The 144,179-nt window shown below is 39.6% G+C and overlaps 3 protein-coding genes across 3 annotated transcripts; all 3 read right to left on the bottom strand.

The window, feature by feature from the left end:
• Nucleotides 1–25,593: 25,593 nt before the first annotated feature.
• LOC311627250 (interstitial collagenase-like) lies at nt 25,594–33,453 on the bottom strand. The gene is made up of 10 exons (XM_084893577.1): nt 33,283–33,453; nt 32,608–32,861; nt 32,366–32,514; nt 31,576–31,701; nt 30,683–30,844; nt 30,436–30,553; nt 27,733–27,866; nt 26,651–26,813; nt 25,995–26,098; nt 25,594–25,804 (listed from the first exon to the last, which is right to left on the bottom strand). The coding sequence occupies exons 1-10, from the start codon at nt 33,382–33,384 to the stop codon at nt 25,701–25,703; spliced, it is 1,416 nt and encodes a 471-aa protein (XP_084749703.1). The 5' UTR covers nt 33,385–33,453; the 3' UTR covers nt 25,594–25,700.
• A 22,863-nt stretch (nt 33,454–56,316) lies between these two features.
• LOC311628201 (stromelysin-1-like) lies at nt 56,317–64,914 on the bottom strand. Its single transcript, XM_084895173.1, has 10 exons — nt 64,717–64,914; nt 63,297–63,541; nt 63,053–63,201; nt 62,799–62,927; nt 60,780–60,944; nt 60,285–60,423; nt 59,549–59,682; nt 58,973–59,132; nt 57,744–57,847; nt 56,317–56,709 (listed from the first exon to the last, which is right to left on the bottom strand). Exons 1-10 carry the CDS (start codon nt 64,825–64,827, stop codon nt 56,609–56,611), a joined length of 1,437 nt encoding a protein of 478 aa, XP_084751299.1. The 5' UTR covers nt 64,828–64,914; the 3' UTR covers nt 56,317–56,608.
• Nucleotides 64,915–86,618: 21,704 nt separating this feature from the next.
• Nucleotides 86,619–98,224, bottom strand: LOC311628203 (macrophage metalloelastase-like). The gene is made up of 10 exons (XM_084895175.1): nt 98,123–98,224; nt 96,574–96,812; nt 95,611–95,759; nt 95,191–95,316; nt 90,767–90,928; nt 90,118–90,241; nt 88,695–88,828; nt 88,166–88,325; nt 87,345–87,448; nt 86,619–86,740 (listed from the first exon to the last, which is right to left on the bottom strand). Exons 1-10 carry the CDS (start codon nt 98,216–98,218, stop codon nt 86,640–86,642), a joined length of 1,395 nt encoding a protein of 464 aa, XP_084751301.1. The 5' UTR covers nt 98,219–98,224; the 3' UTR covers nt 86,619–86,639.
• Between the last annotated feature and the right edge of the window lie 45,955 nt (nt 98,225–144,179).

The following is a 144,179-nucleotide window of genomic DNA, read 5'->3' as shown; positions in this document are numbered from 1 at the left end:
AGGAGGCAGCTGGTCTATGTTTCTCTCTCATCGACGTTTCTAATTCTCTATCCCTCTCCCTTCCTCTCTGTGGAAAATCAATAAAATAAAATAAAAAAGATTTCTATATGAGGCAGATAGAGATTTGAAATCTAAGCCTACTCCTTACTAGGTGTGTAGACTCAGTTCAGTCACTTCACTAGAAAATTGGAATTATAACAATATCACCCTAAAATGGTTTTTATAAGAACTAAACAAAATAATGTATGTTATATACATGTACTTCAATGTTTGTTATATAGTGTTTACTGAGTGCTGATTCTTCTTAAAGTTAAAAAAGCCTTAAAAGCACCTACTTAAACCCTCTTACATTGGAAATGAGAAAACTGAGACCTTCAAATTCTCAGTTTTATTTCTAAGAAAGAAAAACAATTGTGACTATGATTCATGGGACAGAGGAAGAGCATTTTAAGAGGAATCAAACTTACCAAAGGAAATGAGTATGAAGAAATTATTGCTGTGCAATGAAATAAAGCTAAGAAAAAAACAAATATTGTCCTCATAATAAACCGACCAGCTGAATCATCTGCTTCACATTTTGGGGGCATTGCATCACTGTGCGTTCAGCAAGCAATTTGGTGGGTGCAAGTCTCTTGCCCACTCCCAGTGGCATGCACATCCTGGTGCAGAGGTTGCAATACCCTTGGTTGCCTGTCCACCCTTAGCAGCCATCCCTGGGAAACTGCCGGCTCAAAGTTTCTGTCCTCTGCCAGGCATGGTGAGAAGGGGAGCCAGCAGCTCCTGGGCCTAGTGTGCACTTGCACCCCAAAATTTTCAGAGAGATGCCCCAGGGAGAGTCTGAACTTGCCTCACAAATATCCCTGGGCTTAATGGAGTGTGACATTAAATAGTAAATTAAAAAACCTTGGGGTACTCAGCTAAGTGAAGTAAATCAGACAGAAAAAAGCAAAGACCACATGATGTCTCTTATATGTGGAATCTAAAAACAACCAAAAACCAAAAACCAAGCTCACAGATACAGAGAACAGATTGGTAATTGTCAGAGGTGATAAATGAAGGGTGTGAAAAATAGGTGAACCAACTTTTTTTTTTGTTTTTGTTTGTTAAAACAAAACAAAATAAAGGATATTATTGGAGCAATTGGTAAAATTTGAATCAGATCTTTAGAATAGGTCATAGCATTTTATCAATGTTGATTTCCTAACTTGGTCATTGTTTTGTGCACAGGTAAGAGAAGTTAGGAGTAGAAAAGGGTGTACACAGAGAACAAACAAAACATCATGATGGGAGCTGAAGAAAGGAGCTGAACTTTGCTCTGGACAAGGACCCCGCATTTACACTTTGCCCTGGCACTGCACGTATTGTGGCTAGTTCTGTTTAGGAGAACAACAAAAGATCACTGTTGGTAAAAAAAGAAATGGTTGAGGCAAGACTTTTGATTTCCACCAAATCCCCCCCTTTTTAAAAAAATATATTTTATTGATATTTTACAGAGAGGAAGAAGGGAGAGAGATAGAGAGCTAGAAACGTCGATGAGAGAGAAACATAGACCGGCTGCCTCTTGCACACCCCCCACCGGGGATGTGCCCATAACCAAGGTACATGCCCTTGACCGAAATTGAACCTGGGACCTTTCAGTCTGCAGACCGATGCTCTACCACTGAGCCAAACCAGTTTCGGCCAAATCCCCTTTTAATGATCTAGTGTAGCCAACATTTCTTCAGGCAGATAGCTCATGGAGGTTTATCAGAAACAATCACAGGTGAATTGAGGTGATCGCTCAAATCATTCCAACAGTTTGATAGAGTAAACGCCATACAGAAAGTGCAAAGGCCAATGGGACCTGTATGCTGCTGTAGATTTGGCAAAACCCATTCTTTTTCTCCCAATTTCAGAATCTAGCCTGACAGAGTTTTTTGTTATCGTGGAATGAAAACCAAGGATATTTGAATGTTATAACATAGTGAGGTGGGACAAGGATTTGATAATCATAAGAATCAGTTTGAGAACTATATTAATGATACCATGATACATATGATATCATCCATATCTCACACCAGCTGGTCTCCATCAACATGCCTTTTTTTTTCGTTCAAAGTCCTTATTACCCACAGCAGGATGTCATGGTCTTCTTTCTAACGTCTAGCAATTTCTAGGCCTCTCACCACAGTGTGTCTGTTCTCTTGGGCGAAGTTTTAAGTTCTCCCATGGGATTAGCACTTTTCTGAGTCCTAAGTCTTCAGAGGAGGAAGCTCTCTTGGCAGGAAGAGTAGATTTCCACTGAAAATTGATTCCCCCCTTCATGTTATTTCATTGCCCTTTGAATAACCTTGACACATCCACCGCTTCAGCAATAGTTCTGAGGTTATCTGAGAGCCCAGGCTCATGTGGGTTCCCACAGAACTATACTTATCTCATTTGACCATCTCAGTGGTGAACTGACTTCCCAAGGGGTAGGACTAGCAAGTGACAAAACCATCACTTGAATGCATTTGGTAACCTCCCTCCAGAAACCACCTTTGACTTCCTTTCCCTAAAATACTCCCCACCTATCCCCAAAGCTGCATTTGTCTCTTTACTCTGTCGACGAAATTGCTGACCCACTATTGAAATGATCTGCTTTTCTGATTGTTACCCCCTCTGTTCTCCTTATAACTGGATTAAATCACATTTGGTATAGTCCATGCTTAGTAAAGAACTTAAGCACAGTAATAAGAACAATAAGAATATTTATTGCTCCACCAGACCTGGTAGTTGTGCAAATTACGTTTCCTGTGATAAAGTTTGAAGAAAGTGGGGGAGTCTTTCATTTTTCGAAGTGCTGAATGAAAAGTAGTTTAGTAGAAAACCTTGTTTGTCCTCTTCAATTTAAAATACATAGAGCTGGTTGTTCCACCTTAAAGAAAGAGTGATGATAGGGGATATATAAAATGCAGTCATCTTAACCAGCTGCTAAATTTCTTAACACTATGAAGGTTGAGGCATAAGAAAAGACTATTTGTAGTCTAACTAGCTGGAACTTAAACTTTTTTGAACTTTCCAGTCCTGTGTCAATGTCTGGATGTACATATGGATCTCCAGGTAACCCTCTAATTATCCCCTGAAGGACTCACATATTCAGGCCACCTGACATGCATTATCCAGACCGGGACTGACCAGACCTCCTGGTAACCACCTTCCAGACATTCATCCACCTGGCACCATCATTCTGATATCTAACATCTGACTGATAACACCTGCATGCCATGTGATCAGGTGTTTCTGCATCAGTGTCACCTTGAGATAAAGTGTGATTCTCAGAACAACTGCTAAAATGCCATGTTTCTATGAGAGATAAATTGTGCCCTAAAGTCATGGATCTTGCATAACCAAATTTTTGGTTTAGCTCAGTGGTCGGCAAACTGTGGCTCCCTAACCACATGAGACTCTTTGGTCTCTTGAGTTTTTAGCAAAGGCCAGCTTAGGAGTACCCTAATTAAGTTAATAATAATGTACCTACCTATATAGTTTAAGCTTTAAAAATTGGCTCTCAAAAGAAATTTCAATCGTTATACTGTTGATATTTGGCTCTGTTGACTAATAAGTTTGCCGACCACTGGTTTAGCTAACGACAATGCAACACCCCTCGTTAATATTTGGGAAAAGCTTCATTGATGTAATCATTTACAAATCAGCTTTTGGATATTAACTCATCTATCACTGCCATGTCCGTGTTCCAGGGCAGACTCTTCCCAAAGAACTGTGTTCCCTAAAGACCTCACAGGGATCAAGTTTGTACGAGTCCTAAGTATCTCTGTGGCAGGTAAAAGAATGGACTCAAGTTTTTTGCATCTCCTTACCGGATCCAGCTGGCATCACAGGTCCTGGAGGTAGGGCTAGGAGGTTTTAAGAGAAATAAAGACAAGAGAAAGCGGGACTTCAGGAGGACTGCTAGTCCATGATGAGACTGCAGTAACTTTATTAGTTGCAAGCGTACATTTATGAGGCTTTTCTGGGCATTTCTCCAAGTGCCCCTTTCCCAGGACAAGGCCGCCCATCAGCCCCTCAAGACATTCTTGGAAAAGATACATAGAGCAAGCGTCTGGTTAGATATCATTGAGAACAGCCTAGCTGAGAACATCCAGATAAGTCGTGCATCACGCGCACTCTCTAACAATGGGGCTATGGTCTGCCCTGTCCTTGGTTGACCCTGAAGGCTTAGGGGAGAGCAGGTAGGCGTCCCTACCTTATGCTCCATCCTTGCCCTCGGGCCCCATGGAACATGGCTTCCCACATCTCCTCCACCTTTACCCCGAACCCCTTTGGCCTCTGAGAGGTTAGGTCTTTATCCTATCCTCTTGAATCTGGGTGGATTCTGTGACTGCTTTGATTATTTAAATACGGCAAAAATGACAGTTTCTTGGAAGCCTTTACTTTATGTCTTACATTTGCGTTTGGAGCCCTGAGCTACCATGTACAAAATCTATCTCTGCTGAGGCCACATGCTGTGAAAAAGGCCATACCAGACAGAAAGGCTACGTGGAGGGCATCAGGCTATTTCCACCATTCCAGCCAGGCGCCAGACGTATAAGTGAAGGAGCCTGGAATGACTCCAGCGCCAGCAACCATCTGACTACAACCACATGAGAGCCTGAGCAAGAACTGCACAGCTGTAAATAGTCAACCACAGAGCCAGGGGGGATTGTCATGTTAAGCCACTAAGTTCTGGAGTGTTTTTATTGTTGTTGTTATGTAGCAATAAATAACCAGAAATCTCCATCGATTAAATCTTTGGGAGACTAGGTCATCTCCCACTCCGGCACACTTATTGGAATAATATTTACTGAGATTTTAGAGAAATGTAGTATGCAGGCGGCAGAGGGTAGGCCAGTGTGTTTCTCAGCTGACTGAATACATTGTTTTTTCATTCACATCCTGTCTGCTTCAAAACTAATTTAACACTGTGACTGAATGATTATTGAATGAAGAAATTAACAAATATGGTAAATGAGTCATTAAATACATAAGGTAAGCTTAGACATGAACTTAATGATAAATTGACAAGTTGAAGGTTTCTTGATTTTCTTTCCAAAATGTATATCCAAATGCCTATTGTTCTTTGTGCTTGACTGGAATTGAACCCGGGACCTTTCAGTCCGCAGGCCGATGGTCTTTCCACTGAGCCAAACCGGTTTTGGCTGAATGCCTACTGTTCTTGACTCTTATCAAGCATCATGGTAGTCCCCAAATATGGCAGGTCATCTAACATGCTACTGTTCATGTGGTTCCCCGAACTTGGAATACCCTTCCTTTCCAAATTTGTGACCTTACAACCCCCACTCATTCTTTAAGGTCAAATGGTCCTTCCTTCCTAGGCTTAGGGACCCATTTATTCATTCATGCAACAATCATTTATTGAGTACCTACTTCATGCCAATTATTGTGCCGTTGAGTAATTTAAAGTGGTAAGTAATTCAAGGAAGTTGTAGCCTGATATGAGATAAATTTGATGTATTTGGGGAACACTTCAGCATGCTATGCAATACATCTCAGACAAGTAGCTCCTTAGCTGAGTACAAAGAGGTAGCTGGGAAGCAAAAAAGAGAAGTTGTTGGGGAGTCCTTTTGTGGTTTGTTTGGTTTTCTCTCTCTCTCTTTTTTTAAATCAAGATGAACTAAATAGGGTTTATTGTAAGGAAACTTGCAATAAATAATAAAATTACTTTGAAAAGGGGATAAAATAGTTTTCTTCATCTCCTTGTCCAACATTTTCCTATTTTTTCTGTTTCAGTTGCTGGGGTCCTGTTGTCGCTATCATACTAGTCCTGGTGTTAATAATTAGGGGTTGTGAGGCTTTAATTGTTACAATTTACTCAGGTGCATAATAAAATTTTTGGCCATCCATTAATCTGAATGCTGCTCTACCTAGAGAGTACTTCTGGCGGTAGAGTGCCCTGATCCTCACCCCTCTCTGTAATGCATACCTCTACTTGTCTACTACAAGACAGTGCTACTCAAAGTGTCATCTTTGCTGGCCCATAGACAGTTTGTTATTATTTTATAATGAGATAAATATGAAAATGAAGAACAAGTGCTTAGAAAATTTTCTAGCAATTTGGCAGAGTGATTGATGTCTATTGAATCTAATAATTTAAATATTGGGCACTCTTAAAAATATTTGTCATTTTATTTTCCTAGTAATTCTTTTTTATTGTGTTTAACAAAAGCATTGTTCCATAATTCATTGAAAGTTTAAGAAACTGGTTCCATTACAGATGGATTGAAAAGCACTAGTGTAGACCACAAGGTCTAAAATCCTTTCATACTCCCTTCTCTCTACCTGGACCAACTCCCTCCCCCTTGCTCCCTAAATTTTTGCTCTTTGATTTTCCACTCAGATGTTTCCTCCTCTTGGTGCCTTCCCATGACTTGCCAGTACTGGATATTGGGATGGATACCTTTCCACAGGATCCCTCAGCTCTGCGTGCTTCTCCCATTATGCCCACTGCAATTGGTATCATGTCACATAGACTGTCTTCCTCTGGAGAATATAAGCTCTGGAAAGGTGGAGCCATGTCTATAAAGCTCTATATTACAGACATCAGTCCTCACTATGGTGCCGACTATACAGTAGACCTCACGGAATATCTGTTAAATGAGTGAATTAATCAAGAATGGAGGAGTTGAGGAGGTACCTCCAACCTTCAGGAACCTACTTTTGCAGACACCTCTGTCTCCACTTGGAGAGCATTCAGGGCTTGTGCCTTGGGTGGACAAGCTTGAACTCTCTCTGATCCTGTCTTTGAGGCATACAGACCCTCCCACCAGGTTTTTTGTTTACCCCGGGACTTAAGATGAAACTGCTCTTCAGTCTACTCTTTCTTCCCTGACCTCTAGGTTGCTTTCTAGATGGTTAGGCCTAGTGTAACTTCCTAATGTAGTCCGGCCTTCTCTCATCTTAATCTTTTCCTTCTCAACTTACTCTGCCCTTCTATCAATCCACAGACTTTTCCTACTTAGGTCTGAGCATGTCTGGATCATCTCCCTGCATTTCATATGCAGTTCACACATATGCAGTTCACACAAACTTGTGCTTAATGCCACCGTTACCTTTTGCTTCCTCTAGTCTCTCCTTCTTTCTCTCTCTTTCTGTCACTCTGTCTCTCTCTCTCTCTTTTCTCTATCTCCCTTGATGTGTATACTAGTATGTGTGTTTTGCTCTCGTTCTATTATTTCTTTGTCTCTTACAAGCATATTTAACACAAAACCCCTAATACTTATCAGTAGTAAGAAAGGGACATTTATAACTCAAACACATCAGGCATATTATCACTCAGAATTTCATTCATGGCTGCAAATATTACCCAATAGTGTTACTTGATGCCTGGATAAAGAGGTGAATAAAAAAAGAAAAGAGAAAGATAGCCCAAATTAAGCAAGGCCATCAATGTTCTACTTTAAAAATTTGCTTCAGAGCTCACCTAGACAGAGTGATATTTCTCTATGTCCAGGGTAAGATTGCTAGATTATAAACTCCAAAAAAAGGCATTTCTGCCTTCAGATTTTTTTTTTTTTTTAGCAGAATTAGATTTTGGCCTGAGTTATCTGGTTAAATGTTATATGTCTGTGACTCCACATAATTCACTGTAGAAAACATGTATTACAGATTTAAAATACCATAAATTTAGTGGATTCAAACACACATTTATTACCTCAGCTTCTGCGGGACGAGCGTCTGGACGTGGCTTAGTGAGGTCTCGGCATAGGATCTCAAGGCATTAACTGGAGGCTCCACAGAAATCTGCTTCCAAACTCCCTCGGGCTGTATTTACTTTCTTTCCTGGCTAATTACCACCTCCCGAGGCTATTTCCTGATGAGTCCCAGCCTGTGCACAGCCTCAGCTTCCCTCCATCTCCCCAAAGCTAGAGTCACTGGATCCCTTCCAGCAGGTGAAGTCATACTTTTCCCAATTGCCTGAACCAAAACTGACCAAAGGTAGGAATCACTAACAGCCACTGTACCTCTTTTTGAGAATCTTCCCCAATTCACAATTGATGTGCAAATTCAAGTTTGTCAATAGTCCTTGGTTTCACAGATCGAACTTAGAGCAAGAATATATTTTCCACAAGCCATTGTTTTTCCATCCATAAAAATGGGAGTGGATGTAACCTCATTCACAGGGTTATTCTGGGAGCAAATCTTCTCTTATTCCCTACAGCGTCTTTACTGGACAAAGCTTGTTGACATGAAAAAATCTGTGGCAATGCTCTCAATCACTCACTTACCAAGCTCTGAGATGCCTTATCTTTGCTTGAGTCATAATTGGTGTTGACACATTCTGTTGATGGATCTTATTATGTGGTTAGGATACAATGGAAGTTCACGTGCTAAAAACTGTGATTATAATTGGCATTAGCAAAGTACAGGTCTCATGGGAGTGATGTTGGTGTATAAGCTTATCCTATATAAAACCACACACCTTGAAAAATTAAAGATTTGAGGTGAGAAGGGACCTACTTTTTTTTTTTTTTTTTACTTTTTAAAATTTTTATTTTATTGTTTAAAGTATTACATATAGTAGTACATATATCTCCTTTTTCCCCCACATAGACCTTCCCTCAGCCTCCCCTACCCCCTGTCGATAATTAGTGGCTTTGAGTATGTTTTTATATGTCTCTTAGCCTTCCTTCTGTCTGCTTTTGAAAAGATTCTATTTAGGTCCGTTGCCCACAAGTCGTATAAGTTTCCTGTGTAGATGATGGAGATTAAACCTTTATCAGTGATAACATTTGCAGATATGTTCTCCCATACAGTGGGGTTTCTTGTTTTGTTGATTGTTTCTTTTGCTGTACAAAAACTTTTTACTTTGATGTAGTCCCATTTCTTTATTTTCTCTTTAGTTTCCATTGCCTTAAACTGCTATCAGTGAAGAAATTGCTTTGGCATATGTCTGAGAGTTCTCTGCCTATGGTTTCCTCTAGTATTTTTATGGTTTTCTGTCTTAAGTTTAAGTCCTGTATCCATTTTGAGTTTTTTTTGTGTATGGTATAAGTTGGTGGTCTAGTTGCATTTTTTTTTTTTTTTTGCATGTATCTATCCAATTTTCCCAACACCATTTATTGAAGAGACTGTCTTGACTCCATTGTATGTTCATGCCTCCTTTGTCAACTATTAATTGAGCACAGTGGTTAGGGTTGATATCTGGGTTCTCTATTCTATTCCATTGGTCTATATGTCTGTTCTTGTGCCAGTACCAGGTTGTTTTGAGAACAGTGGCTTTGTAATACAGCTTGAAATCTGGTATTGAGATTCCCACCTATTTTGTTCTTCTCTCTCAGAATTGCTGTGGCTATTCAGGATCTTTTTTTTATTCCAGGTGAATTTTTGTTATTTCTCTAGGTCTGAGAAATAATGCCATTGGTATTTTAATGGGAAGTGCATTGAACCTATAGATTGCTTTGGGTAGTATGGACATTTTATAATGTTGATTCTACCAATCCATGAACATGGTATGTTCTTCCATCTGTTTACATCTTCCTCTTTCTCTTTTTTCAGTGTCCTGTTGTTTTTCATGTATAGATGTTTTTACCTCCTTAGTTAAGTTTATTCCTAGGTATCTTAATTTTTTTTTGGTGTGATGGTAAATGGGATTGCTTTTTTACTCTCTCTTTCTGTAAGTTCACTATTGGTGTGTAGAAATGCCATAGATTTCTTGGTGTTAATTTTCTATCTTGCTACATTGCCAAATTCATTTATTAAGTCTAATAGTTTTTTGATGGAGTCTTTTGGATTTTTTATGTACAATATCATGTCATCTGCAGATAAGGACAGCTTTACTTCTTCTTTTCCAATTTGGATCCCTTTTATTTCTTCTTCCTGTCTAATTGCAATGGCTAAAACTTCCAATACTATGTTGAACAGGAGTGGTGAGAGTGGACATCCCTGTCTTGTTCCTGTTCTTAGGGGAAATGGTTTAGTTTTTGCCCATTGAGTATGATGTTGGCTGTGGGTTTTTCATATATGGCTTTTATTATGTTGAGGTATGATCCTTCTATTCCCACCTTGCTGAGAGTTTTTATAAAAAAAAGTGTTATTTTGTCAAATGCTTTTTCTGCATCAATTGACAATGTGGTTTTTATCTCCATGCCCAACTACTTTTGTTTTTAAATAATTCATCACTTGTTAAAATTCTGGAGTATGTATGTGGTCAGCAAGTATAGAGTTGTTCTTATAGCAAGGTGAAACCTTTCTAGACATACAGTGCCATGCCCTAAATGTATTATTTCTAGTCTTTAGAACAACTCAACAGGGTAGAGATTAGGATCAGAAAAATTAAAGTAATAAACTAAAGATCAGCCAGCTAACCTGATAAGGGATTACTCAGAATCCTAATTATTACAACTTACGTTTATCTAAAACCTCTTGCCTTCCTTGGCTCTCTCCCAACTTGCCTTCAACTTACCTCCTTACTCTTTGTTCCCCCGACTGCCAACTATCGTATCTGAGTTTTCTTTTATCCATGTCCACCTCCTTTGTCACCTGTGGCTCTTAGCCTGGCTGTACAGATGTTATAAAGATAGAACATATGTCAACAATCCTTTACATTGTGTAACTAAGACTACTTACTTAAAGGTGGAAGGTGGTCTAATTCTTAGGAAAATTGATCAATTTTCAACAACTATCAGCCTCTGATACTAAAATTTTGGCATAATACTAATGACAGTATTTTGCAACTTCTTTCTTTGGAAACTGATTTTATTACAGATTTAGTTATTCTGCTGTCACATACTCAGAAATCCACCTCATTTCCTATGTTTTTAATACCAATTTGACTGCTTCAGAATGAGAATACAGCTTATTTCTGGATTTTTACCCATTTTATTTCCCTCAGAGCAATTTAGCTAAATATTTTAGGTCATTAGTACTTGCCATGAAAAGGGTTATCTGCTGAAGGAAGCAAAATATCAAAGTAGGGGTTAGACATACCTCAGAATTGTGTCTTCGGTGCTTGTTATAAATATTAGAAAGCAATCTAACATAATTAAAGCATTATAACATAGTCATTATTATTAATAACAGTTGGATACATAAAATAATGCTACCATACTTTCCATTCTCATTAGGTTTCTTTGTTGGGTTGGCTCATTGGGATGGTAGGCTTTTTGGTGGGGAGAAGCTTGTAACTCTTCTGGCCTTAGAAAGGTGTGGGCAGGAAAAGGCACTTGCTGTTCATTCAATGCTTTATCCATGGCAGGCTCTATGCTAGGTGATTTAGCCTTGTGCATCCTCATGACACTCCTAGGAGTTATTGAAAAGCCATGTCATTTGCTTAGGATCACAGAGAGTAGACTGGCAAAGCAGAGAGCCACCACCATGGTGAGTCAATGGGTCTCCTCACCAGTATGTTCCTCCCAGGCTCCGTGAAGGGGTGTCCTCTGAGCTGTCCCAGGGAACAGATTCCAGTGATGGGTTCTCCAATCTCATGTAATATAATCACTCTAAGGTTTTCATTTATATAGCCCCTCTGGCTCCTATCATGCCACAGAAGTTTTGGCACCCATGCCTTATATACTACAAGACATTATAACAGAGATTTGAGAATCCACGTCAGCAGAATATCTGACAAACTCCTGGTTTCCTTGCCAGAATATCAACTGGAGTCATGAATGAGCGCAACATGTTCATAAATTCTTCCCTGTCCTGCCTCGTATTTCTCCATTCCAGTTCAAGGCCTTTAAGGTAAACTCCCACACATGATCCCCTGGGCAAGGGCCAGATCCTCTCATTGGTTTGTAAGGGATTCGCTGTTATAGCTAGAATTCAAACTGTGCTGAGACCCGACCTTAGCTATTTTCCTGAAAATAATGATGGGTATGGGTGTTACAGAAAACTGGAGAAGAACCAAACAATACTTAGAGAGATGGAGTTACATTTGTTATTATTATTATTAGATGGAGTTACATTTATTATTATTATACAAAGGAAAATGTCTCTCAAATTCTGGGCCCCAACATGGAGAAATTTTCCCTACTTATATGTTTTTACCTTCTTTGTCTCCCAACTATGGGGTGTTTCCGGCCCCTTTTGCAAGTTCTTAAAGAGCCCCTATGTGCTGGGACCTTGAGACCTCAACCAAAGGCCTGACCTGGTGCCAGCACCGATAACTTCATCCGGGGTGGGTTTAATGGGCTCTCTGAAGTGGGAGTAGTCTTATTTTCCTTATTATTTAAGCAAGCAAGCATTTACAGAAGCCAAAATAGCAGGGTTAAAATTTCAAACAGCAGTTTTTACATAAGTTGGATGCTTCATGGGAACCAATTTTTGAGGAGTTAATATTTTGTGAGGTATTGACTCATATAAAGTATTGATTCTCTATGCAACGGAGGCTGCATTCCTCTGGCAAGAGGGAGATACTGCTTTTGCCCATAAGGAGTTTTCAGGAAAATGTGGGTGTTCAAGATTTTCAGGTTTATGCATCAATTATTCCAGCTAGAAAGGGTCTAACTTTGCAATGAAATCTGGGATTGATTTTCAGCACAATCTATAATAGATATAGGATTTCCTTAAATGTTGCCATTAATGTCTATTGGCTTTCATGGTGTAGTTGGAATAGGTATTTGGTTGTCCAAACCAGTGGTCGGCAAACTCATTAGTCAACAGAGCCAAATATCAACAGTACAACGATTGAAATTTCTTTTGAGAGCCAAATTTTTTAAACTTAAACTTCTTCTAAGGTCACTTCTTCAAAATAGACTCGCTCATGCTGTGCTATTTTGTGGAAGAGCCCCACTCAAGGGGCCAAAGAGTTGTCCTAAGCCTATTCCTTTCTTCTGTCAAATTCCCAGAGCAGTTAACCAACCAGTTACATGTATAATTACCATTCTTCTCAAACTACTGAAGTGTCACAACCACCTGATTACTCAGCACCTCACCACCCACCTTTATCTCTTCACAATCAACCACAGGTGAGATTCTTAGTCGAGGAGTCACTATGCCTTGCAGTCCAAGGGTTACCGTATCACTACGCCGCTTTCAACACAAATGATCTTAACCTGGTATTCCTAGAAAGCAAAGCCTAAGTTTCAGCATAAGTACCTGTTGAGACATATGATTCAGAGGGCTGGATTGAGGGCAAAGCAGGGAAAATGAAAGAGACAGAAACAAAGATGAATTGTCAACTGGACAGAAATATGAGAAATACCTTGCTCACTATGAGACTGAAGACACACTTGAAATATGTTTTGGAGGACATCCTTCTGAATAAAGAAAGGAAGGTGCCTTTATTCATTCCTCTCACGTGGTTAAACATTTGCTCCACAAAGGATTATTTTCACTTCTAGGTTGCACTTTTTGTAGCCTGGAAGATCTTGATGCAACACCAACACAGGAGCAGAAAATGCACACAGCGGGGCCAGGGAAGGGGTGGGGAGGGGCAAGAAGCCCCCTGCATAGGCTAAGGTGACCAGATTTTTTTGTTTTGTTTTTATTTTTTTATTTTTTTTACTAAGGTATTATATGTGTACATATCTTTACATTGCCCCCCCCACACACACACACTCCCATATATACCCCCCACCCCAAGTTTTTCGTCCATTGGTTTTGCTTATATGCATGCATACAAGTCCTTCAGTTAATCTCTTATCTCCCCCATATCTCCCTATCCTTCCTGCTGTAATTTGACAGTCTGTTTGTTGCTTTACTGTCTCTGTATCTATCTTTTTGTACATCCGTTTATAATGTTCTTTATTATCCATAGATGAGAGGGGTCATGTGGTGTTTCTCTTTCATTGCCTGGCTTATTTCACTCAGCCTGATGTTCTCCAATTCCATCCAGGTTGCTGCAAATGATAAGAATTCCTTCTTTTTTATGGCAGCATAGTATTCCATTGTGTAGATATACCATAGTTTTTTGATCCAACCATCTGCTGATGGGCATCTAGGCTGTTTCCAAATCCTAGCTATTGTAAATTGTGCCGCTATGAACTTATGGGTGAATATATCCTTTCTGATTGGTGTTTCTGATTTCTTAGGATATATTCCTAGGAATGGAATTACTGGGTTGAATGGGAGTTCCATTTTCAGTTTTTTGAGGAAACTCCAAACTGTTCTCCACAGTAGTTGCACCAGTCTGCATTCCCACCAGCAGTGCACGAGGGTTCCTTTTTCTCCGCAACCTCACCAACACTTGTCGTTTGTTGATTTGTTGATGTTAGCCATTCTGACAGGTGTGAGATGGTACCACATTGTTGTTTTGATTTGCATCTCTCAGATAATTAGTGACTTTGAGCATGTTTTCATGTGCCTCTTGGCCTTCCTTCTGTCTTCTTTTGAAAATATTCTATTTAGGTCCATTGCCCATTTTTTAATTGGAACATTTATCTTCCTTTTATTTAGTTGTATAAGCTGTCTGTAGATGTCGGAGATTAAACCTTTATCAGTGATAACATTTGCAAATATGTTCTCGCATACAGTGGGCTTTCTTGTTGTTTTGTTGATGGTTTCTTTTGCTGTAAAAAAGCTTTTTATTTTGATGTAGTCCCATTTGTTTATTTTCTCTTTAGCTTCCATTACCCTAGGGGCAGTATCAGTGAAGAAGTTCTTTTGGCATATGTCAGAGATTTTGCTACCTGTGGATGCCTCTAGTATTTTTATGGTTTCCCATCTTATGTTTAAATCCTGTATCCATTTTGAGTTTATTTTTGTGTATGGTGTAAGTTGGTAATCCAGTTTCATTTTTTTGCAAGTGTCTGTCCAATTTTCCCAACACCATTTATTGAAGAGACTGTCTTGACTCCATTGTATGTTCATGCCTCCTTTGTCAAATATTAATTGAGTATAGAGGTTTGGGTCGATATCGGGATTCTCTATTCTATTCCATTGATCTATATGTCTGCTCTTGTGCCAGTACCAGGCTGTTTTGAGAACAGTGGCTTTGTAATACAGCTTGAAATCTGGTATTAAGATTCCCTTCTACTTTATTCTTCTTTCTTAGGATTGCTGTGGCTATTCGGGGTCTTTTTTTGTTCCAGATGAATTTTTGGAGAGTTCTTTCTAGGTCTGTGAAGTATGCCGTTGATATTTTAATGGGGAGTGCATTGTACTTATAAATTGCTTTGGGAAGTATGGACATTTTGATGATTTTGATTCTACCAATCCATGAACATGGTATGTTCTTCCATCTGTTTACATCTTCCTCTATCTCTTTTTTCAGTGTCATGTAGTTTTCTGCATATAGGTCTTTTATCTCCTTAGTTAAATTTATTCCTAGGTATCTTAGTTTTTTTGGTGCGATGATAAATGGGATTGCTTTTTTAGTCTCTGTTTCTGTAAGTTTACTGTTGGTGTATAGAAATGCCATAGATTTCTTGGCATTAATTTTGTATCCTGCTACATTGCCAAATTCATTTTTTGATGGAGTCTTTTGTGTGTTTTTTTTTATGTACAATATCATGTCATCTGCAAATAAGGATAACTTTACTTCTTCTTTTCCAATTTGTATGCCTTTTATTTCTTCTTCTTGTCTAATTGCAATGGCTCGTACTTCCAGTACTGTGTCAAACAGGAGTGGTGAGAGTGGGCATCCTTGTCTTATTCCTGTTCTTAGAGGGAATGGTTTTAATTTTTGCCCATTGAGTATAATGTTTGCTGTGGGTTTATCATATATAGCTTTTATTACGTTGAGGTATGATCCTTCTATTCCCATAAGGTGACCAGATTTTAACATTGGGTAAAGTGGGAGACAGCATTTAACCGGGGGGGGGGGGGGAAGGTTCTTTATTTTTTTTAATTTCAACATAAGTACAATTTACAAATATAATAAATAAATAAAAATTATGTATAGTTGTGTCACTTTCAAGGCTGATGCTAGACTTTTTTATATTTTATTTTATTTATTTATTTTTTAAAATAAATTTTTATTGTTCATATTATTACAAATATTCCTCTCCCCCCCCCCATTGCTCTCCTCCACCAGGTTCCCACCCCACCCTCTGCCCTTTCCCCACCCCCCATTGTCCTCATCCATAGGTGCACAGTTTATGTTCAGTTTCTTCCCACATCCCCCTCTCCCCTTTTCCCCAAGAATCGTCAGTTCACTCCCCTTCCATACCTCTGATTCTATTATATTCAACAGTTAATATTGTTCATCAGATTTTTTTTTTTTTTAATTTCCTTGGTTTTTAGATTCACTTGTTGATAGTTACATATTTGTTGTTCATAATTTTTATCTTTATTTACTTTCTCTTCTGAAAGAACCCCCTTCAGCAATTCATATAATTCTGGTTTGGTGGTGATGAACTCCTTTAGCTTTTTTTTTATTAGTGAAGCTCTTTATCTGGCCTTCGATTCTGAGTGATAGCTTTGCTGGGTAGAGTATTTTTGGCTGTAGGTTCTTACTATTCATCACCTTGAATATTTCTTGCCATTCCCATCTGGCCTGCATGGTTTCTGTTGAGAAATCAGCTGACAATCGTATAGATGCTCCTTTATAGGTAACTACCTGCTTTGCTCTTGCTGCTTTTAATATTCTCTCTTTGTCTTTTGCTCTTGGAATTTTAATTATGATTTGTCTTGGTGTGGTCCTCTTTGGATTCCTTTTGTTTGGAGTTCTGTGCGCTTCCTGGACTTGTAAGTCTAATTCTTTCACCAGGTGGGGGAAGTTTTCTGTCACTATTTCTTTCAGTATGTTTTCGATATCTTGCTCTCTCTCATCTTCTGGGACCCCCATAATTCTGACGTTGTTTCGCTTGAAGTTGTCCCAGAGGTTTCTTACATTATCTTCAATTTTCTGGATTCTCTTGCCTTCTAGCTTTTGCGGAGGAGTGTCTTCTGGCTCTTTATGTTCCAAATCTTTGACTTGATTCTTGCGATCTTCCATTCTGTTTTTAGGACTCTGTATAATATTTTTTATTTCAGACAATGTATTCTTTATTTCTTGTTAATCCCTTATCATTTCTTGTTGATTCCTTATTAATTCTAGTTGATCCCTTTTCATATCCTCATAGGTCTTATCAATCTTTTCTAGGAAATTCTTGAAAAACCTTATAAGCGTAGACTTGAACTCTATATCCAGTCGCTTTTTGTCCTCCATTTCTTTCGTTTGTGATCTATTTCGTCTAAGCATTTTCACAGCTTCCCTGATGGGGCGGGGTTTCAGTGTGGAGCCTACAGCTTTGGCTTCCGTCAGCCCTGCCCTATGCAGCTCCTGTGTCTCAGGGTCCTTTAGTATTCATTGCAAGCGCTTCTGAGAGAAAGGTGCCCTCGATTTTCGCCTGCTACCAAACAGTCTAGGCTCTCCCCCAATGAGCCTGGTATTGGGGTTCAGTTCAGTTGGAAGTGGAGTTGGAGGTAGCGTTCAGAGCAGTCTGGAGCCCCTGTCTCCTTCCCACTAGGGCAATCCTGCAGCACAGCCAACCGTCCCTTCTCTGCGCGCAATGTGCGCGCCTCTGGGACCTCCTTTCGCCGCTCCCCCGGGGTTCCACCTTACAGCCCAACTCCCTCTGTTTGAGCCTGGGTCCCCGGGGTCTGGCCTAGAACTGGGGTTCAGAGCAGTCGGAACTGGGGCCCAGCACAGTCGGAGCTTTTATCTCCTTCCTGCTGGGGAACGCCAGCCAGGCACTCGGCCGCCCTCCTCTCCAGCTCCGTCCTCTCCGCGTGCGCCGCGTGTCTCCGTACCTTAGGCTTTTACAGCTCCTCCACTCTTCCTTCTGATTTTTTCCTTGCTTCTTGTTGTAGAATTTCCAGTCAGTCGACTTTCCTGTAGTTCTGGGTAATGTCCATTTTATATTTTAGTTGTATTTTATTGAAATTGTTGTGTGCGGCTGCGGCTAGGTGTTTACCTGTGCAGCCATCTTGAATTCTCGATGCTAGACTTTTTGCCGCCACTATAAAATATAAATAATACGAGTATTGTCTGCTAAATTCAAGAAAACTTATGTATTTATGAAATAAATAAATAAATTACTTATCTAAATTATCTGAATAGCTGATTTGTAATGACATCACTTGTTTAACTAGCTTACTAGCATGCAGTACGATGTGTATCATCTGAGAGACAGTAACAAAATGTTTTCATCATTGCCAATCCCAAAACAATGCCCTTGTTCATTAAGTCCAAACAATGGTGGTCAAATTTTAGCAACTGATCAACAATGCGAACTTTCATAAGCAGTTCTCCATAATCAGTTCTCAACAATTATTTGTTATTATTAAAAGTTTAACATTATAAAATTAACAAAAATAATATAAAACTCATATCCTGGCTAAATAGCCCCATGGCCGCTGAAAATTGTATATTCCTTTCCCGTTCTCCCGCAGTTCCCTAGCTTGTCATGTATTCTTTCAAAAAATTGGGACTTTTTTAAAACGCTGCAGGACATGGGACAAATTGTTAAAAATCGTGACTGTCCCGCCAACAGCTGGACGTCTGGTCACTTTAGCATAGGCCCAAGAACAGCTGTCAGTTTACAGGCGGGTTTAGAACCTTCACAGAATAGTTGTCACTTCTGTGGTTGGGATGTAAGACAGAGATGAGGCCAAGGGAGAAACTTGAAGGGGTGTCGGGTGATCTCTGTGACTCAATAATTGTGTTAGCCACATGCTAACCTGACAAGCTCAGGGGATGCCTGGGTGGCAATCTTGCAAACTCAGAGACCTAAAATAAACACCAAAGATGGTTTGAAAAATTAAATATTTAACTACAAACATAGTGGGTAGTCATGTTCTAGGCCTATATTTTCCCTGACAAAGATAAATTTCTATCTTCTTTACTGAGCCCATTTGCCATTTTGCCTCTAAGATAACATATCTGTGAGATGTCTGGTTAACTTGCAACTTCCCTTTTTCTGGAGCCCCTGGGGCACAACCCAAAGTGGTGGGCACCAGGACAGATGCCTCAAATTCCTTCTTTATCATGTTAATTGTTCCTGCTCTCACCTAAGTAGGCATTCATCATTTTACTTTTTATCCAATCCCAGGGGTTTCCTACTGCTTTACTTTCTCCCGCCTTCTTAATCCATCACCAATGAATTTCATGTAACCCTCCTATGTCCCTCCTTTGATTGCAATGTATAAATACAAATGTAACCCGCCATTCTTCCGAGCATTATCTCAATCCATTGAGGTTCTGCTATCCTGCATATGTCGTCAGTTTGGCTCAAATAAACTCACAAAAATTCTTTACAGGTTTCAATGTGTTTTTTTTTGTTAACATTAGGAATATAATCAATAGAAATGCCTACAGATGTGCAGCATTATTTGTAAAAGTTACCAAAAGGGACAACCAAAAGCTAAGGTGTCCAGATGTCCTGCTTTTGGCGGGACAGTCACGATTTTTAACAATTTGTTCCATGTCCTGCGGCGTCTTAAAAAAGTCCCGATTTTTGGAAAGAATGCACGACAAGCTAGGGAACAGTGGGAAAACGGGAAGGGAATATACAATTTTCAGCAGCCATGAGGCTATTTAGTCAGGATATGAGTTTTATATTATTTTTGTTAATTTTATAATGTTAAACTTTTAATAATAACAAATAATTGTTGAGAATTGATATGGAGAACTGCTTATCAAAGTTCGCATTGTTGATCAGTTGCTAAAATTTGACCACCATTGTTTGGACTTAATGAACAAGGGCATTGTTTTGGGATTGGCAATGATGAAAACATTTTGTTACTGTCTCTCAGATGATACACATCGTACTGCATGCTAGTAAGCTAGTTAAACAAGTGATGTCATTACAAATCAGCTATTCAGATAATTTAGATAAGTAATTTATTTATTTATTTCATAAATACATAAGTTTTCTTGAATTTAGCAGACAATACTCGTATTATTTATATTTTATAGTGGCGGCAAAAATTCTAGGGTCTATACATAATTTTTATTTATTATATTTATAAATTGTACTTATGTTGAAATTAAAAATATATACATTACAATACTATTTTTGCATTCTATGAAAATTTTTGTTGCTCCATATAGACCAAATTTTTAATCAAGAACCCCACCCCCACCCTCGGTCAGTGGTGTCCCGCTTTACCAATGTTAAAATCTGGTCACCTTACCCAAAGCCCATCAGCATGAGATGAAATGCACAAGCATAATGCTGAGCACAGTAAGGCGTATCAAAGGGAATATATAATTGATTCAATTTAGTTCAAAAATAGACAAATTTAAGACATTACACGTCAAAGAAGTGGTTACCTTTGAGCAATAGAGAATATGGAGTGGATACTCCTGTGCTGTTTTCCAGGTCATTAGCCCCAGGGCAGCCATCCTCCTGGCTACTGTGAGGGCCGTGGCTTCAGCTCCCAGTGTTCCCTTGTCAGACAGGAACTATCTTGTCTGGGAGCTATGCCCCTCCCCTCGAAACCAGATCTCAACTGATGACTAATTGACACAGGGGCACAAAAGGTCCATTCCTTTGCCTCAAGGTGAGACTAATTGTGATTCAGTTTTTACTGGGAGCTCCCTGCTCCTGAGAGATCAGAACAATCTCTGCCTGAGGCCACATAAGTTACCATTTAGCATTTTATTCTGCTCTAGGATGTTTCCCCCAGTCCTCTTTTCCCCTGAGCACTTCTCTTCTGTGGCCACAGTGAAAAATTCCCATTTCAGGCTCTGACTCGAGTGAGCTGAGCTAACACAGAGTTGACCATTGCTGAGAGACTCCAGAGGGACCTGCTGTGATGCTGGTAATGCTCTATTTATTGTTAACTGTGTGATAACTCATTGATATGAACATTTGTGACACGTAAATTTTCTGCATTCATGTTATACATCAATATAAAAATGCATCCTAAAGAGAGAGAGAGTTGGCCAATTACTGTGAGTGACAGAAGCAGAAATTGAATATTAGGGACCAACTAGAATTGTAAGAAATATTATTCTGATTAAAGAAGGCACATTGTAACCTGGCTGGGAGCTCACCTGGAAATGCTGCCCATCTGCCTATTATCTAACACATCCCACGTTCCCATCACCAGATTCAACAATTACTAATATTCTGCCGCTCTGGTTTTCTCTATACCTCAATCCATTTTCCCTTCTAGTATTATTATTCTATGTCTATAGTTTCAAGGTAAAGTTTGGATATATTGGAAAGCATAAATATTAAATGTGCAATTCTGACAAATGAGTTTATCCACGCAACCCACACACCTATCACGATAGCGTGACCAAACGTCCCGCTTTTGGCGGGACAGTCTCGATTTTTAACAATTTGTCTCGCGTCCTGCGGCATTTTTTAAAAGTCCTGATTTTTGTAAAGAATGCACAAGCTAGGGAACGGTGGGAGAATGAGAAGGGAATATACAGTTTTCAGCCGCCATGTGGCTATTTAGCCAGGATGTGAGTTTTATATTATTTTTGTTAATTTTATAATATTAAACTTTAATAATAACATAATTGTTGAGAACTGATTATGGAGAACTGCTTATCAAAGTTTGCATTGTTGATCAGTTGTTAGAATTTACTCAAATGAGAAATATGCCAAAGAATAAAATAATGCTATACATAATTTTAATATATTTATTATATTTATAAAGTGTACTTATGTTGAAATTTTAAAAATATATTACAATACTATTTTTGCATTCTATGAAAATTTTTATTGCTCCATATAGACCAAATTTTTAATCAAGAACCCTCCCCCAGTCAATGGTGTCCCGCTTTACCAATGTTAAAATCTGGTCACCTTACTATTATCAGGGAAAGGTTAACAACCTTATTGCAGAAACCAGAGTTGCCAGCCCTTTGAAGATCCCAGCCTTGGTATATCATTAGCCCTTTGAAGGCCACCAGCCTTTATATACCCACAGGCCATTGCAAATCTCCAGTCCCCATTACCTGTAAACTGTCCATTTGGCATATATTTTTTGCCTACTTCCCCATGTAATCTTTGTCCTTCTACCTAATATAAGCAGCTGGTTTGTGGTGGGGTGCAGAGCAGATTTTTGTGCATGACCTACTGCTTTCTCATATTGCCGGCAGAATTGGAATAAAGACTCATATATGATTCAACCCTGTCTCTGCTTCACTGGCTCAGTAGTGACAGGCAGCACGGACCCATTGATTGTCTGGTTACATGAGCACCTTCTGAGCAACTCGAAATTCACGGTGCTGGAAGCTACCTGTATGCCGTCTAGGTATATTAACACCCTCCCAAATTAGGTATGGTAGACTAGACAGCACTTGTCTGGAAAAACTAAATTATGCAGCTTTAACAAAGTCTAAAATCTTATGTGGATGCAAAGGAGGTCACATACTTGTGGACGAAAGGGGCCACATGCTGACCTGACATGCTCAGGGGAGGCCTGCGTGGCAATCCTGCAAACTCAGACCTAAAGTAACCACAAAGGATGGTCTGAAATTAAACTTTAAACGCAGCTATGGTGGGCAGTTACATCCTAGGTCAGTATCTTCACTGACAAGGTCAACCTTTACCTTAACTGAGCCTATCTTAACTGAGATGTCTTTTTGCACCCATGATAACATACCTTTGAAATGTCTAGGTCAGCGTTTTTCAACCGCTGTTCTGCGGCACACTAGTGTGCCGCGAGATGTTGCCTGGTGTGCCGTAGGTGCAGACAAGACAAGAATTTTATAATTTTTCACTATTTTGTTTACTTAATATTTCATAATAAAGTAATTATAAAATACTTTCTTTGTGTTTATTTGATTCCTATTCAAGAGAATTACTTTATATATAGTCAATATAGGCACAGAGTTAAATTTTTTAACATTTTCTAATGGTGGTGTGCCTCGTGATTTTTTTCATGAAACAAGTGTGCCTTTGCCCAAAAAAGGTTGCAAAACAGTGGTCTAGGTAACTTGTAACTTCCCTTTTTCTGTAGCCCCTGGGGAACAACCAAATGTGGTGGGCCCCAGGACAGATGCCTCAAATTCCTTCTTTATCATGTTAATTATTCCTGCACCCACCTAAGTGTCCACCATTTTACTTTTTATCCAATCCCAGGGGTTTCCCTGCTTTGCTTTATCCCACCTCCTTAATCCATTACCAATGAATTTCATGTAACCCACCTATGTCCCTCCTTTGATTGCAATGTATAAATACAAATGTAACCCGGCATACTCTGGAGCATTATCTCAAATCTATTGAGGTTCTGCTTCCTGGCATATGTCAACAGTTTGGCTCAAATAAACTTACAAAAATTCTTTATAGGTTTCAATGTGTGTGTGTGTGTGTGTGTGTGTGTGTGTGTGTGTGTGTGTTTCCATTAACATACCAAACCTGACAAGCTCAGGAAAGGCCTGCGTAGCACCTTACAAACTCAGAGACTATGCTAACTACACAGGGTAGTCTTTAATTAAAACTTCCTAACTAAAAGCAGTTCCTGGTGTATAGTCATGTCCTAGATCAGTATTTTTTCCTAACAAAGGTCAAGCTTTACCTTAATCAAGTCTGTAGTCTTTTTCACATCTATGATAACATACCTGCTAACACACCTTTGGAACTGAAAGATGAAACAGAGGGCCAGAGAACCAGGACACAGGCTTTATTGAAGAAGACCCCTGCCTGGCTGCCTTCCAAAGGAGAAAGAAAGAGTGTGTAGGGGTGAAGGCACCTTTTGAGGGGAGGAAAGGGAAGGGATGGGGCTTAGGGTACTAGGCACATGCTGATTGGTGATTTCATATAAGGCACATAATTTAGGGACTTAGAAATCAGGGGGGGTGTAAGGTTTGAGGTGCAGAAAACTGACCACCAAGACATGTTAAAGTAAAGTTTATTCCCCAGGAATGAGCAGGATTCATTACGGAGGTAGAGAAATCAGAATTAAAGGAGTGGAGAGGGGAGAGAGGACCCAGTCAGGCTGCCTCCAGATGGACATGGAGGAAAAGCAATATGTCGCTGGTCTGGGGGTCTTTTTAAGGGGAGGAACAGAAGAGGGTTGGACCCAGGGTAGAACAGGAAGGGGTGGGCTCCAGGACACTTTGGCAGGCACTGATTGGTGGCTCAATGTCTTGGGGATGTCTCTGTGACAGATGCCAGTAATGTCATAACTCTGCCCACCAGTTGGGGGGAGGGAGAATCTCACAGGGGGCTTAGGGTATTTGGCAGGTGCTGATTGGTGGTTCAATGTATAGTCTGTATAAGGTGCCTGGTTAGGTGCTCAGGAATGTTTGGACTGTAGGTGGAGTTTATGTCATTCTCTGTCCATCAGTTGGGGGAAAGGAGGATCTATCAGGAATATCAAAGTAATTTCCTTTTTTTTTTTTCTAGACCCCTCAAAGCACAACCATAGAACCAGAGTAGAGATCACAAATATCATTGTTATTGTATTAATCATTGACGGTTGACTATCCTATTCCCACCAATGTAAAAGAAGAATGTGTGTATTTCCTTTACTTTTTATCTAATCCCAGTGGTGTCCCCACTTTGCTTTCTCCTGCCCATCTAAGCTATCATCAATGGATTTCATGTAACCCCCTTATTTCTCCTGCTTTGATTCTAATGTATAAAGTAAGGTGCAATACTGCCATTCTCTGGAGCATTTTTTTCCATTTGTTGAGATACTGCTTCCTGGCCAATTGTCATCAGTTAGGCTCAAACTCGTAAAAATTCTTACAGGTTTGGACATTTCTTACATTGACACTTAGTAGCTTAACACAATAAAAGATTGAAGTTTGGAGTAACTGTTTGGAGTAGTGGCCCAGCAATTCAGGCTTCTTCCATCTTGTGGAAACTCTCCTAAGACATGCTTCTAAAATCGGCACAGCAGAGGAGGGAGACCCCTGGATAAATTTGCATCAGAAATCAGATGTTTCCATCTGGAAGTGATCTTGGTCACTTCCAGGCACCATCCACTGGCCCGTACTAGTCAGATGCCACTGCCCATCCTTCCCCACACCAACTGCAGGAAGTTGGATGGTAGGAAAACGTTACCCTCCTGTGTGCCCAGAAGAAGAGAGAAGACTGTACCCTTAGAAAACTCTACCATGCTGCTACTGCTTTACTAGAATTAATTTTAGAATCCTAATATGGATCATGGAAAACAGAGATTTCCCCCCTTCTATATGATATAAATTCCATAAGAGTGAAAAATATTTGAAGTTGTTGTATTTCCAGGTTTCCCACATGAATATTTTGCATGGTTGTCTACCTCTCGTTTCAAATTTGAAAATTAAGCTCTGTGAGTGGGGCCTTATAATCATTATAATCGGTATTATAACTTAATCATAATTGAAAGTTTATAAAACAGTAGAGACAAGGATGGCCAAACAAAAAACATTTTATTTTCTGTAAGGAAAGCTGTCCCTGGCATTTCAGGGTGATGGTAGGTAGTGGCTGCGCACTTTTTCTCAAACTGCTTCATCTCTGGTGTAGACTCTGATGTCTGCCTCTTCCTTTCGTGGGAGGAGACATTCATCACCGTGGCTGCCCCCAGGTGTAATGCAGAGTCTTATACTTCATAAAAGAGCTTCTTTCTTTGCAAAGTTGCCCCACATGTATCGATAAGCTATGAAACTTGACCTTTCTTAGCACTCATTTGTAGAAGTAAGTTATAAAAGTACACAAAGCATTGCATTCTAAATCATGCAGAATCAGGTATAGATAAATTATACTAAATAGCTATGAATTTAAAATATATATATATATATATATATATATATATATATATATATATATATGGCTCTTCAGGAAAATTCTTTCCTTGTGCTCTTGAAATACATTTTTTCTGTTCAATGTTGAAATAGTCGATCAATTTTATCTACAGTTGAACCAGCTGTTAGGTTTCAGGAGAGTCAAAACTCTCTTCGTTCTAGGATCAAATTTGTACTGCCTCCTTCCACGGAAAAAGTAGAGAAATCCTAGAAAAACAAAAGGATTTTAGTACAATTCCACAAGTAATTTCTAGGTTTAACTTGAATTAACAAAACCCAAGTCATGTGTAAGAACAAATCTTTTTTTTGGCATTTGCTGTTCTAAATAATAATATTGATACTATTCTATGGCAAAAAAATAAAATAAAATAGAGGAAATAGGTATATATTCACTTACCATCTTTTTGGAAAACCGCATCAACTTGGTTGCCAATTCCAGGAAAGTCAGCTGCTATCTGTTTGGGATAACCTGCATCTATGGACTGTTTGTATTCATCATACCTGATTCAGAAACGATTAAACGTGTCAGACCATTTGTTAAACAAGTAGCCTTCTCAAAATCACTATAGGGTATTCACCAACAAGAAAGTAATAAGAACTAATTTCATAGATCATGCGTACAATGGGGATGGGGGTGGGATGAGGTGAGATAGGATGTTAGGTAGACTAGAAGATTCATAAGGTCCCTCTAAACTCGAGCATCTAAACCTAATTTTCCAGGTGATGCCACACAATATCTTACTAAGATATAATGTGACTAAACATAAGTTTCTTTTGGCTGAAGTAACTCTCTCTCTCTCTCTCTCTCTCTCTCTCTCTCTCTCTCTCTCTCTCCCTTTAACTTCTTTTTCAAAGTCACCCCCAGCTGATCCCTGAATTCCTGTGACAGGTATTGTAAGATGATTATTGATCAAGAGACTTGGATGCTTGACTGGCTACAGCCATTCAAAGAAAAGGCAGCTAGCCAAGGCAATATAAGAATCATCTGTGAGTGGTTCCATTTGGAACTTTCTTTCTATGAGAGAAATCTGGTGCCCTAACTTCTTTCTTTACCTCCAGATCTTGTCAGCAACAAAGAAGTATGTTTTCCCAGTATTTTCCTCAAAAACAGCAGCATCGATATTCTTCACACTTCTAGGGAAGCCAAAGGATCTGTGGATGCTTCTGGGGTATCCGGGCAGCATTTCCGTCCCCCGAACAGCCCAGTACTCATTGCCTGCCAATCAAGAAACAGGGATTAAAACACCAGTAGGCAGTGAGCAGATTTCTTCTTAAATTAGTTTCACAGACTAGAGCAGGGTCCTGGTCTAGTCTGTGAAATTAACTAGGGAGATTGTTAAAATACAGATGTTGGTATCCAACCACAGACAAATTAAATCAATATATTTTTAAAAAGTTTTCTTGATGAGTCTAATACGCAGCATCTTTGAGAATGGCTGATTTATGGGGTTGGGGACTTCCAGCAGGAGCCAGGCATTGACATGACATGACATGAGTTCATGGGGCCACCTCAGGGATAGTCAATTCATGGAATTTCAGGACCTCTCCTGCTTTGATGTACATACAAATCGCCTGGAAAGTCCATTAAAATTCAGGGAAGTCTGATGAGATCTGACAACATGAATGGACCTTGAGGACATTCTGCTGAGTGAGATTCTATATTTCTAACAAACTCTCCAGGCCATGTCAGTGGTGTTGGTCTGAGGATCATCCCTTGACAACAAGACTGCACGCAGCATCCCTGTCTGTCATTTATATAAAAATAGCTCTAGGACATTACACATCTCAAGTGCTTCTGTTGCATCCCCTCTACAGCATTGGTCCAAGTCTCTGTATTTCATTTCTCAGCAACCCCAAGAATGCAGAGAGGGTTTAAAACACATAACTAGTATTCATAGGACACAATTTTATAAGTCCAGAGTCATAAACAGGCCAGAACATTTATATTTTCAATCATATGCTTTTGATTTAAAACGACTCAGAAATGCACTGTGCAATTCTTAATTAAGGCGATGGACTCCCTTAATTGATTTGGTGAGACTTATATTTTTAAAATTCCTTAAAGAGAAACGAGGGGAGCTCTCTTCTATCTCAGCCAATGAAAAATTAATTCATACAATCATTGGAAGCATTACCTTTGAAAAATCGGATTTCATCTCTATCAGCAAACTCATAAGCAGCTTGAAGACCATTGGGCAGATTTGGCCAGAAGACATTGATGAAATGGAGCTCAGGTTCCGAGTAGTGAGAACCTGGGCGCATGTAGAACCTGGTTTGAAAAAAAAGAGAAAAGGGTTTTTAATCTAATCTATAGCAAGTGATGGTTGATGTCCAACTCCTTCTTACTGCTGGAAGTAGTGGTGTGCTGGTAAAATGTTTAACATCTTGGCTCTCCAAGGTGAGGGCGGAGTGGAGTCCTGATTGTTGCATTTGCTTATTCCCAGGTTGGAAATATTCCTACCATGGCAGATTTCAAGAGATTTGCAGTATCACACCATTGTATGGTATTTCTGCCACCAAACGGATTCATAAACAACCACGGGATATAAATAAAGAGTAAAATGCAACAAAATAATTACAAAGGGGTGAGTTGTTCTTTTTAATCCTTACCTGAGTATATGTTTATTGATTTTAGAGAGAGGAAGAGAGAGAGAGAGAGAGAGAGAGAGAGAGAGAGAGAGAGAGAGGAAGAGAGGCAGAGAGAGTGAAACATCAAGTGAGAGAGAAGCATTGATGGGTTGCTTCTCCATTTGTGCCTCTATCAGGGATCAAACCTGCAACCTAGGTATGTGCCCTGACTGGGATTTGAACCACAACTTTCTGGTGTATGGGGTGATGCTCCAAGCAACTGAGCCATCTGGCCAGGGCCAAAGAAGTAAGTTTGGATTATTTTTATTACCTTTGGCTAAACATAATTATAAGTTGATATAATTTTACTTCTGTGGTTTTTATTTTATTTATTTTTTTTTAGAGAGGGGGGGAATGAGAGAGAGAGAGAGAGAGAGAGAGAGAGAGAGAGAGAGAGAGAGAGAAACATCTATGTGCGAGCAAACATTGATCATCTACCTCCTACATTCCCCCCATCAGGGATAGAGCCCACCACCTAAGCATGTGCCCTGACCAGGAATCAAACTGGAAAACACTTGGTGCATGGGATGACACCCAACCAACTTAGCCACACAGGCCAGAACTAACTTAACTCTTAATAATGTTTGAGTTTAATAACCAGATGGCAAAATTCTCAAAATTTAAAACTTGGCTTTGATGAGCCCTTAGGATTCTGCTGCAGCACACCGCTGGCTGGAATAGAGCATAACATTCTACACTAGTGTACATTTCCAACACAGGGCCTTCCCTACATGGTCTCCTATCTCACACAAACCCTGCAATAAAGCATTACTCCCCTTTTACAGGTGAGAAGTTAAGGTCAGGGGGGCCAAGGGAGCTATCTAAGGCTGGGCAGCTGGTGAGACAAAGGTTAATTTTAAACCCAGGTCTGGCAGCCCCTCCCTTTGTCTTGCTAAGGCTGGTGGTTTGCAATGTTGAGTCTACAGTCCATAGTGACTGGAGAAAACAGCAAAACATAGACTGCCATTGGCCTTTCCGAAGCATTTTCAGATTCCAGGCCACAGGAAAGACTGTGACTGTGGCAGTCAGAAATAGACTTCTAGATCCAGTCCTGACTAGGTCCTACCTCAGCCTCTGAGAGACCTTGGAGGTTGGTTACTGTCACTGTTTCTAGTCTTCCATGTCTTCATGACTTGGTGATGCTTTCATGATCTCAGGGTCCCTTTAGTGCCTGAAAATCCTAGACTTGGTCTTATTGGAGTAATCCTTCCTATACTTGCTTGGATAAGTTCTACTATACCGAGAGCTTTCCTTAAGCACCATGTATTTCCTGAGCACCCCCATCACTGAGCTGCACCCAGTGGCTTATGTCCAGCCTTACCTTTTACACTCAAAACTAGTCCAGAAGGGGATAAAAAGCATTAGCAGTTAATGCCCTGCATTGTGGGGTAGATATGACCACGATGTATTAGAACAGCACCAACAACACTCCATAAAGAGGAGATTAGAGCCTTTCTGAGCACCCCTACTTTCTATGTGCTGTGGGCTGCATCATTCAGAAAAAGAGAATATAGTGATGATGCCTGGTCTTTTAGGAATCAGCACAGTGTGTAAGGCAGGCCTGTTATTCATGTGTGAGGGCTCCCCAGCCTTCCTGAGGCCACATGCTGACAGGAAGACCAAGGATCCTCCTCTGAAGAGGGAAGCACATTGTGTTTCCTCACATCTACCCAGGAGAGGTGTTTCCTGAACGCATGGAGATTCTATGGCAAGGGCTCCTGCCCCTCTTTGGGCCTCTGGAGGCAACAGAGACCTGTCACCACCACAGGTTTTGGGAGGATTATCTTTTCCAGAATGGAAGGGGACCAGCATGATGGTGCTATGAAAATAACCGATTTCTCATAATAATGCACTAACATCCTGATCATCATAAAGAATGTCATAAGTTACAAGAGCCCTGGAGAAGGAAGGAGTCAGAAGATAAACTTTGTATCCTCAAAGGATCTCTTTTCTTCTCTATGCCTTACTTTACTGATCTGTGAAATAGGATTATATTTACTGACTTTCTGCTTCGGTGTTTGTTTGTTTTTCCTGATAGTCAAATGGCAGAGTACATGTGGGAAAACAAAGTTGCTATAAGTTAATTAGGTTTTTCCAATGCAATCAAGTGCTATCACATAATTATGTGGGTAAACAAGTGTAAGATAAGCAATGTAGTAGTGAATGTTGTTATTATTACAAACATCAAACAAGAAGAATTGATGTCTTACCTGTCTTTGAGGAACATCACTTCTCCTCGAAGCGTAGTGATAGCATCAAAGGTTAGCTTACTATCACACATTTGTGGGGTTTGGCGGCCCGTTGGCTGGCTGGGATACTTAGAGGGTCCTAAAGAAAAAATAGATCTGAAGTTAGTGCTGCCTGGTTTGTGAAAAGAACATAAATAATGAAAGGCAGCTTCTTAAAAGATAGTGTATCTACTGGCCCCTTGTCTGGGATGGTTTTCTTTGTACTCACCATAGATAGCCTGGATACCATTGATGTCATCCTGGGAGAGTTGAATATCATCATAGGAATTGACGTTGTAGTTGGGGTACATCAAAGCCCCAATATCATTAGAATGAGAGAGTCCAAGAGAATGGCCCAGTTCATGAGCAGCAACATAAAACAAGTTGTAATCTAAAAGTGCCAATAAAACCATTTGCAATTACTTGAAATATTTTCAGTTTCTAGATATTTAATGAAGCTATACAACTCTACAAGAACTAATGCTCTTATTTTCTTCATAGCTTTTTAAAATATATATAAAAATTCTTCCTAAGGTGAAAGGAATGCATTAGTTAATAGTAAAGAGTGTGTTTAAAGTTTAAAGTCTATGATTACCCTGATACAATAAAAAGGCAAACTCAGTTGACTTAGGGGCTAGCACAGATTCATCAGTCTCATCAATAATTGGATAACACATATTTCACAGAGAAGCAATAGATTTCTATCAACATAAATTGTTTTTCCTATTTAAAAAACTGATACATCCTTCATGTTAGAAATTTTGTAAAACACATAAGCCTCTCCTCCCTTAATTTCCATATAATCTTACAACCACTATTAAATTTTGGTATGTCTGTTAGTAAAAAAAAAAAAAAAAATTTAGAGATGCCTACAGGTAAACCGTTAGGATTCTCAACATTTTCTTAATAGAGATTTTAGTGTGGTCTATCTGTAGCTAATAAAATGCTGTTATTATCAGAAATATTATTTTCTTACCCTTTTCTAAATGTATCATGACTTTTCTTAATGGTAGTGGAAAATACACACTTCCATTAATGTGTTCTTTCAGTTAAATCAACCAATTATTACATGCATCACAAAGGGGTGGGGAAAATTGATAAAGGCAAGGTTAGTTGACTTACGTCTGAGATCATTGGTCCATGTTTCATCTTCATCAAAGTGAATATCCCCTCCAATATGTGGGCCTGGCTGAAAAGCATGTGCAAGGTCGCCTTCAGGTCCATAAAAGGGACTGTTGTCACCATGATCTGCAAAAAACAGAATTCAATGGTGTCCCTGTTGGTTATTTAAGGTAGCATGGGAGAGAAGCTTTTGCTTTGCTGTGAGGCCAAAAGACTTTTATTCAATGTGATATAGTTTCCCCCCTTAAGCCCATCCTATCTAATAAAGAGGGAATTTGCTATTTAACCCTCATACCATTGCAAAGATGGTGGCGCACACAGCCAATAAGGGGGGACATGCTAATTTACTGTCCTGCTCTCAAAGATGGTGGCACCCACAGCCAATATGGAGAGAATATGCTAATTGACTGACCTGCCCTCAAAGATGGCAGTGCCCATGCTCAGGCAAGCCTCAGATGTTGGCTGTCCAGCCACCCAGGGCCACCGAGGCTCAGGTCAGGAGAGCTGGCTGAGGCTTGCGCTGCTGGCAGCGGCAGCAGCAGGCGTGTGATGGGGGCATTGCCTTCCCTGATAGCTGGGTCACTTCCTGCCCCTGAAAGCTCCCAGACTGTGAGAGGGGGCAGGCCAGGGCGAGGGACCCCCCAGGCAGTGCATGAATTTTCATGCGCCTGGCCTCTAGTAAAAAAATCAATACTCCTGTTAAACAAGGACTTGAACTATGAAGCTTAAGAGATTTAGGGGTCAGGTAAAGTTAAGGTGAGAATACATTCATGCTGCAAGAAGAACTTACCTCCCCTGGTAAAGGATATCATTATGTCTGCTATACCCTCAGAGACCTTGGAGAAAGTTAGGGGTGTGACAGCACTCCAGAGTTGAAAGGCTTTCTCAATGGCATGGTCCACATCTGCTCTTGACAAATCTGGTGTGTAATTTTCAATCCTAAAAATTAAGTAGAATAGAGACATAAAGGACTTCCTTTCTTACAGCTGTGATGGAAGGTAGCGTTCTCCATCTGCTGCTCAGCATCCTTACCTATAGGTCAGCTGTGTTTTCTCCCACCGAGGGTTCCCCTGAGTGAGGACATACGCAGCCACATCCGGCACCCCACATCTGGCCTGCTGCATCATCTTCAGGGTTTCAGCATCTGGTTTCCCAGTCACTTTCAGCCCAAAGAATTTTTGCATTTGCTTCAGTTTTTCAACCACGAGGCTACCCTTTCTCTGCCTTTCAATTTGTCCAATTTGTTCCCCAACACTCTTCAGGTCATAGTAGTTCTCCAAGTATTGCTGAGGAAAGATAGTGTTATTGAAACACCGGACGGGAAATCTTCCCAAGATTGACAGTGAAACAGAGAACTCCTTTGAAAAACTGTGCTTGGATTTCATGATCCTTATTATCTTTAGCGCTGGTGGAAGCTATAATTCAGAGGCAAATCTCACTACCATCAGCTACTATGAAGTCAGAAATACAATCTGTAGAGCCGCATTTGCAGATCATTCCTTTAGTTTTCTTTCACCTCCAGCTAGAAAGGGAGCATCTATGCATACGTACATTTTGGAGGAGAATGAGCTTTCTAACAAAAATGTCTCTTTCTAGAAAATCCACCCTTAAGTAAACTTCATCATGCTCACTACCACTACTCTGATATGCAGTGGGAAAATGCAAATAAATGCTTTTCCATTTCTGGCATTGAAATTCAGCATTTACCTGGACCATCTGCTCAGCGTCCTTTGGCATTTTAAAAGACCTTGCTGGGAAGCCTTGAGACCCCAGGCCGCAGAGCAGCAGCAGCAGAAGAAGGCCGAGCATGCTGACCTCTGTCTTCCTTCTCAGCTAAAGAAATCTGATGGCTCCCCACCTGCCTGCTGCTCCAATACCTCAGCTAGGAAGATCCCTCTTTTTATAGAGAACCCTTGCTCTTCTGGAAAACCGGAAGTGGTCTGAGTCACATTTCATAACATCCTCTTGATTAGCAGGGAATCGCATGAGCAATCTTCAGAACTGGTGACTCCAAGTAGATTACTTGGGTTCGCTTGGTGTTGCAATGTTATGATTAATATCAGACAGGATGCTTGCGAAGGAGTCACACTAAATCAGGTAAACAGTTGTTTTCTTTCATTTGTTTCTATTCTGTTTGAGAAAGACCTTGCTAGGCAGGACACAGATCACAGAGGACTCCACGACCTCTTAAAAGCAGGTCTTCATTCTGCTTGTTATAAAGTGATCCAGGCTGTACACACACCTTGCTTCCAGGGCAGAGGTCAGGATTGCTGACATCACAGGCTCTATGTTTACTCAGCACCTGACGTGACTGGAGTTTGTTTAGCGCCACTCCTGGTTCAGTGGGGTTCCCTGCTGAGCTGCCTTCTACACTATTTGCATAGCATTATGGTTTCCCTTAATCTTTATTCAGGCCCAGGATTTGAGAACCTTGGCGGAGAGGATCCTAGTTCACAAGTGGCCTATGAGAACTCTCTGCCTTGTGTAGATAGACCCTGCCCATTGGCATCATGGGAAAAGTAAGATCCTTCTCTGAAACCTTGTCAGAATGTACCAGGTTGGGCAGGGGCTGGCAGAAGATCAAATGTGAGTCTAGGGTTTTACTTTTAATCATCCATGTTCCCCTGGATATGAACACATCTTTGCTCCTTGAGCCAGGCAGCAATTATTTATTCTTACATGTGTGCATCCATTCATATATTTACTCATTCATTCAAATGATCTTATTTAGCACCTTCTGTGCACCAACTGCTATGAAAGAGGCTAATTAATAAACAGGCATCTGTGAGACAACTTAAGATGGCTTTAACAGAAGTCTGTATAATGTTGCACAGATTAGTTTTACCAAAAAGTGCTGGTATAGGAGAAGCTTTGGAGCTGGTACAGCCCTAAGTTTCCTGACGTTCATAAATCCTCCTACTTCTGTCATAATTTTTTGCCAAATCTTTGCCAATACTAGTGCCACCTCTGGTATTATTTTCTCTTTAAATTTACTTCAAAAGTTTTCCCTCTTTTTAGGCTATCATATCTCTAAAGTCATAGCTAAATGAACTATTCTTGTTGCATGCACATTAACATAAACACATGGCTATGTCACGAAAAATGTCCCTTCATGCATCCATGTTCAACATCCAATTATATTGGTGGTATCCATTCCAGTCTTGGAGAGAAAAGTTGGTCTAAATCTGTAGCTTCCTGTATTCGCATCCTACCTTCCTTCCTTGAAAGGGTTTAAATGAGACATAAAGTTGAGAAACACCTTCATGTCTTTCTCCTCGAGGCATCTCAGATTTGCTTTCTCATGACTTTTCTCACCTTACAGACTTCTGTTTCCCTCCCTACACTAAGAACAACATCATATGCAAAAAATATGTTGCTTCAATATTGTGGGACTGATATAAAAGAACGTATTTCCTCACTTAACCACAACTTCCTCCTCCGTGTGGAGTTCAAAAAGGTATAAGGAAGTGGAAGAAGCTCTCACAAAAATGAAATTCTGCCCTTCTCACCGAAGGAGATAGGGGTCAGGGCAGTGACCTTAGAGCGTTAGTGATGGAAGTGACCTCAGCATGGGTGAGGAAAGCAGTGCAAGAAGCTCTTTACGTTGGAGGCTGAAGGCAGACTGTGTCTCAAAGTCAAGGAGGGCCTGACACACCCTGGCCATTAAGGGATCTGGTCAGTGTGAGGAGGTTGCCCCCAGCTCTTGGCCTGGGGAACAAGAGTTATCTCAAGAGAACGGCATTGTCACCATCCGCACTGGAAAGAAAAGTACATAAGATATCATTCTGGGAGAGTTTCATAAAATGTTAATTCTGGCAAAAGTCGATAGATCCTGCAATTTAGAAGTTTGCCAACTTTTAAAACCGATTATATCCTTAAAAAAAAAAAATCCCTTTTGGAAAACCAGCTCCTAAACCAGAAAAAGAAGAAATGCTCTGATGAAAGTGGGAAATGGGGCCTGGGAGTCCCACCTACATCACTCCTACTTTGTCCCCGGTCTTTTCTCTAGCAAAGTCCCAACTTTCTATGGAACAATGAGGGTTCAGTGACATGAAGCTCAGAAACCATGGTTCTAGTCCAGTACCTTGATTTTCCCAGTGAAGGAACTAAAAAACAAAGGAGTTGCCTCCAGGCCCCGGGGCCACACCTCTGACGGGAGGGAGGACATGGTGGGGAAAATTACAGGTAGAACTTGGACTGATATAAATTTCTCCTGGCCTGAGTCCCGAGCTCTGGAGCTAGAAGTTCTGTTTTCTTACGACTTCCAGGATGCTATGTGGATTGGAAACTGGTTACTTAAAGCAACCTTTTGTTGAATTTCTCCCTAAAATAACAAAGAATTTTAAATTAAGTTTTGGCTAAGCAGCAAGTTTCAGTTTCACCTCATCCTGAATCTCAAAATCTCCAGTTGGGTATTCATAGCAGAACACATGTAACTTCTGGGCTAGTGCTAGTATGTGCTCTACCTATGAGTGAAAAAGAAAACATGAGCCAAAACCTGTTTGGCTCAGTGGATAGAGCATTGGTTTGGGGACTGAAGGGTCCCAGGTTCAATTCCTGTCAAGGGCATGTGCATTGGTTGCGGGCGCATCCCTGGTGGGGAGTGTGAAAGAGGCAGCTGTAGATATTTCTCTCTCATCGATGTTTCTAGCTCTCTATCCCTTCTCCCTTCCTCTCTGTAAAAAAATCAATAAAATATAAGATAAAAAAAAGAAAACATGAACATCTGGAACAAAGAGCTAGGAATGAAATCTTACCCAAATCCCAGCAATGCTTGGACTTGGCCCAGTTTCCAAGAAGCTCAAAACATGTTGAAATTTTTTTGCTTGACACATACAGATTTTCTTGTTTGTTTATTGCTTTTCTCTATGAGCTGCTTTTTTTTCCCTCCACAATCCCCTTTTGGATGTACTTTTTTTGGGGGAATTATTCCTGTACACTTTATCCCCTGGGAGACTGACAGGTTTAAGAAAATCTCATGGTTGTAGCCAAGGCAACTAATTCCTGACTGTTTCCAAACAGGCAGATTATCTCCTTTCCCTGGTTTTCTTGGTTGCTTTCTACTGACTGCTCTGTGAAAAGTCTCAAATTTGTTTGTATTTTTCCATGTTACATTCAATCTTGGAGTTTTAATTTTGTTTCCTATTTATTTTAGGATTGGAAATCCAACATTTTCGATTTTATAATTTGAGCATCAGATATATTTGTTATTTGTTCAATCCTATATGTCTTAAAATTGTCTTTAGTTAGAAACTTCTAATAATGCTGTTTTGTTTGGGGAGTAACACGAGGGAATGATGTGCTCCACCCCATGAATTCTCCCTACCTACAGCCAGGTGGTCGCTTTATGAACAGCCACCGGGTGCCAGACACCTAACAGACATTTTGTACCTATTGGTTTCCTCAGCCCTGGGGGTTACCCTCCAGGAGGGAATGATTGAGGTATCAACCCTGAGTCACTTATTGACCAGTGTCTGTGTAACTCGTCTACCTCTTAGCAGTCTTCATGGGGCTCCTGTCATCAGAGATGAGGCACATACTCTGAGTATAGAAAATTCCCCCCACTGTCAACAATATAACTAATATTGTGAGATACCAGGCTGGGTACATTACTTCTGTCCTGTCTACAATTTCTCCATGCCAACACCCCGTCCCTCAGGTCTGAAAGAGCCTTTAAACTACCTCTCACCTTTATTTCCTTGACTAAAATCCATGAAATTGCAGATTATAGTTATTACCTCAACTTAGTAGGTGTTTACAAATGACTGTTGGATGAACCAATGAATGAGTAAATCAATGAATACCCTGTTTCCCAGAAAATAAGACAGTGTCTTATATTAATTTTTGCTCCCAAAGATGTGCTAGGTCTTATTTTCAGGGGATGTATTATTTTTCCATGAAGAAGAATATGGTACACATTTATTGTTAAATGAAAATAAAGGAAATTTATTACCTGTATATGGTACGGTAGTAAGGTAGTTGTCAACACAAACCAGACAAACTGTGAATCCTACAGTATCAAGAATTTACTCATTTATTCAATGACAATCATGTCATCATCTTCTGGAACATCATCATAACAATCCAATTCCTGAATTTCCTGTGACTCCATTTCTTTCAGAATCAGTGGACCAAATCTCTCATGTTTAGCAATAGCACTGTCTTTAAATGAGTACTTCTTGTCAAGGTAGCCTGCTTGCAGTGCATTTGCAATGCAACTGTCAGTGATTTTCTCCCATGAATTCTTCACCCAAGTCACAACTTCTTGCAGTTTAGGTTTCACAAAGTTTCCATGCTGATTTCTCTCCATTCTATTTTCAATGTAGTCATTAATTTCCATCCGCCCTAGCGACCAGTTTATGGTAAATTAATTTTCATTCTGAGACAGAGCCTAGGGGGGCCTTATTTTCAGGGGGATGCCTTATATTTCACTCAGAAGGAAACCTGTAAGTAGGTCTTATTTTCGGAGGATGTTTTATTTTCACGGTAACTATGAAATTATATAAATAAGAGGGCCATTTCTCATTAGGCCCTGTAGCCTGCAAAAAGTCTTATGCCCTTGGTTAGATTTTTATTTCTTTAACCTACTCTCCTAAGATTAAAATGATTTAAAATTTCATAGAAAAAAATGGATAGTGTTTATTGAGTGTAGATTTTGAATGAAGCACTAAATATTTACTTTTAGCTATTTGCCTACCATACTGTAATTGTTTGCTCTCTGATTATTTTGAGCATTTTATTGATAGGTTTACCAATCATATTTTTCCATCTGGATAATTTCTTAGATACTTTGGAAAATGCTTATAGGGTGCATATCCTTGGGACCAGCCTACAGATGTTTGCAGTTGTAGGTCTTCTCTAAGAAGATTCAAACCTAGGGCCTGGTGGGGCTAAGGGCTGCTTGTACCATTGCTCAGCTCAGACATGTTGGAACCATTCTCTCTCAGCCTTGTGTCTGTGCACTTGGAGCTGAGACGTGTGAGGAAGCTCAGGGCATCCCTATGGGGTTTTGATGATGGGGCAATGCCCAGAACTATTATATGACTTGCTTGTTTTTTGAACCTCTGATGTAGGTACCTGTGCTGCCTCAGAGCTTTTGTCTATAATTTGGGCCTCAAGTCATACCTTATTGCGGCAGAAATTTTCTGTGTTTTAGATAAAAGTGGAATGTCCAGTAAGCTGATAGCCTTTTGTCCAGTTTTAAAAAAATATCTCTCAATTACTTATGCACCTGCTATAATTCATTGCAACGAGAGGGAGGCTGATCAGCTGGTTTTCTAAGTCAACCAGTATGAGTGCGGGGTAAAAGAAACAGCATTTAACATTTACTGCATCTTTGACAACTTTAGCACACATGAATGTTTTGTCCTCACAATAATTATATGACATAGTTAAGGCACACACTATTATTTCTATTTCATAAGTGAAGAAACTGTAGCAACTTTTCATGATTAAGTCTCTTGTTCAGGTGTTTCTATTCTACAGTGGTAGAGATAGAAACTTGAACTTGGGTCTTTGGTTACAAAATCAGGTGAATCAGCTCTTACTATGACACATAAACCATGCGGATATTTTTATATACGTAGTGTTGGGGTACATTTTTTAGTTCTGGTAGAAAATTATTGTTGAAATACCCCACAAGACAGCATAGTTCCTGTTTGCTGAAGCTGACATCTCCCCTGTGATTTCAACCCTTCTATCTTCCATATGTTTCCTTTGGTATAGATCTTTTTCCTCATCCTGTGAACATGTCTACCTGTGAAATAGAATGATGACCACAATGATAACAACTATCACAACCTCCTACACCTCAAGCTTCTCTCTGGCCTTTACCAGCAATCTATTACTGAAACTTATATTGACTTTTGTGCCATGCCAGCACATCCAAGGGTGAACCTGAGGAGGGGCGGTGTGAAGGATTAAAGAAGACAGGCAAGAGAATACAGCTGGGGCTCGGTTCATCTCCTGTGCCTGGATGAGGACACAGAAAGACCCAGCCTATAAACCGAAGCTTAATTGAATAGACAGATCAAAACAAGGGTAATGGCCAAGATGCTTACAATGTTCTTGTGAGTTTCACCTTATTTTGGCAGCACTTGCTGCACCTCCCACACCCAATTAGCTACCTAGGAAGGAACGAGGGAGGGCTATAAGATTAAGCTTAATTATGCTAAGAGGGCTCTGCACTTGAAGCTGGGACTTGTGTGTGGCCCTGCCACAGGTCAGTCTGAGGCTTAACCCTATAGCCACTACCTATAGACTTGAACCCCTTGCACTGAACTCTCTCCTTTTCTTTTTTAGGAGGTAAATTGTAAATTGACAGGTACAATAAAGAAAAAATAAGTCACACAGTTCTGATGAAAATCAACCTAATGGAATAAACAAATTCTTTTAATATTTCTTTGAGTTTTGTGTCTAACATCTGCACACTATTTATGTAATTACTTTTATTGGTACATCTTTCTGGTTTTTTTGTTTTTGTTTTTTTCTTTTTGTAATTAAATTTATTAGGATGATATCTCTCTATATAAAAGCCTAAGTGACTGAACGACCAAACGACTGGTCAATCAGTTGCTATTTAATGCAAGAGCTTCCCCCTGGTGGTCAGTGCACTCTCACAGCCAATCTCCTGTGGCCAGCCAACCCCCTTCAGCCCCTCCCCCTGGCCAGCCCACTCCTGATGGACCCTACCCATACACAAAATCTTGCATCAGGCCTCTACTTGGTTAATAAGACTCTATAGGTTTCAAATGTACAATTTTATGATACATCATCTCTATATTGCATGTACTGCACTCTCAGTGTTTACTACTAACTCCCACCACCAACCATATCAAATGGCTTTTTCTCAGATCACATTCTCATTGATCCATTTTGGCATTTGATACTCAGTCTTAGGGTGGAGGATGCAATCAGGGGTGATGCAGCCAGGAGGAGGGGCTGCGGGCCTATTGTGATGAAGCGGGCTGATTATAGGGGCAGGAATGGGGGGGAAGGGAGGAGGCATTTGGCCAGTCCCACTCTTGATGTGGTTGGGAAAGTCCAATCAGGGGCAGGCCAGCAGAGGGGATGGGCTGTGAGTTTGGCCAGCTGGCCCCATCCCCTGATCAGTCTGGTTCAACATAAATGTAAGTATTTTTATGAGTAAAATTCTCAATGATTTTCATTGTCTCCCAGGGCAAATATACACTAACTGTAGCACTGAAGACCTTCCATGCTCAGGTCTAAAAATTACTCCCTTGTCCCACCCTTCCAAACAAATGTATAAAAGAATTACATTGCTTTCCAGATATGTCTTACATATGTTTCCCTGCTTTGTCATATTTTTTCTTTCTCTTTATGTCCACCTAATACAATTCTAGGCCCGATCCCACCAGACATCCCTCTCACAATCCAGGACTGCTGGCTCCAACTGCTTGCCTGCCTGCCTTCTTGATTGCCCCAACTGATTCTGCCTGCCAGCCTGATCACACCCTAACCACTCCCATGCCAGCCTGATTGATGTTTAACTGCTCCCCTGCCAGCCCGTTTGCCCCCAACTTCCCCCTCTGCTGGCCTGGTCACCCTAATTGCCCTCCCCTGCAGGGTTCACCTCCAACTGCCCTCCCTTGCAGACCTGGTGCCTCCAACTACCCTCCCTTGCTTGCCTGATCACCCACAACTGCCCTCCCTTGCAGACCTGGTCCCTCCAAACTGCCTTCCCCTGCTGGCCATCTTGTGGTGGCCATCTTGTGTCCACATGGGGGCAGGATGTTTGACCACATGGGGCAGCCATATTGTGTGTTGGAGTAATGGTCAATCTGCATATTACTCTTTTATTAGATAGGATGGAGACCTGGTGCATGGGTGGAGGCCAGCTGAAGGGTGTCCTGGATCAGGGTGGGGGTTCCCTTGGGTGGCCTGGGCAAGGGGTCTGTGGTGGTTTGCAGGCCGGCCACCCCCTGACAACCCAAGCAAAAGACCTGGTATCTGGAATTTATATACCTTCTACAATTGAAACTTTGTAGCCTTGAGTCGAGGCTAGGGCAGGCAGAAAGCTTAGCTTCTTCCATTGCCTGGGAAACCCAAGCTTCCCTCCTGCTCTCTATGGCTGCAGCCATCTTGGTTGGGTTAATTTGCATACTGGCTCTGATTGGGTGGTGGGTATGGATGTGGGTGTGGCTTGTTAGTACGGTCAATTTGCATATTATTCTTTTATTAGATAAGGCATCAAACCACGTGATAGGAATTGCAAAAATAACCAGATACCAATTTTGTTCTAACCTAGGAGTTAATTTTCTCATGAAATAGATATAACACGTTTATTATATAAATTACCATTTCTTCAAGTAGTTGCTAATGTTTTGAAACAGCTGGTACCCCTCCATAGTTCTGGGAAAGGAAGTTAGGTTTCCAGGCTAACCATCTTTCAAAAAGAGAATGCCTATGGTGGGGCAGGAGAATGTGTACAGATAGAATAAAATGAGCAGCTCAGAAAGTTCTGTCTTAAGTGCTACACAGTTAGAATATTGGGCTGTTTTACTTCCTGACCTTGGAGCTCACCCTCAAGTCAGGGAGTCCTCTCTCATCCCCCAGAGTCCTGTTCTCATCTCTCCTAAGGTCCTGCTATCACGGTTGTTAGAGCAAATCCACACATAAAGGAATAAAAGGGGATTTGTATAAAAAGGGATCAATATGAAATGGGACCTGTGTGTATTGTACATTTTACACATGCATACATATATACACATACATGTTATTCTATAGAGTATATGTCATAGTGAAAGGGGTAGGAGTAGAATGTTGGGGAACCAGCTAGTATTATAAGAAATATTAATCATGCTCTATTAACTGTGATTGTTTTGTTCTGATTAAAGAAGGCATATTCTAACCTGGCTGACAACAGCACTCAGGACCAGGGAGCTTCACCTGGAAATGCAGCCTGTCCTCAGAAACCAGACTTGCTAGCTCTTTGAAGATCCCCACTCTTTCTTGCATACCTGCAGGCCTTTGCAAATCTCCAGCCTGCTTACCTGTTAACTGCCCATTGGGCCTACCCTTTGGCTATTTCCCCAAGTAACTCCAGCCCTTACATATCACTAAGCCCTTTGACATCCCTAGCACCTTTGCATTTCTGTAAAAAGCCCATTTGCCCTTTTACCTAATTTCCTTTTTACTTCTACCTAGATAAACAGTTAGGCTTATGGTGGCTGGAGAAGAGATTTTTGTGGAAGACCTGATGCTCTCCCATACTGCTGGCAATCCTATATAATAAAAGAGGCTATATGCAAGTTAACTCTCACACCCTCACAAGATGGCTGCCGGAAGTGTGGAACAACCAAACAACTGAACAAGCAGGCTGTGTGGGGTGACCTGGCTGGACGAGGGGGTTTGGGCGTGAGGGGTGACCAGGCCAGCACCGGGAGGCAGTTGGGGGCAACCAGGTTAGTAGGGAGGGGGTGCAGTTGGGAGCAACTAGGCTGGCAGAGTGTGGGGCTGATGGGGGTGATCAGGCTGGCAGGGGGGAGGCAGTAAGGGGTGACAGGCTGGTAGGGGAAAGTTAGGGGCAACCAGGCTGGCAGGGAAGAGGTAGTTGGGGGTGACCTGGCTGGCAGGGAGGGGGGAAGGAGTTAAGGGTGACCAGGTTGGCAGGGGGGCAGTTAGGGGTGATCAGGCTGGCACACAGAAGCAGTGAGGGGTGATCAGGCCAGCAGGGGGAGGGGGTAGCTAGGGACAACTAGGTAGGCAGGCAGGTGAGCGATTAGAAGCCAGTGGTCCAGGATTGTGAGAGGGATGTCTGACTGCTGGTTTAGGCTTGATCCCCAAGATTGGACATAAACCGACAGTCAGACATCCCCCCGAGGCATCTCGGATTGGATAGGGTGCAGGCTGGGCTGAGGGGATCTCCCCCTACACACACTCATGCAAGAATGTCATGCACCAGGCCTCTGGTATTGGAATAAATGCTCATATATGATTCAACTATGTCTCTGCTTAATTGGCTCAGGTCGTGACAGGTAATATGGAATCATTGTTTGTCTGGTTACAATAGAATAATATATTGAGATGAGAAATTGTATTGTTTTTGTATAATTTCCCCTGATCTTGCCAATAGTTTCCTGTTTCCTAGTCTCAGAGCTGTCTGCAGAACTACACTGAAATTCTACTTGATTGAAGGTAATATTTCTTCCCAAATCTGAATGGGACATACTCATGCTTGTCACATAATAAGCTAAATTGTCCTCTTGAACTGGAAAGACACACAAAACCTACTTTATTCCTCTTACATTTCTTTTTTTGGAAAAACTCAAAATCATTTAAGGAGGTTATGCCAGTGTCTTCAACTAAGGGGGTAAAGGAAAGGGGTGTGAGGGAAGCATGAGAAGAGCAGTTTTCTTAAACTGGAAAGGGAAACACTTGGGCAGTTCCCAACAGGTATAAAGCCTCATGCGCTACTTCGAGCTCCTTGAGTGGTTGTGAGGTGGGTCTAGGGAGGCCGGATCCCTGAGAGCTGGATGGTTGTGTATAGCATAGGTGAGGAAAAACTGAACTCAGACATTCTCCCAGGCACCACTAGATGGCAGAGTGGAGATTTAAATCCAGGCTGTCTGCTTCATGACAATGCACATTCCAGTATCAGTGATTTGTGCTCAAAACAGTGGCTTTCTCATTGTAGTGAGCAGACATACCTCGTTCTGGGGAGGAGGTGTATATGAGAATCCTTTTCCAAGCACCTTCCAAAGGGTGTGGTAGAAAAAAACCAGAATTTTGAATCAAATTACATAGGTTTGAATCACAGCTGAGCAATCTTGGATGTTATTGCCCGCGAAAAGGAAATAACAATGCGGAGCCCATCTGTTGAAGACAGACTTGAGTTGACAGGTGCTTCGTAAATTGAAAGACTACATAAAGGGTGGAGCATAAGTAGGTTTACAGTTGTTCATATAGTTAATAATACAATAATTAATAAATAATAATACAAGAATAAACAGTGTTTTGAATACTCTCAAGTATATATCTACTTTTGCTCACCTTGTATTGCAAGCATCATTACTTTCTGATCTTTAAGACCATCCCCATAATCAGGTACTACATAGTAATACAAGATAAACAGAGATTCACAGATATAAAACCCATTTTCTAAGTCTATAATTAGTATATTTTTAGAGCATATCTCTTTTTTTTTAAAAAAAATGTTTTTATTTATCAATATTTCAGAGAGGAATGGAGAGGGAGAGAGAGGTAGAAACATCAAAGATGAGAGAGAATCATTGTTTGGCTGTCTCCTGCACACCCCACACTGGGGATCAAGCTGGCAACTCTAATATGTATCCTGATTGGAATTTGAACCATGATCTCCTGGTTCATAGGTTGTTGCTCAACTATTGAGCCACACTGGCCAGGCTATAGTATTTTTTTTAATAAAAAGATAAAAATTTTCTAAAATATTAACCAAAATATGATTCATGCATTACAAATTCAATGTACTCCTACTGATTGATTTCCTAGGCAGTTTGGTTGCAAATGTAGAAGTACTAGATGTACAAGAAACAGAATATGGAAACAGAAAGAGCATTCTGATGTGACAGAAAATTAATTTTTATGTAAAGAAGGTTTGAACTTAAATCTAGATTTTGCATCATTTTAGACCTGTAACCTTTAGGCATGTTAACCTCTCTGATATTTCATTTTCTAGTGGACAAAATGGAAATAATAATATTCAGATCTGCCATGATGGCATGGAGGATGGTTAAATCCCTGAAAGGGACATACATTATGCTTGTCACATAATAGCCACTCAGGGCGTGTTGTCCTCTTGAACTGGAAAGACACAAAAAACCATCTACTTTATCCCTCTTTCATTGAAGACGAGGAAATCCAGCTCCTACATTTTCATTTATTTTATTTTGTGGAAAGGAAAACTATTGGAACTATGGTTCAAGAACCTTGATGAGAATATATGATACTGATAGTAAGTAATTACCTACAATGTAAATTAAATATGATTCTTGAGGAAATGCGTATTGTGCAATTAGATCAGGTCAAAAAATTGTGCAATTAGATCAGGTCATTTAGAAAAAAAATATATATATATTTATAATATATATATAAATGTGCATCATAAAACAACACAGTAAATTACTTCCTTTATTAACTTTGGAACTTTTCCCAAGAAACAGCCATGTTATAAAGTGTATCAACATCATCACCTTTATTGCCATGTGCTAAATGTGATTCTAGGAATAAATGTTAAGGTGGGAGTTATTTTTATTGCATAAGTCATGGCCAGGAAGTTATGTGTCATACAGACTCACCTTTAGCTTTTTCTGAGAAAAATGAAGCACATTTCCCCCTTAATCCAGCTGAGGAGGTTTCATTGATAAATGTAGGTAATGTTAAGAGGCAGCAGTGTCTCTGTGTCCTGTCACTTACCAGGAGCAAATTTCTTACCCAAAGCAAATTTCTACTGCCTTACGGGGATTAAATAACTGATGTGGACCCTCAAGCTCCTCTCGTCTCTAAACCCTTGGAAAGCCAGGGTGCTTATTCCCTATAATCTTTGCCCCTCTCTGAAGCATTTTAAATCTACATCAGAAATCCTTAAGAAATTTACTTGGGTGCAGGAGGTACTTGTCATTATTGTTAGTGGAGTAAATTAATAGTTTAATTTATTGATGTTAGCATGGATTTGCTAATTAATTAATAATCTTTGGGAAGCATTGTCTCTATTTTTACATTTATTACATAAAATTTAATGTTCTTAATTATATGACTATTAAGTTGAATATTTAATATTTCCCCTTTACAATTATAAATCAGGAAAAAAAAATAAACCTTTCCTTCAATGTTGTCAAACCAACTTTCTGTGAATTCCCAAATATGGTATGTTCTTTGATAACTTTGTTCTATCGCATGTGCTGGTTCCTTCCTCTCCACCATTGGCCTCATAGATTCTCACTGGTTGTTCATATCTAGGATCAAGCATTGTTTCCCTCTCAAACTTATTATTTATTCATTAAAAGCAATAATTAAGTGACAGCACAGTGCTGGGCAGTGGAGATAGTCCATTGTGGGACATTTTTGAGAGGACAGTCACAGCATGCTACCATGTTTCCCCGAAAATCAGACATCCTCAGAAAATAAGACCTAGCACATGGAAAGATACGACATCCCCTGAAAATAAGACCTAGCGCAACTTTGGGAGAAAAAAATTAATATAAGACACTGTCTAATTTTCGGGGAAACAGGGTATGTATTAATGGGTGCACATAATAGGACCATTGAACACAGCCAGAGGGCAGGATGTGGAGGTCACTGACTGTGCCCCGGAGGAGGTGACCTACGAGCTGGGTCGTCAAGAACAAGTGAGAATGGCAAGTTTGTTTTCATTAGGAACCAAAAAGCCAAACTGAATTCAAGGAAGGTTTATTGGAAAGAGTCAGAGGAATCTCATAGAATCCAATAATGAGAAGTGCTTTGAAGGAGTGGGTTAGGCAACCAGAGTTATATCCTTCCAATCCCCTCCACCAGCATTTCTCAGTGGTCCCTCACCCAATTCTTACCTCTCAGAATAGCAGCACCCAGTGGGACAGAGCATGTAACTGTTGCTGTTCGCCAAATCCATGATTAATTTCAGCATAACGGACTGTAAGAGCTTCTGCCAATAGTGGTATTTACTTCATTTATTTATTTATTTATTTATTTATTTATTTATTTAAAAATATTTTTATTGATTTCAGAGAGGAGGGGAGAGGGAGAGGGAGAGAAACATCAATGGTGAGAGAGAATCATTGGTTGGCTGCCTCCTTCATACCACCTACTGAGGATCGAGTCCTCAACCAGGGCTTGTGCCCTGACCGGGAATCAAACCATGATCTCCGGGTTCAAAGGTTGACGCTGAACCACTGAGCCTTGACAGCTAGGCTGTCTTTATTTATTTTTAATAAGGACACCTGAACTGTGATATGTTCCTTTCCTTGGAGACTCTAGATGACAAGGAGTAACCAACTTCAGACAACTTTACTTTTCATTGTAAAACTCTAAAACTTTGCTCTGGGGAAGCCCATAGCTTGAGTTTTAGGGGGCAGTTTCTCAATGATGGTGGTTGAACCAGCTGCTTTTTCCCTCTCCTTGTTGACTGCTGATTTCACCTGGAAATGCATTTTCCTTTGCCCTGCTGGGACACTCCCCTTACACCACCCGCCCCCCCCCGCCCTCAGCTAATTCCACATTTCTCCAAAGGTCTGTGGCTTGCCAACACACTCCCACTTTATGTCTAAGCCAAGAATCATTTTGTTGGCAGGCTAATTGCAGTGGATTTATAATAAGGAACTTGAGGAACCTCTTGGAATCTAATCTTAGGACTGTCCTCCTGAGAAATGGGAAGATTACAGGCTCTCTCTGTGTTTCATTCTCTCAGTCTCTTTCTTTCTCTGTCTGTAAATCAACTTTGCTTCAAGAATGATGCTCCCCCATAGTAAGAGCCTGTGCAGGACTTTGACATGCCCTGGTCCTGATTCTGTTCTCTGGGTCTGTTGTTTCTAATTCTGGGAGAGAGCCCAATCACATCCTCTGGAAATTTGGGAGGATATGTCTAAATATCCCCCCAAATATGCCATCCAATAGGTACAGCAAGCATAAGACTGGAAGAGGCACGTATAGGGAACTTCAAGTGGTTCAGCATGGCTGAGTGTAGCATTTAGGGTGGGATATAATGAGAGATGACATAAAGAAGCCAACAAGGATGAAATTGTGAAAGGCCTTGATGCCACAATAAGGAGTCTAGGCTATAAGATGCCACACGCCCTCCTCTTCAGGCCCTTACACGTGGTGCACTTTCTCACCAAGTATTTGCCTTCAGCTTAGATGTACCTCCTCTGAAATCCTTCCCTGACCTCCCAAACCTGGGTTAGTTGTGTGTCTCCCCAGCTCTGCGCATTTGCTCTGAGCAGTGCTCCTCTCTATTCTGATCATCTCTTCATTTTTCTGTCTCTTTTACTAAAATATAAACAGCCACTTTGTCTGATCCCCCCCCCCCTCCATAACACTGTGCCTGATAACCTTGGGTATTCAGTAAATATCTGTGAATAAATCAATGCATGAGATGATGTTAAATCCAGCCATGGCAGTACCCCTTTTCTTACTTGAAGGTTAAGTGTGGCTTTTGCTTCTCAGGTAGACCAGCTGGCACTCCCTGGCCCCTGATCCATGAAGAATAAAAGCCTTCCTGCAGGTTCTCTGCTCTCCACCCCACAACTTGATGCAAATCCTCTTCATACATCTCTCTCCTCCTTGTTCCCTGCCCTCTTCCTACATGACCAATCTAGATTACTTTCCATATCTGAGTTTATATTCTGTCATCTTAATCCTTTCCTTCCTCCTTGTTCCCCGTCCTCTTCCTACATGACCAATCTAGATTATATTCTATATGTGAGTCTATATTTTGTCATCTTAATCCTTTCCCTTCTTCACTCATTTCTTCTTGATTTCCTTTCTTGACCTGCTGAAACATTCCTCCACTCAACACCTGCTCATCATTGAATCATCTGTAAGGATTTACACATTCCTGTCCCAAAATGGCCATACCACCAGCACATCATATCCTCCTCTCTATGTCAGACACATTTATGTGGATATAGCAATTCACATCTCTGATTCTCACAAGTAGCCAGAAGAGGCAATCTATAATTACAGATTATGATATACCTGTTATTCTGACTTATTCCACTGATGACTCTGGTGCTTCAAATCAGTGTTGTAGAACAGTGGTCAGATACATGTGTAATGTGCATGTGTTCCATCATTCAGTATTGGAGTGCCCCAGGGCTCAACCTTGGGCCACTTCCCTTCTCTATATTCTTTTTTTTTTTTTAATATATTTTATTTATTTTTTTTACAAAGAGGAAGGGAGAAAGATAGAGAGCTAGAAACATCGATGAGAGAGAAACATTGACCAGCTGCCTCCTGCACACCCCCTACCGGGGATGTGCCCGCAACCAAGGTACATGGCCCTTGACCGGAATCGAACCTGGGACCTTTCAATCCGCAGACTGACACTCTACCACTGAGCCAAACCGGTTTCGGCCCTTCTCTATATTCTTACTCCACTGTTAAAATCACCCAATTTTAAGACTTAAAAACCATGTATGCACTGATGGCTCCCATATTTATATCTCCAATCCACATATTCTCCTTAAACCCCAGGCTCATATATCCAACATCTCTACTTGGATGTCCAATAGACATCTTAAATATACAGCAGGTCCCAAACTGTACTTCTGATCTTCCCCCAAAGCAGGCTTCACTCACATCTTCGGTGATACCAACTCTGCAGCTTCATCCTCCGAGTTGCTAAGTCCCAAAGACTTAATGTCATTCTGAACTCTTTTTCTCACACTCCCTAGAGCTTCCATTATTAAATCCTGTTGGTTTTACTTCCAAATATACCCAGAATAACTTCTGTCATTTCCACTGCTACTGCCTTGGCTAGAGCTACATCCTTTCTTGCCTGGAACATTCCAAGAGCATCCTAACAGGTCTCCATGCTTCTGCCCCTGCTCCCCGAGAATCTAGTTGAACGGAGACTCTTTGCTTTAGCCAAAGGCTCTTTGATACACACTTTCTAATGGCTTCCCCGTTTCACTCATAGCAAAAACCATATAATCCCACATGACTTGCTCCCCACCCCAGCCCTTACCTCTTTATCTTCTGGTAATCCCATGTCCCTCCCACTTACTTCATGGCTGCAAGCAGTCCTCTTGCTGTTCTTTGAACATACTGAGCACCTCAGGATTTTTAACTCTAGCTGCTCTCTCTGCCTGGAGTGTGCTTCCCCAGATTCACTTGGAAGCTCTCCTGCCTCTTTCATCTTTGTTCAAATATCACCTTCTCAGGGAGACCCACTTTAACTGCACTATTTATACTGCAACCCATCATCACCACCCCAGCCCTCTTCACTTTTAATCCCCTCACTTCACTCTACATTTTTTCCCCCTTAGCACTTATTTCCTTCTAATATATGATATAGTACAGTTAAGTCTCTAATTCTAGTTTCCTGTCTGCCTTCTTTGTAGATATAAGTTCTAAGAAGGCAAAAATCTTTGTCTGTTTTGTTCACTGTTTTATTCAAGCTCTCAGCAGTGTTTGGTGAACATTGCCAAGAGTGAACAAATGACCCTGTCTGCCTTAACATTTCTCTCCATATCAGTGGCATCATCCCCAAATTATGAGCCCCAAAAGGGTAGGGAGCATTTCTGTCTTTTCTTAGCAGAGTAGAATTTTTTACCTGAATTTCTACAAACTATAATCTTGTGGTTGTGATTCTCCTCATAAGAGTATCACTCACTCACGAGGATGTGATTTGAATCTGAATAATCACAGGATTGGAATGGGCTGAGAGCATTGTGAAAAAGACTCTGTTTTTTTTTTTGCCTCAGAGCCAAATGGTAACATGCTAGAACTTTGTGGGAAAAGAAATTCAAAACAAGTTCATGTACAGAAAAATTTAAGGATTAAATTTTCATTTTTAGATGTAGAACTTGTCAAAGATATTGATTTAATATTCTGCAACAGATGTATAACATTATTTTGTGCTTTTAAAATCTATTTGTGGTCTCACATCACATGTTGTTCTAGGAATGTGGAGGCCCTCGATCAGGCTCTTTTATGAGTCACCCATGCCCTTTCCTGTGGTATCAGGCTTTCCAGTGATTTCTTAATGGATTAATCCAACTGACAAATCATCATATGTTCTTTAAGTATGAAATGGGTATTTTTTTGAATTAATAACAGGCTATATTTCTAAACCCTTAGATGCACATGAAATACTTTATTACATGACTTATTCCTTATTGAAATGGGAAAGTAGTATAAAGCAGCCTTTTAGGAACATCTCAAGCTATGAGCCTTTGACTTGAATGTCACTTCAACCCACCCCTTGATTCAATCTGCATCACAGAGTCAAGCCCTTCTTCTCTTTCCTAAGTCTTACCCAGTTATCTTTGTCACTCTTTTCTTTCCTTGTCACTTTTGCCATTAATCACATTTACAGATCAGTTCATGTCAAGACCAAGAACAGGGAGGCAGCAGAGTGGATCAAACATAAACTTGATATCAGTTCAGATGGATTAGAACCCTGGCTCTATTATCTATTTTCTGCATAACTTTGAGGATATGACTTAAACTCTATGAGCAGCAGAAATCCTTATATTTGTGAAATTGGCTTAATAATATCTACTTTACAAATTAGAATTAAAAAAAGAAACAAATAAGAATTTAATGAGGTAGTATATATATTTGTTTCTTTTCTGCTTTAAAACAGGGCTAGTAAATGTATCAGTCTTTCTATTGGATTTGTTAATGTCTGAGGGTAGCTTTTTTGCATGCCTAGTAATACAGCTTCACTGATAATATAATTAAAATTTTATTAAAGGCAAATCTTAAAGTTTCTTAAGACTTTAAGTTCAATTTTTTAATCTTGTTATTGTGTTTATTAATGTAGCTAATGTATATAAAAGTATTATCACTTTCACTATCTCTGATTAATATTTAGTTGAATCAGATGTTTAAAATATTGAATTATCCTTAAAAATTTAATAGTATATGCAATCATAAGTAGTATTTTAATCAACACTTTAAAGTATAATGGTGATTTATATATAGCTAATTCTTTTAAATAATCTAAAACTATTATGCAGATTTTAAATCCAAAAGGTATTTTTAAGTATTTAAGTATCTGTTATTAATATAATAAAGCAAATAATTGAATGTATTCAATTATATTCTCATACATTTTTCAAACAACTTAAAAACAGAAAAAAACCCATATCCAAAACAGTAGAATGATTACAAAACATACCACAGTGTAAATAAAAGTCTCAATATTGTATTCAATGTTAGCATGTCTATACATATTTATTATATATCCTCTCCTAGAAGTGGCTCATTTGCTCTCAACCAAATGGAAGATAATTTCTATTTCAAGTCTATAGACCCTAAAGTTATAAATATTGATCAGTATCAGTGATTATAGATTAAGACAAAAGACTTTTGTACCAACTCTAGGAGGTTTCTACCCAAATTCCAAGTTATCAAATGAAACAGTTTCTTCAGTTTTACAAACTATTGATTTCACACTATTCCTGCAGGATTTCAGATTTAGTCTGTTCTTCCCACTGTCTCCATTCTCAATGGGATCACAATGAGTCTCCATGTTGCTTAACTTTTTGTTATGGGCTTTTTAAAATGCTTCTGAGGTCAAAACCCATCTGTTTTGATTCAGTATCTTTATTTTTTATTTTTTACTTTTGTCATCTGTGTTAAGTCTACCATTCTGTTGGTTTATTACCAAGTTTCATTCTGATTCCCAGCTTCTGCTTTCCTTTCTCCTCAACTTAGTGTTACTGGATCACTTCTATAAGTGCAAGCATTCTCCAGGTTTCCAAGGCAAAGGGAACTAAGCCAGTTTTCCAACATCATTCTGGAATTCAGTATCACATCACCATTAGGGCTAGGTTTGTCCGGACATAGATTACAAGTCTGGTCTCTGATCTTGGTCTCTTGTTGGGGTCAAGAAACACAGGTGAATGGCTTGTCAGCACACAAACACATTTGTCTTTCTGCAACAACACTGCTTGGGGGAATTCACAGAGGGGAACAGTAGCAGGCGTGAGGTTCCCCACTGTCTGTTATAATTTGGGATAGCACAGAGAAATTTGGAGAAGTTAGTTTCGGATGCAGAGAGAAGAACCCTGTCCCTTGGGTTGTGGGGCTTTTGAATTGCAGGATTGAGAGTCAGCCCCACCTTTTGTGGTTGTGCAGTATGAAGTAGCAGAACATCTAATTCAGAACGGAGTCAAAGCTTAGGCCATCCATGCTGATTTATTGTCTGTTACCCTAGACTAGGGGTGTCGAACTCAATCAGAGAAGGGGCCAAAATCTAAAATCCAGCCTAAATCGCGGGCCGAATGGTTTACTGAACAGTCATAAACTGACAATGTCATAAACTGATAGCGGAGTGCAGTGATGACAGCGCGGTGCGGGCCACATTGCAAGGCCTGGCGGGCTGGATTTGGCCCGCGGGCCTTGTGTTTGACACATGTGGCCTAGACAAAATAAGACAATAACCTTGGAAACCAGGGAGCTATGCCACTCACTACGTGACCATGGCAAAGTTACTGAATCACCTAACCTTGTATTTCTGTACTGTTGAGACAAACCAACAACTCATTAGTCATTATGAGGATTAAACGAACAGAACAGTACATATCAAGTCCCTAGTCAAGTGCCTGGCCAAAGACACACACACACACACACACACACACTCACACACACACACACACACATCCAGTAAATAAAAAGTTGTCTAGTTTCTTTTTTCAACCAGGAACAGACACACATAAGAACTAGAAACAGGTCTAGCAGTATAAAAATGGATGTTTTGCTTCATATCTAACCCAACTTCTTGTTAGAATTATCTGCACTTATATTTTCACTTTCTTACCTCCCAAATTCTGTCTGTGGTGGATGGACAGAGATTGTTGCCTCTGTATCTTTTCCCCTACTCCACTGTGTGACAGCAACATGGCTGGGGTGAATCAGACTCATCCTCCTTGCCACACTGGCTGTTTTAGGATGACCATGTGATCCAACAGAGGGGGGCTCAGAAGTGTGGTTTGAAGACTAAGGGTAGTGCTTTGTGGGGTGTGGTTCTTGGGACTGCAAATGTTATACTGCTGAAAAGATAGTCAGCCTGAAGGTAAAACTGACACAGAGAACAGAGTTAAGACTAAAGAAGCCACATTGAAACTAAAATCCGCTATATTACTCTACTTTTAAGCAATGTGAATTAAAAATAAACTTCTTTATTTTTATTTATTTTTACTTTTAAAAAACTTTCCCACAACTTTATTGATGTATATCTGACAAATAAAAATAGTATAATTTAAGGTCTAAAACATGATGTTTTCATATAACTATACATTGTGAAATGATTGCCATGATCAAACTAATTAACCCATCCATCACCCACCTAGTTACTGTGTGTGTGTGTGTGTATGTGTTGAGAACACCTTCACTATGGCCACCATCTAGTAAAAGTGTAATATGCAAATCAACCATCTGGAGGACCTCCCAGATGACCATGCTATGACACCCACTGGCACCAGGCCAGACAAAGCAGATGTGATGTGATTGGTCCGACACCCAGGCATCGCCCCATGATCACCCTGCAGAGGGATGCCCAGCCCACTGGCAGGGCAATCAATTGAAGGCTCCATGATCACCCCAAAGAGGGAGGCCCAGGCCACCAATCAGTGGGCTGCGGCTGATGGGTGGGGCCTCCCTTTGCAGGGGCACAATTGATGCATGATTGCCCTGAAGAGGGAGGCCCAGGCTTCCCCATGGTGGAGCTACAGTGGATGGACAGGGCCTCCCACTGTGGGGGTGATCCATCGAGGAGCCCCCCACTAGGTGGGCAGGGCCTACCTCTTTGGGATGATGGATCGCAGGGCTCCCAGACTGTGATAGGGCACAGGCCGGGCTGAGGGACTCTCCGATGTCCACCCCCACACCGGTGTGACCAGTATAGTCCAAGTTATCAATCTCTTCCCCTCAAAACCTTCTTAATGCCAGTCCCTCAAAACTTCTACTAAAATCACTTAGTTCAAAGGAAATCCTGCTGCTATTCTAACAAGGAAATCATTTTTTTTTTCTTTATAGGTCTTTTTAAATATACAGCTGCATATACAAGTTTGCTGTTATTTGCATAGATTCTTTCTTGTTGGATTATAATCTCCATGACGGGTGGGGTTGTATTAATTTTCCCAGGCTCCTATGCCCACAAGCTGGCAAAATGCCTGGCACATAGTGTATGATTGGTTAGTTATTCTCAAATGAATAAATGAGTTAAAGAATGGATGAACTTTTACTTGGTGGCAGATGATATTCTAGACAGCAAATGATGTCTTAAGATAAGCATTTGCCCATAGATTTCTAACAGGACAGATATAAAATGAGTATGAGAGAATAGTTTATGTGCAAATCGGGAGGATATGAGCAAATTTGTTTGCTACGGCAGGAAAAGGACGCATATATAGGTAAAAGGAAAAGATGAAGAACAGGCTTAATTTTTCCACCTGAAAAATGAAGTGTGTGAAGTAGGTGACTTTCTATAATGATAAGATTCTGCTTCTCAATTTTTCCCAGACCCTGCCCTATAAGGTTGCCACTGCCTTAAATCTTTCTCCTAGGGCTGTGGTCGGCAAACTGCGGCTCTCAAGCCACATGCGGCTCTTTGGTCCCTTGAGTGTGGCTCTTCCACAAAATACCATGGCCCTGGCGAGTCTATTTTGAAGAAGTAGCGTTAGAAGAAGTTTAAGTTTAAAAAATTTGGCTCTCAAAAGAAATTTCAATCATTGTACTGTTGATATTTGGCTCTGTTTGGCTCTGTTGACTAATGAGTTTGCTGACCACTGCCCTAGGGTTATCAGGAACACATGATATCAGGGTGGTAGATATAAGCATCCTGCTCATAGCGCGCCCCCCCCCCCCCCGACACACATACACACACCACTTGGGGATGGCAAGTGTTAAATGGTCCTCAGTTCCGGATGAGCCCATTGTGAGGCCACAACCATGGAGACCCCTTTCCCACCACCAGTGGCCAGGCACCCCAGGCTGCCTACTGCTCAGTCCACAGTGTATCTGAGACTGTGGGAACATTGTTTCTTGAAACAAACAATAAACAAAACAAGAAAGCAAAAGAACTGAAAAATCCTCTTTATTAAATAACAAGCGAATCATCTATATACAATCCCTGGTCTGTTGCACTCGAGTGTGCCCACTCCACGTGACCAAAGTGCAGGCTCGGCAGCTGGTTGAATGCCTGGTAATACTTGTGAAGCTGGCTGGGGAGACACGCGGTTTGGTTCGCGCCGACATTCCCAGTTGTGGCGTGTGCGTGCGAGAGAAAGTGCACCATTTATGTTCACAAAGACCCTGAAGAATGACCAGCTTCCTTTAAAACGCCCCTGGTGTGCCTCCCTACGCCTCTCTCCTAACAATGAAACCAGCTGTTACTCTTCAAGACATGTGTCACTTTCTTTGCATTGGGGTCAAACTCCCACTGTGTGGATCCACTGAAGAAATAGAAAAACCCTGCAAATACAGACAAGGGAAATAGTGGGATTTTTTTCTTCTTCAAATAAATAAATTTGGCAACATACAAAACCTCAGAATAATGGATTACTAGGAATGCAAAGAGTTTTAGAATTTAATATGTGCAAGGGACTATGTATTAAGCATTTTACATGTAGTGTGTGTCTCCCGTCTCCCCCCCCCCCCCCCCCCCCACACACACACACCACTTATTTCTGCAACAGTCCATTTTAGGAAAGTATAGCCAACCCCATTTTACAGAAGCAAGTTGCAGTTCAGAAAGATAGACAGATTTAAATGCTCATAGGAAAGGATGGAGACAGCACTCCATTCCAGCTCTGCCAGGCTACGGGTTATTGGGTTATTCTGCTTCCAATCAGAGGACATTCTCTGCTCCTTGGGAAATTATAACCACTCCTCCTCCCCGTTCCCCACATTGCAGCCGGAAGGGCATTTCTGGCCTTTGAGGAGCCCTGGGGCCGCTGTGGCTCTGCCTTCCTGGTGCTCTGGTCACTCTGCAGCTAAAGGCCATCAACCTCCACCCACCTAGGCTTGAGCAGAAAAGAAAATCTTTTCATACTTCGGGTGCATGGAAATAGAAGTATTTGCAACTGACTAATGTGGCCAACGACTGACTACTCAAGAAAGGTGGAGAAAATGTCCCTGGGAATTAGCAGCAGCACCAGCGTGGCGTGGAGGAAAAAGCCAGCCAGCCCGTGTTAAGTTTGGCCATACCACATGAGGGGATTTTTATACTGACTTTGAATCTTATCTAGACATATAAAGAAAAGTGGAGAAATTTGTGTTAAATACCTTCATAATTCAGAACAACTTACTTATATGACTGGTTAAAAATTCATAGATTTGTATGATTGGTTAAAAATTTGTAAATTTAAACTTAGGAAGGGAGGAGATAACTGGTGAAAGAAACCTGCCATTAAAAATTATTCCAGTTCTCTTCCCTCTGAAGCTATAAAATGTTTCAAGCTGTAAAATGTTATTTTATTATTGCCAACAAAATAACTGTCACTTACCAAATGCTTCAAAAACAGCATCAACCTTTGGACCAATTCCTGGGAAGTCTTTCTCCGTTTGCCTGGGAAACCCCGGATCCATTGACCGTTTCTTCTCATCAAATCTGCACCAAATAAAAGAATGCAGCTCGGCATTGCCTAGAGGCCACGTTACCAAAATTCTTAAACCATGTTAGGTTTAATGTGGAATTCTAGTAAACTTTCCAAGTACCGCAAGTAAATGATAAACATGTTTAACACTCCAGAAATATGTGACTTCGGTGGTACTGTAAACTTAGCTCTTAAAAAAAAATATTTTTTTTTAAATTCTCTTCCCCCAGAAGAGAAGCAACATTTTGATCTAGCAAATGCTGTTCATTATTATATTTCTTAAGCCTGGGCATAAAGAACCTTAATAATTTTTCTATCACAAGGACATGAAGGTATGAACAGATGCATAAAATGAGTGGGATCATTCATCTAAATACAAATTTCAAGTTCTCCATCATACCTGGCTCATATGTGCCCTCCCAACCCTGCACGACTGAGTTTTCTATGTCGGTCTCTTAGAAAATGGGATTAGGACAAGAAACAAAGCACAGTAAATGCATTTTGGACTTATTGGGTGGACCTGGGTTGGTTTGCTCAGATGTCTCAGAGTCTGGGCAGATGACTGGGAATCAGCCTCTCTATGAGTCTTGGGTTCTGCCCATGAACCCAGACTGCCTCTGCTCATTGTCCTCTGAAACAAGGCCTAGGCAATTAGTCAGTGAGGTTTAAGGAAACCGTTGAGAATCACATAGTAAAGTTGGTAAGACAAGACAAACACCCAACAAGACATTGACTAGACCTTTGGGACAATGGCCTGGATTCTCAGGGTTTCATTCAAAGAAAAAAAGCCCAGTTGGGTTTGGAGTCCAGGAGGAAAACCTTCCTAGAGGTGGTGGGACTTGAGCCAGCACTTGAGGATGGGTGGGGGAGGGACAGGAGTAGGAGAGAAGAGGGCACATCTGGCAGGTTGGGCAAGAGCACAAAGGGAAGCTCCCTCCTATTGCACATGGGACTCAAAACAGCAGAGCTCATGAATTGCCTGTTACCAGACACTGCTTTTTAGAGTAAGCACTTCCCCACACTTAGGTCTAAGACCCCAGTCTTCCCACTGAGAGCTGTGTGAGGAGGGGATTTCCTTAGAGAGAAAAAAACCTGTCTCTAATTAGGCTCCATACAAAGTCATTCCGATCGCATATTACCTCCAGTATTTGTCCTCTACAAAGAAGTACGTTTTCTTCTTTTGTTTGTCAAAAATGGCTGCATCTATTTTTTTTACTGTTGGTGGAAAACCCAGCGTGTGAATGCTTCTGGGGTAACCTGCTTGCATCTCAATTCCTCGGATGGCCCAGAACTGATTTCCTGTTTAAAAAATAATAATAATAATTCAGAGTCACATGGAGTTTATAACAGTTAAAAACCTTTGGGCTTTAGAAATATGTGTTAGCACCTTTGATTTTATAGTAAAGAGGAAACCAGAAGCCAGAATTTTAGATTTAATCACCAGCTCAAAGTGTACATTTAACAAAAAATTGCCCATTGAATGAATGAGCACAGATTGAATGAGAGAATATACAACTGAGCAATTTATATTACTGGGGTCATTTTTATCTTCTGTAAAATATATAAATAAAACAATACCAGTTTCAGCCATTTCATCATTAGCTGGAGTAATAAAGTAGACAGAATTTGTCACAATAGAAAAAATAAAGGCCTATTCAGTTTTCCGGTGAGAGGGTTTATTTCAACAGGTTAAAATTTTATTATATAATAATTACCTTTAAAGATGAAAACAATATCCTTGTTAGTCGCTTCATATGCAGCATCCACTCCTGAAGGAAGAGATGGCCAAAATGAAGAGATTGAATAAATTACAGGTTCCAGAGTCCTTAGGGATTTGCGCCAAACATGCCTGGAATACATGTAAAAAGAAGCGAAATTGAAAACCAATCTTCCATCTTTAGCATAATTTCCTGCCCACCCGTCTCCCTTGATTCCCTCAGCTTCTAGGCTGATGACTGACAGAGATCAGGTATATTGCCTCGAGGAAAATATTTTTATTTTTTTTCAGAAAACCGCACTGGACCTCCTGCCATGGGATTACAGAGTACTGTCATCTGTGAAGAGAAAGTTATCCTACAATGCAAGTTAACTGGCTGACTATAAACCTTAAATTCCTGCAATTTATGTAAAACAGTGTATATATCGGCTTTTTCGTTTTCAGAAAGATAGGCAGATGTGTATGTAAGTATCTGACTTAAAAGCAACCAGGACTTATAACATTTGGAACAATTAGAGGACAAAAATTAAATCATGCTATGTCTGTCTTCAAAAATGAACCGGATAATTTTAGGAAAATGGGGGAATTGGAGCACCAGACCCAAATAATTTCAGTTCAGAGGAATCACTTTTGTATATAATGTGTAAAAGCCTCCATTGAGTTTCTTTTTGTTTTCATTTTTAAGCATTGCACGTCAAAAGAAGAGATAGGAAAATACAATTTCCTGGTCTGACCTGTCTTTAAAGAACAGGATTTCTCCCCTCAGGGTGCTGACTGCGTCGAAGGACAAAGTGGGGTCACACGCGGCTGGTGTCTTAGGACTTGCCGATTTCGTGGGCTCCACGGGGTCATCATGGGAAGCAGGGGGAGGTCCTAAGGAGAACAGATGCAAGAATGCAAACATTAGGAGGAGTGTGATGCTTCTGTCACTGCACATACTTTCCAAACACTCCCAAGTGTTTGGAGCTGACTGCAAATGCTTCCTGCAGCATTATTTATTTATTTATTATATTTTTTCTTTTTTTCTTTATTGATTAAAGTATTACATATGTGTCCTTATCTCCCCATTCCCCCCCCCCCCCCATTCATGCCCTCACCCCCCTGGTGTCTGTGTCCATTGGTTAGGCTTATATGCGTGCATACATGTCCTTTGGTTGATCTCTCCCCCTAACTTTCCTGACCATCATCATGGGGAAGCTAGGATGCCTCATTTCCCCAGCATCACTCACCATACAGAGACTGAATGCCATTCACATCATCTTGAGAAAGGCGGAACCTGGCCAGGTCGGTGCGTGCATTGTAGACTGGGTACATCAAAGCTTCAGAGTTGTCTGAGTGCCCGAGACCCAGGGAATGGCCAAGTTCATGAGCAGCAACGAGGAATAAATTGGTCCCTATTTAGGAAATCATAAATAAGAGTTACTTATGTCTTAAATAGATGTACATTACAGATGTCATCTGTGTATGTATTTGTTTACCACACAGGGCTTTTTATGCATTGAGTTTTGGTTAATCAGTCAGTTGACTGATTACATACTTCATGGCAGGCTGTTTTTTCAAGGCCTATTAGTGACATCAATCTTTGAGACAAAATGTCTAGCCATGCCCAGCTATTCTCCTCTCAGGAGCCTGTTAACTTTATGAGAACTAGGTCCTTTTTCTTGTACTCTGACATGGAACAAACTTATTTCTCTTCATTTGTCAATGAAAAGCTAAGCACTGTTTGGCTGTATTAACCTTTGTTGGTTAGTCTAAATCAGTGGTCTGCAAACCGCGGCTCGAGAGCCACATGCGGCTCTTTGGCCTTTTGAGTTTTTAGCAAAGGCCAGCTTAGGAGTACCCTAATTAAGTTAGTAACTACCTATATAGTTTAAGTTTAAAAAATTTGGCTCTCAAAATAAATTTCAATCATTATACTGCTGATATTTGGCTCTGTTGACTAATGAGTTTGCCGACCACTGGTCTAAATTGAATAAATCACAGTTTATTTATCTCATTTCTAAAATCCTTAAACAATCTTACTGCCATTATTTGCTATCAGAATATTGCCTGCATAATTTTTCTGCCTCATGATGATTATTTAATACATATTGGCTCCAAAAATAATAATTATAGATGTCAGGGAATTTGTACAATTAATTTAAAACATAACATGCCCAATCATGTCTAGCATTTGTCAGAAGAGATTTTGGCCACACAAACACATGCTGTATTCAGATTTTTTTTCCTTCATATTATAAAAATAAATTAGAATGGTGAAATTGGAAGACATTGGGTAATTAGGATTGAAATGCCAAGTAAGTGGACTTTACTTTCAAAGTTCTCATTTGAGACTTTGCAGAAAATGTTCCTTTGAAGGAAGAAGTTGCTAATTCAATCAAACAAAGGCTTTTATCCAGCATTAACTAACCTCACATTAGTACTCTCTAGAGGAATTCTGTTTGGATTTTTATTATAAATCCCAATTAAATTTCAGGAGTATTTGTTTTAGCCAATTGTTTGAAACTTTGGAAGCCATACCTTAAAGTATCCTATATAATAAAGGGCTTATATGCAAATTGTCCATTCGCCCTGGGAGTTTGACCAGGGGGCGAGGCCGGCTGGGCAACCCCTCTCAGCTCCTCTTTCCAGCTGGCCTGGCCCAATTGGCCAGGAGTGGGGCTGGCTGGCCGGACCTCACCCATGGCCTCTAATCCAGTTATAAACTGAGAAACATTTTATTTGGGGATTGCTCCTTTCCCTCAGGATAAATCCACAATAACCCTTCTTAACGTGGGGAGAGTAAAATGTTATTCCAACCAGAAAAACCTGAACTGAAACCTCAGGTTCTGGAATTTAATCCTCATTTCTGTTTGAAAGAGGAAAGAAGTAATTGGGGGATATTTCCCCAATTGGATATAATCAATATTCAAGGCAGATGTTAGTGTAGATCCAATGTAACATAGTCTACAATTTGAATATCTGCAGTTTGATATAATGAGCAATTGTTGTTACTGATGGTTACAAGAACCAGGTTCATCAAAGACATACTTAATGATGCCTCCTATAATGTTCTTCCCTAGACAGAAAATAAACATTTTTAGACATCTGAAAATGTTGTTAATAATGATTACAACAAAAATATATTCTGCTGGTCCTTGACCCACTGGGAAATATAAAACAACCCATTCCTTGACTGTTCTTAGTTATTAAGAATTTTCCAAATTAAAAAAAACACAAAACATCATTCTGAGAGACATAGAACTAACCTGATGTGTCTTTTGTCCATTGTTCATCATCATCAAAGTGAGCATCTCCGTTAATCCTCTGTGGCCCAGGTGGAAAAGCGTGAGCCAAAACCATCCCAGGTCCATCAAAAGAGAAAAAGTCTCCATGTGCTAATAAAGAAAAGAAAAAAAAAATTACTGGAAAGAGAGGTAACTACAATCGCTTGGGAAACTTTCCCAATAAAATACCACCAAGTACATAGATGCATTTCATGTTTCGTTTGTTTGTTTCTTACCTAAAACTGCAAAAGAGATCATTATGTCAGCCTCTCCTTCACATATCCTGGAGAACGTCAGCGGAGTCACCTTCTCCCAGACTTTCAGAGCTTTCTCAATGGCAGAATCAACAGCATCTCTTGGCAAATCCAGTGTGTAATTCACAATCCTGAATGAGAATAGGTGAAGAAGGTATTTTCTCCTGACATAGCCTCTTATAAAATCTCAGTACAATGTGGAAACCTCTCAGGACCCGTTCGTTACCTGTAGGTGAGGTGAGTCTTCGTCCACTTGGGCATGCCGGGAAAGGTCCTGAACTCTCCCACGTCCGGGATTCCGCACCTGGGCTTACGCATCATCTCCAGCGTGTCTGAGTCCAGCTTCCCCGTCACCGTCAGCCCCATGAACTTCTGCATTTCTTGGATTTTTTTAACAACAGGGCTACTGTCCTTCCTTCTAACAAACTGTTTTGTGTCTTTTGGAAGGTTGTAGTAGTGTTCTAGGTAGTGCTGTTGGGATAAAATGTGTAGTTTTTAGGTCATTTTTAGCATTTTTTTTTTTTTTTAGCCCTTTGGAGGACATTTGTGCAGTTGTCCACTTAATATATCTGGAGTATTCCTCCAGTTTGCTGAAATAAGTGTCACATTTTGTTTAATTTTTTAATTACAGACTCTTCACTTTTGTTTAATCTTTGTAGCGAAATAATCTCTAAAGCTTAGTTTATTACCAAAGTAATTGAAATTAAGTAGAACATTTAAATATAGATCTAATCAATTTAAAGGAGAAAAAACAAACCTACTTCTTTGGGCATAATTGTATATTTCAGGTATACTTACCCAGTTCCCTCAATTTTCTATTTTATGTGTTTCACAAGGTCTTGGCTTAAGAAAAGGAAACGGACAAATCCCTGTGTCTAAACATGACACTAGCAACATAAAGGTCTAGTTTATTGTGCATTGGATTAAAATACCCAAAGGTTCCCTATGGGGGTCCAAACAAGTCACCCCAAAATGTGCCTGTGTGATATGCAGAACGGCAACTTCAGCCTGCCACCTTTAACTTCCAGGGAAACGCCTGTCTCCCACCCTTACCATCCAAGAAGAATCTGAATTAGAGGGCTTGCCCACATAACACTCCCAACGATAACCTTTGGACCCACCTCTATGTGAGGGCAAACTGTTATTTACTAATTGTCTCTTCTCATCCTACAATGACCTCTGAGGTGCATTACCTCATCCCTAGCTCAGAATGTCTTATGTACCTCAATCCCATTTCTGTCTCTGAGCCTCTCCTGCAGGTGGGGTCTCTGGCTCATGTACGCAGGGTTCCCATACATATGTATGTATGAAATCCCATTATTTTCTCTGACTAAAACAACAACAACAACAACAACAAAAACCCTAAAGAAATCCCAAAGCAAGATACATTTCCTCCAGGCTCCTCACTATGCTGTCTGTAACTTTAGGAAACACCTGGTTTTCCTTTTGCCCAGCATGACAGGAGGTGCCCAAACAGTGGGAAACCGAGACCTCTCCCACATGCAGCACTCTGCATAACTCTCTGCGCTTGAATGAGCCCTGCGCCGTAATTCAAATCTCTCTGCACGGGTTTTATGAATGGGAAGCAGAGGTGGTTTCCCCGCTTGGCCCTGTGAACGAGCGTGCAGGCTGTCTCCCTTAGTTACCTGAACGAGGTCCATGGTGTCGTCGTCCGTATCCCTTGCAGCTCCATTCAGTGGAAGCGCTGAGCAAACAGCCAGACTCAGCAGCAGCAGTAGCACAGGGAGATTCTTCATTGCTCCGGGCTGCACTCCGATCTGAGTTGTGTTAGTGCCTTGCTCTTTGCCTGCCCTCTTCTAGGTCCTCCCTCTGGAGCCCCACCTTTATAGGGTGGCAGTGTTTGTTTAGATCACCCTCAGCAGCTTGACTCACTAGTGCTGTCATCCGGACAGCAGCTGAACCACTTCCAAAAATCTCAAACCGAACGTGGGATGTCACAAGTTACTTTACTAATTTCTTTCAACTTCTCCAAATTTGCAAGTCAAAATAATGATTAATCTTCAGGAAATGCTTCCTGTATTACGAAAGAAAAAAACTGGGCTCCCCCCCCCCGCCCCCCCCCGCCACCCCCCCCCCCCCCCCCCCCCCCCCCCCGCCACCCCCGGAAAAAAAAAGTGACTGGAGTTTACAAGACAATTTATGTTTGTGTGCTTGAGAGAAGTAAGCTGACTCAGTAAAATGTCAGAATTGCATAGAACTTTTAAATGAGTTTTAAAATAAAATAACATATTAGGCCCTAGCCAGTTTGGCTCAATGGATAGAGTGTCGACTTGGGGACTGAAGGGTCCCGGGTTCGATTCCGGTCAAGGGCATGTACCTTGGTTGCGGGCATATCCCCAGTAGGGGGTGTGCAAGAGGTAGCTGATCGATGACTCTCTCTCATCGATGTTTCTAACTCTCTATCTCTCTCCCTTCCTCTCTGTACAAAATCAATAAAATATATTTAAAAAAATAATAATAAAATAACATATTAGGCCCTAGCCAGTTTGGCTCAGTGGATAGAGCATCCGCCTGTGAACTGAAAGGTCTCAGGTTCGATTCCGGTCAAGGGCACATGCCCTGGTTGTGGGCTCAATCCCCAGTGGGGGACTTGCAGGAGGCAGCCGATCCATGATTCTCTTTCATCATGGATGTTTCTATCTCTCCCTCCCCCTTTTGCTCTGAAATCAGTAAAAATAAAATAAAATAAAATATTAAAAACAAATGTTACACGATGTAAGTATATGAAAAGCTATACACATATAGCTAAAGTATGTGCTAAAGATTCCATTAAAGAAAAGAAAATAAGAAATAATATTTATAATTAAATGGAAAGGAGAATTTCTTTGTGTCTTGGATTTGAAATATCTATTTCTGTTTTCTGGCTGGATCTATTAGATCTTGAGGAGGAAAAACTACTAGATAGGATAGAACAAAGACTGTGAAGAAGTAAGTGCATCCATTCCCTTTGGTTGGTCTTAATTCTATATTCTTTTATTAATGGGCAACAGATCTGTTACAGCTGTTTTGTGAATGCTGGTAAAATTAAAATGAATTATATTGTTCACTAGACTGAAATTCTACACTATTTAAAAATCCTCTTTCAATCCCTTTTCCTTCTCTGTAAATTCAAATAGTACATACTTTGAACTTAAGAAAAAGCCATTCTAGCTGAAACCGGTTTGGCTCAGTGGATAGAGTGTCAACCTGCAGACTGAAAGGTCCAGGGTTCAGTTCCGGTCAAGGGCATGTACCTTGGTTGCGGGCACATCCCCAGTGGGGGGTGTGCAGGAGGCAGCTGATCGATGATTCTCTCTCATCGATGTTTCTAACTCTCTGTCCCTCGCTCTTCCTCTCTGTAAAAAATCAATAAAATATATATTTTTTTAAAAAGCCATCCTAATTTCTTTCTCCATGCTGTTCATTTATTTCTCCTCTTTCCTCTTTCCCCTCCTCTCCCCTTTCCTCCCTTTCCCTATCCTACCTACTTTATTTTCTTTCCATTTTCTTTCTGTACTTTCCTTTTCTTACTTTTCTTTCTCAAGTATAGTATTGTTCACATCAATTGTCCTATATAATAAAAGGGTAATATGCAAATTGACCCTAATGGGGGAATGATCAGAACGACCACTTGACCAGTCACTATGAGACGCACTGACCACCTCTAGGTCCCTCCCCAGAGCGGGCAGGCTCCTATCCCTAATGGCAATCTGGGAACCTCCGGTGGGTGGTGGGGATGCAGGCGGCACCAGGCCAGGCCCCGCCCCACTGGTTGCCCTCCACACAGAGGGTGACCCCAAGTGGGGGCACACACAGGTAAGAATGGCGACCTCTTAGTCCATCACCCTGGCCTGTAGACTCTGATCTCCATGGTGTACCAGTTTCCACTAGTAGGAAGAAGCTACAATAGAACAGCCCGGAAATGGCAAATCTTTTTCCTTATCATCGGGCTCTAGAGAAGTAATGGCCAGGTCCCCAGCTGGGTCCCTCGGAGCTGTTTCTCCTCTGCCCAGCCCTGCTGATCACTGCGTGTCCCGGAGCAGGAGGAAGAGAAAAGCTAGACTTAGCAATGCCACCCACCGGAGGGTCAGGGGTAGCAGAGGGACTTGGTGACGATATACAGACTTTGGAGTCACACAGACTCTGCCAGTTAGAGCTGTGAAACCTCTGAGCCTTGGTTTCCTCGTCTATAAAATGGGTGTGATAATAGTACCAGCCTCACCGGCATGTTACAGGGTGTGCATAAGATTATGCACATAAGGCCTTCAGCCCAGTGCTTGACAGGTACTCCTCACTGTGGCCACTGTGATTTTCTGCCCCCTGCCCTCACTGGGCTTGGAACCCCAGGGCTCAACTGGCAATCTGGGCAGGTGTGGCAATTGCCTGCTCCATGTTCTGGGGCCCCTGGGAGAGCTTGGATTCCTGGGAAAACGGCTCTACAATGTGAAACCCCTGAGGGTCAGCAGCCCAGCAAGGTCCCACCACACGCTCCCCGGATCTCCTAGGACCTAAGCAATCCCCGCTGCCTTCCCTCTGCCCGGCATTGTCCTGTCCTGCCTCTGTTGTCACTCATGCCGGGAATCTCTGAGCCATCTGTGTGCACATCTGTCCCCCAACAGTCCCCAGCTCTGCCCTGCAGAGTGGGAAAATCACTTAACCACTCAGTGCCTTTGTTTTCTCATCTGAAAGCTGAGAATAATAGTGCCGGCCTCCTGGCATTGTTGACCAAACCAGGCCGCCAGGTGAAGCACTGAGAAGAGTGCCGGGGCTGTTTTAAGTGGCCGTTCAGTGTCAGCTGTTCTGTTATTATTGTTGAAAGGGAATCTCCTCGGAGTAGGGGTTCCAAGAGGTGCCACTGTCCTGTGAAAACCCTAAATGAGAGTCTTCAGCCTCTTTCAGAAACTATGAGCTCATTAGTGTAATAAACCACTTGACTCCTATAAGCATGAACAACAAAGAGTGAAAAGCCTGAGGCGAGGCCTGGATGTCTGTTCTGTTTACTTGTAGGTTGCTGGTTAGGTTGCCTGTCAGGGCACCTTGTGGGCTGATGATTAGGGGCTCATGTTTCTTTCTTTCTTCCTCTCTCTCAAATAAAGGAAAAGATATTTTAAAAAATAAAGTTAGAAGCGAAGCCATTATGTTCCCATGGCTGCAAACTCTAGAAGAAAACATAACAAGAATAAGAGACTCTTAAAAAAATTATAGCAATAAAAATAACATAGAATTCCAAATAGGAAGAAAACGGGCATCTAAAGGAATCCATGTGGCTACAGGGGAAATCATAATAAGCCTAGATTTTAAAAGTCAAACTGGCAAAAATGTATTTGCAGCAAATATTCAATAAATGGTTAGTATCTTTAACAAATAAAGAGCTCACACAGCTGAAACCGGTTTGGCTCAGTGTATAGATTCTATACACTGAGCCAAACCTATAGAGCGTCAGCCTGTGGACTGAAAGGTCCTGGGTTCGATTCCGGTCAAGGGCATGTACCTGAGTTGCGGGCACATCCGCAGTAGGAGGTGTGCAAGAGGCAGCTGATTGATGATTCTCTGTCATCGATGTTTCTAACTCTCTATCCCTCTCCTTTCCTCTCTGTAAAAAATCAATAAAATATATTTTAAAAAATAAAAAATAAAAAAGAGCTCACACAAATCCTATATAATAAAAGTCTAATATGCAAATAGACTGAACTGCAGAACTACTGGTCCCTATAATGTACACTGACTACCAGGGGGCAGATGCCCAATACAGGAGCTGTCCCCTGGTGGTCAGTGTGCTCCCACAGGGGGAACACAGCTCAGCCAGAAGCCAGGCTCATGGCAGGCGAGCGCAGCGATGGTGGTGGGAGCCTCTCCCACCTCAGTGGCAGAGTAAGGAGCAGTGAGCTGGAAGGTAAGGAGCAGCGAGCAGGCAGGTGGTAAGGATTGAGGAGTCCCAGACTGCAAGAGGGCACAGGGCAGACTGAGGGGCCCTTCTCCCCCAGTGCACAAACTTTGTGTACCGGGCCTCTAGTTCTAGCTAATAAAAGAATAATATGCAAATTGACCATACCTCCGCTATGCCCACAAACCACGCCCACCAGCCAATCAGGAGCAAGTATGCAAATTAACCCAACCAAGATGGCTGTGACCACAGAGTGAGCAGGAGGCTTGGGTTTCCTCAGCAATGGAGGAAGCCAAGCTTCCTGAACACCCTGGCAGGCCCAGACCTCCTCTCAAGGCTACAAAGTTACAATTATAGAAGATAAATAAATTCCAACAAAAATTGCTGTGGCCATGGAGTGAGTAGGAGGCTTAAGTAGCCCCTGGTGATGGAGGAAACCAAACTCCCACAGCTCTGGCCTCCACTCAAGGCTACAAAGTTTCAATTATAGAAGATAAATAAATCCTAGATACCAGGACCTCCACTTGGGTCGGGGGGTGGGGGGGTGGATAGGGAGAGGTTATGGCTGCCCTGAAAACCACTATAGGCCCCTCACCCAGGACGACCTAGGCCCAAGAGAACCCCTACTCTGATCTGGGATACCCTTCAGTGCAAACCAGCCAGCCCCCACCCATGTACCAGGCCTCTATCCTATATAATAAAAGAGTAATATGCAAATTGACCATCACTCCAACACACAAGAAGGCTACCCCCATATGGATACAAGATGGCCACCATAAGATAGCCAGCAAGGGAGGGCAGTTGGGATGATCAAGCCTGCAGGAGAGGGCAGTTAGAGGCAAACAGGCTGGCAGGGGAGCAGTTAGTCATCAATTAGGCTGGCAGGGGAATGATAAGCGGATGATCAGGCTGGCAGGCAGAAGAAGTTAGGGACAATCAGGAAGGAAGGCAGGTGAGCAGTTGGGAGCCAGTGGTCCTGGATTGTGAGAGGGATGTCTGGCAGTCTGGCTGACAGGCAGTCGGACATTCCTCGAGGGGTCCCAGATTGGAGAGGGTGCAGGCTGGGCTGAGGGACACACCCTCCTGTGCACAAATTTCATACATTAGGCCTCTAGTATATAATAAATGCCCATAGGAAAATCCCTAAACAGTCTTAGAGGAGGAGACTTTGTTAAACTTTTAAGGATCCTATTGCCACCTACCACCCTCTATCTCACCCACTAACTTCACCTTCCTTACCCTTATAAAAAGATGGACTAGGATTCCTTAGTGGTAGTAAGACCCTCGTAATTGGTGGTATCCAGATGCATAATGACCACCTGGAAGTGCTATGCATCTAATTTAAGCATCGTTTTTACAAAAGGCTCTGTCTAAAGACACTTCTAATTCTTCTGGGAGGCAAAAATTTGTATCTTGTCTTCATTGAAATAAAGGGAAATATTTGTCATCATTGATGTCAGGATAGCAGGACCTGTACCAGAAATGAAATCAGGAAGGAATAAGGGGTCAGACAGAAAAAGCAGGAAGAGACTAAAAGCCAAAAGAGCTGTGGCAGCTCAAAAGTCAATTCCTTCTAGGTTAATGTCTCTCCTTGGTAAATTTTCCCATAACTTATAAAACGTATTTAAAGTCCAGGAAGAAGCCTGACAGATATTATGTTTCGTTTCCTAGGTGTTCAAATGTGATTGGCAAAGCGGACCTTGTTGTCCCTGAAATAAAAACAAAGGTCTGCCTCACACAGAACTTTGTCACTTTGTACACGAGCCTCAGAGACTTCCCTGAGAGTTTTCCCTCTGACGCCAGGAAGAGTTCATTATCTTTTTTCCCAACGCATCTTGTACCTGCCTCTGCTGCTGATCTCTTACACTGAACTGCAGTTTGTTGGTTCACTTATTTTCCTCCAATATGTTACTGTACATTTTTGAGGGTAGGGACTATGTCTCATTTATTTCTGTACTCCTCATACTTAGCCTGGAGCCTTGCATATAGCCGGTATCCCCAAATTGACTACAGAATTAATATGTTAATTATGATCAACAGGCACATAGCAAAAGCCAAACCGGTGAGTAAAAAAAAAAAAAAAATTACAAATCATGCATATGTTTCTAAATTCCTAGATCTTACATTCTTTCTTTCCACTAGACATTCCTGTATCAAGTGTCTGAGTCTTAAATGCTTCAGAATGTCCAAACTAAGAGTGCAGATTAGGTTACTAAAACCTTAGTAACTGAAATTTTAAAGACGTTTTATTTTCTTAGGAAAAGATTGTAGCTATCATCTTAAGTCTCTCTAATAAGAGAATAAATTATGGATTTATATACTCAAAATCCTCATTCCGTGTCTGTTGAATAGCCAAACTAAGAGTATAAAACCAGGAAGTTTCAGATAATGAAGGAATTGGTCCACTTTCATTTTGTAGGTTAAAATTTAAAAGGTAGTGCATTAATGAGAAGGAATAGGTAAATTAAGAGCAACTGAGTAGCCGAAACCGGTTTGGCTCAGTGGTAGAGTGTCCGTCTGCGGACTGAAACGTCCCAGGGGCATGTACATTGGTTGCGGGCACATCCCCGGTAGGGGGTGTGCAAGAGGCGTGCAAGAGGCAGCTGGTAGGGGGTGTGCAAGAGGCGTGCAAGAGGCAGCTGGTCGATGTTTCTCTCTCATCGATGTTTCTAGCTCTCTCTCTCTCCCTTCCTCTCTGTAAAAAAATCAATAAAATATATTTAAAAAGAAAAAAGAGCAACTGAGTAGAAGAAGAAAGGGAGAGGAGTGGAAGAATGGTAGAAAAAAAAAACAGGGAGTCAGGAGGGAGAGAGGGAAGGGGAAAGAAAGAAAAAAGAGAAGGAAAGAGAGAGAAGGAGAGAGAGAAGGAAAGAGAGAGAGAAAGAAAGAGAGAAAGAAAGAGAGACTGAGAGAGAGAGAAAGAAAGAGAGAGGGAGAGAGAGAGGGAGAAAGAAAAAAATAAAATAAACCAAATATAGAGGGGAGCTATGAACACTAGAAAAATAAGGTGGGCTTTTTTTTTTTTTTTTTTTTCCAGCACAGAAATGAAAATTACTGTTCCACAGAACAATCATTAGTTTCATGGCTAAATATCTACAAGAGTCAGATAATGACTAGTTTTATAAATTTGACTTCCAGGAATCAGAGACCTGAAAGTAACCTTAAATTTAATGTGATCAAAACTTGGATGCAAAAACTGGCAGGTAGTCAAATAATATTCCATCTGATAACTTTTCATATCTGTCTTCCTACCTAACATACTTCTCCCCGACTAAGCAGAGAAGATGGTACGTGATGTTTGCCCTCCAGCTAGCACAGTCGTTCTTTCCTCTAGACATTCCTGTATCAAGTGTCTGAGTCTTAAATGCTTCCGAATGTCCAAACTAAGAGGGTAGATTTGGAGATAAAATCTGAAGGAGACATTGAGAGGAGACATTCAGATTTAGAGATAAAATCTGAAGGAGACAAATTAGCTATTTAAAAATAGAAAAGAAGGAAGGGGAGATGAAGTGAAAGAATGAAGAAAGGAAGGCAAGAAGAATGTAACCTAGTAGAGGAGATGATCCCTACATAACTAATCCAATAAGGGAATAAAGAAAAAGCTGTATAAAAATTATACAGGAGGAAAGGTGTTTACTTTAATAAAAGCTTATAGATAACTTCACATATAAGTGGAGTCTGAGATGATTTGGATATGAAGAAAAACCCTGTCCAAAAAGAATAACAACTATGCAGAAAGTACAGGGTCTATTAGTACACACAAAAAATTACAAGAAGTTAACTTTTTAGTGAAATAGAAATTGTGTGATAGGTAGTAATGAAAAATGAAAAATACAATTGTGAGAAGACAAGTTAGAGCCCATTTGTAGAATAATTGGGATACAATTTTGGTTTCTGTCAGAATTTATGCCACCAGATTACAATTACTTTTGACCTCAGATAAATGCTTGGTGCCTCTCACTTTGGCTTTTTATTTTTAGGTGAACAGTCTGCAGCTTGTTTAGTTTGTTTTACCTTGTTGTTTCATTTAGTCTGTTGGTGATAGAAAGCCATGTTTATAAAAAAAAATTAGTTACTTTTTTTATGTTTGAAGTTTAATATTTTTATTATTGAAAATTTAGAATGCCGAAGAAAGGTAGGCAGAAGAAAATAAATTGCTTATAATCATACCATGAGAAAAGTACTATTAGCACTTCACTTTTTTTTCTTCTCATTTTTAAATACCTATATATTTTTTTTACACCAGGATGATCATAGGAAAGTTATAAAATTTATCTGTTTTTTCAATAATTCAGAATATCAGAATTCTAAACCAGACTATATATGTTAATTTTATGTCTATTTGCCAGAGAAACTTTCAAAAATTTTAGCTGGGAGGTGAACCAGAATACAAACTGGAGCCCAAACCAGTTTGGCTCAGTGGATAGAGCGTTGGCCTGCAGACTGAAAGGTCCCGGGTTCGATTTCGGTCAAGGGCATGTACCTTGGTTGCGGGCACATCCCCAGTGGGAGGTGTGCAGGAGGCAGCTGATTGATGTATCTCTATCATCGATGTTTCTTAACTCTCTATCTCTCTCCCTTCCTCTCTGTAAAAAAATCAATAAAATGTATATATTAAAAAAAAAAAAAGAATACAAACTGGAATTAGTAACAGATGACAACTGCACGTGGATGGCTCAGTCTTTTTCATATAAAAGCTCAATGACTCACATTACTCAACATGAGTGGTAAAAAATGTTGAAATCCGTCATTCAAATTTCTTGGCAATGACAATGGTCTGTAAGTGGCTCCAGGCAACTCTGATAATATGTAAGGAAGGAGAGCATTTTGTAATATTCTTGGCATAAGTATTCTAATTGTGTAAACAGAATAACATTAATTAAAATTGTTAAAGGTGTTTAAATAGTCAGTATATTATATTTGATTGTAGGGTAAAAAATGTGGCTTTTTTTTGGTAAAAGTTTGGGAAAGGCTGCTTCAATGGCTACTAGCAAGTGTCTTCTTTTAAAAAACAACAACAAATAATTACATATATTTATGGTATATACTAGAGGCCCAATGCACAAAATTCGTGCAAGGGGCTTGGCCCTCAAAGCCCCAGCTAGCACTCACAGCCCTGGCTTCATCAGAAGGTAGTCCGGATGGTTGTTCTGCTGTTCAATCTAATTAGCATATTAGCCTTTTATTATATTACATATAGGTTTGTGTTTTACATTTAGGGATATGATTTTTTTTTAATTCATTCACATTCATTTTTTACATGTGGATGTCCAGTTCTTCCAGCACCATCTATTGAAATACTATCTTTGTTCCATTATACTGCATTTGCTTCCTTGTAAAGGTAAGTTGACCATATTCATGTTGGTCTGGCCCTGGGCTCTCTATTTTGTTTCATTGATCTATTTTTTTCCCAGTAGCACACTGACTTGTTTACTGTAGCTTTATAGTAAGTTTTGAAGTTGAGTAGTGTCAGTCCTCCAACTTTGTTGTTCTTTGTTGGCTATTCTGGATGTTTTGCTTCTCCATTTAAACTTCAGAATTAATTGGTTAATATCCACAAAATAACTTGCTGGGATTTTGATGGAAGCTAATTGTCTTCTTATACTGAAAATGTTCCCATTTAATATTTCTGGTTAGATAAGTGGCAACATCAGAACTATGCTTCTGTGAGATGTACCTGGCAGCAGTGATTGAAGTGGATTTGTTAATATCTTCTGGATGAGTCACATTATATAAGAATGACAGAATAAAATGCTGTGTTGTGGTAATAGCTAAAATTATGGTTGGATGTATACCAAGGCAGAGCTAACTCATCTAACCACAGAGCTGGTGTCGGTTGCCAGCTTACTCTCCATTAGAACTATACCAGAAGAAGAATGGAATCAGGGTTCTGAACTTCCATTATTTTACATGGTTTTAGGTAATCAATGTCTCTGAAACTTCTCAGAGTATTTAATATGGTCAAACAGATATATATTAAAAACTGTCCTTTAAGAAAGAAAAAAACCGCCAAAACCTGTTTGGCTCAGTGAATAAAGTGTAGGCCTGGGGACTGAAAAGTCCCAGGTTCAATTCCAGTCAAGGACACGTACCTTGGTGGTGGGCACATCCCCAGTAGGGGGTGAGCAAGAGGCAGCTGATCGATGATTCTCTCTCATTGATGTTTCTAACTCTCTATCCCTCTCTCTCTTCCTCTCTGTAAAAAAAAAATCAATAAAACATATTTTTTTTAAAAAAGGAAGAAGAAAACCACTATATACTGAGCATCTAGTATGTGCCAAACATGATATATATATATATATATATATATATATATATATATATATATATATATATATATATAATGTCTAATCTTTAAACCCATATTGCAAGGTAAAGATCAGTATCTCCATTTCACAGATAAAAAAAATTGCAGTTCAGAAAAGTTAAAATATTTATTCAAGTAAGTAGCAGAGATGATGCAAATGTCATTTCATCAAAACCAAAACAAATAAATAAGAGTTTGCAGAATAACTCAATCCCTGCATCTTATCTGTTTACAACACTCCTTTAGCTGAATTGACCCTTCCCACAAAATTTCTGTCTCAAATATTTATGTCCTTGAAAACTAAATCCTGGATATGTGTTTTAACTCACTATTTATCATTGGTCTTTCTTTTGGGAGCCTCCTCTCATCAATTTCTGACCTTCTGCTTTTCCTCTCTTTTAAGCCCATTCTTTCCTACTCATTATCATTTCTTTATGCTGCCCAGATGTGAACCAGTTAGGACACATGTCTATGAGTATTCACTATGTGACACTAAGATTAAAAAAATCCACAAAATCTCCACATTCCACATTTAGGATGGGTCTAGTGCAGTCTTTACTCCAGGACTAATTTAGCTCTTTACTAGTTATTAAGGTTGGTTAATGTCCCAATTACAGAAAAAAAATCAGCAAAATCTGGGTGCTTGTCAAAAAATACAAAGCTAAGATTCTGAGCATAAACACATAATTCCGTACCTTTGTGGCCCAGGATACATGTCACAATTCTTGTTTTTTCTAAAGTCACAGTTAATTCAGTTACAAGTTGGGAACATGCTGTTCCTAGTCATGAATTTAGAGCGTGAGTGGAAAAACCTCCCCTCTAGCCTCACTTATATTCCCATCTCCCTTAACATATTTGCCAACTTGCTTGCTCAAAAGAAGTATATCACCCTGGTCTGTTTTCTCAGTGATTAGAGCTTCGGATTGCAAACCAAAGGGTCTCGGGTTTGATTCCAGAACAAGGGCACATACCTGGGTTGTAGTTTCAGTCCCCAGCCTCGGTCGTGGAATATGCAGGAGGCAGCCAATCAATGTGTCTCTCTCACATAGATCTCTCTCTCTCTCTCTCTCTCTCTCTCTCTCTCTCTCTCTCTCTTTCTCTCTCTTCTCCTTATCTCCTGCCCTTCCACCTCTAAAGATCAATGGAAAAAACATCCTCAGATGAGGATTAACAACAATAACAACAAAAATACATAATAGAAGTAGTGTTTTGTGGTCATTGATAATTTATTAATAATTTAACTTACCCCTAATAATTGAGCCAACCAATATCTGATCATGATCCTTGTTAAAGATTATTAGACAAAAGAAGGTGGCATAGTAGAAAGAGCCTGAGTTCGGGGGTGAAGGGTCCCGAGTTAGAATCATAATCTGCACCAAATTGCTTATCTCCTCTACGCCCTTTTGTTCTTCATTCTGAAAATGGTAATGAAAATATCTATCCTACAAGCTTTGTATATATAATAGAAAATATACATAAATTTTAAGCACATGATAAATGTTACTCATAATAATTTGATATCTAGAGCAATGGCAAAAAAAATAGTTGATTGTATTTCCAACTTTGGGTGGTCTTTAGTAGCTGGGAATAAGGGAAATATGAAGAAAATGAAAGGAGGACCATATGGGCTCTCCACCTTTCCTGGAAGTCAGTGAGGTTATTGAGATGGGAACACACATGTTGGGGAGAACAGCATAACAGGAATTCTGGATCAAGGGCAAGCTGAGATGGAAAGAAAGAAGCTTCAATTGAGTAGCTTCTAAAAGCTAGTGGCTTCACCTATGTTAATCCTCAGAACAAACAAACCTAAGAGGCAGGTATTATTTTCTTAGAGACTCAAAAAAGTCAACTATCTTGTCTAAGATAACACAATGAGTCACAGTGCAAATTTTCTAACATCAATATCATGGACTTTATATAACCAGTCACTGCCCACAACTCTGCCTTCCAAAACATTTGTAACAGGCCAAGAGACAAGCCATAATTTTACTTCCTATAGGAAAGCAGATGAAGTATTAATAAAATCCACTTTTAAAAACCCACTTTTAAAAAAATATATTTTATTGATTTTTTACAGAGAGGAAGAGAGAGGGATAGAGAGTTAGAAACATCAATAAGAGAGAATCATCGATCAGCTGCCTCTTGCACACCCCCTACTGGGGATGTGCCGGAAACCAAGGTACATGCCCTTTACCAGAATCGAGCCTGGGACCTTTCAGTCTGCAGGTTGACGCTCTATCCACTGAGCCAACCCGGTTTCGGCTAAAAACCCACTTTTTATTGCTTGTAGGAGATAATGGAAATCTTCCAGGCTTCACCAGTCTCTCTGCACACAGGCATGCACTTCCCCCACCCCTCAAACACATACACAGTGAACAAAGCTAGATTAAGGATGAGGGAGTAGTTTACAAAGATCAAATGGGAACAAAGAACAAATGGGAACAAGAAGTTCCCGAATACTTAGAGCAGAAGGACCTTGGAAGATTCTAAAACATGAGCAATCATTGAGGCGGAGAATTGGAATCTAAGGCTCCTGCCACAAACCCTATAAAGAGAGTAAAGAACTAGTAGATGAAAATAATCCCCTTGCTTCCTAATAGAAACAATAACCAATATTCTTAAGGAAAAAACATGGCCTCTTTACATCCTCCAGATTGCTACAAATTAAGGTGTTAAACAATTGACTTCACAATCAAAGTTCACCTAATACTGCACAAGGAAACAAACTCTAGGAAAGAAAGTCAATAGAAACAGTAAATAACAGATTTAGGTCAACAAGGTCTTTGGATATTTAAATATTAAATGCAGATTATATAATAACAGAATTTAATGTATAAAGGAATGAAAGACAAAATGTGCAAGCTTTAAGAAATGATCAATCATATTTGAAAACAAATTAAATAAAAGTTTACATTGTTCAACTCCAATTTCACTTACTACTTTTTCATGTCTTACATTATTTTCCATATTATGTCCATGTTTTTCAGTAAGTCCTTGGATATTTTCATAGCTGCTTTTAACCTTTCTTTTTCTGCTAACTTTATCATCTCTGTCAGTTCTTTATCTATTTCTATTAGTTAATTGTTTTCCTTATTATGGGTCACATTTTTCTACTTCTTTGCATGTTCAGCAAATTTTTATTGGATGCTAGACATTGTGAATATTACACTATTAGGTGTTGAATTTTTTTTTTAAGTGCTTAATTTTGTCTTGACAAGCAGTTAAATAATTTGGATATCACTTTGATCTTTTCAGAGTTTTATTGTAAGCTTTGTTAGGATGGGTCTAGTGTAGTTTTTACTCTGGACTAATTCAGCTCTTTACTGGTTACCCTAAATGTTTCATATCTATCACTCTGGCTGGATGGAACTCACACTTCTGCCAGCCTCTCGTTACATCTGGGAACTGTTCAGTCTACAGCTCCTTGGTGATGCACTGGCAGCTCATCAACAGACTCAAGGGGACTCCTCTCCCAATGCTGGATGTTATATCTCACTCTTCACAAATTCTAGTCACCTCCCCCTCCCTGGACTTCAATATCTGTCTCCTCAACTCAGTGAGTCCACTGTGTTCTTCTGGGTCATCCTAGAAAATACCTAACCATAGTAAGCAGGTAAGATTTTGGGCTTGCATCATTTGTTTCTCTTTTCTCCTAGACTCTACTGCTTGGTGCCCAATGAATGGAATCAGCTGTTTCATACATTTTGCCCAGTTTTCTAGTTAATCACAGCAGAAGGAAATATTTTATACCAGTTACCATAATATGGCCAGGATCAAAAGTAAACGTTGGGAGTTATATTTATATACTAACAAATAAAAATACAAAAGTCTTAGATTTTAATCTTCATGAGCTGGGATTTTTTTCTTGCATGAGTAAGCAAAATCCTTTCTATTTGGTACACTATAACTTTCTTAAATTATTTTGATATTTTAATAACAATACTATACTCTAGAAAGTTACTCCTGGAAATGATGATTATTAAGAAGACTGTTACTTATGCTCTTCCTGGGATATCCCATTGACCCCTAAGTTGTTGCTATCTACTGAAGAATCCAATATTTAAATTTCTGGCCCAAATCCCATTACTGACTTTGACTCCATTCCATTCCCTACTGGACATCTCCACCTGAATATCTCAAGGCTCCACAGACTCACAACAGGGGATGGACCAAATAGGTAAAAGGGATTAAGGGGTATAAACTTACTTTATAAAATAAATAAGTCACAGGGATGTAACAAACAGCATAGAAATTGTAGTTACAGTAATAATATTGCAATAATGTATGGTGATAGAAGGTAACTGGTCTAATCATGATAATTACTTCATAAGTATATAAATATTGAATCACTGTGTTGTACACATGAAACTGATATAATATTATAAGTCAATTATACTTCAATAAAAAAAAACTCCTCAGACCCAACAAACGCTCTTTATTCCATCAAGCAGAACACCACTTCTCAATAAGCTCTTCTTTCTCCATTTACCTATTCAAGATTGCTTTGCAAACCAGATCCTTAAATATCATTTTATATTATTCTTTTTTAAAAAAAATCAGAGTGATCCATTGATGTAGCTTTGTGATTTTTTAAATCTTTATTGTTGAAAGTATTACACAGTCCTCCTTTTTCTATATTACTCCTTTTTTATCATAGCGCACACGCAAAGCAGTTATAAAACTTGATTAGTTCTCCCTTCCAGCTGTTATAATGTCCCCACTCTAATGTCACCTCTGTACTCCCCATGACTATAGTTTAAATTTTCAGTCTTTCTTGATTGGAGTAGTACAATAGTATAATAAGTGTTCTTCTCTGTATCTAGCCTTAATTCCTTCTGATCTACCTTCCATAATTTTCATTTAAAAAAATCTTCATTTCTTTCTTTTTTTCTTTTACTCTTCTCATTGGGTGTCTTCTGCTTCTTTTCCAAATTGCTGATTTGATCCTCTGCTTCTTCTGCTCTACTGTTGATTCCCTGCCATGTATTCTTCATTTCAGTTACTATATTCTTCATTTCTGATTGGGTCTTTTTTATGTTTCCTCTCTCCATTTTTGTTTCTTATCTCTTTGTTGAAGTTATCACTAAGATCAATGAGTATCCTTATAACCAATATTTTCAACTCTGTATCTGGTAGATTGCCCATCTCCATTTTGTTTAATTATTTTCCTGGAGTTTTGTCCTATTTTTTCACATGTTTCTTTGTTGCCCGATTTAGCCTGTCTCCCTGTGTTTGTTCCTATGTATTATGCAGAGCTACTATGTCTCCCAGTCTCAGAAAAGTGGCCTTATATAGTAGATGTTCTGTGGGACCCAGTGGTATAACTCTCTTGTCACCCAATATGGGCACTCTAGGTACAATCCCATATGGAATATGTACATCCTCCTGTACATATTGAGCCTTGATTGTTGTTGGTATGTCAATGAGAGGGATTTTCCCTGAGGCTGATCAGCTTCAAGGACTGGCTATGACCACAGCAGAGAAGCTGCTGTGCATGGGTTGACCCCATGGAGCATGTCAGCAGGGCTCTGATGCCCGATGAGTCCACATCTTGAGTGTGTTGCTGGTGGAGGTGATTGGATGGTGCTCTGATACGTTATGAAGCTGGCCATCCTGTGCTCTGGTTTTGGGGCTTCCTAGGGGGTACAGAACGAGATCAGCTGCTACTCCACACTACCCAGGGCCAAATGGCATGAGCTGTAAAGCAATCTGCAGATGATTGCTATTTGTATTGGACTTGAAAAGGACCAGGAGAGACCAAGCTATAAATTGAGGTTGGCTACCACTGGTGCCAGGCCTGGGGACACTTAGCTAAAAGTATAGGGTACACAGAGGCCAGATGCTGCTTGTTTGGGGTGTGTGAATTTTTGAGAGATTTTAGGAAAGTTCACAGCATGAGCCAAGGCAGGCTGTTTGTATGGAATAGCCACAGGAAGCAACTTGGGTGGTTCTGAACATTGGGTAGCACCGAGTATCAGGGAATCATGAAGGTGAGGCAAATTGTGTTAGTCAGGTTGATGGAGACTCAGATATGGTGCCTGCTTGATGGCTCTGCAAGAGCAGAATTCAGCAAAGCAAGAATAGCTTCTGTCAGCACTTCTGTCTGAAAACAAAAACAAAAACAAAAAACTTGTCCCTCCAGCCCTTGTCTTGAAGCCAGACACTTCAATTCCTTTCCATATGTCCCTGATGACTTTTTGAGCTGTTGCCCCAGTGCTGGTGCTCAGAAACAGTGAGTCCAAGTAAGTCCATTTATGGGCCCTTTTAAGAAGCAGAGACTTTTTTGTCACTTAGCAAGATTCTCTTCTTGTTTCCACAGTCCACGTTATGGGGACTTCTCTTTCCAGCACTGGATCCCTGGACTGGAGACCCTGGTATATGCTGGGATCCCTTGCTCCTCAGAAAGGACCTTCGAAGCTGAAATATTCCTCCTGCTTTTTAAATGACAAAAGACACATTTTTGTTATAGGATTTCTGTTCAGCTAGGTTTCAGGGGATTCTCAATGATGGTTGTTCTATAATATATTTTGCTTGTAATATTGATAGAGTTGTGGGAAGTTCTAAGTACTGTGTCACCTATGCTGCCATCTTGACTGGATGCTAGATAACATTAAATTGCATTGCTATAGAAAAGAACCATTTGCATTATTATTGCTTTTTTTATCATTTATATCCTTACAGACTTATATAATAGACTGATTTATTTAATAGTCAAAAGTGTGGGATAGGGTATGTGGTGAAACAGTTGTAATCAATAAAAACTATAGGAATTGTCAACAAGTAAGAAAAACCACCTCCCCGCACCACCACATTTATGGCTAAGAACTGGCAGAAACAAGCTAGTTTCATCATGAGGACTAATTTCACCTAAAGATAACCCCTAGCCTTTTATACTCATTGTAATACATTAGCATGTAAATGACTCACCACTCACTGCCAATACTGGAATCAGAAAACCCATACAAGGACACAACACTGCTGATGGAGCTCCTCCAAGAAATCTCCACTCCTAGCCCAGGAAGATCCTAAATATTCCTTCCCTTTATTGAATATCCTACCCCCTTGATTAAATGAGCCTCAGTAGCCCCACCAGTGATGCTCACTGGTTGAGCATCGACCTATCAACCAGGAGGTCACGGTTCAATTCCCAGTCAAGGCACATGCCCAGGTTGGGGCTTAATCTCAGAAGGGGCATGTGGAAGGCCTCTCATCTATATTTAATTAATGTCTCTCATCTATATTTCTATATCTATCCCTCTATTTGCCTCTCTTTCTAAAATCAATAAAAACCTATTTAAATGTAGAGGGCCGCCTGAGAAGGCACATGGACATTCTTTAAATTGTCAGCTGAACCCGAGGCACTGGCAGAGTACCTTTGTCCAGGTGTCAGCAGGGGCAGGTCTAGATATGTAAACCCAATAATGCTAGGGCCTAGTTAAGTATCCTTTGGCCCTATAAAATAAACCTGCTGCGTGGTTCGCTGCCTCTCCATCAGAAAAGATGGCGCCCACCTAGTGCCCAACTTGATGAATCTATTTCTGCCTCTGGCCTCTTCTTTCTTTAATCCCCAGTTCCTCCACTCAGACACGGAAAACAGAGAAACAGCCCCCCACATTTAAAAAAAAAAAAAAGGAAACAAATTTCGCTAAAGGGGAGCTGTTGTGTCTTGTGGAGTAGCCCACGTTCTGTCTCACTGTTTCACTAATAAGCCCACTTTCACTTTAAACTCTATTCTGTTTGAATTTGAATTCTTTCTCACAAGAAACCAAGAACTCTCAGTAAATCTCAGACCCTCAGAACCTTGGACTCCCCAAAAAATGTGTCAAGTGCATATTCTCATAAAACCAGCTTCTCTCCAGAAGATCTGTTAGACATGTCCAGCTCTCCATTGTAAAGACACTTGTAGTTTTTCTTGGATAATTTCCCCCCCCCCCCCCCCCCTGATATTAGCAAGATATCACTACTACCTTTTCCAAAGGAAAATGGTATTTCTCTGATCTGGAGACACAAAGGATTTTTATAAATGTTAAAGAACTTTTGATTGAAAGGTCCAGTTAAAGTACAAATAGAATAGAATGCGAGGAGTTTTTACTTTATTTGATTTTTTTTTTTTCTCTTTCTAAATTTGAAAGGCAGAATTTTATGATGGTTAATAACAGAAATTCTGAAGTCCAACTGCCTGGCTTTGACTTGCAGCTCCAAGGCTATGTGACTTAAGGCAAATTAGTCCACCACTCAGTGTCTCATTTTCCTCATTTGAAAAATATGAATGATAGTATTTATCTCATAATTTTAATGATTAGGTGATTATTTATTACTAAATAATAACTATCCATTTTTAATTATTAAAAACTAAAGGCCTGATGCACAAAAATTTGTGTAAGAGTAGGCATTCCTGCCCCCAGCTGCCAGCACTGGCTTCCCTATGGCACCCAGAACCTGCTCCGGCTGCCCCTGCCAGGCACCTGAGACCCAGGTGGTTTTGCTCCAACCCCAGCTTTGTCCAGAATGATGTCAGGAAGGACGTTTGGTCTAATAGTCTAATTTTATTATTTTAGACTAGAAGCTTAGTGCATGAAATTTATGCATGGTGTGTGTGTGTGTGTGTGTGTGTGTGTGTGTGTGTGTGTATGTCCCTCAGCCCAGTCTGCACCCTCTCCAATCTGGGACGCCTCCAGGGATGTCCAACTGCCCATTTAGGCCCGATCCCCTCAGGATCCCTCTCACAATCCAGTACTGCTGGCTGGCAACCGCTTCTGCCTGCCTGCCTGATCACCCCCTAATAACTCCCCTGCCAACCTGATCAACGCCTAATTGCTCCACTGCTGGCCCAATTGCCCCTATCTGCCCTCCCTGATGGCCTTATTGCTCCTAACTGCTCTGTCCTGCAGGCCTGGTCACCCCTAACTTCCCTCCCCTGCTGGCCTGGTAGGCCCCAACTGCCCTCCCCTATTGTCCTGGTCCCTCCCAACTGCCTTCCCTGTTGGCCTGATTGCCCATAACTGCCTTCCCCTAATGGCCATCTTGTGGCAGCCATCTTGTGTCCACATGGGGGCGGCCATATTGTGTGTTGGAGTGATGGTCAATTTGCATATTACTTCTTTATAGGATTATGTGTTTCTGTGTCTATGTGTGTGTGTGTGCAGATTTTGGGGAGTGTCCGGCACATGGTTAGAATTATAAGAATCTGTTAAACAAATTTTATAATATAACACAAATAGAGGTAGAAGAAAAAAGGGTTCACTTTTGAATCTTTAAAGGTACTTCTCATGAACACTCATGAAACAGAAAGGTGTACTCTGGGCCTTAATTCCAATATTTGTATCCTGGCACGTAAAACTGCGTGAGTCCCAGATCCCTCCCTTCATGCACCTCCCCACCCAGAAGAGTCCCAGAGCCACTACCGCCACAGGAGGCAGGACCCAGAAAGCCGCCTGCTATGCCAGAAACATCCAGATTCAAGTCCCCTCCCACCTGTGCACACCTGCTGATTGGTTGTTATGGTGTTGGCATGAGGGCATCATGGCCATTAGCTTATTAGCTCTTTATGATATGGGATAGCCATTACTTAAAAGAAACTGCTTATTCCTAATGTCAAAGTCATCTCAACCAAGATACCATTAAGTTTTCTTTTGATGCTGATCTTGTGGGGGAAATTTCTTCCTTTGAAGGATGTCCAGCATTTAGTTTCCTGTAGGTAAATAACATTTCTTCTAAAGATGACTTGATCCTGTTTCCCCTAAAGACCTCTGTGGGATTAATATCATGTGCTCCACCGAAGAAGCACATCCTTAAGAATGGACCTAAGCTATGAAGGACAAAGAGCTTTGTCCCCATCTAGATTCTTTGTGATACTCATATTTTCTCTGGTCTTAGCTTATTCTACTAGCCAAGAACAATCATCTGAGCTGAAATAAACTTTACTTTGTTTGGGGTCTTGAGTATATCAGTCAGCAATAGTCTGAAAATACATTAAAAACCCACACATTCCACAAACCTATAAGACATTAGAGGGAGCTTTAATATGTGTACAATCCAGAAAAATAGGGAGCATGTGTGTAAAGGCAGGGGAGAAATTTTCCAGGCCAGTGCTGCTCAATGGTAGAACCATGATATTCCTGGTTTGTTTCCCAGTCAGGGTACATTCTGGGTTGCAGGCTCAATCACCAGTAGGGGGTGTGCAGGAGGCAACCAATCAATGTTTCTCTCTTACTGATGTTTCTCTCTCTATCCTAATCCCTCATCTCTCTCTAAAATCAGTAAAAACATATTTAAAAAATGTTTTTAAAGAGATAGTGGAGAAAATTGATATAAGGTAGGCCAAGCTAACAGCATGATGTTCTCACCATATATCATGCATCATTTTTTGGCACAATAAACCTATGAGATAGTACCATTAATATTTCCCCCTAAATTTAAGGAAGCTTAGATTCAATCTTTTTCCAGGGTCACACAGCATTTAAATGGCACCTATTGTGAGACTTGATCTATGACAGAAATTTACCAAAATGGGAAGCTCCTATTTCATGCCTTCTTCTTTTCATGTTTGTGGTTACACACTGTAGGTATTCCTTGGAGCCATCAGCAGTCTGGAGAATGTGTTCTTGACTTGAGCCAAGGATTCAGGGGGCTTTTAACAAGTAGCCAAAGCAAATACAATGTTTTTTTGTTTGTTTTTGTTTTTGTTTTTCCTAGTTGCCATATTTCTATTCACCTCTTGGTATAATCACATAGAGACTTGTCTTATTTAGGAACAGGTCCAGAATTATTTTCAATATACACGTTTCAGTTTTCAAGAAAAATTCTTAAAATCAGAATACTTTACTTTAAAGTTTTTATTTGAACATTAGAAGAACATATACTTTATATGAAGTAGTAGAAAAGTCAACCCTGCCAGCCAAATAAAAACATATTATCACTATAATTATATAACTTACTTATATATCTTACTAAAATCATATTCATTTTTAAAGTTCTAGATATATTCTATTCTCATTACAATTAAAATGGTACCCTTACTGAAACATTTAATGGTCAAAGAAACTAATCTTTTCTCTAAATTTGATTAAGCCAGAGAAATAATGATAATTTCTTAGTTTAAGGATGTTAATGGTCAACATATTCTCTTGGCCTTTGAAAGTGTTTTATTTTCAAACTTAATAGCAGAGTCAAGTAAAAATTGACAATGAGAATTTTTAAAATTAAAAAAAATCTTACATATTTTGTATAATAATTTTCTATATGATTATTTGTCTATGGCCTATAGATTTTACCTTATTTTATGATTTATATGTCATTATTTTTGTTACACTAGACACATAACAATAAATGCATATTAAACTAGAGGAAATTGGCAATCAGAAGTAATTATATAATTCCTAACAAGTAAAGGTAGCATTCCGATTCAGCAGTCCGATGATACGTTTAGTTGGGATATTATATTCAATTATGATATGTCCTAGGTAAAAATAGAAGTGTCCTAAAAATGAAAACAAATTGAATAGGTTAATTCTCTGCTTGTATTTCTTTGAAAAGATAACATAGATTATCTTTTTTTTTTTTTTTTTTTTTTTTTTTTTTTTAGATCATCTACACTAAACAAGATCCAATTCAAATACATAAACTTTGGGTCCCTTGGCCCGCAGATATCTGCCTACTGCCAATCATTCCACCATTAAATAGTCTCATTAATTTTATTGAGAAGGTTGTTTCATTTTAAAGGCTGACTTTTAACATGTAAATGTTTTTGAAAAGTTACACTCCAAGTGGAGAACTCAGAGTGGGAGAGAGGAGATTGGCAGACACACAGAAGCCTTGAAGGAAGAAGTACAAAACTCATGGGGGTGCCACGTAAAACACAAAATATCTTGGCCTTGTCAACAATCTGTTTAGGTTGATTTTGCTTAAAGACATTCACGAATACAAACTCAAACAAACTCGAGCTCTCTCCTCCCACCATCAGCCCCAGCCCTTGAGAGCCCATGAAGAGTGAAAGGAGATGAAAGGAAGTATAAAATAGTATGAAAGGCTCTGTGTTTTAAAAAGATATTTCAAGTATTCTTACAGTTTCCTAGTCTACTTACTGTTATAGTAGAAGACTGCATCAATTGCAGGCCCAATTCCTTGGAAGTGGTGTATAGTCGATTTGGGATAACCAGGGTCCATTCTTTGCTTCTTCTCATCATACCTGAACAAAAAAATAAGCAGCGGAAACTTCAGCATACATAGACTTCATGACATAAACTTTACATTTCATGACACAGACAACAAAACCCACCTACTTCTGTCTTGAAAGGTACTTACTAAAAAGATTTGAGCTGCACGGATGGGAAAACCCAAGATCTACTGGTAAATAGTTCACTGATTTAGTCCATGTCCCTACAGGACTCTAACCCGAGTCTTCCTGACTACCAGTCAAGTACTCTCCTCCCTCCTCCACAGTGCCCAGTCCTGCTTCATAGAGCCTGGTTGTCTAATCTCCTGTTAGTGAAGACCTTGCTGGATCAGCTGTCATTCAGAGGATAGTTTCCTCTTTTTGTCTTCATGGGTCCAGTGATTCTGGGAAGGAATCTGAAACTCCGTACACCCTCCAACCTGACTAGGTCCCATACATCTCCACCACTATTTTCCAATGCGTTTTTGCTATGATTAATACCATGGCATTTAATTTAAAGTATTCCTTTAAAATACACTTTGTGTTATTTCATAATTCAGAATCTAAAAATCCAGAGAAAAAAACTAGGTAGACAATCAATATTCTAGTCCTATATTATCTTGACTTATCCCCATGAAAGATTAAAAAAAAATCTTTTGGAATTTGTATGTAAAACTATTCCTCTGGAAAATCCCATTCCCTGCTTGTTTCATTATCTTAGAGGTCAAATTAGTAATCATTAAAGCTCACCTCCAATACACTTGATCTTCAAAGAAGTAGGTCTTATGAAGAAGTGGGTTATGAACAGCTGCCTCAACTTTTTTTACAGACTCAGGAAAGCCCAAAGAATGTATGCTTTTGGGATAACCTGACTGTGGTTTTAAATTACTGAGTAACCAGTACTTATCATCTGTGAATACAAAGAAAAGGGCACATTAGAATTGTACAGAAAGAATAATAGAAATATATATTAACTCACTGTGAACATCATTCTTTTCCCATTCTTCCAAAGTGTATTGTTCCTTGTTTTTAAACATAGCCCATTTTCTTTGGTTCTGTATTCCACCCCCCAAAAGTATTACAATCTATATTTACCAAACTTTTCTTGAAAATTTTATATATCATCTATTAAATCTATGTTAGATTATAGTTCAGTGTACAATTATTACAATTTGGGGTGGTTTTTAAGAAATCTTTATTTATAAAAAGTTGTAGCATTTCCTTAATTTATTCTCTTCCTTGAAGTAGACTCAATAGCAAAACTAAACATTGGAGTTACCTTTAAAAAGAAAAACATGTTGTCCATCTTCCATGTCATAAGCAGCTTGAACACCAGATGTGAAGTTTGGCCATAAGTAAGAAATTAAACCAATAGTAGCATTTGGATTCCCAGGAATTTGCATCCAGAAGAATCTGACATGTAAAACATTAAATACATGTTAAAAAATTGTTGTGGACTCAAGAACCATGAGATATGAGTGGAAAGGACCTATGAAACAGTTTAATGTTTCTTTTTATGATCTTTACATTCTATTCCATGGATGTCTGAGTAGAAGCACCTCAAGGGAAAAAAAAAAAAAGTTAAATCGGTTCTTTGATAATAGCAATGGTACCCTGTTTCCCCCAAAATAAGACAGTGTCTAATATTAATTTTTGCTCCCAAAGATGTGCAAGGTCTTATTTTCAGGGGATGTCTTATTTTTCCATGAAGAAGAATACGGTACACATTTATTGTTAAATGAAAATAAAGGAAATTTATTATCTATATGTGGTATGGTAGTACAGTAGTTGTCAACACAAACCAGACAAACTGTGAATCCTACAGTATCAAGAATTTACTCATTTATTCAATCACAATCATGTCATCATTTTCTGGAACATCATCATAACAATTCAATTCCTCAATTTCCTGGTGAATTTCTTGTGACTCCATTTCTTTCAGAATCAGTGGACCAAATCTCTCATGTTTAGCCTAGGGGGTGGGGGCCTTATTTTCAGGGGGATGCCTTATATTTCACTCAGAAGGAAACCTGTAAGTAGGTCTTATTTTTGGAGGATATCTTATTTTCGGGGAAACACGGTATTAACAGACAAACTGTTGTACCCTGGATCTTGGAACCAAAGGATCATTATTTAGTCTGGTCCCACAATCCATTCACTAATCTAAAGGGAGTCACTTAACCTCAAGTAATTAGTGTTTGAATCTCAAAAATGAAGAATATTTGTTCTCCCTTCCAAATATTAATCTCCTATATTTCCCCACACCTCCAATATCTGCTACAGTCTGTGTTGTAAAACATGAACCATAAGTCATCCTGGAATTCCATTCTCTATAATCAAGAATCAAATCCTTTAAATAAGTACTCTGTCATAGCTTTAGTTCCAGACACAATTTTTTATCTATGATTAAAATAGTCTGGCTTCTCTGTTTCCTGTCTTATATTTTCCCAATCCACATTCTAATTGTAAATCCATTATTTACACACCAGTTTTCAAGTTAAGACATAAATATTATCTACCACTTTCTTGCTTCAAAGTCATCAAGATCTCTCCACTGCCTACAGAATCAAGTCCAAATTCCTACTTACTATTTCCATCTACTCAATTTTCAATCATTTTCTATTATTTTACAGTAACAACAACAACAAAACACACCTTAGGAGAAAACCTTTGAATTTGGTTGGGTTTGAAAATAATCCTACCTGTCTTTAAAGTAAAAGATTCCATTTCCCACTCTAGTGGCAGCATCAAAATGGAAATCGGGATCACAGTAAGGTGCCTCTGGATTGTTAGTTTTTGATGGGAATTGGAAGTTTTCTGGACTGCCTGAAAATACATTTCAAGAAGCATTAGAAAAAGAAAATCTAATGCTTAGTTCATCAAAGGAAGAGTCATTCTCTTTTAAAAACATTCAATTTTCTTGATGAAAAATGCATAAAAAGCAATTTATGCTTTCTACAACATTTACAGGAAGCATACAAAAAAGTTTTTCCCTATGTGGTTGCAACATTATGGAGGGGAGGAAATCTGTTCACTCTGGTTTTCTTGTTCCAGCTATGTATTTTTTCTCTGTGCACCTTCTTCAACAGACAATGATATATTGGAATGAAATAATAGGTTCAAGTGCAGAAGGCTTAGGGTAGATTTTGCTTCTGGCTCTGGCATTAACATATTAGGTCTCTTGTGCTCATCTGCAAAAATAAACATAATATCTGTGCCACCTACCTCACAGGGTATCCATTGGGATTCAAAAGTGAATGCAAATGCTAAAGTTTTAGCCAAATGCAGGTATCATAAAACCATTCATAAGTGTATCTTTATAAGACAAGATGGTAAAGAAATTAAACTTACCATAGAGAGACTGAATGGCATGTATATCATCAGCAGAGAGGTGAAATGTGTTGGGGTCCACATAAGTATAGATGGGGAACATTACGGCATTTGGATCACTGGAATGGTCTAGACCCAAGGAATGGCCAAGCTCATGAACAGCAACTAGGAACAAGTTGATGCCTAAGAGGAAACAACCAGAAGAGGAAAAGAGCAGTGAAATCTACAGGCATCTAGAAGATATTAACACAATTGAAATCTGACACAAGGATAAGGGAAACATTTGGGAATCCTTTACTTGGTTCCCCTCCTTACACAAGGTTTTTCAGCCTTGGTACTTACTATTGACATGATAGCCCAGATAATTGTTTTGTTTTGTTTTGTTTTTAGGAATCTTTGGCTTACCATTAAATAAGTAGCAAATTCCTCGTCATTTTTTATAACCAAAATGTCTGCACACATTGTCTAATGTCCCCTTGGGAGCAAAATTGCCTTTGGTTAAGGATCGCTGCACTATCACACAAGTGACATATATACTGTTTTGAAAATCTCTACAATAACTCATAGCTGTGTTCTCTCTGCCTCTAAGTTATTATCACTTCATCCTACTTTTACTCTTGGTCAGTCTTGAGTGGATATAAAAAAGTACTTAATAACCATTCTTTACTAAACCCTAATATGAAGCAATATGTAGTTCCAGGTACTATGAGTCACCGAGAAATATACTACATTATGTATAATCCTTATGCAACTAAAAGGAAACTACCATACTCTCCATCTACAGATGAAGACACAGTATTAGCAAGCTTAATTGACCAAATTAAGTGCTGACCCAAGATTCAAATTTGAATTTCTTGACTCTAAATAAAGCTCACCTTTTTCCTACACATGATTCTAAATAAAATCAGAGACTATGCTTACAAGTTAGATATACTTACACTGACAAGTTATAGTCATGTTTGTTCATTTTTTCCTGTATCTCTTACAGCATGCACCTTTGTAGGTAAGAAAGAGAGGTGTGTCCTTTCTCTGAAGCTTTTCAAGAAGATCTGAATAACCCCTTAATCTTAGTTTTTATCTGTGTTCTGGTCTAATGCCCTCATTATTTCTTCCTGTTTTGTGGCAAAACTGACACTCAGAATTGACTTGCCCAGGGTCAAAGTCCACTTAGCCTCAGAGCCAGGCCTTGAAATTCTCTCCACTACCCAAGTGTGAACATAGGGTCTACACCTGTCTTTTGGGAAGTGTCCAAGAACATTCCCTGTAACACAGGGGTTAGCAACAAACTTGGAAATGCTTTAATTTCTCTCAAATAATGAAAAAGAATTGTAGATTCTGTCATTCTTTCCACTCTGCATAATACAGGGAAGAGTAAACAAAGCCTTTGATATGTTGGCCTAAACCTAAATTTATCTTATTCCCAATTCATATAATACTTTGTATAGACTGGTTCTTATCTCAAAATAATGGATTTTTGTTTGTGGGAGGTTTTTTTTTCTTTTCTTTTTTCTTCCTCCCGCTCCCCCTTACATTGTGTGCTCCTCTGGGACAGGACTGTGTCCTTTTCATTTGTGTATCCAAATACCCCCACGGCATCACCTAACACTCTAATAGAAAGTAACCATTGAGCTGATTGTTCATCTAATTTACAGTGTCAAAAATTGGGTTGAGAATGAGCACTTTAAGCTGGAATCTTAAGCTATTGAAAAATACAAAATTGAGCCAATTAAATATAAGGCAACATGGACAGTTAGAATTAATTAGACTAACATTAGACTAAAGTAAGAATTAGGAAATGCATGTTCTGATGCCAGCTTTTTACAAGCTAGCCACTAACTTTCCCTTAGTCTCAATTTCTTCTAACTGTAAACAAACAAACAAACAAACAAACAAAAAACACCAAAAACCAAAAACAATATTAAATGATTTTTTTCAAGGTCCTTTGGAATTTCAAAACAGTCTACTTAGCTGGTGCAATTCTCCCACACAAGATGAAATGATTATAAAACCAAAATATTATTTCATAAAATTTAGACAAACAATATGTCTAAGTTGAAAATTTGTAGCTCAGAAAAAAAAAACACAAATCCTATATCATTTGTCTCTTGACAATGCAAAAATCCTCTTAATTACTTACAAATCCTATAAGCTTTAGACTATGTGTCAGACTAAAATAAATAATTTTTCTGGCCTATAAACTATTACTATCTAACATTTGCAGTCTCAGTAGATCAAAGGGGGCTGCTGAGTAAAGCATATTCTTCATGACTTTCTCTACATTTACTTTCCACATGTGTTAGTCATGTAATCTAAGATTCCCAATAGAGAGATTAAGTAGGCTTCTGATATGATGGTTTGAACTTCCCAATGGATAGTGATTGCTCCAAATAAGAGAGATTAATTATTCATATCTTCACTTTTAGATAGGAATGGTGACTTACAGCCCCTCTGTAAATACATACAAGTTATCATGGAATGATTATTTCGGCATTCTGAAATTTTTATCTAGAACCACAAGAGACTACGTGACCATATAACATGGTGTATCTCTATGCAGTTCTCTAAATTCTCTACAGCATTGCCTTTCTGTGTCACTGTGAACCTAAGAAATTATCAACATACTAGAGGCCCAATGCATGAAATTCATGCAAGAGTCTTGGCCCCCACCACTGCTGCCACAGCTGCCTCTGCCTCAGCCCCGGCTGCCACAGCTTTGTTCAGAAAGTCATCCGGAAGGACATTTACTCTAATTAGCATATTATGCTTTTATTTTTATAGATAACGGATCAGGAAGATAACCGCACCATTTTAGGATTCTTACCATATACATAATTATTGGGTCGGCAGCTAAGTAATTGCGGGTTTCACACATATATGGCTTCAGTTGAATTTTAGGTTTGCAGACGTAGTACAAATGTAAAACACATTTTGTTATTTGATAGTTGGCTATTCAGCTGTTAATCAGTAAAAAAAGTTTTTTGATCTGTTTTGTAGTTTTCATTTGGCGTTCGTTGAAAAATGGAAAATCAAAAGGAACATTTTCGTTATATTTTGCTTTTTTATTTCCGCAAAGGGAAAACGCATCGCAAGCTCATAAAAAGTTATGTGCTATTTATGGTGACGAAGCCTTAAAAGAACGGCAGTGTCAAAATTGGTTTGCCAAATTTCGTTCTGGTGATTTTTCACTCAAAGATGAAAAACGCTCTGGTCGTCCAGTTGAAGTTGATGACGCCCTAATCAAAGCAATAATCAATTCAGACTGTCACAGTACAACACGTGAGATTGCAGAGAAGCTTCATGTATCACATGCATGCATTGAAAATCACTTAAAACAACTTGGCTATGTTCACAAACTCGATACATGGGTTCCTCACGAACTGAAAGAATCACAGTTAACGCAACGCATTAGCAGCTGCGATTTGCTAAAGAAACGTAATGAAAATGATCCATTTTTAAAACGACTGATAACTGGCGATGAAAAATGGGTTGTTTACAACAATATCAAGCGGAAAAGATCGTGGAGCAGGCCAGGTGAACCAACTCAAACAACATCAAAAGCTGATATTCATCAAAAGAAGGTTTTGTTATCAGTTTGGTGGGATTACAAAGGAATTGTCTACTTTGAACTCTTACCACCCAACCGAACGATCAATTCTGATGTCTACATTGAACAACTAACGAAATTAAACAATGCAGTTGAAGAAAACCGGCCCGAATTGACAAATCGAAAAGGTGTTGTATTCCATCATGACAATGCAAGGCCACACACATCTTTGGTCACTCGGCAAAAATTAATGGAGCTTGGTTGGGATGTTTTGCCACATCCACCATATAGTCCTGATCTTGCACCATCTGATTACTTTTTGTTTCGATCTTTACAAAACTCCTTGAATGGTAAAAATTTCAATAATGATGATGATGTCAAATCGTACCTGATTCAGTTTTTTGCTAATAAAAACCAGAAGTTTTTTGAACGTGGGATTATGATGCTGCCTGAAAGATGGCAAAAGGTCATTGATCAAAATGGGCAATACATTACAGAATAAAGTTATTTAGTTCCATGAAAAAATTGTCTTTGATTTTCTTTAAAAAATCCGCAATTACTTAGTTGCCGACCCAATAGTATTTATGTTTGTGTGAGTTTATGGATTGCACTGTCAAAATCAATCACATAATATACCTATAGTTCCTGAGGTTCTTGAGTTTATAGGAAGTAGCTCATCTTCAGATTTTTAGAACTTCTTTAAGATTACCTAGTTCAATGTCCTCAATTTACAGAGTGTAAAATTGAGACAGTGTGACATTTTATTTATTACAAAAATTACAATCAAAACAAGTTTTCTCATGCTATAACTATTTCTCAAAACGAGCCTTTTTCAAAATGGTGGCACCATTTATAATTTGTTAGGGTTTTCTTTTGTGGTTTCATTTATTTGTTTGCCTACCTTCGTGGTTCATAGTCCAGCGTTCAGCCTCATCAAAATATAAGTCTCCTCCTACACCAGGTCCAGGTTTAAAAGCATGAGCTATAAGACCATCTTTGCCATCAAAACGGTAAATGCCTCCATAATCTTTTGAAAAGGAAAAGAAGATTAGTCCTTCTATATACACTGAGTGGTCAAATTATTATGATCTCTGAATGCATAGTAATCTGTCTACTCAGTGTATAACCTATATAATAAAAGGCTACTATGCAAATTGTCCCCTCGACCAGGAGTTCGACCAGCAAGCCAGCCAACTGCCCATGTCCCCTCCCCATAGCCAGATTGGCCAGACCCCACCCATGCACAAATTCATGCACCAGGCCTCTAAATATATATATACTGAGTGGCCAGATAGAGATTAAATAAGTCCAAATTATCTACCTGCAGCTGTAAAACTTATCATAATGTCAGCCTCGCCTGCATTGATCATGACGAATTTCAGAGGGGTCACATCACTCCATACTTGAAAAGCTTTCTCTATAGCATCATCAACATCCTCACGTTCCATGTCGGTAGTGTAGTCCCTGATTCTTTATCAGCAAAACAAAAAAGAGAAAAATGTATGAAACCATGTGCTAATTTTTTTTTAAATATATTTTTTATTGATTTTTGTACAGAGAGGAAGGGAGAGAGATAGAGAGTTAGAAATATCAATGAGAGAGAATCATCGATCAGCTGCCTCTTGCACACCCCCCACTGGGGATATGCCCACAACCAAGGTACAAGCCCCTGACTGGAATCGAACCCGGGACCCTTCTGTCCCCAAGCCGACGCTCTATCCATTGAGCCAAACCGGTCTCTGCCATGTGCTAATTTTGTTATATTATGATACTTCATATCTGCTGATATCATTGGAGAATGAGTTATTTCATAAATTAATTATACCATTTTAAAAAAAAGCATACTTTCTATATACAGAAATGTCTATCCTTGGACAACTTCCTTCTTAAATGGAATCTAACTTGATTTGTTCTCATATATCATTTATAGGTCACCTTTACCAAAGATTTACATTTATAGAAGCTTATACCTTTGCCCCTGTTCCAAGACTTTTGCATTTATTCATCTTGACTACTTGAGAAAAACTTATCCTGTGTCTTATTTATCATAATTTCATTCTCCTTTTGTTTGCAAGCTCCCTACTTGGGTCTGGACTGGCAAGCCAAACAATCCCTGAGTGAAAAGTCCTTGCTCCTGGAGATAATAAACTTGAATAGAGGGATAGTGTAATGAGTTGAGGGAGGCTTCTTAGCCATGACCAAATGTAGGGCCATATCTAAAATCTTCAGGATTCCAGAAGTCAGACCTGTGGGGAAGCAGAAAAATACATGGCTATGATGTTACCTGTAGGTAATGAGATTCTTCTCCCACACTGGCCTCCCTGGCGTTGTGCTCACATCAGGCACTGCACATCGAGGTCTGTGCATCATGGCCAGAGTAGGCTCGTCCAGTTGCCTTGTCACAGTTAGTCCCAAGAACTGTTGCATTTTCTGAATTTTATTCTCCATGAACTTCTCATTGACTTTCTCTTTTGTTTTTGAAATTCCTCTCATATTGAAGCCATAAAAGTGTTTCAAGTACCTCTGGAAAAATACATTTAGTATTACATTATTATGTATCTAAAGTTTTCTGTTGGAGCTCTGCATATGTGAATCAACTGTGCACTAATAAGTTTGAATCAGGTATCAAAAATTAATCATCATAATAAAAATTTTTGTGCTGTCATAAGTGTCATAATTTATTAGCAAGATTGATTCCTAGGCTAAAATCACCCTTATGTCTGTACTCTTCAAATTTGTTTCTATTTTAAAAAACTTATTTTAGCCAAAACCGGATTGGCTCAGTGGATAGAGCATCAGCCTATGGACTGAAAGGTCCCAGGTTCGATTCCGGTCAAGGGCATGTACCTTGTTTGAGGGCACATCCCCAATAGGGTATGTGCAGGAGGCAGCTGATCGATGATTCTCTCTCATCGATGTTTCTAACTCTATCCCTCTCTCTTCCTCTCTGTAAAAAATCAATAAAAATATTTAAAAAATAAAAAACTTATTTCAGCATCTAACATATCATGGCATTTAGTAAATCAGGAAAACCTCTATTGTCAGGATTCTTAAATTAAGTTGGAATAAAATGTTCCTGCCTAAAAATCCAAAGCTCAAGACAATGGACAACTATGACAAGTTCAAAGTTAAAACAGTTCTAGAAAATGAGAACATAATCTGAACTCATGTAGTTAGGGGAAAGAAATGAATTGAAAAATTACATTTTAAAAACTGTTTAGGAAGAAATATTTGAGATAGGAACAGTAAAGAGTATTTTTGCCCTGGCTGGTTTGGTTCAGTGGGTAGAGCATCAGTCCAGGTTCAATTTCAGTCAAGGGCACATGTCTGGGTTACAGGCTCAATCCCCAGTAGGATCATGCAGGAGGCAGCCGATCAATGATTCTCATCATTGATGTTTCAATCTCTCTCTTTCTCTCCCTTCTTCACTGAAATAAATAAAAATATATTTAATAAAAGAGTATTCTTGAATTATCATGGAACACTGAAGTGGTTAAAATAATCAACATTATTCAAATCTCAGATTATTACCAGCATTAAATGATTAATGTAAAATACCATAGCAAAAGTAGAGCACCAATTATTTTGAACTAAAAATCCTTGGCCTAGGCTTTTTAGTAAAAGGGACAAATTCAACCACAATTTTATAACACTCCTTCAAAACCAGTATCTCTTTATTACATTCCTCTTTGGCAAAGAAAATTTCAGTGCTGAAATCAAATAGCCCCTTAAACAAGTTCTCAAATAGTACTTTTCAATATAAAACTGGCCAATGTAATAAATCTTAATGACAGAAGTCAGGTTAGATAAGTACTATAGTGGTTAATACTTACTTCAGCGAATACCACATTATTTTCTTTAGGGTTTTTTCTAGAAACAACTCCAGGAGCACTGGCCTGCAGGACCAGTATCAAGAGAAGAAACTTCATTCTGAACTTCTTCTGAATGGCAACCCAAGTCACCTTGTCTTTTCTAGTACAAGTTCCTTCTTTATATAGCCTTTAGGCTGAACTTGTGAAGATGAAATCCTTTGAGTGGCTCAAAGTTAATATTATCTTTCTGTGAATCTCAAAAAACCACACACAGGAGCATGACCTTACTCAAGGACCAACAGTGGTCAATTCATATCTAATCCATCAGTCATTCAATTAGCAATGAAGTCATCCCCTCACTCAGACAACCTGAGGTTATATTTCTTCAAGTGAAATGAGCTCCTTCTTCTACCCATCTTGCAAAATAAGTCATTATCAAGAAATTCTGAGCACCTAAAATATAGAAATAACTAAAAAATAAATTTTAGAAAGTTTTGTACCTGAATTTTCACTGTAATACCTTCTTTATGTTCGTTATAGATGAAGTAAGCTTTTATTAAAAAAACAACAACAACACAACACTAAATGTAAAGGATTAGTTAAATAAAATGCTTTTGCTAGAATAGAGGAATCCTCTCTCTGCTTATTCTAGCACCCTAAAGAACCATAATGTAGAGATTTCAAGTTTATCAAAGAAAAGTTTATGACATCATGATGTTTTGATGTTTGTTCTGTGTGTTATACAGGCTTAGGTTCTGTTTCTATAACTTCACATCTTCAGGCATCTAATCAGAGGCCCATTCCCAACTGAGTAGCTGAGTAGAGAGGTTCCAGAAGCAAATTTCCCTGGAGGAAATCATCTGGAATTGGCAGTATGAAAGTCAACACTTCAACTTTGGGAGGTAGAAAGTTTGCCTCCAGAACCTCTCTACCTCCTTATCAGCTCAACTGCCTTCCCCCATGACACAGAATCTGGCTCTCAGTCAATAGAGAATGTTTAAAGACTGAAAACTTTGAGAATCAAAGGAATGGGTCAATTACCAATTAAGTCATCCCCCTGGAGGTTGAAGTGCAAACCTGGGACTATCTCCTGATTCCATTGAACAGTCTGAGGTGGTGGTGAGCAACAAAATACTGTGCTATGATTCAGTCATTGTTCTGACCTGTCTTCCAGGACCTGAACATGCTGGCTGCTCACCAGCATTTCCCTGAGGCTGGGGTCTGGGGGAATGAGTCACTTCCTAAGTAGGAAGGAATCTGGCACCCTCCTCCAAACGCTGCTTTTTTTCAAGCTCTGGGATTTAACTTCAAAAATCTTCCAGTATTTCATTTGTAAATGAGAATAGTAAACTTGGCTTCCTTATGCATTTGTGACGCTTAATTGAGACAAGGTGTTATAAATACCAGCATACACTACAGGTGCTCACTACTATTCATTCCCTTCCCCTTGGCCTGAAAGAACATCATGCATCTTAAGTTTCCAACAAGGTGTGAGAGTAGGATTCATGAAAAGGAAGTTCATGTAGAAGAATTATAAAGTGATCTTTTTAAATACTGAATATAACTCAAGAATTATAAGAGGTGTCCTGGCCAATGTGCTCAGTGGTAAGAGCATCATCCTGGACCCCAAAGGGTGTCAGGTTCAATTCACGGTCAAAGATAAGTACCTGGATTGCAGGTTCAATCACTGATCCAGTTGGGACCCATGTGGGAGGCAACCAGTCAATGTGTCTCTCTCACATTGATGTTTCTCCCTTTCCCTCCGTCTTCCTCTCTCTCTGTCTCTTTCTCCCTCTATCACTTACTCCCTCCCACTTTCTCTAAAAATCAATGGAAAAAATAGATTCTTGGGTGAGGCTTAAGAAAAAATAAAAATAAATCATAAGAGGAACATGGCTGTTTGGCGGGAAAACAGAAAAATGGGATTTATCAGAAAATATGGGAATGGCTGGTTCTTCACCATCAATATGGTCCTACATTAGGGCCTTACATTAGGGTCTGTCTGTGCTGTTCACCACTGTATTCTGCTACCTAAAACTACCCAAACTTAGTAGGTGCTCAATAAATACATGTGAATGATTCTAGTTGTAGAATAGGGCTTAAAGGATATTGGTAGTAAACCTCCTTTGTGGGAGCAATTACTACACAGAGGGTGTGTTCCTAAACCCCACTGAAAGCACACAAGAACTGGTCTTATTCATAGCAGAAGGAATCTGTTTTTTGGAAGACTTTCAGGAAGTCTAGAACATATAGGGTGAAAGGTAAAAATAAAAAGGTTTCAAAAAATAGAAAACTGAACTCACGTTTTAATGGTCTCATCAAATGCCCCAAATGGGTCAATTAGATGAGGGCTATTGGGGCAGGCATAGAACAATGCAGTGGTTGTAAGTTTAAGTTCTGGGGTCAAATAAGCCTGCTTTACAATCTTAGCTCCATTGTTTTATGACCTGGGCAATCACTTTAATCTCTCTAAGAGTTAATTTATTCACATGTAAAATTAGAATGAGAGTAGTTACCTCAAGAGTTATCGTAGGATTACATTTAAAATATAGAGAAAAGTATTTGGCTTAATTTAGGTGCACCTTAATTGTTCAATGATTTGTTATTATCCTTCCTTTACTGTATTGTAAGACATTTGAAATAGATTGGTAATGGGGATGAGAAGGGAGATCAAATACATGCTCAGACCTCTCTCTGTGGTAGAAGGAGCTACAAAAAGATTATGATGAAATCCTTATGACTTTTATTTCATTTAGCTTTAATCCTAGCTCTAGAAACCATATCTCTTTCTCTCTATAGTCTATACCCCTCAGAGACCTAACCTTTCCCTCCATAATCAGCAATGCCTTAGGCAGCAGAAGTCTAGACCTGATAAAATCTTGATCTGAGTTATGTTAGAGATCCTCTGGATAATTTCCAGTGAGAACAGAGAGAGCAGCACAGAAACAGGCCTCAGAACTGTCCTCAAGACCTGAGGAAACTCTTATTAATCTTATCTTACCTCTGATCTCTCTGCTCCCAGGGTGAATAGAAATCCCTAACCCACTCTACCTTGTGATTTTGCTCTATGTAATCTGTAATCTACATGCTGTGGGGAAATGGGATCTTTAACATTAGTTTCCTATTTCTGGATTGGCCAATTCAATATTAAATGATTTTTTTTCTATCTTGCTTATGCATTTCTTTGCAACAGTGTGTGCAGGAAGATGGACTCAAAAACATTGTGGTTCCAGCCAAAGCTGTTTTGGCTCAGTGGATAGAGTATTGGCCTGTGGACTGGAGGATCCTAGGTTCCATTCTGGTCAAGGGCATGTACCTTAGTTGCGGGCATATCTCCAGAGGGGGGTTTGCCTGGGGCAGCTGATCGATGTTTCTCTCTCATCGATATTTCTAACTCTCTATCTCTCTCCCTTCCTCTCTGTAAAAAAACAAAAAAAAAAACCCAAACAATAAAATATATTTAAAAGAACAACAACATTGTGGTTCTAGTAGCAATCTTGGTCACAACTAGAAGCTGAGGGTCCCAACAGAGACATGACTTCCAGGGGACACAGTGAAGGGAGTGAGAATCAAGGGATCATTGGCAATGCTCTATGTGAAGAAAACATGTCTATGAAAGTGCAAAAAATAGCCAAGATCAGAGTTACACTTAAAAGGGACAGCTTTTTAAAATAAGAGTTTTCTTATTAAAAGGCAGATTTTATAATACAAAGCTTCTCCATTACCTTGTTTCCTTCCTAGTTTGACACCAGGGCATTTTAAGGTATAACCTGATATAATCACCATCCCATAGCTGCAGTGTCATCCCTGAGAGTTCACAGGTAAATGGAAACACAGTCTTTGGAAAAGACGAGGAAGGAGAAATGCTCCCAAATATAGAAAGAGATCCCTTAGGTGACGCTTTCACCGGTAATCTGTTCATGCAGAAAGAAAACTTCAGCTGGTTAACCCTCTCCTTTTATGGATAAAGAGATGGGGATCTAGAAAAGGGAAATGAATGGCCTGAGAAGACATCCAGAGGTCTCCTGATCCTGTCCAGACCTGTTGTTACAACATGCTTCATCTTGTCATGTGTATCACTTTAATTTTTCTTCAGATTTATGTCTCCCTCTGGGTACCTTCTAATGCAAACACTACAGAAATGGCTCTATGGTACCCTCAAGATTCCTAGTTAAAGCCAGGCCAGGAGTAATGGAACAGACCTGGTGAGGTAAAGCAGAACATACCACCCCAGAATGTGCCGTATAGATTATATCGAGCTGAAGATGATCCAGCCAAGCAGACCCAGAAAGAGCTTTTTTTTTTTTTTAAACTACAATATAAGACACAAATATATTTTAATTAATGTACAATAAGACAGAGAGAATATCTATAATTTCTCTAGCAAGATTTTAAAAGTTCAATTGATATATATATATATATTTTAATATATTTTATTGATTTTTTTTTGCCCCCCTCCCTCCCTCCCACACATCCCCTCCCTCCCTCCCCAGAGTTTTGTGTCCATTGGTTGTACTTATATGCATGTATAAAAGTCCTTCTGTTGATCTATTATCTCCCCCAGATTTTCCTCCCCTCCCTGCTGTAATTTGACAGTCTACTTGTTGATATACTGTCTCTATATCTATCTTTTGGTTCATCAGTTTATAATGCTCTTTATTATCCACAAATGAGTGAGGTCATGTGGTGTTTCTTTTTCATTGATTGGCTTATTTCACTCAGCATGATGTTCTCCAATTCCATCCAGGTTGCTGCAAATGATGAGAATTCCTTCTTTTTTATGGCAGCATAGTACTCCATTGTGTAGATGTACCATAGTTTTTGGATCCAATCCTCTGCTGACGGACACTTAGGCTGTTTCCAAATTCTGGCTATTGTAGATTGTGCTGCTATAAACATAGGGGTGCATATATCCTTTCTGATTGGTGTTTCTAGTTTCTTGGGATATATTCCTAGAAGTGGGATTACTGGGTCAAATGGGAGTTCCATTTTCAGTTTTTTGAGGAAACTCCACACTGTTCTCCACAGTGGTTGCACCAGTCTGCATTCCCACCAGCAGTGCACGAGGGTTCCTTTTTCTCCGCAACCTCGCCAACACTTGTCGTTTGCTGATTTGTTGATGTTGGCCATTCTGACAGGTGTGAGATGGTACCGCATTGTTGTTTTGATTTGCATGTCTCGCACAATTAGTGACTTTGAGCATGTTTTCATGTGCCCTTTGGCCTTGTTTCTGTCTTCTTTTGAAAATGTTCTATTTAGGTCCATTGCCCATTTTTTAATTGGATTATTTATCTTCCTTTTATTTAGTTGTATAAGCTGTTTGTAGATGTTGGAGATTAAACCTTTATCAGTGGTATCATTTGCAAATATGTTCTCCCACACTGTGGGCTTTCTTGTTGTTTTGTTGATGGTTTCTTTTGCTGTAAAAAAGCTTTTTATTTTGATGTAGTCCCATTTGTTTATTTTCTCTTTAGCTTCCATTGTCCTAGGGGTAGTATCAGTGAAGAAGTTCTTTTGGCATACGTCTGAGATTTTGCTGCCTGTGGATGCTTCTAGTATTTTTATGGTTTCCCATCTGATGTTTAAGTCCTGTATCCATTTACAATAAAGAATTTAAATTCTTTATTGTTTAAAGAATTGATCTCTCCCCAGCCGCCTTCACTCCCCTACAGTCTATGTTCATGGTTAAGTTTTATGAATTGGCAATCATTGTTAAACCCCTTTTTAGCCTTCAAAGAACACAAAAAAATACTATTACTAGGCGGTCAATAAATAGGTGTTTGACTTTAAATGAATTGAAATAAAACCGTGGAGCCAACACCATTGGACCTGACACAGGCACATGCTCACATTTCCACAGCAGACAGTCTCTTTTCTATGCATGTACTCAAATCAGGGGTTACTTACGGCAAATTTTTGAAATATTAAAAATGCCCTCACCCCAATTCTCTTTAAAAAATATTTTTATTGATTTCAGAGAGGAAGGGAGAGAGAGAGAAACATCATAATGAGAGAGAATCATTGATGGGCTGCCTTTGCAAGCCCCACTACTTAGGTCTCAGAATGTCATGTGCCCTGAGCCTGACCAGGAATCAAACCATGACCTCCTGATTTATAGGGTTTTTTGTTGTTTGTTTGGGACTTTGCTCATTTGTCTTGTGTACATCCCCCTTTTATTTTCCTCTCTCCACTGAATAACTCACCCTCTCCTGCTCTCTGGTTACTCTTCATTCACAATTGCTATGATAGGGTCCTATATTTTTCTTTTTTGCTCTATAAAATGAAATTATATTGCATACATTTTTCTGATTCTTGTTTTTCTCACTTGACATATTATAGAAAGACCTCCAAATTATCCAGTATAAATTTAACTTGTTCTTCAAAAATAACTTTATTGGATTTCATAGTTTACATATACCAGAAGTTTCAAGGCTTTCCTTATTTAGGAGTATAGATCCCATTTCCAGTTTTTTTACCTCTGCATTAGCAGCAAGAGAATCTTGTTTACCCTACTGCAGCACTTTTCTTCTCTCATATTTGCAGATTTGTTAAAGTAATTTTCTGTGTCTACTCTGTACCACTGTCTAGTGATTTGAATGGAGCTGTGTGGTTCAGAACCTTCTGGAGATTGTGGGTCTCTTCATTCAAAAGACAAAACTACATTTTTTTTTTTTTGCAGATAATTTTGGTGTCCTTGGACCCAGTGAAAAATTCCGGAATTTCAAAGAAAAATACTGCACAATGAAGATTTTACTATTATTGTAATCATCTCCAACATCTCCAGATCTCTTCATTTCACTGATGACCTGTAACAGATTGTAGACTGGTAGCATGGTGGGAGTTTGGGGGCTACTCTTACACGCAACCTAATTATGAAGTACTTATTCACATATCACTTTATTCTCATAACCTTGTAATTGGTCATTGTGAATATTGTCTTAGTTTTTATTCTTATAGAGATAATGGGTGTGATGATTCCCAGATTTTTTAATGTCACATGCAATCTAAATTCCCTATACATTTTATGCTTGTTCGTTAGACCAGCATTTCCATGACAGAAGTCAGTCCCAAATTTCAGCAGAGCTGCCTTTACTCCTGCCTCCATAGGACAGGAAAAGCAAGTGTATCCATATGCTCAGGCTTGTGGGGGGAGGAGAGAGAGAGAAACCAGAAGCACTCCTGAGTGCAAGCCCCTGTTTCTGTGGTAACAGTAAAACAATGGGCTGGAGATGTTGAGGTTTGGAACTGGACTCCATGTGTCACCTCTCCTGTATCTGTTTACCATCTCTCCTCTGTCCCTTAAAGGTTAGAGGCTAGCCTAAGGCCATAAGATAGCAGAGATAGACAGGTCAGAAGTTCTACCAGGCCAAGACCACCCAGCAACACATACAGTAGCACTTCTGCATTTAAACAATATGTAGTTTTAACCAATTTTCTCTTGTTTAAGTGATAGACTGATGGGATTTTTACCTTATGTTTAAAAAATTCACGAAGAAGAAACTACAACTGCATGGCTCTAAAGAGGCACAGTATTCATGGGAACCACATTGAACGAATTATGTGGGATGAGAAAGAAATTTCTAATCACCAAATGAGCACATCAAAATACTGGATAAAGAAGGTGAAGGGATTAGCTAAAGAACTTATTATATATCCACACAGACAATAGTTTGGTGATGACCAAAGGAGGAAGAGAGGGTCAAAGAGTTTGGAAAATGAGGGGTGGGGATGGGGGAGGGAAAACTGCAATTATGTTAACACTTAAAATCCTATATAATAAAAGCCTAATATGCTAAGTGTCTGGTCATCCAATCATAGCATAATATGCTAATGATATGCCAAGGCTGCTCAACTGCTCACTATGAGGTGCACTGACCACCGGGGCAGATGCTCTGACCTGTAGGTTAGCTTGCTGCTGGGATCTGGCAAATCTAGACTGAATGAGACAGGCCAGACATGCCCTGGAGCCCTCCTGCAGTCCCTCTCTGATTGATCAACCTCCTGAGTCCCTCCCCAGCCCTAATCATGCACTGGTGGGATCACTCAGCCTGGCCTATACCCTCTTGCAATCTGGGACCCCTCGGGGGATGTTGGAGAGCTGGTTTTGGCTTTATCCCACAGGCCAGGCTGAGGGAGCCCACTGGTGCATGAATTCATGCACTGGGCCTCTAGTTTGAAATTAAAAAACATCAATGTGGGGCTATATATGAAGTGAAGAAGATATTAAAAAGCTGAGATGATGATTAAGGCAAGGGTGGGTTTTGAGACAAGAAGGGAAGAATGGAGGGATGGGGGGAGAGGGGAGCTTTAGAACTAATGACCATGAAGATTCTATTGCTAGATAAACTTTGACAAGTTCCCCGAGACACCAAACTGGGGAGAATGGAACACCTGGGGGAAACCACTGTCAGCAAGTTGACGCCACATTCTGCTGTGTGCAGGAGAATATCCTAGTTCCCCAAAACCATGTGTCAGAGATGGAACACAGGAAAACAACCATTGATTGAGTTTTAATGAGTCAACCAACCATTCCTGTAAGATTGGTACCAAAAAGTAAACCCAAATTCCCTTCTACACTCATCCAATGGGAAAATCCACTGTTTTGATATTTCGTATTACTGTCTGTTTTCCTTACCCCTCTATTTTTTTTTTCTGTGGGGAAAAATCTGTGCAGTGAGCAAATTCTATAATTTCAGCTGCAAGTTCCCTTATTATCGTTGGCACCTCAGCAGCAGTTTATGGCTGGGTGTCAATTATGCCAGAGATCCCTTCACATTTTCCTGTTACTCAAGAGTCCCAGGGCCTGACTGGCTTTGGCTTCTCCTGGAGGCACTTCCGCTCTTCAGCCTTTGATGTGTTTGACCCAGTAGCATCTCCTATTGACTTTATTGGGAGCTCAGACCTTGAAGTTGTAAAAGAGGGCAGCTGGAAAAGTGAGAACCCAACATTAATGTGGGCATTGTGTATGGCAAGCACACATTATCTCTTTCAAGCCCCAGATGACTGATAAGATGTTGACAATATTCCCATTTTTCAGATGAGAAACATAAAGCTCAGAGAGTTTTGAAAGTCTGTGGTCAACCAACTAGTTAAGGAGATGGAACTTAAGTGTGGTATGTCCACATTCACTAACTCCTTAGGAGGGAGCCTCACAACATCATAGCCTAAGGCTGTGGTTGACAAACATGTGGCTCTTTGGCCCCTTGAGTTGTTAGCAAAGGTCAGCTTAAGAGTGCCCTAATTAAGTTAATAACAATGTTCCTACCTATATAGTTTAAGTCTAAAAAAATTTGGCTCTCAAAAGAAATTTCAATCGTTGTACGGTTGATATTTTGCTCTGTTGACTAGTGAGTTTGCCAACCACTGTCCTGAGGCAGCAATTCTTACCACTAAAACAATGGAGAATTTTCTTGTTTTGTGTGCTTTGTTGTGTTTTTGTTGTTGTTGTTTGTTTTTTTTTTTTTAAAGAAGCTGTATCTGGAACAATTTTGCTTTTAAAATAAATTTTTATTGATATGTATAATTATGCATATAGAAAAGTATACATTTAGAAATGTTGACCTCAAAGTATTTTCACAGAGTGAATATACTCATGTAACCATAATTGGTCCAGTTTATTTATTTAGCAGTTTTTCTTCAGCAGTTTCTTAAATTTTCTGTGGTTTTTCTAGGCATTGACTATTAATGGAATTTTTTAGTAAGGGATGTCTCTTCAGAGAGAAACTAATTCTCAATTTTCATCAGGAAGGAATTCAGCCTATCCACAACTGGCACCAACCAAAAACCAGCCATTGCATAATTAGGGGGTTTTCTACCTCTCTCTGAAACAGCATCTTCTTTTTTCACTGACCCAAAGATCCCAGGTTACTACAGTGTGGGTTTAAATCCTATAATTACCTGCATATGTTCAGAGAATTAAAGGCATATGTGTGCTCTTTAAAAACTCTTTAAGCAACTTTTTAATGTTCCTTGTTTGATCTCCCGCTCGAAATCTGCCTGCTTTCTTCGTTGGTACCTCAGTTCCTGCTGCCAGCGCTGAAGCTGCAGGAAGGACAGGCTTTTGCTGTTTTGTTCATGGATGTGCTATAGTAACTAGATTAGTGCCTGGCATAGGATAGGTGCCCAATAAATATTTGATGAAGAAATAAAAGAGTAAAAAAAAAAAAAAATCTCCACTCACCCAATCTCAAAATGCTTTATTTATCTAACCAATGTTATTAACCTTTAGGTCATTTGACACTCTTCCTCTATTCTATTGCCCACTCACCAACATCTTTAATCATTTTCCAAGTCCTGTCATCTCTCTATTGATCACATTCCTTTAATTCTCTTTCCAGTCCCATTTAGTCCATACATTTACCATTTTATCCTTAGAGTCTAAATCCCTTTCTAGTTAGTTTTTAATTCCATTCTCTATGCAAGACTTATTATTACCAGATTTTTGTTCTACATTTTACTTTTAAAATACATTTTAATTGATTTTTAGAGAGATAAGAAATGGAGAAAGAAAAATAGAAACATCTGTGAGAGAGAAACATCGGTCAGCTGCCTCCTGCATGCCCTCACCAGGGATTAAGCTTGCAACTCGGGCATGTGCTTTGACCAGGAACCAAACCACTGACATTTGGGTGCATGGGTTGATGCTCAATCACTGAGCCATACCGGCTTGGCTTTACATTTTTCTTTTTTATGGTATTCGCTTTCTGAAAATATCATTCAAATTAACCTCAAATTAAAAGAGGTTATCTCAGAATATGGAGGTTACAAAAGACTTTTATTTTCTTCTTTGTGCATTTCTAAATTTTCCAATTTTTTCTAGAATAAATTTTTAGTCAAAATTCCAATTCATATAATTATTACTATTTAATTTTTGTTAAATTTATTGGGGGTGACATTGATTAATAGGATCATATGGTTTCAAGTGTACCTTTCTATGATACCAGATTTTTATATTGCACTGTGTGCCCACCACCCAAAGTCAAATCATCTTCCAACACCATGGTGAGGCTCCCTGCACCACCATCTCTTTCCTTTCCCTTTGGTAACCACCACACTACTGTTTGTGTCCACAAGTTTTAGTTTTATATCCCACACATAAGTGAAATCACATGGTTCTTAACTATTTCTGACTGACTTATTTCACATAGCATAATATTTTCAAGGTCTATTCATGTTGTCACAACGGCAATATTTAATCTCTTCTAATGGCTGAGTAGTATTCCATTGTATGTATGTATTTGATGGTCTTTATCCAGTCATCTACCAAAGGTTGCTTCCATGTCTTGGCCACCATGAATAACGCTGCAATGGACATAGGGGTACATATATCTTTGTGAAATCACATTTTTTAGTTTTTTGGGTATATACCCAGGAGAGGGATTACTGGGTCATATATTAGCTCTATTCTTAGCTTTTTTGAGTAACCACAAAACTGTTTTCCATAGTGGCTATACCGGTCTACATACCACCAGCAGTGAATGGAGGTTCCCTTTTCTCCACAATCTTTCTAACACTTGTTATTACTTGTCTTGTTGATACTAGGCATTCTAACAGGTGTGAGGTGGTATTTCATTGTAGTTTGGATTTGCATTTCCTAGGTAGTATAGTTGTACATCTTTTAACATATCTATTGGCTGTTTGTATGTCTTCTTAGGAGAGGTGTTTGCTCAGGTCCTCTGTCCATTTTTTAATTAGATTGTTTGATGTTGAGTTTTATGAGTCCTTTATATAGTTTGAATATTAACCCTTTGTTTGCTAGTATCATCTCCCATTCAATTTTGTTTTGTTTTGTTGTCACTATAAAATCCTTTCAACCCTTAATTCCACAAATATTTGTTGATGATGTGCCGCCATGGTTTTAGGCCCTAGGGACACAGTTCTTATTCTCAAGGAGCTCACAGTGTAATAATGAAGACAGAGAAATGACAGATAATTACAATCAACTGAGAAGATATCTATTAGGTTAGCTCCCTGTGGCTTTACAGGGATCCAGCAATGACAATGCAGTCTTAGAGCCAAGGTGGGTTAAGCACACAGGAGGGGCACACAGAGAAAGCCTCAGAGAAATCTTAACCTAGGTGAGTAGAGCGGGGAAGCAGGGTGTTAGGAAGGAGAAGTGACAGAGAATGTTCAAAGCCCCAAAGAATGAGAATGGGGGGAGCAGAGGGTGTGTGTGTGTGTGAGTGTGTGTGTGTTGGGAAGGGAAGATTTTTCTAGTGATGGAATTCTATAGGAAAGCAGAGGAGAGGCCTGAATTATGCTAAAATATTCCAATTCAATGTTGAAGTCACTATGAAACACTGAAGACTTTAAACAAGGGTAAGACCTGGTCAAATTTTCATTCAGAAATGTCATTCTGGTTGCTGTGTAGAGAATGTATGAAAGGACAAAGCTGGGGTCTAGTTAGTCAAGCCACAGATTTAATCCCTACAATCTGACACCCTTCCTTTTCCAGCCTTTCTCCAAGGGTTCCCTGAAGGGACATTTCTACTCAAGCCAACGCCCCCATTCTTTCTATTCCTGCCCGCCCACGCGCCCCCCCCCCCCCCCCCTCCGCTCCGCCATAGCTGCTGCAGTTAATCCTCTTTGACAGAGAACTTCCTCTTTCACTTCTTTGATTTCTCCAAATCTTAGCCTTTTTTTTCTCTTGGATACTCGCAGCTATTGTCCCATCTCCTCTTCTCCCTCTGAGACCGCATTCCAAATCAGAACTCCAGATGTGCTTACTTCGATGGAGGGTGGTTAAATACTTGACCTCGGCGGGTTTTAATACTTTAATACCTGTCCCGAGAAGGGTGTATCCTCGAATGGCGAGTGTGACTGGGATTGTGTAATTTCCTGTGGGAAAGGTTCTCTTCCACTTAAGTAAACCCCCAACATTTCCTAGAGCATAATTCTATTAGCATACAAAATTATATTCCTTCTCAAAGGCTAATTCGTTAGTGTAAAACAAAGCTTTTATCATTTATTTTTACTTCAATTTGAAATTATCTCAGATCCTTTTTTAGTAATTTGATCCCTTTTTGTCCTAGTGATGGGGAGCTAGAATGAGCAACAGGGGTCTGGGGTTGGAGAGAGAAGGTCAATAATAAGGATGGAAGCCACCAAGTCAGAAGTCAAAGCTCCTGAAACTTCTTAGAGGAATAGAGCATAGTAGAGTTAATCTTCCAGAGCACTGGCTCTCAAAGTGTGGCTCCAGACCAGCAGTGGCAGGCCCACGTTGGAATTAGTTAGACAGCAAATTTTTGCCTCTTCCCCAGACATTTTTAATTCAGAAACTCTAGGGTGGGGTCCAGCAATAGTGCGTTGGATTCTACTGCCCAAGAGGTTAAAGGGAGGATCTACAAAGGATTTGGTTCCTTTCTTCTACACTCCCTGGTAACAAAGATTAAAAACATAGAACTCAAGCATTTGAGACTTATGCATTGCTGGTTTAAAGGAGGTTCTATGGAAAATCCCTATTCTAAAAAAGTTACTGATGGGTACCAAGGATATCCCAGCTACCATGTAAGTCACAGTAAATACAAAGCTGAGTGACTCTTTCTTCCTAGAGGAGGCCTGGTCAAAACAGTCTTTGCATGTGCCAGTGCCCATGCGTGTGTGCATTCGTGCGTACGTGCATGCATGTCTGTGTTGGGAGTGGAATGGAAAGGAAGGCTTTTTGGAAATAATGAGTCAGTTAGGAGATGATGTCAAAAAGTGAGAAGCGCCAGCCTGCAGAAAAGACAAAGATTCCATTGTCAATGAATATTTGGCTCCTTAAAGATATACTACAACCTTTCAGGAGCCAAAGGAGGTAGGAGCTTGCTTTTTCTTTTTCTTTTTCTTTTCTTTTTTTTTTTTTTAATTGATTTCAGAGAGGAAGAAAGAGGGAGAGAAAGATAGAAACAGCAATGGTGAGAGAGAATCATTGATCAGCTGCCTCTTGCAAGCTCCCCACTGGGGATTGAACCTGCAATGGAGATATGTGCCCTTGACTGGAATCGAACCTGGGACCTTTCAGTTCACAGACTGATGCTCTATCCACTGAGCCAACTTGGCTAGGGCTTGCTTTTTTTTTATTTTTCTGCTTGGCTTCACTTTGACCTCACAATTTGAATGAAAAAGGGAAACCTGCATCCTAGTTCCTGGTCATCTTGAAGTGCAGCTTTGCTTCCAACTCCATTTCTGGCTGACTTTCAAGGGTTTCTCTGAGGATGCTGTTTTCTCTGATTCTTCCTGAATCTGCCACCCATATAAAATACTAATTCCCCTACCACTCACAATTACCTCAGGCCAGGCTCATTCCAGGAAAAACTGTACCACAGTCAACATTTATTGCGCCTACTTTCCTCCAAATAATGAACTTGGTCCTTAGAAGATTTACAAAGATGTGTAAGACACCTGCCCTCAGAAAACTTACAACCTGGCTAAGGACATAAGACCTTGACTAAAAAAATAATAACAACAACTTAGTTTGCCAATGACTTATCAAAAAATTGTATGATCCTTAAACTGCTGGAGAACAGGGATCCACAAGCTATGGGCCATTTAAAATTCAGTCTGCTGCCTATTATTGCAGGCTTGTGAGTTATATTTTTCCATCTTAATATATCAAGATCCATGAAATTTAAATTTGAGTGTTTATAAAGTTTTATTGGAACACATGATGTTCATTTAATTATATTTTATCTATAGCTGATCTTATGTTACAATGGTAGAATTAAGTATGAACTAGCAGCTGTGACAAAGACCAAATAGCCTATAAAGTCTAACATATTTATTACCCAGCCCTTTACAGATAAAGTTTTCTGACCCTGCTATAGAACAAGGGTTTCCAAAATAATTTCTTAAAGAAAAACAAAAACAAAACAATATATGAAACAGAAAAGTAGACCCTCCTTGCTTAATCATCACCATTACCCCCCTCCTTGTTATCTTTTTCCCTTTCCCAGCTTTCCAGTTACCTTAAAGAAACACTAGGGCCCCAAGTTGAAAAACTGCTACAGTAGTGCAGAGCAGGTAGAGATCTTTTGGCACAGAAGAGTATGGAGCCGGGCTTTGAACACTGGATAAGATTAAGAAAGGAGATGATCAAAGTAAAATTTTCAATTTATAAATATTGAATTTATAATTTATAAAAATTATATAAATTTATTTTTAAAATTTATAAATATTTTCAATTTCAAGTTATAAATATTATTCATTTAAGAATCTATTCACTTCATTAATGAGAGGATGACAAATAGTAAAGCTAGTCCAAAGAATACTTGAGAAACTACATAGGCATTTGAAAAAAAAAAGTTCCATTGGATTATCTTTTCTACTGGATAGAAATTATTGATATTGTTAATAGACAAAAGATTACAAATTACGGTAACATGTAGTTTCCCTAAATCAAACTTTTAATTAATAATAAGTAATCAAATAAAAATATATCCTAATAATCCTTGGGGTGACCAGTTAAATGATGCTATGATAACATATTGAAAGGACACGCTTTTTTTTCCTTCTTTTTCTAAGTTACAAGTTTTCTCTACTCTTTTTTAACACAAACTAAAGGAGAACATTCCTTTAAGATTTTGTTCCCAGCAAATGTTGAGAGGTGGGAGGGAGAAGAAACATTTCCCTCTTATCCTTCTTTGTTCTTCTAGCTGCTCAAATAATAAAATTGACAGGAGACAGATTAACAGAAGAAAATAACCAAGTTTATTATGTATTTACATATAAGGGTCCCACAGGAATATAAGGCGTTTGAGACTTATAAGCCATCTTGCACTAAGGAAATGGGGTATGGCTTTCAGGAAGTGGTTTGAACCTCAAAGGGAAGGTAGATGAGAAAAAAACCTTTGATAAATAAATTCTTGCCAGGCCACCCAGCAAAAATGGGTCACAGAGAGGAATCTAACAGACTTTCCCAGGTTCCTCAAGTCTGCCACACTTCTTGAGCAGGGTGTTGTTGTTTTAATATGAATTCTTTTAGTCAGGAAAAGGGGAGGTAAGATGCTCTTTTTGAGTGTTCTGTTTCTTAAAAGTATTCAGCTTATAATAATCAAAATTTTTTTTAAAGGCATGATTTGAGGTGGCAAAATTCTATTCCCTCTTAGAGGCAAGAATGTATTTGGGTTGATGGGTCAATTTTGGAGGCAGGGTATTAAGAAGCATCAACCAAAGATACCTGGGTTCCATTCTATTGGTTCAGGAGTGAGGGTGAGGCATTGCATTCATAGTTTTAAGCAGATGCCATATTAATCAGGTTTCTAACCTAAGTTCTCAATTAGTAGGCCTCCAGTTTCCAATGGAAATATTAGGCTTCAGTTTACTGAAGAACCAAATAAATAAAAAAGTTGATGCATTTTCCCCAATCATATCAATAAAAAAAGCATCTTGTTATTATTTTGATTTGCATTTTTCTGACTACTAAAGAGATTCAACATCTTTACATACATGTTTTTCTTTGAATTTCCTGCTTATATTTTTAGTTTTTATATCTCAAATTTTCTATTGAGTTACTTTCTTTCTATCATATCAATCTGTAAAAGCTCCTTTATATTTACAAAGGTAATCGACCCTTCATTATATTTACTGCAAATACTTTCTCCAAGTAGACATTTTCCTTTGTTTTTATGGTGCCTCTTACCATTATAAACATGAGAAAAAGTTTTTTATGTGATAATATTGGTTCATCTTTTCTCTTGTGGCTTTTAGATTTCCTATGTTGCATAAGCATTTATCCCATACTCTTAAAGCTATAAGTGTATTTCTCCTAAATTTTATTCAATCATTTTAATATATTCTATTTTACATTTGGATCTTTAATCAATCTAGAATTTAATTTTATAAATAGTGTGAAAAAAAGTTAACCCTTTTCTTCTCGCAGCCAATTATTCAAGTACTGTTTTTCAAATTAACCATCAATTCCCAAATATAACTTAAATGCCACATTTGCCTTATATGCAAGTTTTCTTATATGCTTGGATCTTCCTCTTAACTTTCATTCTTTTTTATACATTAATTAATAAACTCTTGCTATAATCCCTCTTTGATTACAGGCCAACGCTGGTTCCAGTTCCTGTAACTGTGGGTATGATTCAGCCACGCACAGATGTCAGCGTGTTCACTGGAAATGGCTGTGGTATTCCCCGAAGCCCCGGGAACCGCTGCATAGGTGTTCATCTGCCTGTCAGGATAGCGCCAGTGTGGTTTTCCTTCTCACAACATCGTGCTGTTCTTTCAATCTTCAACCAAGAACACACGTGTTGATTTTAGAGAGAGAGAAATGGAGAAACATCAATGTGAGAGAAAAACATCAATAGGTTGCCCTGTATGAGCCCCAACTGGGGATTGAACCCAAAACCCAGGTGAGTGCCCAGACCAGGAATAGAAGCCTGCAACCTTTTGGTATATGGGTCGATGCTCCAACCAACTGAGCAACCTGACCGCTGTCCCCTGAGACCAGGGCTCTCATCACATAGTCAGTGGCTCTTTCTACAAGTTAATTTTTTCTAAACATGATCTAATTAACCAACAAGATGTTTCCAAAAGAGTACATAAAACATAAAAATCTGGTTTGTAGCTACCAGACACTGCAATTTCAACATGAAAACTAAGCAGGAATCACTCATTAATACAATATTCACCCAATATTGAACACCTGCTAGGTGACTGGTATGTTCCAGACACTGAATCCATAACAGTAAACAAAAGAGAAAAAAATCTTCGCCCTTATAGAGCAAGTTGGAGAAGACAGATAATGCACATTTAAATATTTTTTTTCTTTAATACTTTGTTTTTAATAGAGATATAACACATAGAGTAAAGTATACAGCTTAATATTTTGCATGTGTAATATATATACTATGTAGCTGCCACTCAGATGAAGGTCAAATATCTCCAGCTTCCCAGGCTTCCTTGTTCTCCCTCCCTCCAAAGGTAATAACCTTTCAAATGTAACTATTTTGATTACTTTCAATATGTGCTAGTTTTGTGAGTGTCTGAATTTTATTTAAATAGAATCATAGCATGTACTATCAATGTCTGACTTCTTTCACTCAAAATTTTATCTGTGAGAATCACCATGTAATTTATTCTTTATGGTATCACATATAAACATATCACCATTTAAAAATCTATTCTCCTAGATATTTCATTATTTCCAGGTTTTTTTTATATTGGGAATTAAAGTATGAACATTTTTATATATGTGTATGAATCATATTATCAATATTTATTTCATTTCTCTGAACTCAGGAGTGAATTAGCTGAATCAATATCAAAAGGTCAATAAGGACATGAAAAAGAAGGAAATGTGCATTAACACTACAGTGAAATACCACTATACCATGCTCCTGCAGTGGGAAAGATTAAAATGATGAGTTTAAAGCGAGCATGTCAAATTCACGGCCCATGGGCCTCATGTGACCAACAAGAAATATAATGGTGTGTAAGAAATGTTTAAATAAAAAAATTTAACTTAATTTTTACAATATCCTGTTATACATAATTGTTAATAACAAACTACAACGTTCGCTAATGACTGATTACTATAATCATGTTGCATTTATTTCCCTTACGCCCTTACACACAGGCACACCATTTCTCTCCACTAATACCAGCAGCAAATATTTTAGCAGCCGATTGCAAGTCATTAGTCTTGCACTGACTTGTTTGGTGTGAGCAACAGGAAATATTTTGCTTTCAGAGAACAAGAAAAATAGGTTTATTTGCATTATGCTTATCAATTTGTGCAGTTATTCAGTATCTGGTAAGTTCATGTTCAAGAAAAAAATATTAATTTTTATTAAGATGTTCTATTATTTTATGTTACAATTACTCATTTATTTCAGCCCTTTGTATTCGGCATGTCTCTATCGAAATAAACCTACATTTCTATGAAAATTGAAGCTTGTGTTTTTTTGTGGCCCACATAAACTTAAACCTTGTTTATTTGGCCCGTGTTAGCCTTGAATTTGACATGCTTGTTTTAAATAAAAGTTGGCAATGATTTGCAATATATTGGATTCTCATACATTACTGGCAACTGTAAATTGATAGAATTATTTTGGAAAATTGGTCATATCTACTAAAGAAAAATATAAAGTTATCTTATATTCGAACAACAAACTATTTTTAAACTCCAAAACTGTAGTATGTCAGAGGTCTAACTATTATGAAGAAAAATAAAGCCGTGAAGAAGAATTGAGAGCACGGGGAACATTTTGCAATTTTCAGTTATTCAGCATTTGCCGGTGCCAAGTCTCAGATAAGTAACTGGGGATATAAAGAGGAATACGATGAGGCATCTGCCCTTAAAGAGTTCCCAAAGGAAGGTGGCCATGTCACCAACTAACGTGATGTGATAGAATGAGTGCTCTGAACTCTACTGGGTGCACACTTTGAGAAGGGACATGACAAAGGACTGGACTTTTCTGACGGGGTCAGTACTCTCTCACTGCTGAAACTGGGCAGTGCAGCACCTGAAGGAGAGGGCAGAGCTTTGGGAGGAAAACTGAAGGCCTGAGCCAGAGGCAAAGTAGCTGAGTCCATGGAACTGAACTCTGAGGGACAACTTATCTTTTTTTCTTAATGTGCATTTCTTTGTTGTGAAGTTACATGTATTGATATTTTCACACATATGAAAGCCATTGATATGTCTTTTACCATGAAAAATCCATTGGAAATCATTTTTTACATGCTTTGTCCATTTTTCTATCTGTTTTTTTGTTTCTTTTCTAATGATTTGCTAAAATTCTATAATGAAGAAATAAGCCTTTTATCAAATGATTTATAAATTCTGTCCCATTTCACATTTATAGTGTTTTGGTTGTCTATGGTATATCTTATTTTCCTGAAGAAAATATTTAATATAGATATAAGTTTTAATGTTTTTTAAAATAATCTGTGTTGAATTACTTCCTTAAAGATCTCATTATGAAAAATGTAAAAATAATTCTGGTATCTTAGTTAAGAACTCAGATTGGATTTCTACTGCGTGGGTTCAAATCCTGACTCTGCTGCTTACTAGCTGTGCAACATTGAGTACATCCCTCAACCTCCTGGTGTCTGTTTCCTCCTCTATAGAATGTGGTACCCTCTTGTGAGAAGCACATGCGTTAACATCTGTAAAGCACACAGATGTTAGTAAAGGCATTATTATGACTGTGGGAATGAATGTCTATCTGGGTTACACAGAATGCTCCTTATACACATTCAACTTTATAGGCAAATAATGTAATTTTAAAAGGTGACAGAAATTCTATGTTAAAAATGGGAACACAAGTGGCAAGTATGCAGGAAGACCAGGATGCTATCAACAAGAAAGCCATTTTGCTTTCAACCTTCAGTTGTTTCTGTTAGTTTGATTCTTGATCAGTCAGCTCTTAGGATTTCAGTCCTGTTCATATTATAATTTCTCTGTGCTCATCAAACCCAATCAAATGTGAACAGGAGTTTGAAGCCAAAAAAGTAAAGGCTTATTTTATTTATTTTTATTTTTTTCAGGAAATGGAATCGAACCCAGAAGCACAAGAGAGAGATTGCTCTAAAACCTGATAGGGGATGGGTTATCTAGAGGGAAATCATTAATCATGCTGACTCCAGGGAGTTAGGATTGTGGTTAGAGTCCTGTTTTCTATTGGTTGTTTGGAGCTAGGCAAGGGGCCAATTAATCATTGCATCTGATCCTGATGTCAGCCTTGGTGTCATCTGTCTGGTTTCCCCAGGGTGTGATAATGGAGTCAGTCCTGCAGCTTTTCTGGGCCTGCAGATGAAATACCACTGAGATGTTATCAGTAGTTTGACCAAAACTCTGTCTCTGTGGTCAACAGACCCAAGGCTTTGTTCCTAAGATTATTTGATGCTGATCAGAACCTCATTGTCTTGAGGGATTAATGCTTAAGGGCTGAACATTCAAGGAAGAGGGAGGTGAATAAGTCATGGTGCTAGAAAAGGCCAGTTTGAACTAGAAGGGGAAAAGGAGTAAAGTCAGATTAAAGAAATACAGTTTCTGTGTGGTTATATTTGTGTTTTTCCCTTTTTTATTTTCATCTAAAAATATCTTGAAAGTGATCCAAGCAAAGGCCAGTGATAATGGGGAGCTGAGACTCAGATAGACTAATTTAGAGGCCAATAGTTTTGTTTGTTTGTTTGTTTGATTTTGTTTTTTAACAGATTAAAAGATTTCTTTTTAAAAAAAACATATTTTTATTGATTTTGTACAGAGAGGAAGGGAGAGAGAGATAGTTAGAAACACCGATGAGAGAGAGTCATCGATCAGCTGCCTCTTGCACACCCCCTACTGAGGATATGCCTGCAACCAAGGTACATGCCCTTGACCGGAATCGAACCCGGGACCTTTCAGTCCCCAAGCCAACGCTCTATCCATTGAGCCAAACTGGTTTCAGCCAGATTAAAAGATTTCAAAGGAATTATAATGATCCTACTGCAGTGCATAGACCCTTAATTGTAGACAATATTTGGGAGCTAGTAGAGATTCAGCCCATTATTCAAAAGAAAGTCTTTTATTAGACATTTATGCATAGGCCTGGAGTACTGAAATGAAAAACTGGTTTTTAAAGTGTGACCCCCCCAGATCAACAGCACCTAAAAATTTATTAGAATACTCCAGAGACCCTACACCTAAGGTTTCAGAAACTCTGGGGGTGATGCCCAACAATCTGTGTTTTAATAAATGCCCTGGGTTCTTCTGATGCAGGTTAAGTTTGAGAACCAGTGGTGCAAAACAGTCCTTTCTTTTTCCTATCCAGACACCTTTCTGTCTGAATGGAATCTATAATATTTCAGAAAAGAAGCTGTCAAATCCCTTCCATCTCAGGTATTTTTCTCCTCTTGCCCTCCTTCTTATTCCATCAGTTCCTGCTCACTTCTCCAAATTTACTGTGCAGGAAGTGTCAGGTCCCTCAGTAGATTTCGGTACTGTTCAAATAAATTTAGATTACATGCTATTTAGCCTCAAGTGCTTGATTTTTTTCAATTGTTTTTATTGTAGTTGATTTCTAACTTTATGCCATTGTGGTCTGAGAAGAAGCTTGATATGATCCTATCAAGACTTTTCCTGTGTCCTAATAGGTGGTCCATTATGTCCCATGTGCACTTGAGAAGAATGTATATTCCATAGCTTTGGGATGAAATGTTCTGAAGATGTCAATTAGTTCCTTCTGCTCTAGTGAGTCATTTAGGATTGCTGTTTCTTTGCTGATTTTTTATTTAGAGGATTTATCCAGTTGGGTCAATAGGATATTAAAGTCCCCTACTATGATTGTATTGCTGTTGATCTCTTTCTTGATATCTTCCAGAAGTTTTTATGTATTTGAGTGCTCCTGTATTGGATGCATATATGTTTACCAGAGTTATATCCTCTAGTTGTATCCATTCCTTTAGCATTATGAAGTGGTCTTCCTTATCTCTTGGTATGGCCTTCACTTTTGAGGTTTATTTTGTCAGATATAAGTATTTGCTTCCCCAGTGTCTTTTGTTGTTGTTTTATTTGTTTGTTTGTTTTCATTTCTATTTGCCTGAAAAAATTGTTTCCATCTCGTCACTCTCAGTCTGTGTGAGTCCTTCATTCTGAGGTGTGTCTCTTGTAGACAGAATATATATGGGTCATGTTTTCTTATCCATTCAGCTACCCTATGTATTTTGATAGGAGCATTTAATCCATTTACATTTAAGGTTATTATTGATAGGTATTTGTTTGTTGCCATTTTAATTCTCTGTGCCTGTGTTCCTTCTTTCTATTTTTTCTTTTTACCATAGTCCCATTAGCATTTCTTGCACTGCTGGCTTGATGGTAATAAACTCCCTTAGCCCATTTTTTTGTTTGCAAAACTCTTAATTTCCCCTTCAATTTTGAATGACAGCTTTGCCTGGTAGAGTATTCTTGGATTCAGTCCCTTGCTTGGCATCACTTTGTATATTTTAGTCCATTCCCTTCTGGCCTGATGTGTTTTTGTTGAAAAATCATTTGATAATCTAATGGGAGATTCTTTAGGTAACTTTCTGTCTCTCTCTGGCAGCCTTTAAATTTCTTACTGTGTTGTTTATGTTTGCCAATTTAATTACAATATTTCTTAGTGTTGGTCTTTTTGAGTTCATCCTATTTGGGACTCTGTGTGCTTCTTTGACTTGTATGACTTTTTTCTCTCCACGATCAAGAAAGTTTTCTGTCATTATTTCTTTTTTTCTTTTTTTTAAAATATATTTTATTGATTTTTTACAGAAAGGAATGGAGAGAGATAGAAAGGTAGAAACATCAATGAGAGAGAAACATCGATCAGCTGCCTCCTGCCGCACTCCCCACTGGGAATGTGCCCGCAACCAAGCTACGTACCCTTGACCAGAATCGAACCTGGGACCTTTCAGTCCTCAGGCTGATGCTCTATCCACTGAGCCAAACCGGTTTTGGTATGTCATTATTTCTTTAAATGGGTTTTCTATTCCTTGCTCATCTTCCTCTCCTTTTGTCATCCCAATTATGTAGATGTTGTTTCTTTTCATGTTGTCCCAAAGCTCCCTTAGACTCTCCTCCTACTTTTTAAGTTTTTTTCTCCCAGTTGCTGCTCTGTTTGGGTGTTTTTTCCCACCTTGTCTTCTAATTCGTTCATTTGGTCCTCAACTTCTAGTCTGCTGTTGAAATCTTCCATTGCATTCTTTATTGACGCCATATCATTCTTAATTTTCACTTGATTCTTACACATGTTGGTGAATTTCTCCTCCAGCTTATTCAACAGCAGTATAACCATTACTCTGAATTCTTTCTCTGACAAATCGCTTGCCTGCATTTAATTTATTTCTTTTTCTGGTGATTCCCCATTTTCTTTCCTTTGTGGATTGTTTCTTTGTCTGCCATTTTTGTTGTCTTTTTGTATTTGTTTCTATGTAAGTTGAGTTGCTGTCACCTTATGGCCCTGAGCAACCTGCTTGAAGTCTGAGAAGGTGAAGCCCTTAGCAGTCCAAAGGTCCGGAAATGCTTAGCCTCGAGGCTAGGTCTGCCTTAAGTCTCATGCCTTTAGCTCTGTTCTGAGTTGTAGTCCTTTCTCCTATAGTTCTGGTCCCTCAGTTGTCCCATGCTGGTGCTTGGGGTTGGTGGGGACACCTGCACACTTCTTCTGGTGTGTGACTCCAGTGGGGTCTTTAAGTGCCAAATCTAGGCTCAAGGATGAGGTGCACTGTGACTTAACAAGCAAGGTCCTTTCATGAGGGGTTCTGGCACAGCGACCTGGAATTAGCACATGGGGATCCTGGTGTAGCATCCAGGTGCACTGGGTCTGGGTGCACAGGGTCCCTGTGGTCCTGTTCCATGTGGGGATCTGGCACAGTGACTAGGCACATGGTGACCAGGCCCACAGGGTGCCAGTGTAGAAACAGGGTGCTGGCAAGTGGAGTTCCTGAAGCACCGAGTCTGGGAGCATGGCCACTGGGTTCACTTGGTGTCCTGAAGTGACAGATCTGGGCACTTGGAGACTAGCAAGCATGAGGCCCTGAAGAGCTGGATCTGGATGTGCACTGGGCTCTAAAGCACCAGGTCTGAGCATATGACCACCTGCTGTGCACAGGGTCCTAAAGTCCCAGGCCAGTGAAACACCGGTTCTGGGTACAGGGAATAGGTGCACAGGGTCCTGAAGAGCTGGGTCTGGGTGTGCAGGTGGGGAGGCACAATGCTGGGGGTCTCCCTGTCCTGGAGTCCCTACTGCAAGCCAGCAGTGAGGCAGGGTGCCATTCACTGCCTGGGTGCCAGATGGTGTCCAGAGATAGTTTGGGTGTTGGTGTGGCTGCACCCCCACTTCTGTTGCTCCCCCCTTCAAGATGGCATGGGTTACCTAATAATTATTATTAATAAAAAATGCTGTTATAATTTTTTGGTATAATAAAAAATGGGGGGAATTTTTTGTCAGTACAGGACATGTTTGCCTTTAGAAATATTAATTGCCTTGTAATATTTTTGATTTCTCCTTATGAGACAGAATCTTTCCTTTCTATCCAGAGTATTTCAACCTCTTATTCCTATATAAAATACACCCCAAACCCCAGTATTTAAAGTTCATGTGACAACCAAGCATCACTTCAAAAGTCTGAGCCTAATGTCCTTTAATAAATAATAAAAAAATAATGCACACACACACACACAAAAAGAACATAAACCATTTCCATTATCTCAAAAAATGCCATTGTCCTTTTGAATCAATTCCCTTGTTCCAATATTAGTCCCTGGCAATCATTAACCTGATTTTTGTCTCTATGCTTTTGTCTTCTCTACAATATCATAGAAATGAGTCATGAAGCATGTAATCTTGTATGTCTACTATGTCTTTCACTTAGTATGTTTTTAAGATTTATCCACTTGGTCACATAAATAAAAAGTGATTTTTGTGTTTTTACTGCTGCGTAGTAGTGGCACAGTTTTGACATTTTTAAGAATTTGTTTGCAATCTCACTTGCAATAGTATGACAAAGGGACCTGATATTTCCCCAAAGGCAAATTCATCACCTGAGAAACAGAAGCAGTACTGAATCACAAGCAAGTTTGGGCTAAAGAATTGTTCAGTCAGTCAGACTTCTTTGCTAGATGATCTGCACACTTTCCTTTGAAGGTCAGAGGAAGATTGAAGAGGTTACTCTTGGAACCCAACCTTTCTCTTACTAAAGCAAGAATAGTGTCAATGTGTGTAGTCTGTCAATTAGTAAAATAAAGTTCTTGTTCACTAATGGAGGGGAGGAAAAAAATCAAGTTATAAATCTCTCATCCAAGCCACTGGTTTCAATCCTGCCTGGGCACCAAAATTACTATTAGAAGCCTAAAATACCTATACAGTCCAACCCTCACCTCTGAATTTGACATTAGAATCTTCAAGTGGTGCTAGACTGTGAGTGTTTTAAACATTGGTATTGGTTTTAGCAAATAGCTGGAGTTGATAATCCCATGTTTGACTCTCTCCTTAATTCTTAGAACCTGAATTCTCTAGAGTAGAAGTGACTTAAGCTTCACGTTTTCTCATCTACTTCTTCCTCTTTTCCCAAGAGGAGACAGACACTTTGAGGCAGGTCTTCTGTGGAGAATCTTGTCACATTCATATTTACATTTTTTTAGGACTGGATACAGGGATCCAGGAACCACAACTCTAGAGTCCTGGGAAGACCATTTTCTAACCCTGCTGCATCTATTAAGAGGAAATGCCAGTTGGGAGCCAATGTCAGTCAGAAGAAAGTCCAGAAGTCAACTTATTGGCTTATATTTAAGGGTAGCACAGCGCTCGTCATGGTAGGAGCCACATAACATTAAGAGGGATGGTTAGTTCTATGAGACCAAACTGCAGGAATGAACAATGTCCAGCCTAGTATTTGAGCCAGCTTAATGAGTAAATTATATAAACTCTATAGCTAGCCTTATGTGTAAATTATACAGAAACAGTCACTAAAATTATCCCAGACTATTGTGTAATAAAATTGATTTTTTTTTTGTCTACATGTAGACCCAGATTTTTATTCCCACTGTATAATTTTACAGAGACTATTGCCTACCATTGTGGAGGAAATGAAACCTTTCCAAGAAATAAGGAACTACTAAAACCAAAATAAATTTAGAGTGAAATAGCTGACCGCATCTTCCTAGATAATTTGAAGAGCTCTAAATCATTCATTGAAGTTTCAAGAGTTCTTATTTTCTCTTCCTCTTTTGCAGAAGAGACAGAATGATTTAGATTCTTATATATTTTCTTAACCCACATGGTTTAGTTGAGAATGCAAATAATGCATAAGTGGCTTTATAAAAAAGTAATACAAAAGTGGATTCAACAACTTGGGAAGCAGTATGGGATAGACGCAGGGGTCTTCAAACTTTTTAAAGTGGGGGCCAGATCACGGTCCCTCAGAGAGCTGGAGGGCCGGACTATATGAACTACTAATTCCTACTGTAACACCTCGGCTGCGCTCACTGCCCAAAAAACCTGGCGGGCCGGATCAGACTCCTCTGCGGGCCGCATGTGGCCCGCGGGCCGTAGTTTGAAGACCCCTGGCAGAGGTACTTGGTCATGGAGCTCTGAATACCTCTTCTACTCATAGCCTCTTCAGAGCCAGTGACCAGAGTGGTTTTCTCAGCCAAAAGTCACTAGTGACCTACAACGTGGCCGCAGTTGATTAACTCAAAAAGGGATGTCTCATCCAAGATATGTATTGCCCAGCAGGTAGTCTGTGAGACATGAACATAAAAGCTCTGCCCAATAGAGGGGCTTCATGCTAACTAGACTGGCCAACCAATCGAATCATCTCTCAGAAGGAGTTCAAATATGAGCAGTTATGTTAGTCAGTAGAGACAGAAGTGGAATCAATACAAGAACACATTAAAAGTCAAGTCACTCCTTGAATAGAAAATTAAAGTAGGGAGTAATGGTATTCATTTCCAAGAAATCAATTAGCACAGATAGCTCTGACTATGAATCAAGACTGTGTAGGACTACCCCAAATGTTGGTAAGGAAATAAAAGAAAGGATCCAAATGGAGCTACGACATACTTAATATATGTCTAAACATTTAAAACTTATCAGTCAAATCATGCCCATGTCTCAGCTCCTATTTCCATTCAACAATCTGCAGCTGATGTGGTCCACACAGACTAGAGGATAAAGAAGCTGGACTTCCACCTCTCCCCTTACTCTGTCCCATCTCCATCACCTCCCATTCCCAAGTAGCCTCTAAGCCTGAATGGTAGTGTGGGTCTACTGAGGCAGGTGGAAAATGGGCTCTGACCAGGACTCCTTGGCATGGCTGGCTCTGCCCAAACCTAGGATTGAAACTCATCAGGCCAAGTGCCCTATAGCACATAGGTGACCCTCCTCAGTGCCTCAGTTCTGACTCAAGGTTTCCAGATAGTTCTAAGCACCCCTACAAAAGTTCTAAGCACCAACATTGAGTATCAAACGAGAAAAGATATTTGCCAAGACATACATTTCATGTGATTTGGGATAGATACCCTTCTCACCCAACCCCTACCACATATATATAAACACTGCCACACCCTCAGCCTTGCCCATGCTGGCTTAGAGGGCTAATTCAACCTGTGCATTTATCAAATAGAAAAGGGAGCTTTATATTTCAGTTTTGTTGTTGTTGTTGTTTTGTTTTGTTTTTATATGCAAGACATTCTGAATATAGAGCCCAGTTTGGGAGCCCTCCTTGCCCTGTTCAAAGGGTAGTACTGGCTGTGTCCCTGTAGAGCTTCTGCCTATCCTTCCCATGTCTGCAGGCATTCTCCCCATGAACTTCCGCTATTCTACTTGAAATAATCTAACTACAGGGCATGAAATCATGAGAAGTGAGACAAATAATTTTACCTCTTTCCTGATCAGTTTATTTTCTATATAAGTGATAGATAGATAGACAGATAGATCTAGGTCTATATATGTCTATTCTATATATGTATATGCCTACCTATATACATTTTATTCCCTGCCATACACTAAGCTTACAGTCTTAGTGGAGAATAGAAAACAAGCAATTATAATACAAAAAGGAGAGTCATGCTCCTAACCTATATCTGGGGTCAGAAAAGTTTCCCTAGATGAAATGAAATTTAAAATGAGACCTGAAGGCTGAAAAGGGAGTTGGCTGGGACAGAAAGGAAGGCAAATACTAAGGCCAGAAAGAATACTGAGAACGATGTCTTCAAGGAACTGAAAGAAGGATGATCTTGTGCAATGGAGAGGGTGGGAGATGGGAGAGTGAGGGAATGGAGGGCCATAGTATCAGAGACTAGACTAGAGTGGCAGGTGGGGACATAGGGGCAGACCAGTTAATGTTTGTAAGCCACAATGAAGAGTTTGAATTATACCTTCAGAGCTTACTGAAACCACCCATGGGCTTTAAGCAAGGGAGTGACATTGCTAAAAAAGGAGGACATGACAGACCCTTCTCACTCCTCCCTAAACAAATGCTTTTTGATGACTTTGGTGTTTGGTCTGTGTTTGCACTCTTGACTAACCTGAAACTAATTTGCAATATTGCTTTTCTATGAATTATTAATAAAAAAGGAAGAAATGAATATATCCTAAACATGGGATAGAAGGAAGCAATATTTCAACCTCTTTAGATAATGTTCTAAGTAAAATCACTGGTTTAAAATACCTTCAAGTAAAAAGGGGATTTTTAAATTCCATATTCTGTGTTTTTTCCCAATGTGTTTTGAGTCATCTATATAAATCTACTGGGAAGCCTCATATGTTTCTTTTCTGGTTGGTTCTTTTGATCTAGAAGATATTTCCTATTCAAAACCAGTCCTGACATTCACATGCTGGACAGGCATGGAAGAACGGTTTCTGTCAACTTTTGGTCCATCAGCAATTCCCAGGTATATTTTAAACGTGGGAGTGTAACTTCTGGGGTATTAGAGAAAGAAAAGATATATCTTCTAACCTCAAAGTTTATGATGTAATCAGAGAATACCAGATAAAGAAAAAGGGGAGTTCAAGTCATAAAAGCAACACTTGAGCAGGTCTGACACAACTTCTCAAACAAACTGAGACTGGGAGTTAATGTGCTTCAGTATGTGATCCACCAACATCTACTGAATCAGATTCTCTAGGGGTGCACCGACCTAGAATCTGATTCTTTAATATGGACTCCATGTAAGACGTGCTAAAATTTGAAAACTGCCAGTAAGTGTCCTAGGGAATGAAAAGAAAGGAATGAAGATTTTTTTTTTCCCCCACCAAGAAGAGCTCAAAGATTACATGGAAGTTTAGTCAGGACATAAGTTGGATGAGTCACAGTTGGTTCCATGAGACTAAGAAACCACTGACTTCCATGGGACCAACTTCCTGTCTTTAGATTGTAATTTTTTCTAGATAGGTAACCCTGATACAGGAAAGGCCCTCTGCCAGATTCCTTCAATGGAACAAAGAAATGTGTAAGTCCATGACTCTGTGTTGTGAAGGCTAGTGCACAGGACATGGCCACCTGGATCCCTAAGAGTGTGTGGATTTCATTCATTTCAGATCAGTTTGGCCCTTCATGTCTCCTCCTCCTCCTCCTCCTCCTCCTCCTCCTCCTCCTCCTCCTCCTCTTTCTTCTTCTTCTTCTTCTTCTTCTTCTTCTTCTTCTTCTTCTTCTTCTTCTTCTTCTTCTTCTTCTTCTTTTCTTCTTCTTTTCTTCCTTTTCTTCTTTTTCAGATGTAAGATGCTTTTTCATTTTTCTTTTTTTTCTTTTTTTTTTATTGATTGAGGTATTAATGTGTCCATATATCCCCTTCATGTCTCTTACCCCTCCCCAGGCTTGCATTCTAGGAACATGAATAACTCACTTGAGATCTCAGTCAAGTCATGCTTTTCTCATCTTTAACATGAGCTTAATAATAGATCTATATATGACTATCGATAAAATCAGATGAGATCATGGATATAGGACACAGCACAGTACATAGCTGAATATGTTAGTATATGCTCAATAAAAGTTAGACATAAGTAATAATATTATTAAAAGATCAAATAAAGCTAATGAATAAATTCTGTCCTCAATGGGAAAATGTAAAATATCTAACCATTAAACTACACATCTAAAACGAATATAAAATAATATTGAATATCAACTGTAATTAAAAAATGAAAGGGAAAAAACCAAGATGGTAGCATAGGTAAACACCTAAACTGCTGCCTTGCCCAACAATTTCAAATATACAACTAAAAGACATACATAACAAAACAAACATAATCCAGAACCACAGGAAATCTGGCTGAGTGGAAATACTATAACTATTGTAGAAGGAAAGGGGAAAGCACACGGAGAATCAGAGGAGCTGCAAAATGCTAATGTACGGAGACACGTGCATGGGAGGCTGAGTGCCTGGCTAGCTTTCTCTAGCTAGAAGGAGACAAAAGCTTCCAACTGTACTGAACCCCAGTTCCAACTGCACTGAACCCCAGTACCAGGCGAGACCCTGGGGACCCAGGCTTATATGGGGGGAATCTGGACTGTCAGGTGGAAACTCAAGGGAGCTGTGAAAGGCAGAGGTCTGGAGGTGTGAGTGCAGGCAGAGAGGACTGAATTCTGAGTGTGCCACTGGCTTTCTCTAGCGGGTGGGAAATGGAAGCTCCCCACTGCACTGAACTCCAGTTCTGGGCAAGAATCTGGGAATCCAGATTAATTGGGGGAGAAACTGAACGTCTGGAAGCAGGTGAAACTTGAGGGCAGCTTACTCTTAGAGGTGCTTGCAGTGATTACCAAGGGATACTGAGACTCAAGGGCCTCCTAGGGCAGGGCTGAAGGGAAGCCAAGACTGTCTGCTCAGTCCTGAGACTCTGCCCCATCCAAGCTGAGCCCAGAGGCTTTTGCAATTTTGCAAGTCTTATCTCATAAGGCTGTCTCTAGCATAGAAGTTTTTTTGGTGTAGACACAACTGATCCTCACAGCCAATTGGCCTGGAGGTCAATTCCTCCCAGTGATACCAACAACAATCAAGACTTAACAACAACAAGGCTGTACACACAGTCCACAAAGGGGTGCACCAAGAGTGTCCACCTCAAGTAACTGGGGAGGCTGAGCCATTGGGCCATATAGGACAACTAGCACACAAAGCTACCCTACCAGCCCGGGGAAGCAGCAAAAATGCAAAGACAAAGAGATCACAAATGAAGGAAATGGAAGAAAACAAATGACTGGATGTAGAGTTCAAAACCACGGTTATAAGGTTTTTCAAGAATTTCCTAGAAAAGGCCAATAAATTTAATGAGATCCTCAAGGATATAAAAAAGGACCAACTAGAAATTAAACATACACTGACTGAAATTAAAAAAAAAAAAAAATTATACAGAGACCTAACATCAGATTAGAGGAATGCAAGAATCAAGTCAAAGATTTAAAATACAAAGAAGCAAAAGACACTCAACTAGAAAAGCAAAAAGAAAAAAGAATCCAAAAATTTGAAGATAGTGTAAGAAGCCTGTGGCACAAATTCAAGCTTACCAACATCAGAATTATGGGGGTGCCAAAAAAAGAGAGAGAGCAAGATACTGAAAACCTATTTGAAGAACTAATGACTGAAAACTTCCCCCACCTGGTGAAAGAAATAGACTTATAAGTCCAGGAAGCACATAGAACCCCAAACAAAAGGAATCCAAAGAGGACCACACCAAGACACATCATAATTAAAATGCCAAGAGCAAAAGACAAAGAGAGAATATTAAAAACAGCAAGATAAAAACACTTAATTGCCTACAAGAGAGCACCCATATGATTGTCAGCTGATTTCTCAACAGAAACTATTCAGGCCAGACAGGAGTGGCAAGAAATATTCAAAGTGATGAATAGTAAAAACCTACTACCAAGGTTACTCTACCTAGCAAAGCTATCATTCAGAATTGAAGGTCAGATAAAGAGCTCCACAGATAAGAAAAAGCTAAAGAAGTTCATCAACACCAAACCTGTATTATATGAAATGCTGAAAGATATTCTTTAAGAAGAAGAAAAAGATAAAGATAAAAATGATGAACAACAAATACATATCTATCAACAAGTGAATCTAAAAATCAAGTGAATTAAAAATCTGATGAACAGAATAAACTGGTGAATATAATAGAATCAGGGGCATAGAAAGAAAGTGTATTGAAAATTATCAGTGGAAAAGGGGTGTGAGGGGTGCAGGAAGATACTGGACAAAAATCGTACAGGTATGGATGAGGACAGTTCGGGGAGGTAAGGACAGAGGTTGGGTGGGATCCGGGAGGAGGGGAGCTATGGGGGGAAAAAAGAGGAACAATTGTAATAATCTGAACAATAAAGATTTATTAAATTTTTTAAAAAGGAAAAAAATAAAAAGGGGAAGGAGGAAATGTATTATGTACCTTCTTCAAAGTGGAGACAAAGGCAACTTTACAAATAATCATAAAGTAGAGAAGAAAATGTTGTTTTGTTTGTTTGGTTGTACAATATGCTATCTGTTAGTAAAAAGCACTGCTCCTGTACTTTGTGGAATTCTCTCTTCCCTCCCAAGGGATTATTGTGCTGAGGAACTCTCAGTTCAGTTCAGGCCAGAGCCACCAAGGGTGGCCTTCTTGGAGTTTGACTCTTGAGTGCAGTAACTTAAGATGGAAGCAATTGAGTAGAATTCTCTCAATGGCATTGTCTGAAGAAATCCTGGATTTCTCTTGACTATATTGGAATTTGTCTTTTCTGATACCCAGGAGTTCACCTTTTCTTTCAATTCTGGGAATTACCCAGATTTCTTAGCCAGAGTTAAGTTCTATATTGCATACACTCAAAAATCCTTGGATATATAAAGTGGAATACCCCACCCCCAAAGAGAGAGAGAGAGAGAGAGAGAGAGAGAGAGAGAGAGAGAGAGAGAGAGAGAGAGGCAGGCTAAATGCTGGGTTTAGACTCAGGTGAGTTTTGCCTAGTGTGACGAGGGAAGCTTCATGGAGATGGTAGTATATCCAGATGGATCAGTCACATCTCCATTTCCACTTTTACTCTTACAGTCAAAGAACTCCCTCCATTCTCCTCTCTGTGTAATGTTATTGCCCACTTATAACTTTTCCTGCCTCATGGCTTCTGCCCACTATCTCTTGTCTATATTTCTCTTCACTCTTTTCCACCCTAATCTCTACGGATTTCCTCAAATCTTGCATTTCAGTTTCCCAGAAGAAAATATCTGTCAAGCACTGTCATCTGGTATAGAATACCTAATAGACAAAGTTTTTTTTTGCCAGATTGACTTAGAGACCACTACCCAGACTATAGATGTTTGACCAGAGGCTTTGGCCAGAAAATGGGATCCTATGTAACAGAGAATGGTGATCCCTGTGGATGCATCTGTGAGGTGAGAGCAGTGAACATTGTAGACACGAATAGTGCTGTGACCAATACAGGCCCCTGAGTGAGAATCATTTGGGATTCACTCATAGGCAATGAAAAGCCACTGAAGGTTTTGAACAAAGACTAACTATTAGCATATTGTTTAGATAGATCAATTACTAATTGTGTGGGGAAAGGATTACTAGCCCAGAAGGTATAAAGAATGCTGTGGAGGATGCTGTAATTGTCCAGATAGGTAAGAGGTTATCCGTTTGGACCTAGGGATTAGACAAGGCCTTGTATCCAGTTGGGGAATGGAAATAAACAATTGAGAAGAAAAGCCTTTTAGGACAATTACCCCACTGGTTGGATGGAGAAGGAACTGTCAAAAAAAGAACTCTGAAGTTTTGAATTTATGTGGCAATACCAAAAATGTTAACAAGAAATTCAAACTGGTTTGTGGGAGGACAGAAAGAATGAATTCTACTTTGGTAATAGTCACAATTCAAGATGGAAGGAAACTTTCCATAATCAGAATTGATGATTTTTAAACTTTGTATTTTTAATTTTAATGTGGATACCTGTATTCAAATGAAATCTCAAGTGAAAGTCTAAATTGTCTAACAAATAACAGTAAAACTATTCTTGTTGAGGCAGGATTGGATAGGAGGGTCCCAGAGCCTACCTACTCAGATCGTTTTTTTACTTCCTCCACCCTCAATACATACCTAAGGGGGCCTCTTAGATGGTACATGGAAAATGGTTGGGAAAACAGTGCTCCATCTTTTAAAATGGAGAAAACTGCTGTCCAAAGAGGCAGAGTGAATTGCCCAAAGGCAGACAACTGATCAATAGCAGATCTAGAATGAAAAAACAGATTTCCTATTGCAAAGTTCATTGATGAAATGTGTGATTGTGCCTGGCCCTGTACTGGGGGCTAAAGCTACAATGTGACAGAGAGATTCGGGCTGTCTTCACAGGATCTATATTCTAAACACACAAGGGATATATCCAAAGTAATCAAGGTGGGAGAGGGTGGTGGACATGGGCTGGCTGGCAGTAAGAGTAAGCAGGAGCCTGCTGTGTGAAGAACCAGAGGAAGTGGGCCCAGGAAGGAATAGCAAAGACCCTGAGGGCAGAAATGAGCTAGATACATTTGAAGAAGGGAGAGGCAAAGGTGTGGTTGAAAGACAATGAATAAACGAAGAGTTAAGTGATGCAATTCACACACACCAGACAACGTATTCCACTTCTGTATTGTTTAGACATCTGTTTCCTAAGTGCCCTTTGGGCACAGCAGCTTATAGCAGGATAAATATCTACAATTTGTATTTCTATTTTCCAAGGCCTGTCATTTCCTCCCATTTTCCCCCTTCCCATTCTCCTTTCTCTTGCCCCACATCCTGCTGGGCAAGCCCTCCACTAAGCCACTCATTAGCACTTCATGTACAAGGGTATTTATTACCTAGTCAGAATAAGACCACGAACCTGGAAAGTTTTGTAATCAGCATGACTATCTCTGAGGCAGAATGACCGCCAGATTTGCTAAAGGTCGGACAACTAGCCCTGACCTGAAAGTGATGTCATCCACTCACCTCCTCACCTTGGCCAGGGCCATAGGAACCACCACCCATGGGAGGACACATTGAAGTTGCTCTCCCTTATTGTAAGTAAAGATTGAGAATGCTCAGTGCCACAGAGATAAAATAAGCACCTGTCTTTACATTTCATTTTTTAAGAATATTTTTATTGATCTGAGAAAGAAAGGGAAAGGGAGAGACAGAAACATCAATGATGAGAGATAATTATTGATCGATTGCCTCCTGCATGCCCCTTACTGGGGATTGAGTCCGCAACCCGAGCATGTGCCCTGACCAGGAATCAAACCATGACCTCCTGGTTCATAGATTAATGTTCAACCACTGAAGCCACACTGGCCAGGCTACATTTCTTCAGTAATTGTCTGGACATTACAATCGGACTATTCCACCCCAAAGAACAGCTTCTTAAGAAACCACTGGAACTTCTGCATTTTCATTGAGAGTGAGAAGGCAGGCTCAATCAATTTCAGAGACTTACTATTTCCCAACCTACTCTCTGCCCTCACCCACCAGCTATGTTCCCAATGGTCAGAAATTATAAGCATTTATCTACTGTGCCATGGAAAATCGTTTATTTCCTATTTGTCAAATTCCGTAGACCAAGTAACCTGCAGGTCAATTCACACGATAAACCAAATATGTTCTGGTACTTTTTGCTTGGATGAGTTGGCCCAGTTTTATACCTAAACCTAATTTTGGTTCCTCCCTGAAAAATATGCCAACAATCTTAGTAAACTGAATTATCTGCTATATATTCAGAATAACTATGCTTAGTGAATGAGTAAATGATTAACAAAAGCCCAAGCATACTGAAATTGTATTATAATAAACATGGAAGACTATCTTATTAATGGTAGCTCGCTAGTCTCTTTGAGAGATTCAACTATGACAATTAGTCCCAAGGGCATGTACCAAGAGGCTTCTCGAGTTTGACTCAATTCTATTTATCATGATATCCTGTTCAGTAACAGGCTGGTATAAAACCGGCTTTGCCAGGGTGTGTTTTTGCCCCTGGGGCCAAAGTCTTAATTCATATTCACTAAGTGAAGAATCATCAATGATTATACTATCAAAGGGAACACAAACAGAATAGGGAGTTGATAGCATCAAGTGTCAGTGGGGGTTGAAAAAAGGCAAAGAGATAGACCAGGTGTCCTTCAGATAGGGTGAGACACACTTAGAAAGCTGCAGCTCAGGGCATGGCCTTGTCTATGAGCTGTCTCTGGAATGACTACATCCACACCATGGGGTTTTAAAACAATGGGTTTAGGATTACAAGATTTGGTTTTCAACTACACTGTAAATGGTCACAGTTGATTCAATTAGTGATGCAGAATTAAAGTCAGGCTCATGGTTGGGAAAAATGACTACCTTTTGCGTTAGCAAGCTAGGTCATGTGGCATGGCTAAGTTGTGTAAGTATGGAAAGAAATAAGTTTAGAAAAGAGCTGGACGTCAACAGTTTCTATCCTTGCTCATTCTAAGGATCAATCAGGATCTTAGTCTTAGATGGGCCATACCCCAGAGTGCAGTGCCTTAGTATCCCCATCTAGCCTTTACCTTTCCTTGGGAGAAATGCTTGATGATTGGCTAATCTTCCTTGCAACTTAGATGTCACTAGGCCTTTCCCCTAGGCTTTGTGTATACTTGGGAATCTATAATAATAAAACTGTAATTTGCTAATTAGATCTGACATCCTTCCGGAAGACCTTCTGAATGAAGCTGGGGCTGAGAGGGAAGCCTGGGTCCTGGGTGCCAGAGAAAAGCCGGTGCTGGCAGGTGGGGGAAGGAAGGCCTAATTTGCACAAGTTCTGTGCATCAGGCCTCTAGTTTTAAATCAGACATCTAGCAAAGAAAAACAATTTCTTCCAATACACTTTAAAAAGTATCCCATGGACAGATAATAAATCCTTTATGAGGTGCTCTTTCCTTTTTGCTAACCTTGTGTATGCCACACCAGTGTAAGAAGAACCCTCCACTGGCCCAGAACCAAACAAAAAAAGGCAGAACTTACTAGTAGTAAAGAAGTGGATGACTGGTGTTTTATTTTTAATTCCAGAAGGCTCCTTCTTGGAATCACTAAAACAAAATTCCATATTCTCAGGAAGCACAGAGGATAGTCATTTGACTAAACTGAACAGAAGTAGACTGTGTGAACAGAGGAAGTGGTGAAGGATTACTGTAGTCAATCTGAAAGAATGACGGCAGCCACTGGTTTGAGGATGTGCTTCATGTCTCTAACTTATTAGACCCATCACTCCACACCTCCACCACCCATGCTCCAACCTTACCACACTCTTCAGCACTGTTAACGCAGCAGCTGTCACTTACTGAACACTTACAACGTGCCCAAGAGGCTGCTTAGTGCTACACATGCATTATTTCAGTTTACAGTATATATCCAGAGATAAAATATCTGAGTTCTAATCCCAGTTCTTCCGTATACTAGTTGTGTGACTTAAGACACACTCTTAACCTCTCTGTGCTTGGTTGCTCACTCATGAAATAGGAACAAAAATGGAACTTTAGTTAGAGTAAGTACATTTGTGGTGGGCAGTTAGATAAGCATGAGCAGAGCAAGGACGATGGTTATAGAAGATTAGCAGAGTGAAAAGTAGTCCAGGTGCAGAAGGTTAGCAGGGTGAAAAGTCCAGGGTTCCCGGCAATGGCAAAACTGGGAAAACAAGAACCTCACCCCCAGGGTAAACTTTCCTTACCTAGCACATCTCTGGCCATGCCGTTCAGACCCTCCCCTGATCTTTCCTCCCCTGACATGTTGCTAGTTATGTGGTAGGACCCCTTAGAGAGGGCCCTTGCACAACCATTACCTTAAACATTAACTCATAGGGATAATGTCTAGGCCTCAGTTATGTTTCAGATCCAGGCCCAGAAAAGCAGTTAAAACCACACAACCAATGCCATGGCTGACCTTAGCACCAGCTGCACTGACCAATGACCTGCTGCCCAGAGGCTGACCAACCAGTGGAGATCAGGACCCTGAGGGGACAAACCTGGGAAGCTGATGAATAGTCTATTAAGATCCTCCCCTGGGACCTCCTCTGATATCCCCACTCTTAAAAGCCCTTAGGATGGAGGAACCATGCACATGCCCTCACCTTTCCCCTCCCTCTTCTCTTTCCCCACCCAGGCCCTTCTTTTGCTTCTATGACTTGTGTTCTGAGCTCATTTCTTCTATGGCTCACTTCTTCTACCTCCATGACTTTCTAAATAAATTTTCTCTTCTAGTTTGAGTCTTGGCTCCAAATTCTTTTTTAGCCAGAACTCAAGTACAAAAGTTGCTGAACTGAGGTCCAATGCCAGTACCAACTGGTGCCATTTCACCACCAAAACAATAGTATATGTATGTAAAGCAATTAAACAGCTTTGTCATATACAATAATGTAGAGATCCATTACCATTATTACAAACCATATTTTAAAATGTGGTTTATAATTGAGGGTTTCACACTGGTATCAGAGGAGCAGGTTTAGAACTGCCTGATGCACAGTGTTTTATAGATGGTTAGGTTACTTGCTCATATGATGGTATTAATTCCAATTTCTTCCCTCTAGCCTCCCAGAGTAGCATCTCACCATCCAACTGATCCTCCTGAGAGTGGAGACTAAACACCTTCAGACAGCAGTGTGGTTTCCTCCAACAGCCCCTCCACATTCTGCATCTTGAAAGGGAAGTCCATGTTACTTGTTTCTCTTTATTTATTTACACAAAAATGAAGGGATCTTAATTTGCCTTAATGGACCTATTCCACCAGTCTGTTCTACCAAGGATGGACACCTCAGTGTGTCCTAGTGGTGGCCAAGGAGCTACTGGATACAGTGGGTGTGGATGAATCTACAATCCATGGATTAAAAGGACAAAGGAGCCCTGGAGTGGATGTTGTCAAGAGGTCTGGGTTAGATTTGGAATGAAGTGAAGACAAAAGAAGACTAATAGAGTGAGAAAAATGAAAGGATCTGAAGTGCCACACTTTTAAGAATGCACTTTACTCGCCTCAGACTGCAATCTTCCAAGTTACCAGGGATGTGTCCCTGTATCTGCTCCCTTCCTGCCCTGTCCCCTTTGGCAGCTACTAGCCACAGGTGTTACTAAGCAGTGGATACTCAGCTAGGTTGACTTGAGATATGCTGAGAATAATATACACACCAGAGCCCCAGCTGGTGTGGCTCAGTTGTTGAGCATCATCCCATGCACTGAGAGGTCACCAGTTGGATTCCTGGTCAGGGCACATGCCTGTGTTAAGGGCTCGGTCCCCATTTGGGGATGTGGCAGCAGATCCATGGTTCTCTCTCCTTTTCTTTGTCTAAAATAAAAACAAAACATATTAAAAAATACACTGGATTTCTAAGACTTCATATGAAAAACAGTATATATCTCATTAATAATTTTTAAATATATAATATAATTGAAATATGTTGGTTTTATTGAGTTAAATAAAATATATTACTAAAGTCCACATTACTTGATTCTTTTTACTTTTTTATGTGAACATCTTTTAATTTAAACGTCTTAAAATTACATATGTGACTCACATATTTTTATTACACAGGGCTTATTTAGGCCTGAATGGCATGCATAACCCTAGTGGTGGCCAAAGGGCTATTGGATACAGTGGTTATGCATGGATCTACAGTCTAGGGTGTTCATACACACATGGGAAGTCCCTTGTGGTGCCGAACTAAAGCAGGGGCAGGAAGAGAAGATGAATCTGCTGGGAAGAGGAGCTTCACAATTGTCAGGGAGAGTCCTGGGGTCTGGGTAAAGGCAGTCTTGAGGAGGCCAAAGAACATGCATGCGTAGTTCCAGGAGATGACAATGAGAGAGCTGCAAGGAGCAAAGCTTCTGGTTGGCTTGTGGGCTGCTAATGTTCAAAGTAGGGCTGTGGGGTGGGTGCTCAGTGCTGTGGAGAATCAGGTCATCCTTTCTGAAGAAGCCAACTTGATGGCTGAGAGCAAGAGGAGGAAATGTAAGACATTTGGGATGAACCAAACAAAATTGAGATGATTGTCAATATTTGTCTCAATATTTATGTCTTCACTGAAGGAAGAGATCAGCAAGCACTTCTTAAGAAGTAGTGGACCCAGCCTCTGGGCTGAGTCAAGGGCCAGAACTTGAGGCCCTAAGGTCTGCCAAAAAGAAACCAGCACACTCTGGCACAGAGTATTAAAAAACTGGGACGCTGGCATAGGGAATAAAGGAGGGTATAGTTTGTAGCAAGGTAGAAGCTCAATCTGGAGAACAACACAGGAACTGAGTTGTTAAAGCTGGAGGCAAAGCCAAAGCTGTCCTGGCAAAGAAAAAATTTCCCTGAGTCCCAGACACTTAAGCTGCAGCTTCCTCCATCTCTCCTGACTCAGGTCAGTGAAGGTCAAGCAATCTCAGCTGTGGGGAGAGGATGGCCAGCAAAGGTTGAGAACATTATAGTATCTGACAATTACCCAAGATAAGACAGGCACTCTGACTCTGCTCCCTTTGCACCATCAGGTTAGTGGAATCCTTACGGTACAGGGGAGCAGAGTCAGACTGTGGAATCAGATTAGTGGAATACATATAATAGGGATTATATATATTTCATGATCCCTGATAAATAATGAATGTTTAAACAGATAGCATCTTGGCCTGAAAAGCGTGGAGGGGAATTAATAAACTGGAAAGAAGAAAGTGGGTTGACTCTTAATGGTCCAGCCTTCAATGTTACTGTATGGCCTTAAAGAGATCATTTCCTCTCTCTCAGCCTCAAGTTCTTATTTATAAAACGAAAATTAAATCAGGTCATCCTTTGGGTCATCCTTTGGATCTAATTGGGTCATCTAAATTATTTTCATCTTAAGTAAACACAGGACATACAATATTGTCATATCCCCTCAACTGAAGTGGCCACTTGGAAAGATTTCAGGAAATGTTTTGAACTTAAGTGGAAATATCAAGCAGAAGCATATACAGTGTATTTAAGACGATTCTAGAAAAATATCTTTGAGCCCTTAACTCATATTCCAGTTAATCCCACATAATTCCTAGGATACTTTGTTGCCTAAGAACTTTGCTTCCATTACCACTACTGCAAAAAAAAATATTGCCCATTATTCACTTCTTCATTATCCTGCCTTCTTGGCCTTTATTTCACCTCACTTGCTATTCAAACCATAAATCAGTTTAGATGTTTCCTATAGATATAAGAATATCTATTTATTAAAGGATAAAGACTATTAAAGTAGATTTGGAAAAGTGGGCTTGGCTGGGGGCCCTCTGCTCAGCACAAAATGATCCAAACCACAGTGTGCCAGAAAGCAGAGCCAACATAAGCACGCACACTGTACCCACGCGCTCAGAGCTACTTAGAGCTCACCGAACCCCTTTTCCCTGGAGTTGCTCTGGAAGGAAAATCACAGCCATTTGGCACTCACTAAGCCGAGGCACAAGCTGGTTAGAATGTACAGCCCAGAAAGGCTACTCCTTACAACACGGAAAGCAACCTCCTTTCAGATAGAACTGGAAGGCTCCCATGAACTATTTTGCTTGTGGCCTGTGTTCTGCTAGCTTTTAGCATCCAGTCTATCAAAGAAAAGGGAAGGTTGTTAAGAAAACGAAAGTTAGCCGAAACTTGTTTGGCTCAGTGGACGGAGCCTCAGCCTGCTGACTGAAGGGTCTCAGGTTTGATTCCAGCAAGGGCATGTACCTTGGTTCCGGGCACATCCCTTATGGGGGGTGTGCAAGAGGCAACTGATCAATGTTTCTTTCTCATAGATGTTTTTAACTCTCTATCCCTCTCCTTTGCTTTCTGTAAAAAATCAATAAAATATATTTTTTTAAAAAAGAAAATAAAATGAAAGTTACTGGTGTAGGTAAATATTAAATAAATAAAATTTTAGTTACTAAGTTTAAAAATCTTTTGGCACAGGAGATGAGGATTTAGCTAAGGATGCTTGGATGATGCCCTTTAACTCGGCATAAAGCTATGACAGCACTGTCTTTACTTGTAAATAATGGTAAGATACAACAGGTGGATTTTGAATAATGTGAGTCTAATTCCATTTCAACCAAGATTTAAGAGTTTCACAGATTCATTGGATGTTGAGGACTTAGCATCCTTCCTTGCTCAGTTGATGTATACTGACACTATGGAAAATTACTTCCACAGTGGGTAATACATTTTAAATATATGAAAGAGAAATTTGTCTTCTCATAGCATCTCATTTTGGGGGGCATAATTTTTACCATTTAAGTCAAATAAGACATCGTGATAAACTCTTACAGAAATGACTGTGCTATTGGTATAAAACTAACACATCTTTGATTTTCCCGAGGTCACTAGAGCTGCGGTCCAGGAGTCAATTGGGGGAAAAGGAAACATATGTAATACTTCAAACAATAATAATTTTAAAAAGAAGGGGGAGGGGGGGAAGAGCTGTGGTCCAATTGTTGTGTCCAATGAGTAGTGAGGTAGAACAAAGCCAAGAAACTCTTAATCAGCATTTCACACAGCGTAGAATATCAGGTGTAAAAATCCAAAAATGTTACAAAACAAAACCATGTGAGACAGAAACTTTGGAAACACTAAACATTCTCTTCCTCTAGACTTGACGTTGTTCCCAGATAACAGGCCTGGTAATTTGTTTTTCCCCTCTCCTCTTGCTGCTGTCTAGTTTGGCTTCTCTTTTGAGGGTAACCCCAGTCCTCTGTGTACACCGTGTTTTTTGTGGTTCACATTGATGTTTGCCACCCAGAATCCTGTGATGACTCACAGCCCCAGCTGCTAGGGGCCTGCCACAGGTCCTGGTGTCTTGGAATGACACACCATCCTGACTCCCACTTCCAGAAAGGAAGCATTTAGTTCAGGAGAAAAGCAACAAGGACACGTGTCTCTAAGAAACCTGAAGCAAGCTGTTCTTGAGTTTCTTAGCTTATTTGCAAGTTAGTGGCATAAAGGCAGGGATTAAACCAGCAGCAATGTGGCCAAGTTCCTCACCCCTACATTAAAGAACAAAATGCTGGCTGTGTTTTTCAAGTTGTCTGAATCTTTCATCATTTTCAAAAGAGTATTGCTGGTGCCACCTAGTGGAACTACTTGAAATCTCACAGCCTTGTGATGAATCCTTAAATCAAGACATTTTCTGTGGCTGGGACTCTTTCTATGAGGGCTGCTGTATGTGTTTTGGCTTTTTTTTTTTCTTTTTTTTTTCTGACATGAGACTGTGGAGAATCAGGACACTCTTTTTAATTTAACATGAAAATCTTCCCGGGATAATTTGAGGGACACAACTTGTTACATCAGCACAGGATCTTGTCAATTGCTCCTATTTCACAAACATTTGGACGAGTGGTTCACTTCCAGGGGTTTTTCAAACTTTTCCCCCTGGTTATCTGAGAAAGAAGCTATTACTTATCAGCTTCAATTGAACTCAAGTGCAGTGTATTTAACTAACATTTGGACAATAGTATGATTTTTCATAAAACATTCCCCTTGGTTTCCTCATGTCACTCGTATTTTATAGCAGAGCCTGTGAGAATCAACTGCTCAACTCATAATAATCTCTGAAGTTTTCCCAACCCCAATTGGTAAGCTTCAAATAGACATTTGTTACAAATTGAATTCAATGTTCTGGCCACAGCAGAAGAAGGTGAATTCATGTTATACCAATTAGATTGAAATTTTGAATTGAATCTCACACCTTTCAGACTAGCTATCATCAACAAATCAATAAATGACAAGTGCTGGAGAGGATGTGGAGAAAAGGGAACCCTAGTACACTGCTTGTGGGAATTCAGACTTGTGCAGCCACTGTAGAAAACATAAGGAGTTTCCTTTAAAAAAATTAAATATGTTACTCCCATTTGACCCAGTAATCCCACTTCTAGAAATATATCCTAAGAAACCTGAAACATCAATTAGAAAGAATGTATGTTCATAGCAGCACAATTTACAATAGCTAAGATCTGGAAACAGCCCAAGTGCCCATCAGTAGATGAGTGGATAAAAAAGCTGTGGTATATTCACCGTGGAATAATATGCAGCAGTAAAAAAGAAGGATCTCTTACCCTTTTAGACAGCTTGGAGAGGCCTAAAGAGTATTATGCTAAGCAAAATAAGCCAATCAGAGAAATACAAGTATCACATGATCTCACTCACATGTGGAATCTAATGAACAAAATAAACTGTTAAGCAAAATAGATTCAGAGACAGAAGCATGGAACAGACTGTCAAATCTCAGAGGGAAGGCAGGGGAGGGTGAGTGGGTGGGAAGAGATCAACCAAAGAATTTATATGTGTATATGCATAACCGATGGATACAGACAATAGTGTGGTGAAGGCCTGGGGCAGGAAGGGGTCAGGGGTGGACTAGAAGGGGTCAATGGGGGGAAAAGGGAGATGTATGTAATACTTTCAACAATAAAGATTAAAAAAAAATTGGAATTGCGACTGAAGAAGAGATGAGAGTTAGGAAATAATCCCAACTGACACCTATATCTATCTACCTGTCTATCTATCTATCTATCTATCTATCTATCTATCTATCTATCTATCTATAAATCATCTAATCATCATCTATCTATATCTATCCATCCATCCATCCATGAGAGAGACCATACAAACTAATGACAAAGAATAAAAGAAAGTAAATGATGTTCCATGTTCAGATATGTTTTAAAAACCTTTTTCAACAAAATTAAACAGCTTCTTTGCCACATGACTACTAGTAACCTTAAATATGCTATTGTGTGCCATAAATCCCAACCACTCTTACAGAAGGTCTGATTTTCTCTCAGAACAATGTTGAAAAAGCACCCATGTGCTCAAAAAAAGTTAATGTTCCTATCAGCTGACTCGATTACTCAGTAGATATTCACTTGCCAATCCCTAGACTGATCCATCCTAATTTGTTTGTTTCGTGGTCCTTCAATTTGCATTTGGCATTGTGAAAGCTAGGAGAAATATTGTTGGCTCTAGGGGGTTTCTTGGTGCAGATTACGCTACAAAATCATCATAACACACAACTATTATTTTCTACTGAGCTTCAGTATATCCATTCCTGTCTGAGGGATGAGCTGGAGCAGTTTCCCTGATTCCCTTCCCTGTCCCAGTCTGCTCACCTTTGACGTGAGCTTGGGTATCTCCTCAGTTGTGAAGCCTTTCTTGAGCTGCCCTGCAGTGCCCCTCCCCCTTCATCCACAGGAGATAAAATCCCTCTAATTACATGCTCTCAGAGCACCGTGCCTCTTGTCTTTATCACAGTTGTAATTTGTGCTTATTTGATTAATATCTGACTCTCCAACTAGACTGTGAGCTCCACGAAAGCAATGAGGTTTTGTTCTATTTTGCATCCTCAGAATCTACTTCACTTAGGTGCTCAATTAATATTTATTGGATGGATGGATGGATGGATGGATGGATGAATGCATGGATGCATGGATGGATGGATGGATGGATGGATGGATGGATGGATGGATGGTTGAATGGATGGATATATGGATGGATGGATGGATGGATGGATGGATGGATGGATGGATGGATGGATAATAGATGGATATATGGATGGATGGTTATATGGATGGGTGTACGGACTATGTTCACCTTCAATAGCAAACCTTAAAAATCAGAAATCAAACTAAATTGTCGAGGAAGATAACAACTGCATAGATTGACTTTGGGGGCTCTACTTGGAGAGAGAAATCAGCAGTTCTCCCCAA

Source organism: Pipistrellus hanaki (genome assembly GCF_964339955.1).
Source record: "Pipistrellus hanaki genome assembly, chromosome: 9".
Taxonomy (NCBI): Eukaryota; Metazoa; Chordata; class Mammalia; order Chiroptera; family Vespertilionidae; genus Pipistrellus; species Pipistrellus hanaki.
This window is presented reverse-complemented; position numbering and strand designations above follow the sequence as displayed.

Bases quoted from the DNA above. Each gene is read 5' to 3' on its own strand.
- LOC311628201 (XM_084895173.1), bottom strand. From the start codon at position 64,827: ATGAAGAATCTCCCTGTGCTACTGCTGCTGCTGAGTCTGGCTGTTTGC. The intron at 57,848-58,972 runs GTAATATGCGAT...TATTTGGTGCAG, and splicing joins GTAGAGGACAAATACTGGAG to ATTTGATGAGAAGAAACGGT. The intron at 56,710-57,743 runs GTAAGTGACAGT...CTGTATTTGCAG, and splicing joins TGCTGTTTTTGAAGCATTTG to GGTTTTTCTATTTCTTCAGT.
- LOC311628203 (XM_084895175.1), bottom strand. From the start codon at position 98,218: ATGAAGTTTCTTCTCTTGATACTGGTCCTGCAGGCCAGTGCTCCTGGA. The intron at 95,760-96,573 runs GTAACATCATAG...TTGCTGATAAAG, and splicing joins AAGAATCTCATTACCTACAG to AATCAGGGACTACACTACCG. The intron at 88,326-88,694 runs GTAACTCCAATG...TTGTATTCACAG, and splicing joins ACATGTTTTTCTTTTTAAAG to ATGATAAGTACTGGTTACTC.
- LOC311627250 (XM_084893577.1), bottom strand. From the start codon at position 33,384: ATGCTCGGCCTTCTTCTGCTGCTGCTGCTCTGCGGCCTGGGGTCTCAA. The intron at 26,814-27,732 runs GTAATGCTTCCA...CTTGATTGGCAG, and splicing joins TGAAATCCGATTTTTCAAAG to GCAATGAGTACTGGGCTGTT. The intron at 26,099-26,650 runs GTAAAGAAAGAA...TTTCTGAATCAG, and splicing joins GTTGCTGACAAGATCTGGAG to GTATGATGAATACAAACAGT.